The sequence below is a fragment of the Zophobas morio genome, unplaced genomic scaffold (genome assembly GCF_036711695.1).
Source record: "Zophobas morio isolate AGI-343-1 ecotype UQ-CSIRO unplaced genomic scaffold, CSIRO_AGI_Zmor_V1 ptg000021l, whole genome shotgun sequence".
NCBI classification, from domain to species: Eukaryota; Metazoa; Arthropoda; class Insecta; order Coleoptera; family Tenebrionidae; genus Zophobas; species Zophobas morio.
In genome coordinates this window covers 21,161,547-21,293,077 of record NW_026972126.1, presented here as the reverse complement: position 1 = coordinate 21,293,077, position 131,531 = coordinate 21,161,547, and the positions used below count along the sequence as shown (strand labels likewise).

The window sequence follows — 131,531 nt, the reverse complement described above, 5'->3', positions numbered from 1 at the left end:
TTTCTTGACTTTCGACTGTTTCGATTTTTCGACTTCACTTTTTTGATTGTCCGGTTTCTCAATTTTTCAGTTTTTTAATTTCTAAATGTTTGTATATTTCAGTTTTGGGATTTTCTAATTTTTTCTTGTTTAATTTGACGATTTTTAAATATTTTGATTTTTCAGTTTTTCAAATTTGACTTTTATAACTCTCAGTTTTTCGACTTTTCATTTCTTCAATTCTTTAATTTTTCAATTTATAAAATTTTGATTTTCGACTTCACTTTTTTGACTTTTTGATTTCTCATTGAGGTTTTTCGGTTTTTCCGTTCTTCAGTTCTTCTTTCATTTTTCAGTTCTTCGAAATTTTAGTTTTGGGATTTTTCAGATTATTATTCAATTTTTCGATTCTACAATTTCTCGATTTTTAATTAGTATTTCGGTTTTTCGATTTTTCAATTAATCGATGTTGATTTCCCATTTTTTGACTTTCGACTGTTTCGATTTTCCAGTTTTTGAATTCTTCAACTTTTCTACTTCACTTTTTTGATTTTTCAATTTTTTAGATTCTCAACTTTTGGATATTTCAGTTTTTCCATTCTTCAGTTTTTCTTTCACGTTTCAGTTTTTCGATATTTCAGTTTTGGAATTCTTTAATATTTCGATTCTTCGATTTTTGACTTCTGGATGTTTCGATGTGTCGATTATTTTACTTTTTCGATTTTTAAATGTTTGATTTCCCGATTTATCGAGATTTAGATGTTTCGATATTTTGATTCTCTAGTTTCTCGATTTATCAGCTCTTCAATTTCCGTTTCTCAGTTCTTCCATTTTTCCGCCTTGCCGTTTTTTTAATTTTCCGCTTTTTGATTTTTCGAATTCTCAATTTTTCAGTTTTTTAATTTCTAAATTTTTGTATATTTCAGTTTTGGGATTTTCCAATTTTTTCTTGTTTAATTTGACGATTTTTAAATATTTTGATTTTTCAGTTTTTCAAATTTGACTTTTATAACTCTCAGTTTTTCGACTTTTCATTTCTTCAATTCTTTAATTTTTCAATTTTTAAAATTTTGATTTTCGACTTCACTTTTTTGAGTTTTTAATTTCTCATTGAGGTTTTTCGGTTTCTCCGTTCTTCAGTTTTTCTTTCATTTTTCAGTTCTTCGAAATTTTAGTTTTGGGATTTTTCAGATTATTATTCAATTTTTCGATTCTACAATTTCTCGATGTTTAATTAGTATTTCGGTTTTTCGATTTTTCAATTAGTCGATGTTGATTTCCCATTTTTTGACTTTCGACTGTTTCGATTTTCCAGTTTTTGAATTCTTCAACTTTTCTACTTCACTTTTTTGATTTTTCAATTTTTTAGATTCTCAACTTTTGGATATTTCAGTTTTTCCATTATTCAGTTTTTCTTTCACTTTTCAGTTTTTCGATATTTCAGTTTTGGAATTCTTTAATATTTCGATTCTTCGATTTTTGACTTCTGGATGTTTCGATGTGTCGATTATTTTACTTTTTCGATTTTTAAATGTATGATTTCCCGATTTATCGAGATTTAGATGTTTCGATATTTTGATTCTCTAGTTTCTCGATTTATCAGCTCTTCAATTTCCGTTTCTCAGTTCTTCCATTTTTCCGCCTTGCCGTTTTTTTATTTTTCCGCTTTTTGATTTTTCGATTTCTCAATTTTTCAGTTTTTTAATTTCTAAATTTTTGTATATTTCAGATTTGGGATTTTCCAATTTTTTCTTGTTTAATTTGACGATTTTTAAATATTTTGATTTTTCAGTTTTTCAAATTTGACTTTTATAACTCTCAGTTTTTCGACTTTTCATTTCTTCAATTCTTTAATTTTTCAATTTTTTAAATTTTGATTTTCGACTTCACTTTTTTGACTTTTTGATTTCTCATTGAGGTTTTTCGGTTTTTCCGTTCTTCAGTTTTTCTTTCATTTTTCAGTTCTTCGAAATTTTAGTTTTGGGATTTTTCAGATTATTATTCAATTTTTCGATTCTACAATTTCTCGATTTTTAATTAGGGTTTCGGTTTTTCGATTTTTCAATTAATCGATGTTGATTTCCCATTTTTTGACTTTCGACTGTTTCGATTTTCCAGTTTTTGAATTCTTCAACTTTTCTACTTCACTTTTTTGATTTTTCAATTTTTTAGATTCTCAACTTTTGGATATTTCAGTTTTTCCATTCTTCAGTTTTTCTTTCACTTTTCTCAGTTTTTCGATATTTCAGTTTTGGAATTCTTTAATATTTCTATTCTTCGATTTTTGACTTCTGGATGTTTCGATGTGTCGATTATTTTACTTTTTCGATTTTTAAATGTTTGATTTCCCGATTTATCGAGATTTAGATATTTCGGTATTTTGATTCTCTAGTTTCTCGATTTATCAGCTCTTCAATTTCCGTTTCTCAGTTCTTCCATTTTTCCGCCTTGCCGTTTTTTTATTTTTCCGCTTTTTGATTTTTCGATTTCTCAATTTTTCAGTTTTTTAGTTTCTAAATTTTTGTATATTTCAGATTTCGGATTTTCCAATTTTTTCTTGTTTAATTTGAGGATTTTTAAATATTTTGATTTTTCAGTTTTTCAAATTTGACTTTTATAACTCTCAGTTTTTCGACTTTTCATTTCTTCAATTCTTTAATTTTTCAATTTTTAAAATTTTGATTTTCGACTTCACTTTTTTGACTTTTTGATTTCTCATTGAGGTTTTTCGGTTTTTCCCTTCTTCAGTTTTTCTTTCATTTTTCAGTTCTTCGAAATTTTAGTTTTGGGATTTTTGAGATTATTATTCAATTTTTCGATTCTACAATTTCTCGATTTTTAATTAGTATTTCGGTTTTTCGATTTTTCAATTAATCGATGTTGATTTCCCATTTGTTGACTTTCGACTGTTTCGATTTTCCAGTTTTTGAATTCTTCAGCTTTCCGACTTCACTTTCTTGATTTTTCAATTTTTTAGATTCTCAACTTTTGGATATTTCAGTTTTTCCATTCTTCAGTTCTTCTTTCACTTTTCAGTTTTTCGATATTTCAGTTTTGGAATTTTTAATATTTCGATTCTTCGATTTTTGACTTCTGGATGTTTCGATGTGTCGATTATTTTACTTTTTCGATTTTTAAATGTTTGATTTCCCGATTTATCGAGATTTAGATGTTTCGACATTTTGATTCTCTAGTTTCTCGATTTATCAGCTCTTCAATTTCCGTTTCTCAGTTCTTCCATTTTTCCGCCTTGCCGTTTTTTTATTTTTCCGCTTTTTGATTTTTCGATTTCTCAATTTTTCAGTTTTTTAATTTCTAAATTTTTGTATATTTCAGATTTCGGATTTTCCAATTTTTTCTTGTTTAATTTGACGATTTTTAAATATTTTGATTTTTCAGTTTTTCAAATTTGACTTTTATAACTCTCAGTTTTTCGACTTTTCGTTTCTTCAATTCTTTAATTTTTCAATTTTTAAAATTTTGATTTTCGACTTCACTTTTTTTACTTTTTGATTTCTCATTGAGGTTTTTCCGTTCTTCAGTTTTTCTTTCATTTTTCAGTTCTTCGAAATTTTAGTTTTGGGATTTTTCAGATTATTATTCAATTTTTCGATTCCACAATTTCTCAATTTTTATTTAGTATTTCGGTTTTTCGATTTTTCAATTAATCGATGTTGATTTCCCATTTTTTGACTTTCGACTGTTTCGATTTTCCAGTTTTTGAATTCTTCAACTTTTCGACTTCACTTTTTTGATTTTTTAATTTTTTAGATTCTCAACTTTTGGATATTTCAGTTTTTCCATTCTTCAGTTTTTCTTTCACTTTTCAGTTTTTCGATATTTCAGTTTTGGAATTTTTAATATTTCGATTCTTCGATTTTTGACTTCTGGATGTTTCGATGTGTCGATTATTTTACTTTTTCGATTTTTAAATGTTTGATTTCCCGACTTATCGAGATTTAGATGTTTCGATATTTTGATTCTCTAGTTTCTCGATTTATCAGCTCTTCAATTTCCGTTTCTCAGTTCTTCCATTTTTCCGCCTTGCCGTTTTTTTATTTTTCCGCTTTTTGATTTTTCGATTTCTCAATTTTTCAGTTTTTTAATTTCTAAATTTTTGTATATTTCAGATTTGGGATTTTCCAATTTTTTCTTGTTTAATTTGACGATTTTTAAATATTTTGATTTTTCAGTTTTTCAAATTTGACTTTTATAACTCTCAGTTTTTCGACTTTTCATTTCTTCAACTCTTTAATTATTCAATTTTTAAAATTTTGATTTCCGACTTCACTTTTTTGACTTTTTGATTTCTCATTGAGGTTTTTCGGTTTTTCCGTTCTTCAGTTTTTCTTTCATTTTTCATTTCTTCGAAATTTTAATTTTGGGATTTTTCAGATTATTATTCAATTTTTCGATTCTACAATTTCTCGATTTTTAATTAGTATTTCGGTTTTTCGATTTTTCAATTAATCGATGTTGATTTCCCATTTTTTGACTTTCGACTGTTTCGATTTTCCAGTTTTTGAATTCTTCAACTTTTCTACTTCACTTTTTTGATTTTTCAATTTTTTAGATTCTCAACTTTTGGATATTTCAGTTTTTCCATTCTTCAGTTTTTCTTTCACTTTTCAGTTTTTCGATATTTCAGTTTTGGAATTCTTTAATATTTCGATTCTTCGATTTTTGACTTCTGGATGTTGCGATGTGTCGATTATTTTACTTTTTCGATTTTTAAATGTTTGGTTTCCCGATTTATCGAGATTTAGATGTTTCGATATTTTGATTCTCTAGTTTCTCGATTTATCAGCTCTTCAATTTCCGTTTCTCAGTTCTTCCATTTTTCCGCCTTGCCGTTTTTTTATTTTTCCGTTTTTTGATTTTTCGATTTCTCAATTTTTCAGTTTTTTAATTTCTAAATTTTTGTATATTTTAGTTTTGGGATTTTCCAATTTTTTCTTGTTTAATTTGACGATTTTTAAATATTTTGATTTTTCAGTTTTTCAAATTTGGCTTTTATAACTCTCAGTTTTACGACTTTTCATTTCTTCAATTCTTTAATTTTTCAATTTTTAATATTTTGATTTTCGACTTCACTTTTTTGACTTTTTGATTTCTCATTGAGGTTTTTCGGTTTTTCCGTTCTTCAGTTTTTCTTTCATTTTTCAGTTCTTCGAAATTTTAGTTTTGGGATTTTTCAGATTATTATTCAATTTTTCGATTCTACAATTTCTCGATTTTTAATTAGTATTTCGGTTTTTCGATTTTTCAATTAATCGATGTTGATTTCCCATTTGTTGACTTTCGACTATTTCGATTTTCCAGTTTTTGAATTCTTCAACTTTTCGACTTCACTTTTTTGATTTTTCAATCTTTTAGATTCTCAACTTTTGGATATTTCAGTTTTTGCATTCTTCAGTTTTTCTTTCACTTTTCAGTTTTTCGATATTTCAGTTTTGGAATTTTTAATATTTCGATTCTTCGATTTTTGACTTCTGGATGTTTCGATGTGTCGATTATTTTACTTTTTCGATATTTAAATGTTTGATTTCCCGATTTATCGAGATTTAGATGTTTCGATATTTTGATTCTCTAATTTCTCGATTTATCAGCTCTTCAATTTCCGTTTCTCAGTTCTTCCATTTTTCCGCCTTGCCGTTTTTTTATTTTTCCGTTTTTTGATTTTTCGATTTCTCAATTTTTCAGTTTTTTAATTTCTAAATTTTTGTATATTTCAGTTTTGGGATTTTCCAATTTTTTCTTGTTTAATTTGACGATTTTTAAATATTTTGATTATTCAGTTTTTCAAATTTGGCTTTTATAACTCTCAGTTTTACGACTTTTCATTTCTTCAATTCTTTAATTTTTCAATTTAAAATTTTGATTTTCGACTTCACTTTTTTGACTTTTTGATTTCTCATTGAGGTTTTTCGGTTTTTCCGTTCTTCAGTTTTTCTTTAATTTTTCAGTTCTTCGAAATTTTAGTTTTGGGATTTTTCATATTATTATTCAATTTTTCGATTCTACAATTTCTCGATTTTTAATTAGTATTTCGGTTTTTCGATTTTTCAATTAATCGATGTTGATTTCCCATTTTTTGACTTTCGACTGTTTCGATTTTCCAGTTTTTGAATTCTTCAACTTTTCTACTTCACTTTTTTGATTTTTCAATTTTTTAGATTCTCAACTTTTGGATATTTCAGTTTTTCCATTCTTCAGTTTTTCTTTCACTTTTCAGTTTCTCGATATTTCAGTTTTGGAATTCTTTAATATTTCGATTCTTCGATTTTTGACTTCTGGATGTTTCGATGTGTCGATTATTTTACTTTTTCGATTTTTAAATGTTTGATTTCCCGATTTATCGAGATTTAGATGTTTGGATATTTTGATTCTCTAGTTTCTCGATTTATCAGCTCTTCAATTTCCGTTTCTCAGTTCTTCCATTTTTCCGCCTTGCCGTTTTTTTATTTTTCCGCTTTTTGATTTTTCGATTTCTCAATTTTTCAGTTTTTTAATTTCTAAATTTTTGTATATTTCAAATTTGGGATTTTCCAATTTTTTCTTGTTTAATTTGACGATTTTTAAATATTTTGATTTTTCAGTTTTTCAAATTTGACTTTTATAACTCTCAGTTTTTCGACTTTTCATTTCTTCAATTCTTTAATTTTTCAATTTTTAAAATTTTTATTTTCGACTTCACTTTTTTGACTTTTTGATTTCTCATTGAGGTTTTTCGGTTTTTCCGTTCTTCAGTTTTTCTTTCATTTTTCAGTTCTTCGAAATTTTAGTTTTGGGATTTTTCACATTATTATTCAATTTTTCGATTCTACAATTTCTCGATTTTTAATTAGTATTTCGGTTTTTCGATTTTTCAATTAATCAATGTTGATTTCCCATTTTTTGACTTTCGACTGTTTCGATTTTCCAGTTTTTGAATTCTTCAACTTTTCGACTTCACTTTTTTGATTTTTCAATTTTTTAGATTCTCAACTTTTGGATATTTCAGTTTTTCCGTTCTTCAGTTTTTCTTTCACTTTTCAGTTTTTCGATATTTCAGTTTTGGAATTCTTTAATATTTCGATTCTTCGATTTTTGACTTCTGGATGTTTCGATGTGTCGATTATTTTACTTTTTCGATTTTTAAATGTTTGATTTTCCGATTTATCGAGATTTAGATGTCTCGATATTTTGATTCTCTAGTTTCTCGATTTATCAGCTCTTCAATTTCCGTTTTTCAGTTCTTCCATTTTTCCGCCTTGCCGTTTTTTTATTTTTCCGCTTTTTGATTTTTCGATTTCTCAATTTTTCAGTTTTTTAATTTCTAAATTTTTGTATATTTCAGATTTGGGATTTTCCAATTTTTTCTTGTTTAATTTGACGATTTTTAAATATTTTGATTTTTCAGTTTTTCAAATTTGACTTTTATAACTCTCAGTTTTTCGACTTTTCATTTCTTCAATTCTTTAATTTTTCGATTTTTAAAATTTTGATTTTCGACTTCACTTGTTTGACCTTTTGATTTCTCAATTTTCAATTTTTTAATTTCTCAGTTTTTGGATATTTCAGTTTTGAGGTTTTTCGGTTTTTTCGTTCTTCAGTTTTTCTTTCATTTTTCAGTTCTTCTAAATTTTAATTTTGGGATTTTTCAGATTATTATTCAATTTTTCGATTCTACAATTTCTCGATTTTTAATTAGTATTTCGGTTTTTCGATTTTTCAATTAATCGATGTTGATTTCCCATTTCTTGACTTTCGACTGTTTCGATTTTCCAGTTCTTGAATTCTTCGATTTTTCGACTGCACTTTTTGATTTTTCAGTTTTTTAGATTCTCAACTTTTGGATATTTCAGTTTTTCCATTCTTCAGTTTTTCTTTCACTTTTCAGTTTTGGAATTTTTCAATATTTCGATTCTTCGATTTTTGACTTCTGGATTTTTCGATGTGCTGATTATTAAATGTTTGATTTCCCGATTTATCGAGATTTAGATGTTTCGATGTTTTGATTCTTCAGTTTCTCGATTTATCAGCTCTTCAATTTCCGTTTCTCAGTTTTTCCATTTTCCGCCTTTTAGTTTTTTTTCCTCTTTTAGATTTTTTGATTTTCCAATTTTTTTAACTCTCAACTTTTTAATTTTGGCCTTTTGATTGATCTTTCGATTTCTCAGTATTTCAATTTTTCCATTTTTTACATTTTGGACTTTCGATTTTTCGTTTTTCGGGTTTTAAATTTTAGATTTTCAAATTTTTTGAAGCCGAAAATCGAAAAATCAAAAAGCGAGTAAACAAAAAATTGAAACATCCAAAAATTGAAAAACTAAAAAGTCGAGAAATCGAAAAATTGAGAAGTAGAGAAGTTGAAAAATGTCGAAAAACAGAAATACTCCAAAATCGAAAAATGCAAAAGTTAAAACTTGAAAAATTGAAAATTTAAAACTAAAAAAAGTGAAAAATTTGAAATGTTTAAAATATCGATAAATAGAAAAAGCGAAAAATTGAAAAATCAAAAATTTAAAAATCCAAAAATTGAAAATCCGAAAAATCAAAAACTAAGAAGTCGAAAAATCGAAAGATGCGGAAATCGAAACAAAACCCTGAAAAATCTAATATTAAAAAATTAGAAAAATTAAAACAAATGCTGAAAAACTGAAAAATCAAAAAATCGAAAAATCTTAAATTTGAAAAATTGAAGACCTGAAAACTGAAAAATCCAGAAATGGAAAAAGTGAAAAATTGAGAAACCGAAAAGTCGGAATATCGAAAAATTGGAAAATTTAGAACAATTAAAAAATCTAAAAACTGAAAAATCCCAAAACTGAAACATCAAAAAATTGAGAAATCAAAAAATTGGAAAATCAAAAAACCGAAAAATCGAGAAATCGAAAAATTCAAAATTTAAAAAATTGAAAATTTGAAAAATTGGAAAACTGAGGAGTCAAAAAAACAAAAAATGGATACATTAACAACACCAAAACTGAAAAGTCGAAAAGCGAGAAATTAAAAAATCGAAAGTTAAAAAAATTTAAGTGCTTGAAGATATTATCAGAATGTTGAATTAGCGTTAAATTTTAGTACACACTTCGCTGTGAGAGGAGTGTTCGAAAATAAATACTCAAGATTCAATTTCTAACACCTTGTGTTTTACCTTAACATTTACATCGTAACAACAAGTATTTCAACGGAAAAACAAATCTGACTAAAACATTTTAAAATCACATTTACAAGTGTGTCAAAGCTTCAGGTCGTACTTTCAGTAAAATACAGAACTAAAACTAAGATAAATGTCCTTAGTTTTCAAAAACTCCATGGTTTAATAAAATGTGAAGTAAGTAGAACTAATTAGAAAGAAAGGGAATCAGAGAAGATCAGGTCAGATCAAGACGAATAGGAATCTAACGATGTCAGAGGGAACACAAAAAAAACTACGTACAAGTTATCAGGTTGAGCAAATTAGCAGTTCAAAAGTGAAAGTATAATTTAGAGTTTGGTGTACAAAGAAAGTGTTTCTTCAGCTGTTTTCCACTATTCCTTTTTTAAGATCCTTAGAATATTTTCTAGCGTTCTATGTCACTTAATTTTTTTAGTTGTCTGGCCATAAAAATTTGTAGTACGCAATAATTTAATAAATTTAAATACGGTAATTTTAAACTGATTACACTGATAGTGTCGTGCATAAAAAAGCCATTGCTAAAGCCGACCTAGAGAACTCATAACGTGTGTAAAATTAGCCTAACAACAATAAAAATAAAATATTTATTTATTCATATGTTAACAAATAACAGTTGTTTATGGCATAATTTTCGTAAAATTTAAGACTGAGTGCAGTATTGTAATTAGTTGGTAAACAAAGTAAACCTTTCAAAGGTCTCAGACTTTATTGGTCGAAAGTAAACTGAAAATTGCACCTTAAGCCACAAAAATCTTCAAATCTCAAACCACAATGGTTTGTGGAGTTAAAGCAAAAATAAGCACAAATTATTGATTCTGAGAAAATTTCCGATAAGATAAGCGTTCATCCGTGACGATTCGAGAAGTTTCAAAATTTCGTCAAAAATGGTAGAGGCGACTGGATATATCCGCGATTTTCTAAGCTATTTGTGGAGATAAAGCAAAAATAAGCAGAGATTTGTGATCCTGAGAATATTTCCGATAAAATTGGCGTTTCTCCGCGACGATTTGACTAGTTTTAAAATTTCGTCAAAAATGGTGGAGGCGCCGGGATATATCCTAAATTTTCTAAGTTATTTGTGGAGGCACAGCAAAAATAAGCACAAATTCGTGATCCTGAGAAAATTTCCGATAAGATAAGCGTTCATACGTGACGATTTGAGAAGTTTCAAAATTTCGTCAAAAATGGTGGAGGCGCTCGGATGTTTTCACGATTTTCTCAGTTATTTGTGGAGGTACAGCAAAAATAAGCACAGATTTCTGAGAATATTTCCGATTAGATAAGCGTTCATCAGTGACGATTTGAGAAGTTTTAAAATTTCGTCAACATTGGTGGAGGCGCCCGGATGTATTGGTGATTTTCTTAGTTATTTGTAGACGTACAGCAAAAATAAGCACAGATTCGTGATCCTGAGAAAATTTCCGATAAGATAAGCGTTCATTTGTGACGATTTGAAAAGTTTTACAATTTCGTCAAAAATGATGGAGGCGCCTGGATATATCCGCGATTTTCTAAGTTATTTGTAGAGGTACAGCAAAAACAAGCACAGATTCGTGATTCTGAGAAAATTTCCGATAAGATAAGTGTTTCTCCACGACGATTTGACTAGTTTTAAAATTTCGTCAAAAGTGGTGGAGGCGCCTGGATTTATCGGCGATTTTCTAAGCTATTTGTGGAGGTGCAGCAAAAATAAGCAGAAATTCGTTATCCTGAGAAAATTTCCGATAAGATAAGCGTTCATACGTGACGATTTGAGAAGTTTCAAAATTTCGTCAAAAATGGTGGAGGCGCTCGGATGTTTTCACGATTTTCTCAGTTATTTGTGGAGGCACAGCAAAAATAAGCACAGATTTCTGAGAATATTTCCGATTAGATAAGCGTTCATCAGTGACGATTTGAGAAGTTTTAAAATTTCGTCAACATTGGTGGAGGCGCCCGGATGTATTGGTGATTTTCTTAGTTATTTGTAGACGTACAGCAAAAATAAGCACAGATTCGTGATCCTGAGAAAATTTCCGATAAGATAAGCGTTCATTTGTGACGATTTGAAAAGTTTTACAATTTCGTCAAAAATGATGGAGGCGCCTGGATATATCCGCGATTTTCTAAGTTATTTGTAGAGGTACAGCAAAAACAAGCACAGATTCGTGATTCTGAGAAAATTTCCGATAAGATAAGTGTTTCTCCACGACGATTTGACTAGTTTTAAAATTTCGTCAAAAGTGGTGGAGGCGCCTGGATTTATCGGCGATTTTCTAAGCTATTTGTGGAGGTGCAGCAAAAATAAGCAGAAATTCGTTATCCTGAGAAAATTTCCGATGAGATAAGCGTTCATCCGTGACGATTTGAGAAGTTTTAAAATTTCGTCAAAAATGGTGGAGGCGCCCGGATGTATTCACGATTTTCTAAGTTACTTGTGGAGGTACAGTAAAAATAAGCACAGATTCGTGATCCTGAGAATATTTCCGATAAGATAAGTGTTTCTCCTCGACGATTTGACTAGTATTAAAATTTCTCCAAAAATGGTGGATGCGCCTGGATATATCCGCGATTTTCTAAGTTATTTGTGGAGGTACAGCAAAAATAAGCACAGGTTCGTGATCTTGAGAAAATTTCCGATAAGATAAGTGTTTCTCCATGACGATTTGACTAGTTTTAAAATTTCATCAAAAATGGTGGAGGCGCCTGGATATATCCGCTATTTTCTAAGCTATTTGTGGAGGTACAGCAAAAATAAACACAAATTCGTTATCCTGAGAAAATTTCCAATAAGATAAGCGTTCATCACTGACGATTTGGGAAGCTTTAAAATTTCGTCAAAAATGGTGGAGGCGCAAAGATGTATTCACGATTTTCTAAGCTATTAGTGGAGGTACAGCAAAAATAAGCACAGGTTCGTGATCTTGAGAAAATTTCCGATAAGATAAGTGTTTCTCTACGACGATTTGGTTAGTTTCAAAATTTCGTCAAAAATGGTGGAGGCGCCCAGATGTATTCACGATTTTCTAAGTTATTTGTGAGCGTCCAGCGAAAATAAGCACAGATTCGTGTTCCTGAGAATATTTCCCATAAGATAAGCGTTTCTCCACGACGATTTGACTATTTTTAAAATTTCGTCAAAAATGGTGGAGGCGCCTGGATATATCTGAGATTTTCTAAACTATTTGTGGAGGTACAGCAAAAATAAGCACTAATTCGTGATCCTGAGAAAATTTCTGATAAAATAAGCGTTCATCCGTGACGATTTGGGAAGTTTTAAAATTTCGTCAAAAATGGTGGAGGCGCCTGGATATATCCGCGATTTTCTAAGCTATTTGTGGAGACACAGCAAAAATACGCACAAATTCGTTATCCTGAGATAATTTCCGAAAAGATAGGCGTTCATCCGTGACGATTTGAGAAGTTTTAAAATTTCTTCAAAAATGGTGGAGGCGCCCAGATGTATTCACGATTTTCTAAGTTATTTGTGAAGCTACAGCAAAAATGAGCACAGATTCGTGATCCTGAGAATATTTCCTATAAGATAAGCGTTTCTCCACGACGATTTGACTACTTTTAAAATTTCTTCGAAAATGGTGGAGGCGCCCAGATGTATTTACGATTTTCTAAGCTATTTGTGGAAGTACAGCAAAAATAAGCACAGATTCGTGATCCTGAGACAATTTCCTATAAGATAAGCGTTCATCCGTGACGATTTGAGAAGTTTTAAAATTTCGTCAAAAATGCTGGAAGCGCCCAGATGTATTCACGATTTTCTAAGTTATCTGTGGAGGTGCAGGAAAAATAGGCACAAATTCGTGATTCTGAGGAAATTTCCGACAAGATAAGCGTTTATCCGTGAAGATTTGAGACGTTTTAAAATTTCGTCGAAAATGGTGGAGGCGCCTGGATATATCCACGATTTTCTAAGTTATTTGTGGAGCTACAACAAAAATGAGCACAGATTCGTGATCCTGAGAATATTTCCGATAAGACGAGCGTTCATTCGTGACGATTTGACTAGTTTTAAAATTTCTTCAAAAATGGTGGAGGCGCCTAGATGTATTGACGATTTTCTAAGTTATTTCTGGAGGTACAGGAAAAATAGGCACAAATTCGTGATTCTGCAGAAATTTCCGACGAAATAAGCATTTATCCGTGACGATTTGAGAAGTTTTAAAATTTCGTCAAAAATGGTGGAGGCGCCTGGATATATCCGAGATTTTCTAAGTTATTTGTGGAGGTACATCAAAAATAAGCACAGATTCGTGATCCTGAGACAATTTCCTATAAGATAAGCGTTCATCCGTGACGATTTGAGAAGTTTTAAAATTTCGTCAAAAATGGTGGAGGCGCCCAGATGTATTCACGATTTTCTAAGTTATTTGTGGAGGTGCAGGAAAAATAGGCACAAATTCGTGATTCTGAGGAGATTTCCGACAAGACAAACGTTTATCCGTGAGGATTTGAGAAGTTTTAAAATTTCATCAAAAATGGTGGAGGCGCCTGGATATATCCACGATTTTCTAAGTTATTTGTGGAGCTACAACAAAAATGAGCACAGATTCGTGATCCTGAGAATATTTCCGATAAGACGAGCGTTCATTCGTGACGATTTGACTAGTTTTAAAATTTCTTCAAAAATGGTGGAGGCGCCTAGATGTATTGACGATTTTCTAAGTTATTTCTGGAGGTACAGGAAAAATAGGCACAAATTCGTGATTCTGAAGAAATTTCCGACAAAATAAGCATTTATCCGTGACGATTTGAGAAGTTTTAAAATTTCGTCAAAAATGGTGGAGGCGCCTGGATATATCCGAGATTTTCTAAGTTATTTGTGGAGACACAGCAAAAATAAGCACAAATTCGTGATCCTGAGACAATTTCCTATAAGATAAGCGTTCATCCGTGACGATTTGAAAAGTTTTAAAATTTCGTCAAAAATGGTCTAGGCCCCAAGATGTATACACGATTTTCTAAGTTATGTGGAGGTACAGCAAAAATAAGCACAGATTCGTGATCCTGAGAATATTTCCGATAAGATAAGCGTTTCTCCACGACGATTTGACTAGTTTTAAAATTTCTTCAAAAATGGTGGAGGCGCCTAGATGTATTGACGATGTTCTAACTTATTTCTGGAGGTACAGCAAAAATAGGCACAAATTCGTGATTCTGAAGAAATTTCCGACGAAATAAGCATTTATCCGTGACGATTTGAGAAGTTTTAAAATTTTGTCAAAAATGGTGGAGGCGCCTGGATATATCCGAGATTTTCTAAGTTATTTGTGGAGGTACAACAAAAATAAGCACAGATTCGTGATCCTGAGACAATTTCCTATAAGATAAGCGTTCATCCGTGACGATTTGAGAAGTTTTAAAATTTCGTCAAAAATGGTGGAGACCCCAAGGTGTATTCACGATTTTCTAAGTTATGTGGAGCTACAGCAAAAATAAGCACAGATTCGTGATCCTGAGAATATTTCCGATAAGATAAGCGTTTCTCCACGACGATTTGACTAGTTTTAAAATTTCTTCAAAAATGGTGGAGGCGCCTAGATGTATTGACGATGTTCTAAGTTATTTCTGGAGGTACAGCAAAAATAGGCACAAATTCGTGATTCTGAAGAAATTTCCGACGAAATAAGCATTTATCCGTGACGATTTGAGAAGTTTTAAAATTTTGTCAAAAATGGTGGAGGCGCCCAGATGTATTTACGATTTTCTAAGCTATTTGTGGAAGTATAGCAAAAATAAGCACAGATTCGTGATCCTGAGACAATTTCCTATAAGATAAGCGTTCATCCGTGACGATTTGAGAAGTTTTAAAATTTCGTCAAAAATGCTGGAAGCGCCCAGATGGATTCACGATTTTCTAAGTTATTTGTGGAGGTGCAGGAAAAATAATCACAAATTCGTGATTCTGAGGAAATTTCCGACAAGATATGCGTTTATCCGTGAGGATTTGAGAAGTTTTAAAATTTCGTCAAAAATGGTGGAGGCGCCTGGATATATCCACCATTTTCTAAGTTATTTGTGGAGCTACAGCAAAAATGAGCACAGATTCGTGATCCTGAGAAAATTTCCGATACGATAAGCATTCATTAGTGACGATTTGAGAAGTTTTAAAATTTCGTCAAAAATGGTGGAGGCCCCCAGATGTATTTACGATTTTCTAAGTTATGTTGAGGTACAGCAAAAATAAGAACAAATTCGTGATCCTGAGAATATTTCCGATTAGATAAGCGTTTCTCCACGACGATTTGACTAGTTTTAAAATTTCTTCAAAAATGGTGGAGGCGTCCAGATGTATTTACGATTTTCTAAGTTATTTGTGGATCTACAGCAAAAATGAGCACAGATTCGTGATCCTGAGAAAATTTCCGATAAGATAAGCGTTCATCCGTGACGATTTGAGAGGTTTTAAAATTTCGTCAAAAATGGTGGAGGCGCCCAGATGCATTCACGATTTTCTAAGTTATTTGTGGAGGTACATCAAAAATAAGCACAGATTCGTGATCCTGAGACAATTTCCTATAAGATAAGGGTTCATCCGTGACGATTTGAGAAGTTTTAAAATTTCGTCAAAAATGGTGGAGGCGCTCAGATGTGTTCACGATTTTCTAGGTTATTTATGGAGGTACAGCAAAAATAAGTACAGATTCGTAATCATGAGAATATTTCCGGTAAGATAAGTGTTTCTCCACGACGATTTGACTAGTTTTAAAATTTCCTCAAAAATAGTGGCGTCTGGATATACGCGCAATTTTCAAAATATCCTAATCCTCGAATCCTCAAAACACGATAATCCCTTAAATGCTTAAATCCTCAGAACACGATGATCTTCAAATCCCCAGAAGACCATTATCGTCAACTCCTCAAAACACCATTATCTTTAAATCCTCAGTAAATCGTAATCCGCACATCCTCAGAACACCAAAATCCTCAAATCTTTAGAACACCGTAACCCTCAAATCTTTAAAAGCACATAATCCTAAAACCCCCACGTCTTATATTGTGTTTTAGTTATATCGTGGAAAAGGTTTTATGACTCGAAGCTCCGTTAGTGTCTTAAGGGGGGTGTACATAGTGAAAAATTTCATTTTTGAAAAAATAGTCCAAAATTATCAGAAATTTCTTGGTTATAGATCTTGACGTACTGATTCCAAAAATATAGTGTGTTTAGAGTGACGTGAAATTCTTTTCCTGGAAAAACAAATCGTTGTGTACGGAGGTTTCGGGAGTTCTAATAAAATAAATAAAAAGGTCTTTATAAGGAAGTTCCTAATGTTTCCTAATTTTGATCATATTTTGTAAAAGTTAGTCATCACTACTAACTTGCTAAGATAAAACTGATTTTGGTAATGACATACTCTGTAAAGAAAGAGAGGGTGGGTGGGCGGGGTTATTAATAGCTAAGATAAGACTGATTTTGAAAATCTAGCGTAATGAGTTTGTTAAATAAATAGTCATTATTGTTAAAAAAAATTCACCCTACTGTTCCACTTTTAATGTCTCTATATTATTTGGTGGACATTTTAAAACCAGTATTCATTTCATCATTAAATTTATTTCAAGTATTGGATTTTTCAAATTGCTAGACTAAACCAAATCACTACAACATGTACTACAAAAACCGTTTCCACATTTAAATTTTCACAAAAACAACTTTCTGCGGTTTGGGCACCAACGACAGCCCGCAAACCCCTGAAAAATCGATAGGACTGGATTCACACGGCTCAACTTTGAAATTCTTGACCAGAACAGCGACAAATAGGTACATCATCATTTTTGCCAAGTCATATCCAACGCACATTCTTTTACCTAAAACACACCACTTAACTTCACCCTCGCTTCCAAACCACTCATTTACCAGACTGAAACGGAAGAATCAACTCCGAGGAAACAAATTTTTTCTCGTCGTCTAAAAACCTCTCGGGGCGAAATTCTTCAGGCCGGTCCCAAACCCTAGGATCCATATGAATAGCCCACAATAACGGCATTATCATTTGCCCCTTGTCGATTTTCACGCCGTCCACGTACACATCTTCATCAGCAAGGTGGGGAAAACCCAGCGGTATTATAGTCCTAATTCTGGATACTTCAGTAAGTACCGCTTGCGTGTACGGGAGTTTCGGTACGTCACTCATTTCCAGTGTTTTTTCTTGTAAAACATCTACAATTTCTTTGCGTACTTTATCTTGGACGTCTTGGTACTGCGCTAAGTAGAGAATGATCCATTTCAACGAAGTTAGTGTGGTTTCGGTACTAGAAATAAACATATCAAACAAAAGGTGAATGAGTTGATCCATGTTGTAAATTTCGGGTGGACCTCCCTTAGACCGTTGCAACAAAAACGCTTCAATTAAATTCGTAGCAGAAAAGTCGCTAGAAATTGGCTTTTCGTATTCGTTAATGTAGACGGTTAGACATTCCCGAATTTTGTCCACCGTGTCGCTAAAAGTGGTTAACGTTTTCCTATATTTTGGCAAAAACCTGAAAAAACACTTGCATCGGTTTTGCAAAATGTTTATCATCGTACCGTAAAAATGGTAAAAAGTTTAGAGTTCCTCCAAGCTGAGCTTCTTGCAATATTGTCTCAAGATTGTGCATCAAGCTTTTGCGAACTTGGTCATCACGCGAAAAGGATTTGCCCAAGAGTAAAGTACCAGCGACGCTGGTGATATAGTGTACCAAAGCCTCTGAAGGGTCTAGAGTGACGTGGTTACCCCGAGTCTCTACAAACTAGTTAAAAAGTAGTAAATAATGAAACCAATTTACCTTAATGGAACGAACTTACATCTACAAAGTCGTCAGCATAATTCTTTATAACATCTTCTAATTGTTTTCTGACTGGTGAAAATTTTGTGGCTCCAACTAGTTTTAAAAAGTTGATAGTGAATTTACGTTGATCCTTCCACAGACTGAAGGGGGCGTATGCTAACCCTATCAAGAAAAGGACAAGTGAAAAAAATTGGTATTTTTACGTTTTATGTGGTACCTTTGCCACCACACAACACACCCATCATAAAAAGTGGCGGTCTTCCCAAAGTTTCGTCTTTGAGCAAAATTTTGTTCAGCAATTTTGCGTCAGAAACCACTGCAATGTTCAGTAAACCTAGTTTGATTTGAAAAATTGGCCCATATTTTTGGGCAAGTTTGGTCAAAGTCAAATGGGGTGACACTGGGTCCAACTTATGTAAGTAACCTATTATTGGTAGATTCCATGGTCCTGGGAGATGGTTTCGGTTGTCGTAGTAGATATATAAGACGATAGTCAAAACTAGTATAGCTAGGGCAGCCAAAATCATCTAAAATAGTTTTCAAAATTTAATTTAATTGTCAAAGTTTATAGTCCGTTCACTTACGTTTTTGGTTTGGAAATGACTAAAATTGCACTGACTGGTTTTTTAAATGCAGTACAGTCAAAAACAAATGTAATGATTAATTAAAGTCGCGACTTTACAAGAATATCAGCTCTATAAATCACAAAGGAAGTAGAACACAGTCCACGCTTGCTTGAACATAAACAAATACAATGTAAAACACCATAAACGATTTGTTTTTAAACCTGTCTCCAAGGCTGTCCTTGATTTTCAAAAAAAGCAAAAAAAAATACTAACGAACACAGAAACACGTGCCAGAAGCGGAGGGCGCGGTTCCTAGTCGAGCGAAATCAAATTTTATAATTTTTCGAAAACGCTGGATATGTTTCATTGCACTTCAGGAGCGAGGGAAGTTCATGGAAGGTAAAACTCAAACATTCATACATCACAAGTATAGGAGTATCTTATTTTATAAAATTTAAGAAACATATTTAAAATATCAGTTTGTTTAGATCTAATCTAATTTATTTTACAACATAAAAATTTATCGTATCCACTTCATCGAAATAAAATGGTTAGGCAACACATTAAATGAGAATTGGTACAAAATGTATACTGAAAAAATTCATAAAGATCCATTGGCGATTTTTCCCGCTGGACTGTCGCTAAACAGCTGTTTCCAGAAGCTGATTCTTTCCGAATCAGGATTCGACATCTGGGTTAAAGTCTTTCCAATGTAGAGAAAATCGAGATTTGTGTCCGTCACAGGCTTCCATTCGCTCTGCAGCAACGGGTCGTACTCCTCGGGGGTGGGATTCCCAAACTTGGCAAAGTTTGACCACAATCTCAGAAATTTCCGAAGAGAGATGTCTTCGACACTTCCCGTTCGTATGACTGGAGTGGTAAAATTTTTGAACAGGTAACCGATTTCGTCGCAGTGGTACGGCCCTAAAACGCACGCAAACCAAACAAATATTTATATAATTCAAGCGAAAAAAGTTCCTACCAGGTACTTTAATATCTAGGAGATTTTTGAAGAAGTTTAGCTCCGTTTCTAGAACGAGTTTATAGAGAAAGAGGGGCGATTTGGCGTGGTTGATGTGACTGATGACCGTCACGTAGAGACCGTGTAAGAAGTGGGCGTCCGTCAGAAGCTACAAGTGTATTTTTAGTCACGACAAGTACCACCTGCGGTACTTACAGTAAACTTCTCGGATTGAGTCTTCTTCGAATATTCTTTCCCCTCAAAGTAAAAATCTTTGATCTTGTCAGCCACAACCTGTGCTTCAGGAGAGTCATTGTCATACCCGAAGTACCACGGAATGGTACTTTCAATAAGCGGCATCTCGGGAAGCTCACCAGCTTCAAAACACCATAATCTTCAAAACGTCAAACACCATTATCCTGAAATCCTCAAAACATCGTTATCCTCAAATTCTCACAACTCCCTACTCCTCAAATCCTCAGAACACCATGATCCTAAAATCCCCAAAACACCGTAATCCTCAAATCCTCAGAACACCGAAATCCTCAAATTCTCAGAACACCATAATCCTAAAATCTTCAAAACTTTATAATCCTCAAATCCCCAGAACACCATAATCCTCAAATCCTCAAAACTTCATAATTCTTAAATCCTCAAAACGTCGTGATTGTCAAATCCTCAAAACATCGTTATCCTCAAATCCTCAGAACTCCATAACTCTCAAATCGTCAAAACATCGTAACCCTTAAATCCTCAGAACACAATAATCCTCAAATCCTCATAATATGGTAAACCTTAAATCCCCAAATCACCATTATCCTCAAATCCTCACAACTTCATTTTCCTTAAATCTACAAAACACCGAAATTCTCAAATCCCAGAACACCTTAAGTCTCAAATCCTCAAAACTTCATTATCCTTAAATCTACAAAATATCGTAATCCTCAAATCCTCAGAAAGTTGTTATCCTCAAATCTGCAAAACATCATAATCCTCAATTTTTCAGAACACCATAATCCTCAAATTCTCAGAACACCTTAATCTTCATATCCTCAGAACACCAAAAGCATCAAATCCTCAGAACATCAAAATCATCAAATCTTCAGAACACCATAATCGTCAAATCTTCAAAGCTTCATAATCCTCATCAAATCCTTAAAACATCGTAATCCTCAAATTCTCAGAACACCATAATCCTCAATCCTCAAAACTTCATAATTCTTAAATCCTCAAAACATCGTAATCCTCAAATTCTCAGAACACAATAATTCTCAAATCCTTCAAATATCGTAAACCTCAAATCCCCAAACCACCATAATCCTCAAATCCACAAAACATCGTTATCCTCAAATCCTCAGAACACCATAATCCTCCAATCATCAAAACATCAGAATCTCAAATCCTCAAAACAACATAATCCTCAAAACATCGGAATACTCAATTCCACAGAACATCCCTTGTCTTGTTTTTGAAGTAATTTGAAAGGATCTCCGGGTGAAAGGAAGCAAAAGCCGAAGGACAAAAAACGAAAAGGATGAAGAACGAATAGGACAAAGGATGCAAAGGACGAAAAGGACGAAGAACAAAAAGGACGAAGGACAGAAAGGACGAAGGACGAAAGACCAAAAGGACGAAATACGAAAGGACGAAGGACAAAAAGGACGAAGGACGGAAAGGACAGAGGACAAAAAGGACGGCAAAGGACGAAAAAGAACGAAACGGGAGGGGAAGGGCGAAAAAGAACAAAAAAGGACGAAAAAGGACCAAAATGACGAAAAAGGACGAAAATAACGAAGAGGACGAAAAAGGACCAAACATACGAAAAAGGACCAAAAGGACGAAAAAGGACCAAAATGCCGAAAAAGGACGAAAAGGACGAAAAAGGACGAAATGGACGAAAAAGAACCAAAAGGACCAAAAAGGATGAAAAAGGACGAAAAGGACGAAAAGTACGAAAAGGACGAAAAAGGAATAAAATGACGAAAAGAACGAAAAAGGACCAAAAATATGAAAAAACAACCAAAAAGACGAAAAAGAGCCAAAATGAAAAAGAACGAAAAGGGCGAAAAATGACGACAAAGGACGAAAAAGGACGAAACGGGAGGAAAAGCACGAAAAAAGACGAAAAAGGACGAAATGGACGAATAAGGACGAAATGGACGAAAAAGGACGTAATGGATGAAAAAGGACCAAAAGGGACAAAAAGGGCGAAAAAGGACGAAAAGGACGAAAAACTACCAAAAGGACGAAAATAACGAAAAGAACAAAAATTACGAAAAAGGACCAAAAATACGAAAAAGGACCAAAATGACGAAAAGGGACCAAAATGACGAAAAAGGACGAAAAGGGCGAAAAAGGACCAAAAGGACCAATAAGGACGAAAAAGTACGAAAAGGACGAAAAAGGACGAAAGACCAAAAGGACGAAGGACGGAAAGGACAAAGGACGAAAAGGACGAAGAACGAATAGGACGAAGGATGCAAGGGACGAAGGAGGAAAAGGACGAAAGACGAAAAGGACGAAGGACGAAAAAGAACAACAAAGGACGAAAATGGACGAAAATGGACGAAAAAGGACGAAAAAGGGCTATAAAAGACGAAGAAGGACGAAAAGGATGAAAAATTACGAAAAAGACGAAAAAGGACGAAAAGGACAATAAAGGACAAAAAAGGACGGAAAAGGACGAAAAAAGACGAAAAGGACGAAGAAGAACGAAAAAGGACGCAAAGGACGAAAAAGGACGAACCGAGAGGACAAGGACGAAAAGGGACGAAAAAGGACGAAAAGGACAATGAAGGACCAAAAAGGACGAAAAGGACATGAAGGACAAAAAAGGACGGAAAAAGACGAAAAGGACGAAAACTACGAAGAAGGACGAAAGACGACGAAAAGGACGAAAAAGCACAAAAAGGACGATAAAAGACGAAGAAGGACGAAACAGGACGAAAAGAACGAAGAAAAACGAAAAAGACGAGAAATGACGAGAAAGGACGAAAAAGGACGATCAAAGACGACAAGGACAATGAGGGACGAAGAAGGACGAAAAAGAACGAACAAGGACGAAAAAGGACAGCACAGGACGAAAAGATCAATAAAGGACGAAAAAGGACTAAAAGGAAAAAAAAGGACGAAGAAGGACAAAAAAAAACGAAAAAGACGAAAAAAGACGAAAAAAGGACAAAAAGGACAATAAAGGACAAAAAAAGACGAAAAGGACGAAAAAAGACGAAAATGGACGACAAAGGACGAATACAGACCAAAAAGGACGAAATAGGAGGATAACGACGAAAATGGACGAAACAGGGCAATAAAGGACGAAAGAGGACGAACCGCGAGGAAAAGGACGAAAACAGACGAAAGAGGACGAAAAGGACAATGAAGGACGAAAAAGGATGAAAAGAACATGAAGGACGAAAAGGACGAAAACCACGAAGGACGAAAAAAAAACGAAAAGGACGAAAAATGACGAAAAATACGAAGAGGACAATAAAGGACGAAAAGGACGATAAAAGACGAAAAATGACGAGAAAGGACGAAAAGGACGAAAAATGACGAAAAAGGACCAAAAGGACGAAAAAGGACCAAAGTGACAAAATAAGACGAAATGGACGAAAAAGGGCCAAAAGGGGCGAAAAAGGACGAAAAGGACGAAAAAGGACCAAAAGGACGAAAAAGGACCAAAGTGATAAAATAGGACGAAATGAACGAAAAAGGACCAAAAGGGGCGAAAAAGGACGAAAAGGACCAAAAAGGACCAAAAGGACGAAAAAGGACGAAAAGGACGAAGAAGGACAAAAATGACGAAAAAGGACGAAAAACACGAAAATGGACCAAAAGGACGAAAAAGGACGAAATGGACGAAAAATGAGGAAATGGATGAAAAAGGACCAAAAGGACCAAAAGAAGCGTAAAAGACAAAAAGGATGAAAAAGGACAAAAAGGACGAAAATGGACCAACATGATGAAAAAGGACGAAAAGGGCGAAGAAGGACCGAAAGGACAAGAAAGGACGATAAGGACGAAAGAGAACCCAAAAGGACGAAAAGGACGAAGGACGAAAAGGACGAAAAAGGACCAAAACGACGAAAAAGGACGAAAAGGACGAGGACGAAAAAGGACGAAAAGGACGAAGGACGAAAAGGACGACGGAAGAAAAGGACGAAAAGGACGAAGGACGAAAAGGACGAAGAACGAAAAAAGACGAAGGTCGAAAAGGACGAAAGACGAAAAGAACGAAAGACGAAAAGGACGAAGGACGAACAGGACGAAGGTTGAAAAGGACGAAAGATGAAAAGGACGAAAGACGAAAAGGACGAAAGACGAAAAGGACGAAGGACGAAAAGGACGAAGGACGAAAAGGACGAAGGACCAAAAGGACGAAGGACGAAAAGAACGAAGCACGAAAAAGGCCGAAGGACGAAAAGGACGAATGAAGAAACGAGCGATAAGGACGAAGGAAGAAACGAGCGATAAGGACGAAGGACGAAAAGGACGAAGGAAAAAAAGGACGAAAAGTATGAAGGACGAAAAGGATGAAGGACGAAAAGAACGAAGGACGAAGAGAACGAAGACGAAAAGGACGAAGGAGGAAAAGGACGAAAAGGACGAAGGACGAAGTAACAAAAAGACGAAAATGACGAAGGACGGAAAGTGTCATAACCACCTTACGTTGGACACTGTTATTTATATATCAGTACCATGACGTGTAAAATAAAATTCGACAAGAAATTCTATTGTACGATAAAACAGTGGAAATGGAGGACATCTGACGTGTTTGCTACTTTCAGTGAAACTACTAACTCACACAGAAACACGTGGCAGTAGCGGAGGGCGCGGTTCCTAGTCGAGCAAAATCAAATTTTATAATTTTTCGCAAACGCTGGATATGTTTCATTCCACTTCAGGAGCGAGGGAAGTTCATGGAAGGTAAAACTCAAACATTCATACGTCACAATTATAGGAGTATCTTATTTTATAAAATTTAAGAAACATTAAAAATATCAGTTTGTTTAGATCTAATCTAATTTATTTTACAACATAAAAATTTATCGTATCCACTTCATCGAAATAAAATGGTTAGGCAACACATTAAACGAGAATTGGTACAAAATGTATACTAAAAAAATTCATAAAGAACCATTGGCAATTTTTCCCGCTGGACTGTCGCTAAACAGCTGTTTCCAGAAGCTGATTCTTTCCGAATCGGGATTCGACATCTGGGTTAAAGTCTTTCCAATGTAGAGAAAATCAAGATTCGTGTCCGTCACTGGCTTCCATTCGCTCTGCAGCAACGGGTCGTACTCCTCGGGGGTGGGATTCCCAAACTTGGCAAAGTTTGACCACAATCTCAGAAATTTCCGAAGAGAGATGTCTTCGACACTTCCCGTTCGTATGACTGGAGTGGTAAAATTTTTGAACAGGTAACCGATTTCGTCGCAGTGGTACGGCCCTAAAACCCACGCAAACCAAAAAAATATTTATATAATTCAAACGAAAAAAGTTCCTACCAGGTACTTTAATATCTAGGAGATTTTTGAAGAAGTTTAGCTTCGTTTCTAGAACGAGTTTATACAGATAGAGAGGCGATTTGGCGTGGTTGATGTGACTGATAACCGTCACGTAGAGACCATGTAAGAAGTGGGCGTCCGTCAGAAGCTACAAGTGTATTTTTAGTCACGACAAGTACTACCATCGGTACTTACAGTAAACTTCTCGGATTGAGTCTTCTTCGAATATTCTTTCCCCTCAAAGTAAAAATCCTTGATCTTGTCAGCCACAACCTGTGCTTCAGGAGAGTCATTGTCATACCCGAAGTACCACGGAATGGTACTTTCAATAGGCGGCATCTCGGGAAGCTCCGGTTTCTTGAAGAGCTCATAAGCAGTACCTTCATTCACAGTGTACCCCATCATCAGCGGCACCCGAGCAAAATCCCCCGCTAACACCATAGCTAAAGGTTCCTTCTCCAGAAACGCTTCCCTTGAATTTTTCTCAATGACAACCCCAAATGGTTTGAGTTCGCTCGCCAACAACCTCTACAAACACACAATCTAGACAGCTACACACCCATCACTCGTACCCACATCTCGAATCTTCTCCTGGATCTCGAAAATCCCTTGGGCTGTTTTCTGCATTAGGGCGTTGTAAACGGTACGATCGTCCGCCTCGTGCAGACCCATGGCTTCTGCTACCACGTGGCAGCCTCTGACCCCGCGCACCCATGGGTTTAGGGCGCACCCGCTCTGGGCGATCGCTTTGTGGAAAAGCCCTCTGCTCATGGGGGACAGCATGAGGAGGTGGACGAAGGCCCCGCCAGCGCTTTCGCCGAAGATGGTGACGTTGTTGGGGTCGCCGCCGAATTTGGAGATGTTCTTTTGCACCCATTTCAAGGCCATGACTTGGTCTTTGAGGGCGGCGTTGCCGGGGATGTCCAAGGAGGGGTCTTCGAAGCTGAGGAAGCCTAAGAGTCCGAGGCGGTAGTTTATGGTGACTAGGACCACGTTTTCGGTGACGAGGAAGTCAGGGCCGTACATTATTTGACTTCCGGAGCCGAAGACGTAGCCGCCGCCGTGGATCCAGAAGAGGACGGGGCGGAGGTCGTCGCCGGGTTTTGGTAGCTGGAAGACAATTTTTAATCGGTTTAAGACGATAATTAAAATAGTAGATAATTTAGAATGTCTACAAAAAATGCATTTTGTAATACAGTCAGATTAAACCCTTAAGATTGCAACATTTGATCTTGATATCGAGTCACGATAATAATAATTGAAATCAATTATGATAAAAAAGTTAGTCACTAATTATTATGATCTACTGACCTTTAATTAATGGTTTGTAATTTTTGCTACGAGGTCAATATAAAAATCATTCCACGATACAAAGTACATCCAGTTGTTTATGACGTCATCCTCATCTTTCCAAAGTACAGTTTAAAACAAAAAATCTCCAAAATTAAAAATAATAATTTTTATTTTAAATTTATAAAATCAGACACCCTAGACACCCAGACTTTTGGGGAAAAAATCAAAATTGTACAACACGATTTTTCGTTTTTCTTTTTCGTTCGATTTTACAATTTTTTGATATTAGAGTGTTTTGTTTTTTCATTGTTTTTAATTTTTCAATTTTTCCATTTTTCATTATTACCGTTTCAATTTTTTTATTCGATTTTTCAACTTTAATTTTTTCAGTTTCTCTACTTCCAAACTTTTCAATTTTTCGATTTTCATTTTTTCGATTTTGGACTTTTTGAAATTAATTGAAATTATAGTTTTTCATTTTTCGATTTTTCAGTTTCTCAATTTAACTGAATTGATTAATTTATTTTTTATTTTCCCGATTTTTAATTTTCTTTTTCCCGATTTTATATCACAATTTTTCGTTTTTTTAATTTTTCAAATTTTCAGTCTCCTTCGATTTTAAGTTTCTCAATTTTTAATCTTTCGATTTTCGAATACTTCGTTTCTTCAAATTTTCAAGTTCTAGATTTACATTTTAGTATTTTTTAGGTTTTGGTTTTCATTTTATTTTTTTTATTTGAAATGTTGCAAAATTCCTAAATCGAAAAACCGAAAATCGAAGAACTGAAGAAACGAAAAATTGAAACACTGAAAAACCAAAAATTGAAAAACTTAAAATTCCGGAAAAACGAAAAATTATAAATTTTCATTTTTTCAACTTCAATTCTTTCAATTTTTCTGCAATTTTTCTGCTTAACAATTTGTCGATCTTACAATTTTTCATTTTTTTGAATTTTCACTTTATCTTTTTTTAATTTTACGATTTTTTAATTTATCGCTTCCTCAATTTTTCAAGTTCTTGATTTTTGTTTTGCATTTTCCCGATTTTATATCGTTTTTTCATTTCTTTTATTTTCTCAATGTTTCTTTAAATTGCACAATTTTCGTTTATTCACTTTTTCAAATTTTCAATCTTCGATTATTCAATTTCAGTTTCATTAATTTTCAATATTTCAGCACAATAGATATTTCGTTTATTCAATTTTTAAGTTTCTCAATAATTATTTCGATATTTCGATTTTTTTACTTTTCGGGTTTTACATTTTTTCCCACTTTTTTTTTTTCATTTCAGTCTTGGACTTATTCAACTTCTCCATTTTTCAGTTTTTCTTTCGACTCTTCAATTTTCCGAGTTTTCAATTTTTTCAACTCTCAATTTTTGGATTTTCCGACTTTTCGGCTTTTGGATTTTTAAATTTTCGATTTTTCAATTCTCTTTTTTTTTGAGATGTTTTGATTTCTCGATTTTTAAATTTTCCATTCTTCAGTTTTTCGAAATTTCTATTTGGCAACTTTTCGAATTTTTAAATTTTGATTTTTCGGTTTGTTTTTTCAATTTCTTCGATCTTTTAAATTGCAATTTCTCAATTTTTCGAGTTTTCAATTTTCCTTTTTTCAAGATTTCAGTTTCTGTCGATATTTTAATTTTTCGATTCTTTAATGTTTCGATTTTTCGACGTTTCGGCTTTCAGATTTTTTTCCTAATTTTCTTCATTTCAGTCTTGGACTTTTTCAACTTCTCGATTTTTCACTTTTTCGAATCTTTAATTTTCCGATTTTTCAGTTGACCGAAAAATTTTCCGATTTTCCGGCTTTTCGATTTTTAATTTTTAAATGTTCCGCCATTCATCAATTTTTCGAAATTTCTATTTTACAATTTTTTGAATTTTTAAATTTTTATTATTCAGTTTACTTTTCAATTTTTTCTTTTTTTTTAAATGTACTTATTTCGACTTTTCTCGATTTTTATGTTTTTTGTTTTTTCAAGCTTCCGACGTTTATTTTTATTTTTCAATTTTTCAATTTTTCCATATTTTATTTTTAAATTTCTCAATTCCTCAATTTTTCAGTTTTTCTAAATTTCAATTTTTCAATTCTTCGAATTTTTCAATTTTTATTTTTCAATTTGTTTTTCAATTTTTTCGATTTGTTAAATTGTACATTTTTCGACTTTTCGATTTTCAAGTTTTCGATTTTTATTTTAATTTTTCGATATTTTGATTTTTCGGTTTTTCAATTTTTAGATTGAGTTTTTCGATATTGTGATTTTTTTAATTTAAAATTTTTCCATTCCTCAATTTTTCAGTTTTTCGAAATTTCATTTTTCAATTTGTCCAATTTTGGAATTTTTATTTTTCAGTTTGTTTTTCAATTTTTTTGATTTTTTGAATTGTACATTTTTCGACTTTTCGATTTTTGGGTTTTTCGATTTTACAAGTTTTCGATTCTTGCAGTTACCGATTTTTTAATTGTTTTAATTTTAAATTTTCCCATTCCCCAAAACAGTTTTTCGAAATTTCTATTTTTCAATTTTTTTCAAGTTTATAAATTGTACATTTTTCGAATTTCCGAGTTTTAGGTTTTTCGATTTTTCAAGTTTTCAATTTTAATTTTTATTTTTCGATTTCTTTGTTTCGATTTATTCAGTTTTTCGATTCTCGAGTTTTTGGATTCTTGAGTTGTTCGATATTTTGATTTTTTTAATTTAAAAATTTTCCATTCAATTTTTCAGTTTTTCAAAATTCTTATTTTTCAATTTTTTTTTCAAAATTTTCGATTTTTTAAATTGTACATTTTTCGACTTTTCGATTTTTAGGTTTTTCGATTTTTCAAGTTTTCTATTCTTGCAGTTACCGATTTTTTAATTGTTTTAATTTCAAATTTTCCCATTCCCCAATTTTACAGTTTTTCGAAAGTTCTTTTTTTTTAATTTTTTCGAATTTTTTTATTGTGCGTTTTCCGACTTTTCGATTTTTCGAAAATCGAAAAATTTTTCGATTCTCGTTTTTCGATATTTTAATTTTTTTAATTTTAAAATTTCCCATTTCTCAATTTTTCAGCTTTTCGAAATTTCTATTTTCAGTTTTTCAGATCTTAAATTTTTTATTTTTCAGTTTGTTTTTCAAGTTTTCCGATTTTATAATTTGTACATTTTTCAACTTTTCGATTTTTGGGTTTTTTTATTCTTCATGTTTTCGATTTTTAATTTTAATTTTTCAACTTTTTATGTTTCGATTTTTTCAATTTTTCAATTCTTGAGTTTTTCGAAAATTTAACTTTATTAATTTTAAATTTTTCCAGTCTTCAATTTTACAGTTTTTCGAAATTTCTATTTTTCAATTTTTTTCGATTTTATAAATTGTACGTTTTTCGAATTTCCGATTTTTAGGTTTTTCGATTTTTCAAGTTTTCAATTTTAATTTTAATTTTTCGATTTCTTAATGTTTCGATTTTTTCAGTTTTTCGATTCTTGAGTTTTTCGATATTTTAATTTTTTTAATTTAAAATTTTTCCATTCCTCAATTTTTCAGTTTTTCAAAATTTTTATTTTTCAATTTTCTTTTTTCAAATTTTTCGATTTTTTAAATTGTACATTTTTGGACTTTTCTATTTTTAGATTTTTCGAGTTTTCAAGTTTTCAATTTTGAATTTAAATTTTTTGATATTTTGATGTTTCGGTTTTTCAATTTTTCGATTTTTTAATTTTAAATTTTTCCATTCCTCAATTTTACAGTTTTTCGAAATTTCTAGTTTTCAATTTTCTTCGATTTTATAAATTGTACATTTTTCGACTTTTCTATTTTTAAGTTTTTCGATTTTTCAAGTTTTCAATTTTAATTTTAATTTTTCGATTTTTTTGTTTCGATTTTTTCAGTTTTTCGATGTTTTAATTTTTTTAATTCAAAATTTTTCCATTCCTCAATTTTTCAGTTTTCCAAAATTTCTATTTTCAATTTTTTTTTCAAATTTTTTGATTTTTTAAATTGTACATTCTTCGACTTTTCGATTTTTAGGTTTTTCGATTTTTCAAGTTTTCAATTTTGAATTTTAATTTTTCGATATTTTGATGTTTCGGTTTTTCAATTTTTCGATTCTTGAGTTTTTCGATACATATTTAAATTTTTTTTATTTTAAATTACCCATTCTTCAATTTTTCAGTATTTCAAATTTCAATTTTTCAATTTTTTTCTATTATTTAAATTGTAAGTTTTTCGACTTTTCCATTTTTAAATTTCTCGATTATTCAAGTTTTCAATTTCCCTTTTTTTAACATTTCAGTTTCTGGATTTATCTGTTTCGATTTTTCGACTTTTTTTCGGATTTCCAATTTTTAGATTTTTCAGTTTTCACTTTTTCGTTTTTCCGTGTTTGATTTTTTAATTTCACAGTTGTGCAATTTCACTGATTTTGATTCGAAAAATTCAAAAATCGAAATATTAAATACATACTAAAAAACTAAAAAAAAACGAAAAAAAAAAATCGAAAAAGTGGAGAATCGAAAAATCGAAAATCGAAGAAATGAGGAAATGGAAAACTGAAATACTGAAAAACTAAAAGTCGAAAATTTAATGACTCGCAAAATTGGAAAGAAGAAAAAACGAATAGAATCGAAAAATTGGAAAACCCAAAAATTGTAAATTCCAAAAGTATAAAATCGTCAAAATTGAAAAGTCAAAAAACTCTAATAGTGAAAGTTCGAGAATGTGAAGAACCAAAAAATGAAAATGAACAAACAAAGTTATTAAAAAAAAGTGCACACGTGAGTAATGATAAGCAACACTCGACGTTAATTGCCACAAACACTTATCAGATTCAAGTACCAAGATTAAAAAAAAGCGAACTCACTCGCACGTGGATCTAATAAATAATCGTGTAGCAATTACGCCAAATTAATAAAAGTCCAAACTCCCAAAGGCTAAAATTACCCAACCAAATCTCATAATCTAGCCACGTGTGATAACCCTACTACTAACCTTTTTCGTATAAACATTCAAAACCAGGCAATTCTCGCTCCCAGTAATGGCCTTATTCCTCAAAAAGTCCCTCTGGTAGCAGGGATCCCCCTCCTTCGTAGCATCCAGCACACCCACCCACCTCTCCGGAGGCAAAGGCGCCTGAAATCACCCATCACCCAAAACGCAACCAACACCACCACATTTACCTTAAACCTCAAACTCCCCAGAGGCGGCTTAGCGTACGGAATCCCCAGGAACTTACAAAACGTGTTCCTGCGAATATCCACACCACTGGAACCCCTCAGGGTCCCTTGACTGATGGTCACCACAGGCGCCGGCTTGGACATTTCACCCAACTAAAAATTGTCAAGGGCTGCTTCATTTAAATACCACCCAGTATCCAAAAAAATTAATGGGTGATTAAATTTTACGGTTATGGGTATGGGGCGGCTTGATTAAACAGAGACGATTGATAGTCAAAGTTCAACTTTTATTCGTTCAAACAAAGTACAAAGATTTTATTTGTGGTGGGTTTTGTGAGCGGCGGGACTCTCGGAGAAGAGTTGCTTCCAAAAATTGATTCTTTCGGGGTCTGGGTTCACCAAAGCCACTAGATCTTTGCCAATGTCCAAGAAGTCAAGGTTTGAGGTATTGGTGACAGGTTTCCAGACCGCTTTCAATCGAGGGTCGTTAACATCAGGAGTGGGATTGCCAAATTTTGCGAAATTGGTCCACAACTTTACGATTTTTGTAAGACAAAGATCTTCGGTACTACCCGGAGTTATGTCTGGGGTGGCGAAATGTCTAAACAAGTAACCCACGTCGTCGTAATGCGACGTTCCTAAAATACTACAATGATAGTACCAAAAATTTAATGAAAGTCAACTAACCTGGTACTTCAATTTTTAAAAAAATTTTTAGAACGTTGAGACCGCTTTCAACCGACATTCTATACAAATAGGTTGGGACTTGTGAAACCGCAACCTGATTTATTATGGTGACATAAATACCGTAAAGAAACTGGACGTCTGTGAGACACTAGAATTAGAAACAACGTCAAAATTGGAAAATTTTTCTCATCTACTAACGTTGTATTTTTGGGTGACAGTTTTTGGCGAAACTTCGTCATCTCCGAAGTAGAACTTCTTAATTTTGTCGGCTATGGTCCGGGTCTCTGGAGCATCACGCTCGTACCCAAAAAACCACGGTACCACGTCTCTAAAATCCTTAAGTTCTCTTCGCATAAGATCGAAAATCATCCCCTCGCCTGTTGTGTACCCGACCATGAAAGGAACTTGATTGAATCTCCCACTGGTGATAATATTCATGGGTTCGTCATCCAGGAACGGCTGGGACGAATTCGTCTCGACGACGAAACCCACAGGTCTATGTCCACTCAGTACTAACCCCTACAAAATATAATCTACAGGAACCGTTTAACTCGATTCCTTCTTACACTCATTAGAATGTCTTGAATTTGAAAAATTTCTTCAACCGATTTCGTCATCAAGATGTTGTAGATGGTTTTTTCGTCAGAGGGTTCAACCCCCAAAGCCGGTCCCAAAAAAGCGCAACCTGTGGTACCCCGAGCCCATGGGTTCAACGCACACCCACTTTGAGCAATCGCTTTATGGAACAAGCCTTTGGTCATGGGTGATAGTACCAACAAGTGGATGGCAGCACCACCAGCACTCTCCCCAAAAATCGTCACATTATTTGGGTCCCCACCAAACTTGCTAATGTTGTTTTGCACCCACTTCAACGCCAGTACTTGGTCTTTGAACCCCGCGTTGCCAGGTACATCCAAAGACGGGTCTTCCAAACTAAGAAACCCTAAAACCCCTAGACGATAATTAATAGTGACAACCACCACGTCTTCAGTTATTAGGAAATCGGGCCCGTACAAGTCTTCGTTCCCTGAACCAAAGTAAAAGCCACCACCGTGAACCCAGAACAGGACGGGGCGTAAAGTTGTATTTGCATGGTCTGGGAGCTAAATCTAGGTTAGATTGATACAAAATGGTACCAAGTACTCACTGTTTTCGTGTAAACATTCAAATATAAGCAGTCTTCGCTTCCAGAAATTAACCCTTTGCGGAGAGGGTCCCTGTGGAAGCAAACCGGGCCTTGTTTAGTGGCGTCGAGGATGCCTGTCCATGGTTCAGCGGGAACAGGTGCCTGGAAACATCTTCCATTTCTGGTACTTCGTACGATTGTGGGTTTACCTTGAAGCGTAGTTCACCGATGGGTGGTTTGGCGTAGGGGATTCCTTGGAATTTGAAAAAGGAGTTACCACGAAGGTCCGTGGACGTGGAACCGCGAAGAGTCCCTTGGTCTATAGTTAGCTCAGGTGGTACCATTTTTACTCGATTAACAGAGAAACTTCGTCGTGTTTATTTTATCTACGATTAAACAACAACAAAGTTATCTTATCAACTCTTGTTTCAAGGATTTAATGCATCAAATCGGGTCAGCAACACAGAGACAAATTTTACTCCAAATGGTTTATTTATTTATTTGTGCAGCTGGACTTTCGTCATACAGTTGCTTCCAAAACTTCATTCTTTCGTGGTCTGGGTTTACCATAGCAACTAGGTCTTGACCAATGTCTAGAAAATCAACTTTCGTACTTGTAACAGGTTTCCAGACGGTTTTCAAAAGTCGATCTTTGTTGTCAGGAGTAGGATTGCCAAATTTTGCGAAATTGGTCCACAATTTGACAAACCTACCAATCGACAGGGTTTCAAAGCTTCCACGTTTGATTTCGGGGGTGGCAAAATGTTTAAACAAGTACCCCACGTCGTCAAGATGTGACACTCCTAAAATCTAAATTGGTAGTACCACGCATTAGTAAAATTCCACCAACCTGGTACTTCAATTTTTAGAAACTTCTTCATAAAATTGAGGTCGCTTTCAACCGACACTCGATACAAATAGGTTGGGGCTTTAGAAACCGCGCACTGACTTATTGCAGTCACGTATATACCATAAAGAAACTGGACGTCTGTGAACAACTAGAATTGGAAACTTCAGAAAGGGAAAATTTTTCGCACCTACTGACATTGTACATGTGGCTGACAGTTTCTGGAGAAATTTCGCCATCTCCTAAGTAGTACTTTTTAATTTTGTCAGCTGCGGTTTGTGTGTCGGGAGCGTCCCGCTGATATCCAAACAACCAAGGTACTACATCTCTGAAATCTTTAAGTTGTCTTGCCATAAGATCGAAAATCATCCCTTCGCCTGTCGTGTACCCCACCATAAAAGGAACTTGGTTAAATCTACCACTAGTAATAATATTCATGGGTTCGTCATCCAGAAACGGGTCTGGCGAATTTTTCTCAACCACGAAACCTACAGCTCCACGTCCACTCAGTACCAAATTCTAAAAACATATTCTTGAGGACCTCTCAAAGCGACGTTCGTTCATACATTCATGAAAGTTTCCTGAATTTCAAAAATTTCGTCAACCGATTTCGTCATCAAGGTGTTGTAGATGGTTTTTTCGTCGGAGGGTTCAATATCCAAAGCCGGTCCCAAAAATTCGCAGCCTGTGGTTCCTCGAGCCCACGGGTTCAACGCACACCCACTTTGAGCAATCGCTTTGTGGAACAAGCCTTTGGTCATGGGTGATAGTACCAACAAGTGGATGGCAGCACCACCCGCACTCTCCCCAAAAATCGTTACATTGTTTGGGTCCCCACCAAACTTGCTAATGTTGCTTTGCACCCACTTCAAAGCCAGTACTTGGTCTTTGAACCCCGCATTGCCGGGTACGTCCAAGGACGGGTCTTCCAAACTAAGAAAACCTAAAACCCCTAGACGATAGTTTATAGTGACAACCACTACGTCTTCGGTTATTAGGAAATCGGGCCCGTACAAGTCTTCGTTCCCTGAACCCATGTAGAAGGCACCACCGTGAACCCAGAAGAGTACAGGACGCAAAACGTTATTGTCGTTGCTGGGGAGCTAAAATCGACTTTCTGTAGACGAAACAAGCTACAAGGTACTCACCGTTTTGGTGTAAACATTCAGAAATAAGCAATCTTCGCCTCCGGAAAGTACCCCGTTTTTGAAAAGGTCTCTGTGGTAGCAAACCTGGCCTTCTTTAGTGGCGTCGAAGACGCCTGTCCATGGTTCAGCGGGAACAGGTGCCTGTAAAAATCTTCCACTTCTGGTACTTCGTATGATTGTGACTTTACCTTGAAGCGTAGTTCACCGAGTGGGGGTTTGGCGTAGGGGATTCCTTGGAATTTGAAATAGGTGTTACCACGAAGATCCGTGGACGTTGAACCACGAAGGGTTCCTTGGTCTATAGTTAGCTCGGGTGGTACCATTCTTGCTTTATTAAGAAATTTGACCGAAATATCGCTTCTTACGAATAAAATTGATTAGTAGAGAGTGTTCACGTTGTTTATTTTTGTTATCGTTGTTATCTCTAATCAGGTTAATGTGTAAATACGTTAAAAAGAAAAGTCAGATCAGAGAAACATGTATATTTATGACCTTTAAGCTAAAACCTTGGCTTTTTGTCCAGCTGGACTTTCGTCGAACAACTGCTTCCAAAATTTCATTCTTTCGGAGTCTGGATTGTCCAAAACAACCAGTTCTTTACCGATGTCCAAAAAATCAACATTTGCAGTTGTAACAGGTTTCCAGAGAGTTTTCAAAAGTCGATCCCTGTTATCAGGAGTAGGATTTCCAAATTTGGCGAAATTGGTCCACAACCTAACAAACCTACTGAGACTTAGGTCTTCAACGCTTCCAGGTTTGATTTCTGGGGTGGCAAAATGGCTAAACAAGTAACCAATGTCGTCCAGATGCGAAACCCCTAAAACCTAAAGACTGGTACCAGAATCAAAAAATTCTTATTACCAACCCGGTACTTCAATCTTCAAAAGTTTTTTCATGAAATTGAGTTCCGTTTCAACCGTCATTCTATAGAAGTAGATGGGGGCTTTAGAAAGTGGGTACTGGGTTAACACAGTGACGTACAGACCGTGGATGATTTGACTGTCGGACACCAGCTACCATAAAACATGTTCGAATTAGAACTAGATCTAAATGACATCCAGGTACTAACATCATATTTTTTGCTAATATTTTTCGAAGGAGTGTCGTCACCGAAGTACAATTTCTTAATTTTATCTGCAATGATCTTCGTTTCGGGCGCATCACGCCGATATTCGAACGACCAAGGTACTACATCTTGGAAATCCACAATTTCTCTTGGTAGAATCTCGAAAATCATACCTTCACCACTTGTGTACCCTGTCATAAAAGGTACTTGCTTAAATCTACCAGTCAACATAAGAGTTAAAGGCTCCTCTTCCAAAAAAGCTCGTGCGGAATTTGTTTCAACCACGAAACCCAAAGCTCTAGGTTCATTGGGTACGAACTCCTGAAACACACAATTTAGACGAAAAACTCGCCACACTTTTCGAAGTTTCACTTTTATGATTATATCTTGTATTTGACCAATCTCCTCCAACGTTTTTGTCTTTAAAGCCTCGTAAATGGTTCTTTCGTCAGCCCCTTCCAGCCCCAAAGCCGGGGCTAAAAATTTACAACCTGTGGTACCCCGAGCCCATGGGTTCAGCGCGCACCCACTTTGCGCGATCGCCTTGTGGAAAAGACCGTCTGCCATGGGCGATAGTACCAGAAGATGGACGGACGCACCACCTGCGCTTTCACCAAAAATGGTTACGTTGTTGGGGTCCCCCCCGAACTTGCTAATGTTTTTTTGCACCCATTTCAAGGCCAGTACTTGGTCTTTAAGGCCTGCGTTTCCGGGTACTTCCAAAGAGGGGTCTTCGAAGCTGACGAAACCTAAAATCCCCAGACGATAATTGATTGTGACGATTACTACGTCTTCGGTTATCAGAAAATCGGGACCGTAGAGTTGTTCGCTGCCAGAACCATAGAAAAAGCCGCCTCCATGAATCCAGAATAGTACCGGACGCAAAATTTTATTGTCGTTGCTTGGAAGCTGAAACCCATTTGGTGATTTTACAACCACACGACGACAACTAAGTACTCACTTTTTTGGTGTAAACGTTCAATAATAGGCAGTCTTCGGCTCCGAAGATTGTATTGTTTCTGAGGAGGTCTTTGTGGTAAGAAACGTGGCCTTCTTTAGACGCGTCAAGAATTCCGGTCCAGGGTTCAGGGGGTACGGGTGCCTGCAAGATTTTAGTACTGTGGGTACTTTCAAGTTGAATTTACCTTGAATCGTAGATCGCCTAGTGGTGGCTTGGCGTACGGAATTCCTTGGAATTTAAAAAAAGGGTTTCCGCGGATGTCTCTCGAGGTGGTACCGCGGAGCGTACCTTGGGTTAAGGTTACTTCAGGGCCAGCCATGTTTGTTCTACTAGGTTACACATTGGAAACTTGTTTTAAAGCTTATAGTTGACCATGACCTCAGCACATTGATATAATTTATTTTAGGATTGATAAGATATCTTGTAGTTTTTGTCATTAGAAAACAAGATTTGAGCTGAGTAACGACTTTATTATCTTTTCACACCATTTTCAATAATAATAACAATAGAAACGTCTTCAGTTAGGGGGTTAGCGTTTTTCGACCAGTAGGACTTTCAGCGAAAAGTTGCTTCCAAAATTTTATTCTGTCGCTATAAGGGTTTCTCCTAGCCACCAAAAATCTACCGATATCTAAGAAATCGAGATTGTCATTAGTGACGGGTTTCCAGACAGTCTTCAACAAAGTATCGTTTTCATCGGGAGTTGGGTTTCCGAATTTGGCAAAATTGGTCCATAGTTTGACAAATCTACTGATGGAAATGTCTTCAAGAGAATCGGGTTCTATCTTCGGGGTACTAAAGTTCTTAAACAAATAACCAACATCGTCAAGATGGCAAGCTCCTGGTACTTCAATTTTCAAAATATTTTTGAGAAAGTTTAGTCGGCTTTCTACAGACATTCTAAACAAGTATGTTGGGGCTTTCGAATTGGAATATTGACTCAAAATGGTCGTATACAGTCCAAATATAAAGTGGGCATCAGAAAGCATCTAAAATCAACATAGTCAAATACCCCTAAATATGTTTATCAAGTTGCTCACGTCGTATTTTTGGGCTTTAGTCGTCGGAGAAATATCCTCATCCCCGAAATAAAACTTCTTAATTTGATTAGCCACAACTTTAACGTCCGGGTGTCCAGGTTCATATCCAAAGTACCAAGGTACGACACTTTCAAAGTCGCTGATGGTTCGTGAAAACATGTCAAAAAGCATTCCTTCCCCTGACGTAAACCCAAGCATGAAAGGTACTTGATTGAACCTTCCCGTCTTCATAAGAGTTATGGGTTCTTCGTCCAAAAACGGGTTCGACGAGTTTTTCTCAACCACGTAGCTAAAAAGTCGACGTTGACAAGGTACCATCTCCTGAAACACCAATCAGTTGCAAAACCCTAACTTCATAGTCACCTACTTTTAGAATTCTTTCTTGAATTTCAAAAATTTCGTCCACTTGCTTTTGCATCAAAGTGTCATAGATTATTTTGTCGTCGACCCCTTCAAGCCCCATGGTTTTCGCCAAAAGGGTACAACCTCTACGCGCACTTGCGTTTAAAGCATACCCACTCTGCGCTATCGCTTTATGGAACAGACCCTTGGTCATGGGTGACAGTACCAGAAGATGAACCGAAATAGCACCCGCACTCTCGCCAAAAACGGTCACGTTGTTGGGGTCGCCGCCAAACTTGCTAATGTTGGTTTGGACCCATTGCAAAGCCATGACTTGGTCTTTGAAACCTGCGTTTCCTGGTACTTCCAAAGAGGGGTCTTCGAAGCTGACAAAACCTGAAACACAGTGAACGGATCTGCACACTATAGTATTAAGTACCCAAAATGCCTAGACGGTAGTTGATAGTGACCAGTACTACATCTTCAGTCATTAGAAATTCAGGTCCGTACAAGTCTTCATTGCCTGAACCCGAAATGAACAAACCACCATGAACCCAAAACATCACGGGTCGTAAAGGTGGATTTGGGTCATCTGTGGGTACTTTTTTTGTAAAAACGTTCAAAAACAGGCAGTTTTCTCCCCCGCAGACCATTCCTTTTTGGAAAGGGACTCTTTGGTAAGAAATTTGTCCCTCTTTAGTGGCATCGAGGACCCCGGTCCAAGGTTCCGGGGGTACAGGTGCCTAAAACGTAGTTGAATTCGGGCTAACTTGGCTATAAATTTACCTTGAATCTTAGCTGACCCAGAGGTGCTTTGGCGTACGGAATCCCTTGAAACTTGAAGAAAACTTGTCCACGAAGGTTTGTGGAGGTGGAACCACGAAGGGTTCCTTGGTCTAGGGTTACTATAGGGTCACCCATTTCACACTTCAAAATTTATGATCGTCGTCAAACTTATATACTTAGTTATCTTGCTTATCTTGTTTATAATAGAGTGTTTAAAAAAAAAACTATGGATTATTTTTGTTTTACTTGTATTAGGAGTGCAACTTTGTTACAATAGAAAAGTGACAAATGAGGTCTATGACGTGTGAACTAAGAATAAACCTGAAGGACACGTTTACTTCGACTTTTTCTGGCCACCTGGACTGAGTGCGAATAAGTTCTTCCAAAATTTCATTCTATCCGCGTAGGGATTTCTTCGGGCCACTAAAAGTCTGCCGATGTCTAAAAAATCTAGATTTTCGTTAGTGACAGGTTTCCAGACCGTCGTCAACAAAGAATCTTTCTTGTTAGGGGTTGGGTTTCCAAATTTGGCAAAATTGGTCCACAATTTAACAAACCGATTGACTGAAGTCTCTTCAATAGTACCGGATTTGATCTCCGGGGTGATGAAGGTCTTAAACAAGTAACCAATGTCGTCAATGTGGCAAACCCCTAAAAGTCGGAATGGTTATACTGGAAATGAACAAGTACCGTCATACCGGGTACTTCAATTTTTAGAACTTTTTTCAGAATGTTTAGTTCGCTTTCTACCGACATTCTATACAAGTACGTGGGGGCGTCCGATTTCGAATATTGGGTCAAAATGGTCACATACATTCCATATATAAAATGGGCATCTGAAAGCATCTACCACACCCAACTAACCCCAAAAATATTTAATCAGTTTGCTTACATCATATTTCTGGGCTTTAGTCGTCGGAGACAGGTCCTCATCCCCAAAATAAAACCTCTTAATTTGTTCACCCACAATCTTAGTGTCTGGTTGACCATGTTCATACCCAAAATACCAAGGTATCACGCTTTCACAATCACTAACCCCTCCACCAAAAAGATCAAAGAGCATCCCTTCCCCAGTCGTAAACCCTAGCATAAAAGGCACTTTATTAAACCTTCCCGTCTTCATAATAGTCCTAGGCTCGTCATCCAAAAACGGGTTAGGCGAGTTTTTCTCAACCACACAACCCAAAGGTCTCCGTTGACAAGGTACCACATCCTACAACATCACCATCAAAAATCGTCAACACTCACTAAACCCCTACTTTTAGCATTTTTTCTTGAATTTCGAAAATCTCTTCCACTTGTTTTCCCATCAAGGTGTTATAAATTGTTTTTTCGTCTGCTCCGTCTAGACCCATAGTGGTTGCCAAAACAGTACAACCGGTACTTGCCTCCACACCCGGGTTCAAAGCGCAACCACTCTGAGCTATCGCTTTGTGGAAAAGACCCTTGGCCATGGGTGAGAGTACCAGAAGGTGAACCGAAATACCGCCCGCACTCTCCCCAAAAATCGTTACATTATTTGGGTCCCCACCAAACTTGCTGATGTTGGTTTGCACCCATTGCAAAGCCATGACTTGGTCTTTGAAGCCTGCGTTTCCTGGTATTTCTAAAGAGGGGTCTTCGAAGCTGACAAACCCTGAAACGGAGTGAATAAATCTTCACACTATAACATAAAGAGTACCTAAAATCCCTAGGCGGTAGTTGATAGTGACCAGTACTATATCTTCAGTCATCAGAAACTCAGGTCCGTACATATCGCCATTGCCGGACCCAAAAATCAAGGCGCCACCATGAATCCAGAACATCACGGGTCGTAGAGCCTTGTTTTGATCGGCTGGAAGCTATTCACGATTTATATATAGATAGTACCGACAAAGTACGTACTTTTTTGGTGAAAACGTTCAGAAATAGGCAGTTTTCTCCCCCGGAAATTGCTCCTCGTTTCAACGGGTCCCTGTGGTAGCACACTTCTCCCTCTTTAGTGGCATCGAAGACTCCCGTCCAGGGTTCGGGAGCGACAGGTGCCTGCAACACCCGTCAGTACTGGTTAACCTATAGTTACGCAGTTACCTTGAATCGTAGTTCACCCAGTGGTGGTTTGGCGTACGGAATCCCTTGAAATTTCAAGAAAGGGTTACCCCGAAGGTCCGTGGCTGTGGAACCACGAAGGGTTCCTTGGTTTAGGGTTACAGTAGGTTCGACCATTTTCACGTCAAGCACTACTATTCACTTACTCAGCACTACTTATATCGTTCTTTTTTATTGTTATCGTTGATAACTTATCTCATTTATTGCAGGTATGTTTAAAAAATGTTGACGGGATTATTTTTGCTTTATTTATGTTGATACTTGTTGGTTACAATAAAAATGACAAAACTTGGAGATACATGTTTACGTTGGTTTTCCCTGTCCAGCTGGACTCTCGGCGAATAGTTGCTTCCAAAACTTCATTCTGTCAGGGTACGGATTTCTCCTTGGTACTAAATCTCTGCCGATGTCTAAGAAATCCAGATTCTCATTAGTGACAGGTTTCCAGACCGTGGGCAACAAAGGGTCGTTTTGGCCAGGGATTGGGTTTCCAATTTTAGCGAAATTGGTCCACAATTTTACGAATCTTCTAACAGAAGTGTCTTCGATACTATTAGGTACTATCTCTGGAGTGGTAATGTTTTTAAACAAGTAACCAACATCATCGAGATGAGAAACTCCTAAGATCGACGATGATAAAACGTGGATTGAGTTAACTATCGACTTACCAGGTACTTGAATTTTCAAAAATTTCTTCAAAAAATTTAGTTCGGTTTCAATTGACACTCGATACAAGTAGGTTGGGGTTTTCGAAACCGAAGCGTGAGCCAGCGCAGTCGTACAAATCCCATAAATAAAATGACAGTCAGAAAACATCTACAACCAACTAAATCAAAACCAGATTTCGTTTCAAACCTCCACTAACGTCGTATTTCTTGCTGACAATTTTCGAAGAGTATTCTTCATCACCAAAATAGAACTCCTGAATTCGATGCGCCACTAAATCGGTTTCGGGAGCGTCCGCCTCATACCCAAACGACCACGGAACTATTTCTCTAATATCACCCAGTTCTTTGAAAAAAAGATCAAAAAGCATGCCTTCCGCTGTCGTGAAACCCAGCATAAAAGGCACTTGGTTGAATCTACCAGACGAAATAAGTTTCATTGGTTCGTCATCTATGAAAGCTTCGGGACAACTGCGTTCAATTACGTAACCCAAAGGTCTGTGTTCACAAGGTCCCGACCTCTAAAACACCCCCTGTAAAAAAGTCGCCACACTTTAGTAACTACCTTCATCAAATCGTGTTGAATTTCAAAAATCTCTTCGACCGATTTCGTCATCAAAGTGTCATAAATCGTCTTTTCGGTGGCACCTTCGAGTCCCATAGATGGGGCTAGATGCTTGCAACCTCTGGTCCCTCGCGGCCATGGGTTAAGAGCGCACCCACTTTGGGCAATCGCTTTGTGAAAAAGACCTTTCGTCATGGGTGACAGTACCAACAAATGGGTGGAAGCACCACCCGCGCTTTCACCAAAGATGGTCACATTGTGTGGGTCGCCACCAAACTTGCTAATATTCTTCTGGACCCACTTCAAAGCCATCACTTGATCTTTAAAACCTGCATTTCCAGGTATTCCCAACGAAGGGTCTTCGAAATTGACAAAACCTGAAACGAACTGGTCAACACAAGAGTTTGGTTTGTCGAACAAGTACCTAATATTCCTAGACGGTAATTAAAAGTGACTAGAACTATGTCTTCGGTTATCAGAAAATCAGGTCCGTATAGATCTTCGTTTCCTGACCCGAAAAAGAAACCCCCTCCGTGTACCCAGAAGAGCACTGGGCGCGGTTTGTGGTTGCCAACACCTGGAAGCTACTTCCATTTTGGGTATAAAAACGAAAAATAAGAGTGCATACCTTTTTGGTGTAGACGTTCAAAAATAGACAGTTTTCGCTTCCCGAGGGTCCTCCGGGTTTAAAAGGGTCTCTGTGGTAGCAAACCTCTCCCTCTTTAGTTGCGTCCAGGGTTCCAGTCCATGGATCTGGAGCAACCGGTGCCTGAAAATTATCAAGTAACATTTGAAATCTCGGGATGACTTTTACCTTGAATCTTAGTTCACCGAGCGGCGGTTTGGCGTACGGAATCCCTTGAAACTTAAAAAAACTATCCCCTCGCAAGTCTGTCCCTACGGAACCACGAAGCGTCCCTTGGTCTACTGTTACCTCAGGCCGGACCATATTTTCTCTGGCAACCTTGACACTGAGCGATTTTGATCAGAACTTGCGCTTTTTATTGACAGCGGCTCTATTGTCAACAGTTTTCGATAGAAGCCTCGTGTTTCTCTTATCACCGATAACGCAAAATCTGTTATCTTTTATCGGATCTGGCACGAGGAATACATGGATTTTTCCAAGTTGCAGAAATGCATTTATTTTTAGATTAGTTAATAATACATGTCATGTCAATTTCTGTCCAGCTGGACTGTCAGCAAACAGATTTTTCCAAAACGCGATTCTTTCTTGGTCGGGGTTGACCATAGGTACTAGGTATTGACCGATGTCCAGAAAATCGAGATCCGGTCCAGTCACAGCTTTCCATACTATGTTGAGCACGTCGGTGGCATCTTCAGGTGTCGGGTTTCCATAGTTGGCGAAGTTCGTCCACAACCTGACGAATCTGGACACCGAAATGTCCTCCAAGCTCCCGCGCCGGATTTTCGGGGTGGCAAAATTTTCGAAAAGGTGGTTGACGTCATTGCTTTGAAAAGTCCCTACAAACAGACTGAGTACAAGAAATCGAAACCCAGAAACCTACCAGGTTTATTAACCGCCTTGTTTTTAAACAAGTTTAAGTCGGTTTCTACGGTGACCCTGTAGAGGAAAATCGGTTGTTGGGAGACTTTGACCTGAGTGATTACAGTGACGTAAATTCCATAAATAAAGTGACAGTCTGACCACAACTGCAACGAAAAGGTCACACCAAGAAGCTATTTAATAAACACTAACGTCAAACTTGTCGATCTTTCCTGAGTACTCTTGATTGTCGAAATAAAATTTGCTGATTTTTTTAACTGCGGCGTCTGCCTCAGGACTCCCGTATTTGTACCCGAAGTTCCAAGGGATTGCTTTTTCAACGTTACCCCCTTCAAGGTTGACAAATTTTTGGAAAATTTTGGAATATGTTGTGTCGTTTAGCGTGTACCCGATTATAAAGGGTACTTGGTTGAAGTTTCCAGACGACATGATGGCTAAAGGTTCGTCGACCAGAAACGGTTCTTTCGAATTCTTCTCCAAGACGATACCGAAAGGTCTAATTTCGCTGGCGTTCAAACTCTGAAAACTATTTTCAGAGGATTTTGTTGCTAGGTTTTACTTACATCGACAATTTTCTCTTGAATGGTGTACAATTCTTCGACCGGTTTCGTCATTAACGCGTTGTAGATGGTTTTCTCGTCAGATTCTTGTAAATCTAGAGCTGCCGCCACTCTTTTAGTACCTTTGGTACCACGTACCCACGGATTTAACGCACACCCGCTTTGAGCTATCGCTTTATGGAAAAGACCTGCAGCTGAGGGCGACAGCATCAATAGGTGGACCGACGCACCACCCGCTCCTTCCCCAAAAATGGTCACATTGTTGGGGTCGCCCCCAAAAGCACTAATATTTTTCTGGACCCACTTCAAAGCCATCACTTGGTCCTTCAAACCCGCATTTCCTGGTACGTCGAGACAAGGATCGTCAAAGTTGATGAAACCGAGTAACCCAAGGCGGTAATTTACCGTCACTAGTACCACCCCATTGGTGATCAAAAACTCGGGACCATACAAGTTTTCGCTGCCCGAACCCGCAATGAATCCGCCTCCGTGGATCCAGAACATCACAGGTTGTAGTTCTTTGTTGGTTGTTGGGAGCTACAATGTTGCGTTTTTTGGTGGATTTCAATCAAAGTACTTACTCTTTTGGTGTAGACGTTTAAGTACAAACAGTCTTCGCTCCCGAAGTAGCCGTCGTCTTTGAAAATGTCTTTTTGGTAGCAAGCTTCTCTCTCCTTGGTTGCGTCTAAAATTCCTGGCCAGTGTTCGGGAGGAACGGGTGCCTGGAATGGGATTTCGTGAAAAGTGTTAGGGTTAAGTGGATAGTACTTTGAATCGTAAGTCTTGAAGTGGTGGTTTCGCGTACGGGATACCCTGAAACTTGAAGAAGGCATTCTTGCGAATGTCTGTGGCGGTGGAACCGCGAAGGGTTCCTTGTTCGATTGTTACTTTAGGTAGTACCATCGTACTGTCGGCAGAATTTCTTGTTGACTCATTATATCTGCGGCTTGTTTTAACAGTCATACTTAATTTTTTCTAATGCAGTTGTTATGTAACGTAATGGTGGAATTACAGTGCAATTAAATGCAACTAGCGACTTTGGAATTATTTATTTGCGTGTGGTTGATTTTTACTGCACTTTTTTGCACAGTTGTTTATTGTTACCAACGTAGTAGTAAACACAGTAATTACAGCAACATGGTAATCATTGTAACGTAAAAATGTATTTGCGTGACGTCGATTGCCTGTTTGCTAAATACATATCTTTTATGGTTTACTGCGTGTGTTCACTCAAGTACTACGTAAGTACTAAAATAAAACAACAAACTTCTAAATGTTCGTTTATTTTGTATCAAAGACATTTATTTGGTACCGCTTTTCTGGTTTTTTCCAGTTGGACTGTCAGCAAAGACCTGCTCCCAGAGCAGAATTCGTTTAGTCACCGGGTTTGACTTGGCAACTAATTCTTTCCCAATGTCAAGGAGATCCACGTTGGCATCCGTTACCGGTTTCCACACCACTTTCAACAAATCGTCTTTGTCATCAGGAGTCGGGTTTCCAAATTTGGCAAAATTGGTCCACAACTTGACGAACCGAGTTAAACCGACGTCTTCAACACTACCCGGTACTATTTCTGGAGTGGCAAAATGCTTGAACAGGTACCCAATGTCGTCACAATGACAAACCCCTGAAAAATACATCAAAACACGTTTTCTGAAGACACATCAACGCACCAGGAATTTGCAAGTTCAGAAGTTTCCTCAAGAAGTTCAGGTTGGTTTCGATGGACATCCGGTAGAGATAAGTGGGTGCTTTGGAAACAGGGAATTGAGTCATTATGGTAACGTAGGTACCATAAATGAATTGAATGTCAGTCAAAACCTGGAAAGGAAGATTGATTTTTGGGTAAACTCGTGTGTGATACTAACGTCGTATTTCTTTCTTAGAAGCTTCCGGGAGTATTCTTCGTCCCCGAGATAAAGTTGTTTTAATTTGGCAGCCACGGCTTTAGATTCGGGAGAAGCAAATTTATAACCAAAGTACCATGGAATAAGTTCCTCGAAATTTGGGGCCTCAGGTTTTGTCGGTTTTGTCAGCAGGTCGAAAACCGCGCCTTCTAGAGCGCAGCACCCAGTCATGAATGGTACGTGGTTAAAGCTACCAGACATCATGATTTTAATGGGTTCTTCAACCATGAACGCTTCCTTCGAGTTTGTTTCTAGGACTAAACCTATGTATCTGGGTTTGTAGGGTATTATTTCCTCGTCCATTTTTCTTTGAATTTCGAAAATCTCTTCAGTTGATTTCTTCACTAGAGCGTCAAAAACGGTCCTATCCTCTGCCCCTTCAAGCCCCATTGCTTCAGCCACACGTTCCACCCCTTTGGTCGCTCGAACCCATGGATTTATAGCACACCCACTCTGGGCTATAGCTTTATGGAAAAGCCCCTTGGCTAGAGGTGACAGTACCATCAAATGCACCGAAGCACCACCAGCACTCTCGCCAAAGATGGTAACATTAGTAGGATCCCCGCCAAACTTGGCAATATTCTTCTGGACCCATCGTAAAGCCATGACTTGGTCTTTCAACCCGGCGTTCCCTGGTATTTCCAAAGACGGATCGTCAAAACTGATAAACCCGAAAAGACCCAGACGATAATTGATGGTAACCACAACCACGTCTTCGGTAATCAGGAAATCGGGACCGTAGAGGTCTTCGCCGCCGTGCCCCCAAACGAACCCTCCACCGTGGATCCAGAACATGACCGGACGCAGATCTTTTTCGTCTTTGGGGAGCTAAAACTTTTCGATTTTTGGCAGACCGGGACTATTTTTTACCTACTTTTTTCGTGTAGACGTTCAGGACCAAGCAGTTTTCGGTTCCAGCGATGACGTCCTTTTTGATAACGTCTCGCTGGTAGCAAATACTGCCTTCTTTGGTGGCGTCGAACACACTGGTCCATTTTTCGGGAGGAACGGGGGCCTAAATTTTGTGTAAATGTTTAAGTGAAACGGATTTAGTAAAACTGTTTACCTTGAATCTAAGATCACCTAGTGGAGGTTTGGCATAGGGAATTCCCTGGAATTTCAGGAACGGGTTGCCACGGAGATCAGTACCTGTAGAACCACGGAGGGTTCCTTGAGAGATTGTAACTTCGGGTTGAGCCATCGTCTGTTAAGGACAGAGTGTGGGGCGGCACGCAAGGCTCCACTTGTCACATGACACTCAAATATGAAATGCCAAAAAACCGTTGATGATTATTTTTAATCTAAATTGATATCTTATTTACTTAGCACGATACACATAAGTAAACATGTTTTTCTCATTCAGGTAGAAAAATTTGTCTTGGGAAGGACAGTTCAATTCGGGTTAACCTTGAGCTCAGAAACATGATCATTCAATTGTACGACAGAATAAACAAAATAATATCGAAACTGAAACGTTTTGAACTTGTTTTTTGTACGTTTTATACCAATTGAATGCCATTAACTTTTTTTTTTTGACAACTTTATCAACCCACGGATATTAGTCATCCAAACAACTATAGAATCAGTTATTTTGTTTCTGTTTTCGACACAATATCTGTCTGCAAACGATATCAATATTGTGTGAGATATGTCGTAAAATTAATAACAACATAACATTATTATCTAACGACAATACAATCTTGTGGTATCGTTATATTGTCAGTTCTTGTGATTATAAAAATTATAAACAACCACGTAATTGTACAATGATACAGGTTGAATACATGAATGCTATATTACTGATAACAAGGTGCAACGTAATAAAAAATCGGCTAAATCAAATATTGTCGAGATTTAAAAACTTAGGATTTTAAAAATTGTGATTAATGTTCTTCTTATATTATTTATAATAAATACAACTAATTTCCGATGTTACATAACTTTTTTCACAAATGAACAAATTTTAAACGTGTATATTGTGTTGCATAACCTACAATTCAAGAACTAATTAAATAGGATTTATAAACTTGCTGTTGACGTTGAAGTTCCCGTTTACGTTGCTTTTACAGCTGAAAATTGTCATTTATAAACTACGTTGCCAAGTTGCCGCTGATAGTCACCTTGTGTGGTGGATTTAAGTTGATTATTACAAAATTACCATTTTAGACATGTTTTAAGTTTCTTGTTGTCGAAATAAGTCTACACATATTAAGAAAAAAAAAGGCAAAATGTAGGCCCGCCCACCCACCCTGTCTCGATTGTGATGATTTTTTTTATTCGTCGTGAGGCAAGAAGGCGGAGCTTAACTGCAAAATCCTTATTCCTCTGCGAGGGAATTAAAAACGTGTTTCTAAGTGTCGTGTTGTCCATAGAATACTAATATATTAAGAAAAAAAATAAGAATTAAAAAAAATCATCACAACTGAGATGGGGTGGGTGGGCGGGGTTAATATTTTGCTTTTTTTTTAATATACATGGTATTCTTTGAATAACACGAGATTCAAAAACATATTTTTGATTTCTTGTAAGAAAATAAGTATTTTGCAATTAAGATCCTCCCCCATAGTTTATGGCGAATAAAAAAATCATCACAATCGAGATAGGGCGGGTGGGCGGGCTTACATTTTGACTTTTTGTTTTAATATATGCACACTTCTTTTCACAACATGAAACTTAAGACATGTGTAAAATGGAAAATTTGTACAAGGAAATATCGATTTTGCAATTAGGCTATTACTATTTCATGAATTTTTCATTCCCTATACAAATTTACCATTTTAGACATGTTTTAAGTTTCTTGTTGTCGCAATAAGTCTGCACATATTAAGAAAAAAAAGGCAAAATGTAGCCCCGCCCACCCGCCCTATCTCAATTGTGATGATTTTTTTATTCATCGTGAGCCAAGAAGGCGGGGCTTAACTGCAAAATCCTAATTCCTCTGCGAGGGAATTAAAAACATGTCTTTGAGTATCATGTTGTCCATAGAATACTAATATATTAAAAAAAGAAAATAAGAATAAAAAAATCATCACAATTGAGACTACTTAGATGGTATGTTATTTGCCAAAATCGGTCTAATTTTAGCACCTACTAGCACCACCCACCCACCCGCCCTCTTCTTTTTTTAGAGGGTATATCAACTGCCAAATCAGTTTTATCTTAGGAGCTACTAGCCCCCCCCACCCACCCTCTTTTTTCTTAGGGGTTTGTCATTTGCCAAAAACAGTTTTATCTTAGCTAGCTAGTACTTGCTAAGATAAGACTGATTTTGGCAAATCACATGCCCTCCAAGAAAATAGAGGGTGGGTGGGCGGGGCAAGTATTTGATAAGATAAAACTGATTTTGACAAATCACATGCCCTCAAAGAAAACAGAGGGTGGGTGGGCGGAGCTAGTACTTCATAAGATAAAATAAATTTTGGCACTTGACCATTGAACTATTTTCGAAAATTAGTGGAAATCATGAAATCATTTTCTAGCCCCAGCCCCCTCCCCCCGCCCTCTACTTTCCGAGAGACTATGTCATTTGCCAAAATCGGTCATATTTAAACAGGTATTAGCCCCGCCTACCCGCCCTCTATTTTCTTAGAGAATACGTGATTTGCCAAAATCAGTCTTATCTCACCAAGTTTATATTTTGCTTTTTTTTTCTTAATGCACATGGTATTCTTTGAACAACACGATACTGAAAAACATGTTTTTAATTTCTTGTGAAGAAATAGGTATTTTGTAGTTAAGCTCCGCCCTCTTGATTTACGGCGAATAAAAAAAATCATCACAATTGAGACAGGGCGGGTGGGCGGGCTTACATTTTGCCTTTTTCTTTTAATATGTGTAGACTTCTTTTCACAACATGACACTTAAAACATGTAAGCCCCACCCACCTACCCTATCCTAATTCTGATTATTTTTTTTTATTCGTCGTAAGCTAGGGGGCAGAGCTTAATTGTAAAATCTTTATTCTTCTACGAGAAATCACCATGTGAAATAGGTTCTTAAGTAATCGTGTTATACAAAGAAAACTAAAAGTATGAATTAAAAAAAAAACAAAAGAGAAGCCCCACCCATCCGTCTCGATCTCAATAGTGATGAATTTTCATTCGTTGTCAGACCGAGGGGCGGAGCGTGAGTGGAAAATCGATTTGTGATGATTTGCACGGCGACGTCAACGGCGAACAGCAACGGCAAGATTATAAATCGACCTTTAGTGGTGTGTGTATAAAATTTTAATGTTTCAATTTTTCATTAAATTTCAAGTGACAAAATGGTGGATTCGCCGGGATAATATTGAAATTCGAAATTTTTCCAAGATCCTGTATTCCTCAAAATTCAATACCTATAAATCACTATATTGAAAAATATTTATTTGGAGCCCCTCAAATAAATAGTAACATTTTGTTTCTTTCCAGCTGGACTTTCGGCAAACACCTGCTTCCAGATCAGTAGTCTTTCAGTCACCGGATTCGACTTGGCCTCTAATTCTTTCCCAATTTCCAGAAAATCAACACTATCATTCCTCATAGGTTTCCACACAACTTTCAGCAAATTATCATTCTTATCAGGAGTCGGATTTCCAAATTTGGCAAAATTGGTCCACAACTTGACAAACCTAGTCAGACAGACGTCCTCAACACTACCTGGTACTATTTCTGGCGTAGTAGAATGCTTGAAAAGGTATCCAACATCATCACAATGACAAACACCTGAAAAAATGTATCCAGACATAGTTTTGACAATCCAGTCAACGTACCAGGCATTTGAATGTTTAGAAGTACTTTATAGAAGTTCAGATTAGTCTCGACGGTCATCCTGTACAGATAAATGGGTGCCTTTGAAATGGCGAATTGAGTCATTATTGTAACGTAAATACCAAAAATGAAGTGAGTATCACTCAAAACCTACAAACGGAGATTGATTTTCAATCAAATTCGTACGTGATACTAACGTCGTATTTTTTTCTTAAAAGCTTCTGAGAATAGTCTTCGTCCCCAAAGTAAAATTTCTGCAATTTTGCAGCCACGGCTTTAGATTCAGGAGAACCCACTTCGTAACCAAATGACCATGGAATAAGTTGCTCGAAATCTGGGGCCTCAGGTTGTCCTGGCTTTTTCAACACGTCCAGAACAGCGCCCTCTAAAGTATTGTACCCTATCAAAAATGGTACCTGGTTGAAGTGTCCAGATATCATAATATTAATGGGTTCTTCAATCATGAACGGTTCTTTGGAGCTGGTTTCAATGACAAAACCTACGTATCTAGGTTTGTAGGGTATTATTTCCTGTAAAATCACAAACAAGGAGGGCTGCTCAATCAATCTGTCTCGAACATAAATACCTCTTCCATTTTTTCTTGAATTTCTAAAACCTCTTCAGTTGATTTCTTCGCTAGAGCGTCAAAGACGGTCTTATCGTCTACCCGTTCAAGACCCATTATTTCAGCCACACGTTTCACCCCTTTGCTAGCTCGAACCCATGTATTTAAAGCACACCCACTCTGCGCTATAGCTTTATGGAAAAGCCCCTTCGCTAGAGGCGACAGTACCATCAAATGGACCGAGACACCACCAGCACTCTCACCAAAGATCGTTACATTATTACGATCCCCACCAAACTTGTCAATATTCTTCTGAACCCATCTTAAAGCCATGACTTGGTCTTTCAAACCGGCGTTCCCTGGTACTTCCAAAGACGGATCGTCAAAACTGACAAACCCGAAAAGACCAAGACGATAATTGATGGTAACCACAACCACGTCTTCGGTAATAAGATAATCGGGACCGTAGAGTTCTTCGCCGCCGTGCCCCCAAATAAACCCTCCACCGTGGATCCAGAACATGACCGGACGCAGATCTTTTTCGTCTTTGGGGAGCTAAAATTTTTCGATTTTTGAGAGCCCAGGACTATTTTATACGTACTTTTTTCGTGTAGACGTTCAGGACTAAGCAGTTTTCGGTTCCGACAAGGATGCCTTTTTTGATAAGGTCTCGCTGGTAGCAAATGCTGCCTTCTTTGGTGGCGTCGAAAACGCCGGTCCATTTTTCGGGAGGAACGGGGGCCTAATTTTTTTGTAAAATTTTAAGTATAGCGACGTTGGTAGAAAATTTTACCTTGAATCTAAGATCGCCCAGTGGTGGTTTGGCATATGGAATTCCCTGGAATTTCAGGAAGGGATTGCCATGGAGATCAGTGGCTGTAGAACCACGCAGGGTTCCTTGTTGGATTGTAACTTCAGGTTGAGCCATTCTTTATAGAATAGCAAGTATGGTTTGACACACAAAGCTAAACTATTACCTAGTAATCTAATATCAATGGTCAAACAAACATAACTATTTTTAGTTTTAAATTACACTAATTTTTACTTAATGCGATGTACAGAACGTGGTTTTGCCATTAATTTGGAAAAAAATACTTATAATTGGACCTAAACAATTACATTTTTTTATATCAGTTGTATATTATAGGTGAATAGTGTTGGTTGAACTTGGCTTTTCGTACATTTTAGCCCATTGTATGCTATTAATTTCTGGTTTTTGACGAGTTCATCAATCATCAGCCAGCGAATTTTATTTCTGTTTTGGACACTAATCTGTTTATAAACGATATCAACATTATGTACGATGTGTGATAATATAAATAAAAACATCACATTATTGCACAACATTAATATTGTTCTATTTTTATAAACTTTTGGTCATCGTGCTGTTGCTAGTTCTTGTGATTATTTTTAAGTTTTGTTTACACCTTTTTTCAACTAAAGGGATATTATTTTGAAAATTGTAGTCTGAAAGTAACGAAATATTTGCTAATTAAACAACAGAAGGTTATTTTTAATCTACCTTTATTTGTTTGTTTGAATACCGACCTTAAACTGGGTAGGTAATTACAACAAAAAATTTTATAATTCAAGAAAGCAAACAAGTGCGTAATTCCAGAGTACTTGTTTTAATGCATACCTATCTTTTAAATTATGCTTAATGGCTCGTATAAAATCAGTTCCATGTAGTTTAGTCTAAGGAGTTATATCTTAATTCTTAATTATACATATAATAACCTCAATTGTACCTATTTCAATAGTGAATATTGTGTTGCATAACCTATATGGCAGAGTGTTTGAAGATGGGTAGGTTAGTACTGAAAAAAAAAAATCTGGGGTATTTTTCAATCATGTATGTGTTGTAAAGACATTCTTTTAGCAAACACATGTTTCCAGAGCAGCAAATTTTCAGTCACCGGATTTGACCTGTCTTGTAATTCTTTCCCAATTTCAAGACAATCCATATTACGATCCGTTATGGGTTTCCACACCACTTTCAGCAAATCGTCATTCTTATCAGGAGTCGGATTTCCAAATTTGGCAAAATTGGTCCACAACCCGACAAACCTAGTTACACCGATGTCTTCAACACTACCAGGTACTATTTTCGGAGTGCCAAAATTCTTGAAAAGGTAAAAAACATCATCACAATGACAAACACCTGAAAATCAACTCAAAACATGGTTCTTGAATTTGTACAATCAACGCACCTGGCAACTTAACGCCTAGAAGCTTTTAAACAAGTTCAGCTTGGTTTCAAGAGTCATCCAGTACAGATAAATGGGAGCTTTGGAAACAGCGGATTGAGTCATTATTGTATCATAAATACCATAAATGAAGTAAATATCAGACAAAGCCTACAAAAGAAGATCGATTTTCGAATAAATTCGTCTGTGATACTAACGTCGTATTTTTGTTTTAAAAGTTTCCGGGAGTATTCTTCGTCACCAAAGTAAAATTTCTTCAATTTTGCAGCAACGGCTTTAGATTCTGGAGAACCGATTTTATAACCAAGGGACCATGGAATAAGTTTCTCGAAATCTAGGACCTCAGATTTGACCACCAGGTCGAGAGTAGCGCCCTATAGGGAAGTGTACCCAGTCAAAAATGGTACCTGGCTGAAGTTTCCAGATTTCATAATATTAATGGGTTCTTCAGTCATGAACGGTTCTTTGGAGTTTGTTTCGATGACTAAACCTATGTATCTGGGTCTATAGGGTTCTAAATTCTGAAATATCAATAAAAACGTGGTGCTGACTTAATCAAGAACATAAACACGTCGTCCATTATTTCTTGAAGTCCTAAAATCTCTTCTTTTGATTTTTTCGTTAGAGTGTCAAAGACGGTTTTGTCGTCTGCCCCTTCAAGACCCATTACTTCTGCTACACGTTTCACCCCTTTACGAGCTTGAACCCATGGATTTATAGCACTTCCACTCTGGGCTATAGCTTTATGGAAAAGACCCTTTGCCAGAGGCGACAGTACAATCAAATGGACTGAAACCGCACCAGCGCTCTGACCGAAGATCGTAACATCGTTAGGATCCCCACCAAACTTGTCAATATTCTCCTGGACCCATTTTAAAGCCATGACTTGGTCCTTAAAACCCGCGTTCCCGGGTATGTCTAAAGAAGGATCGTCGAAACTGATAAACCCTAAAAGACCAAGACGATAATTGTGGGTAACCACCACCACGTCTTCGGTAATCAGGAAATCGGGACTGTGGAGTTCTTCACCGCCGTGCTGCAAAATGAACACTCCACCATGGATCCAGAACATGACGGGACGCAAATCTTTTTCGTCTTCGGGAAGCTAAAACTGTTTCAATTTTGGATAGTCGAAAAAAAATCTAAGTGGAACAGTCGAGAGTGACAGACGTGTTCACTTCGCTCCTCACTTATTAGTGACTTTTTGCGTAAGCATTTAATTATTATAAACTATAAAGATGCCGTCCTCGTGTAAAAAGTGTAACACAGCAATTACGCCTACAGTTCCGAGTTTGAAATGTTGTATTTGTGGTGTGCATAATCATATCAAATGCTTGGATATATCAAAGGCCCAGTTTGAATTAATGAAGACCATATCAGGCTTGGACTGGAAATGTCTGGAGTGTCGTGGACTCAACTCTACTAATGCCAATGCATCCAAATGCAAATGTTGTGAAATTATCCCAGAATTAAAGATTATAATCGATAAGTTATCACAGTCCGTGGAATTATTAAAAAACCAGCTATCGCGAGTTAAAGAAACACCATCTGCTATCGAATTTGAAGAAGTCGTGCAGGAGGTCACCGACCGCCAAATTCGAAAATCCAATTTGATTATGTTTGGAGTTCCTGAACAGGCTTCTAAAATGTCCTCTGCAGACAGAAAAGTTAGTGATGAGAGCTACGTAAACAATTTCTTATTTCAATTTGGTGAAACTTCAGATATTATTTCTTCCAAATGTAATCGAATAGGCAGATTTGAACCCACTCGTGCTGCCCCACGTCCGATGAGGGTTTACCTAGAAAATGGTGAGCAAGTGGTAAAGCTTTTACGCGGGATAAGGAAAAATCGTGATATCATTAATGAAAATCAAATTTATAAAAATGTTAGAGTGTCACTGGACAAAACACCAAAACAACGTAGTTACTACAAGAAAATCAGACAAGAATTACAAGAAAGAAAAAATGGGGGTGAGGAAGGTCTTATTATAAAATATATAAGGGGAATTCCGCGTGTTATGGTAGCGAACAAACGTTCCAATGACAGAGATTCAAATAATTTAAACAAGTAAGGCCCAACTTTTCTATATCACTATATTACCAAAATGTGCGTAGTATAAGAAATAAATCAAATGAATTTTTTAATGCCACGTTAGATTTAAGTTATGACATCATCGCCATATCTGAGACTTGGTTATGTAGTTCTATCTCAAATTCTGAAATTGTTTCTTCTCACCTATATAATATCTTTAGAAACGATCGTAATTATCAAGAGTTAAATATATCTAGAGGTGGTGGTGTCCTTTTAGCACTGCGATCTCACATAATTGCCGAAGTTGTTGACTTATCTCAATTACGTAAGAATATAGACATAATTGAAATTGTAGGATGTAAATGTTGGCTTAAAAATTCGATATTTTATTTATTTGTTGTATATTTCTCAAGAACTCCAACATGTGATGATTTGATGATATTTTGTAACTTTTTTGAGGAGTTTTTCAACAAAGAAGATAATATTTTGATCTTAGGACACTTTAACATCCCCCAATTTATTCAAAATAATGACAATATCTTGGTACATACCCTCAATAATTTTTGTAGTTTTATGAATTTTATTCAATATAATTGTGTGAAAAACGGCTCAAACAAATTACTGGATCTTGTATTTTTCAATGTCCATTGTCGGGTTGAACATGATTGCAGTCCTGTGGTTGCGGAAGACACCCATCACCCGGCTCTTTCGATTTTGATTGACTTCACTGTTGACAACTTTAGTAACTTCCCTTCCACTAGACCAAATGGTGTAAAACTATACAATTTTAAGAGAGCTGATTATCCTTCTTTATATCAGGAATTATTAAATATAGATTGGTCCTTTCTAAATAATTGTGTTGATGTCGATAGTATGGTAGATCAATTTTATAACGCCCTATATCATATTTTTGATAAGCATGTCCCAATTTATCCAAATAAATTCAATAAGATTCAGTTTCCGCCATGGTTCAATTCTGTGATTATCAGTAACATTAAATTAAAAGGTTATTGTCATAATAAATATAAGCAAACTAATGATAGCTCCTATTACGTCAAATTTAAACATTATCGTACTATTACTAAAAATCAAATATCTCTAGCTTATAAAGAATATCTGAATTCCATTCAAAATAATCTATCCCAGGACCCAAAAAAATTCTGGTCGTATGTAAAATCAATGAAAGGTCAAACACGCATACCCGGAAAAATGACTTTTAATAACGTTTCTTTAAATTCTCCAGAAGACATTGTCAACGCATTTGCCACATTTTTTCAGTCGTCCTATGTTTGTTCTCAGAATTCAACAGATTTTCCAGTGCCTTCATCTGATTATCTTTCTTTATCTATATCCAGCATTACTCACAATGACGTTTTAGTTGCTTTCAATAAAATCAAAAATTCTTTTACTGCTGGGCCTGACCAAATCCCAGGTTTTGTGATACACGATTGTAAAAATATTTTTGTTCAACCTTTATTAGCAATTTTTAATGTTGCCCTTACTACTGGTACATTCCCAAAAAAGTGGAAGACCTCTAAAGTCACACCAATCTTCAAATCAGGTAATAATGCTGAAATAGATAAATACCGTCCTATATCAATAATAAATAACTTTTCAAAAGTTTTTGAAGTTGTTCTGTATTCGTTTATCTATCCTCATGTTCGAAAATATATCTCTCCGCAGCAGCATGGATTTGTTGATGGGCGCTCAACGATAACCAATTTAGCTTGTTTTTCCCAATTTCTGACAGAAGCTATTGATAATGCGTCCCAAGTAGACGTCATTTATACAGATTTTGCGAAAGCTTTTGATCGCCTTGATCACTTAATGTTATTATCTAAACTTCAGGTATATGGTCTCTGTGGCAATATTTTCAATTTACTTCGCTCATATTTATCAGACAGATCGCAATATGTTTTTTATAATAGTCACTCTTCTCATATCTACGATGTCACATCAGGAGTTCCACAAGGAGCTAATCTTGGTCCGCTACTTTTCATTTTATTTGTGAATGATTTGCCTACCATTTTCAAGAGTCAATCATTAATATACGCAGATGATGCTAAAATATATCACATTATTAGAACAACTGAGGATGCACATCAGCTTCAAAGTGATATGAATCAATTCAACAATTGGTGTTCCTTAAATAAAATTACCCTGAATGTCACTAAATGTAAAGTCATATCATTTACTCGTAAGAAAACATTACACAAATTTGATTATTCAGTCAATAACGAAATCATACCTCGATGTAATGTCATAAAAGATCTGGGAATCACATTTGATTCAGAACTTACATTTCAATGCCGTATCAACAATATTGTTGCACGTTCGTTTTCTTTACTTGGGTTTATAATAAGGCAATGTAAAAACTTCAATAATTTAAATACTATTAAGATATTATTCGAGGCATATGTTATCTCATGTTTGATGTATGGTTGTCTTATTTGGAATCCATTATATCAATGCTACATAAATGTCATTGAGTCCATTCAAAGAAAATTCATGAAATACGTATGGTTTAGAAAATACGGTACTTATCCTGATAGAGGAATTGATAATGCTTTGCTGCTAAGTGAATTCAACATGTTATCATTAGTTAGCAGAAGAGAAGTTGCCATTACTTTATTTTTCTTTAAATTAATTCATTCAAGGATTGATTGTGCCGAGTTATTGGGAAAAATTTGCTTTCATGTTCCACGCTTAAATTGCAGAAGTGATTTGCCTTTTTATGTGCCTTTAGCTCGTACAAATATTTTAATGAAATCACCTTTAAATATAATGTGTTTCCTTTTTAATAAGAACTTTAAGGCTTTGGATATCTTTTCACACAGTTTCAAACAATTCAAAATGAAGGTAATAGCTTTTTATTTTAATAGTAGTTAATTAAATTATTACACCTATTAGTTGTTGTTTCTACTAATTTGAATTTGTGTCAAATACTGTTTTTACTATTATTATTATTATTTAAAGTTGGTTTGTTATTTCTTTTGTTCTGTTATTCATTTATATATAAGCACACATACTTTTATTTAACCTTCATGGAAAGTGTAGTTTACAGTTTCGGTTTTCTGTTTTTTTTTTTTCTTGTCACTCTAGAATAATATTAGGTTATTAGGTTATATTCATTCATTGCTCTGTAATTGGTTCGCTTGAACTGTTGGGCAATAAACTTATTATTTTTATTATTATTATTATTAAAAAAAACTCAGGCCACCACTGCTACCTACCTTTTTTGTGTAGACGTTCAGGAACAAGCAGTTTTACTTCCACCATAGTCGCACTTTTTGAAAAGGTCTCGTTGGTGGCAAATGCTGCCTTCTTTGGTCGCATCGAAAATCCCGGTCCATTTTTCGGGAGGAACGGGCGCCTAATTTTTTAATAAATTTTTATGTGAAACGGATTGGATAGAAAATTGTACCTTGAACCTAAGGTCGCCAAGTGGAGGTTTGGCATATGGAATTCCCTGGAATTTGAGGAAGGTGTTGCCACGGAGATCAGTACCTGTAGAACCGCGCAGTGTTCCTTGATGGATTGTAACTTCAGGTTGAACCATTGTGGAACACTAAGTATGGTTTGACACACAATACTAAACTGGTCACGCCATCACTATGGGTAAAACAGTGACCTTCAGGAACGACCCAGCGATAGCCCATTTATATTCAACAACACATACTGCAATTGTCCCAGACTAAAATTACCATACTCCTTGCCATCGTTTAAGGTTACCAGACAGTCGTAGTAATTTAGTGTTGCGGATCGTCGGCCTGAGACTTGCCAAACTTGTTATTTTCAATAAATAATGACCGGATTGTAGCGCTGACATAAATGATCTCACTAAGGTTCACTGTCAGGGTTGTCCTGCATGAAGTATTTAATAAAGTAATAGTCTAATACATGACGTCATCAAATAGCCTAATTACTAAAAATTTGTATTCGTTAAGTTCAAAACAATTAAATCAGTACAATGTAAGGACATTAATTTGGAAATCTTCAAACAGCTGCTTTCTGTTTCTTTCCAGCTGGACTTTCATCAGACAGTTGTTTCCAGAGCAGCAGTCTTTCATTCACGGGATTTGTTTTAGCTTCTAATTCTTTCCCAATGTCAAGAAAATCCACATTGGCATCAGTTACAGGTTTCCATACGACTTTCAACAAATCGTCATTCTTATCGGGAGTCGGATTTCCAAACTTGGCAAAATTGGCCCACAGCTTGACAAAGCGAGTAAGACAGACGTCTTCAACACGACCAGGTACTATTTCCGGAGTGGCAAAATGCTTGAATAGGTATCCAACATCATCACAATGACAAACACCTGAAAAAACATGTCAAAACTAGCCCCAGCCACACACCCACTCTCTTCTTTTTTAGAGGGTATGTCAACTGCCAAATCAGTTTTATCTTAGGAGCTGCAAGCCCCGCCCGCCCACCCTCTTTTTTCTTAGGGGGTATGTCATTTGCCAAAATAGTTTTATCTTAGCTAGCTAGTACTTGCTAAGATAAGACTGATTTTGGCAAATCACTTGCCCTCCAAGAAAACAGAGGGTGGGTGGGCGGGGCTAGTATTTGATAAGATAAAACTAATTTTGGCACTTCACCACTCAACTATTTTCGAAAAATAGTGGAAATCATGAAATCATTTTCTAGCCCCCCCACCCGCCCTCTATTTTCTTAGAGAATACGTGATTTGCCAAAATCAGTCTTATCTTACCAGGTTTATATTTTACATTTTTTTCTTAATGTACATGGTATTCTTTGAACAACACGATATCAAAAATATGTTTTTAATTTCTTGTAAAGAAATGGGTATTTTGCAGTTAAGCTCCGCACTCTTGATTCACGGCGAATAAAAAAAATCATCACAATTGAGACAGGGCGGGTGGGCGGGCTTTCATTTTGCCTTTTTCTTTTAACATGTGCAGACTTCTTTTCACAACATGACACTTAAAACATGTAAGCCCAACCCACCCACCCTATCCTAACTCTGATGATTTTTTTTATTCGTCGTAAGCTGGGGGGCAGAGCTTAATTGTAAAATCTTTATTCTTCTACGAGAAATTACCATTTGAAATAGGTTCTTAAGTAATCGCGTTATACAAAGAAAACTAAAAGTATTAATTAAAAAAAAAAACAAATGAGAAGCCCCACCCATCCGTCTCGATCTCAATAGTGATGAATTTTCATTTGTTGTCAGACCGAGGGGCGGAGCGTGAGTAGAAAATCGATTTGTGATGATTTGCACGGCAACGTCAACGGCGAACAGCAACGGCAAGATTATAAATCGACCTTTAGTGGTGTGTGTATAAAATTTTAATGTTTCAATTTTCCATTAAATTTCAAGTGAGAAATTGGTGGATTCGCCGGGATAATATTGAAATTCGATTTTTTTCAAGATCCTTTATTCCTCAAAATTCAATACACTATATTGAAAAATATTTATTTGGAACCCTTCAAATACATAGCAACATTTTGTTTCCTTCCAGCTGAACTTTCAGCAAACACCTGCTTCCAGAGCAGTAGTCTTTCAGTCACCGGATTCGACTTGGCTTCTAATTCTTTCCCAATTTCAAGAAAATCAACACTATCGTTCCTTACAGGTTTCCACACAACTTTAAGCAAATCGTCATTCTTATCAGGAGTCGGATTTCCAAATTTGGCAAAATTGGTCCACAACTTAACAAACCTAGTCAGACAGAGGTCTTCAACACTACCTGGTACTATTTCTGGAGTGGTAGAATGCTTGAAAAGGTATCCAACATCATCACAATGACAAACACCTGAAAAATATATCAAAACATAGTTTTGACAATCTAGTCAACGCACCAGGCATTTGAATGTTTAGAAGTACTTTATAGAAGTTCAGCTCGGTCTCGACGGCCATCCTGTACAGATAAATGGGTGCCTTTGAAATGGCGAATTGAGTCATTATTGTAACGTAAATATCAAAAATGAAGTAACTATCAGACAAAACCTACAAACAGAGATTGATTTTCAATCAAGTTCGTACGTGATACTAACGTCGTATTTTTTTCTTAATAGCTGCTGAGAATAGTCTTCGTCCCCAAAGTAAAATTTCTGCAATTTTGCAGCCACGGCTTTAGATTCAGCAGAACCCACTTCGTAACCAAATGACCAAGGAATAAGTTGCTCGAAATCTGGGGCCTCAGGTTGTCCGGGCTTTTTCAACAGGTCAACAACAGCACCTTCTAAAGTATTGTACCCTATCAAAAATGGTACCTGGTTGAAGTGTCCAGATAACATAATTTTAATGGGTTCTTCAATCATGAACGGTTCTTTGGAGTTTGTTTCAACGACTAAGCCTACGTATCTAGGTTTGTACGGTTTTATTTCCTGTAATATCATAAATAAAGAGTGCTGCGCAATAAATCTAGAAGATAAGTACCTCTTCCATTTTTTCTTGAATTTCTAAAACCTCTTCGGTTGACTTCTTCGCTAGAGCGTCAAAGACGGTCCTATCTTCTGCCCCTTCAAGCCCCATTACTTCAGCCACACGTTTCACCCCTTTGCTCGCTCGAACCCAAGTACTTAAAGCACACCCACTCTGGGCTATAGCTTTATGGAAAAGCCCTTTCGCTAGAGGCGACAGTACCATCAAATGCACCGAAGCACCACCAGCACTCTCACCAAAGATCGTAACATTATTACGATCCCCACCAAACTTGTCAATATTCTTCTGAACCCATCTCAAAGCCATGACTTGGTCTTTCAAACCGGCGTTCCCTGGTACTTCCAAAGACGGATCGTCAAAACTGACAAACCCGAAAAGACCAAGACGATAATTGATGGTAACCACAACCACGTCTTCGGTAATAAGATAATCGGCACCGTAGAGGTCTTCGCCGCCGTGTCCCCAAATGAACCCTCCACCGTGGATCCAGAACATAACCGGACGCAGATCTTTCTCATCTTTGGGGAGCTAAAATTTTTCGATTTTTGACAGCTCGGGACTATTTTCTACGTACTTTTTTCGTGTAGACGTTCAGAACTAAGCAGTTTTCGGTTCCGATGAGAATGCCTTTTTTGATAACGTCTCGGTGGTAGCAAATACTGCCTTCTTTGGTGGCGTCGAAAACTCCGGTCCATTTTTCGGGAGGAACGGGGGCCTAATTTTTTTGTAAATTTTTAAGTCTAGCGGCATTGGTAGAAAATTTTACCTTGAATCTAAGATCGCCCAGTGGTGGTTTGGCATATGGAATACCCTGGAATTTCAGGAAGGGGTTGCCACGGAGATCAGTAGCTGTAGAACCACGCAGGGTTCCTTGTTGGATTGTAACTTCAGGTTGAGCCATTCTTTATACAATAGCAAGTATGGTTTGACAAGCAAAACTAAACTGGTTACCTAGTAGTCTATGGTCAAACAAATACCGCTATTTTTATTTTTAAATCACACTAGTGTTTACTTAGTGCGATATGCAAAACGTGATTTTGTCATTAATTAAGAAAAAAATACTTATAATTGGAAGTAAACAATATATCAGTTGTACATTATAAGTGAATAGTGTTGTACTATCCTTGATGTCACAAAGTTCATGGGACATGATGACGTCATTGAGTAGCCTCGTTGTTATTGGTTTATATGTATTTTCACGGTTTGAACTTGGTCTTTTTGTCCATTTGAGCCCATTGTGTGTTATTAATTTCTGGTTTTTGACGGGTTCATCAGCCAGCGAATATTAGTCATACAACAATTATCGAAACAGTTATTTTATTTCTGTTACTTTATGTAAGATGTGTGGTAATATAAATAAAAGCATCACATCATTGCACAACATTAATATTGTTCTATTTTTATAAACTTTTGGTCATTGCTCTATTGCTAGTCCTTGTGAACTTTTTTTCAAATAAAGGGATATTATTTAGAAAATTGTAGTCTGAAAGTAATGAAATGTCTGTTTGCTAACTAAACAACAGAAGGTTATTTTTAATCTACCTTTATTTGTTTGTTTGAGTACCGACCTTAAACTGGGTAGGTAATTATAACAAAACAACTTTATAATTCAAGAAAGTAAACAACTGCGTAATTCCAGAGTACAATCACTTGTTTTAATGCATACCTATCTTTTAAATTATGCTTAATAGCTCGTATAGTATGAGGAATTATATCTTAATTATTATTATACATATAATAACCTCAATTATTATTGTACTTATTTAAATAGTGCATATTGTGTTGCATAACCTACATTGCTGAGTATTTAAAGATGGGTAGGTTAGTACTGAAAAAAAACAATCTGAGGTATTTTTCAATCATGTATGTATTGTAAAGACATTTATTTGGATCCCTTCAAACAGCATCATTCTGTTTCCTTCCAGCTGGACTTTCAGCAAACACTTGTTTCCAGAGCAGTAGACTTTCAGTCACCGGTTTTGACCTGGCTTGTAATTCTTTCCCAATTTCAAGACAATCCATATTACGACCCGTGATGGGTTTCCACACCACTTTCAGCAAATCGTCATTCTTATCAGGAGTCGGATTTCCAAATTTGGCAAAATTGGTCCACAACCTGACAAACCTAGTAACACCGATGTCTTCAACACTACCAGGTACTATTTTCGGAGTGGCAAAATTCTTGAAAAGGTAAAAAACATCATCACAATGACAAACACCTGAAAATCAACTCAAAACATGGTTCTTGAATTTATACAATCAACGCACCTGGTATCCTAACGCCTAGAAGCATTTTAAACAAGTTCAGCTTGGTTTCGAGAGTCATCCAGTACAGATAAATGGGAGCTTTGGAAACAGCGGATTGAGTCATTATTGTATCATAAATACCATAAAGGAAGTAAATATCAGACAAAGCCTACAAAAGAAGATCGATTTTCGAATAAATTCGTGTGTGATACTAACGTCGTATTTTTGTTTTAAAAAATTCCGGGAGTATTCTTCGTCACCAAAGTAAAATTTCTTCAATTTTGCAGCAACGGCTTTAGATTCAGGAGAACCGATTTTATAACCAAGGGACCATGGAATAAGTTTCTCGAAATCTAGGACCTCAGATTTGACCATAGATGTTAAATTAAGTTACCTAGATACCCGACTACCTAACCCTGCGCTGCAGAGAGAAGTGAAGCTTCAAGGTCGAGTGGCCGCCATTTGTCAGAAAGGCAAAACATTGCTGTCAATGTATGATCGCTTGGTAATATATTAGGAAAATAGTGCTAAATATATGCTATATATATATGTATATATGAATTAAAGTATAGTTCCAAAAAGTGTTGGTTTATTAAAAGCGAAATATGCCGGCATCGTGTTCCGCATTTGGGTGTACAAATCGGTTTAAACCAGGAGGAAACGTCCAGTTTTTTGGGTAATTTGCGGTGGATTGCTAAATCGGTTTGTCTTTTTATTATGTGATTTTGTCTTTGGATTTCCCCTGAAAAATGAAAAGCTCTTGGAACAGTGGGTTAGAGTAATGAAAAGAAAAAAAATTACACCAACAAAAGCCAGTAAATTGTGTAGTGACCCTTTCACTGAAAGTGATTATTTGGTGCGTCCTGGCACGTATTTACTGCTTAGGTATTTTTTTTTTTATTTTAATGACTTCTGATTTATGTAAGAATTGGAAAACTATTTTAATTATTTTTCCTCAATAACGTAACATTTGTAGTATATTTTAAGTTATATGTTCTTTTGTTGTATGTCAGGATTGGCAAGCTAACAATAAAATGTGCACCTGATTTCCTTAGAACAAATAAATAATATTTTACCCTTACTTTTACCATTACCGTAATACGATTCTACAGTATTTTGCCTCTTTGACAAATGGCCGCCATAGGCTTCACTTTACGCGACGCAGTTGCGCATCTAGTAGAGTATAAGGTTAAAATCTATGGATTTGACCACCAGGTCGAGAGTAGCGCCCTCTAGAGAAGTGCACCCAGTCAAAAATTGTACCTGGCTGAAGTTTCCAGATTTCATAATATTAATGGGTTCTTCAGTCATGGACGGTTCTTTGGAGTTTGTTTCGATAACTAAACCTATGTATCTGGGTGTATAGGGTTCTAAATTCTGAAACATCAATAAAAACGTGGTGCTGACTTAATCAAGAACATAAACACGTCGTCCATTATTTCTTGAAGTCCTAAAATCTCTTCTTTTGATTTTTTCGTTACAGCGTCAAAGACGGTTTTGTCATCTGCCCCTTCAAGACCCATTACTTCTGCTACACGTTTCACTCCTTTACGAGCTTGAACCCATGGATTTATAGCACTTCCACTCTGGGCTATAGCTTTATGGAAAAGACCCTTTGCTAGAGGCGACAGCACCATCAAATGGACTGAAACCGCACCAGCGCTCTGCCCGAAGACCGTAACATCGTTAGGATCCCCACCAAACTTGTCAATTTTCTCCTGGACCCATTTTAAAGCCATGACTTGGTCCTTCAAACCCGCGCTCCCGGGTATGTCTAAAGAAGTATCGTCAGAACTGATAAACCCTAAAAGACCAAGACGATAATTGATGGTAACCACCACCACGTCTTCGGTAATCAGGAAATCGGGACTGTGGAGTTCTTCACCGCCGTGCTGCAAAATGAACACTCCACCATGGATCCAGAACATGACGGGACGCAAATCTTTTTCGTCTTCGGGAAGCCAAAACTGTTTCAGTTTTGGATAGTCGAAAAAAAAACTCAAGCCACCACTGCTACCTACCTTTTTCGTGTAGACGTTCAGGAACAAGCAGTTTTACTTCCACCATAGTCGCACTTTTTGAAAAGGTCTCGTTGGTAACAAATGCTCCCTTCTTTGGTGGCATCGAAAACGCCAGCCCATTTTCGGGAGGAACGGGCGTCTAATTTTTTAATAAATTTTTATGTGAAATGGATTGGGTAGAAAATTGTACCTTGAACCTAAGGTCGCCAAGTGGAGGTTTGGCATATGGAATTCCCTGGAATTTGAGGAAGGTGTCGCCACGGAGATCAGTACCTGTAGAACCGCGCAGTGTTCCTTGATGGATTGTAACTTCATGTTGAACCATTGTGGAACACTAAGTATGGTTTGACACACAATACTAAACTGGTCACGCCATCACTATGGGTAAAACAGTGACCTTCAGTGTTGTGTATTCCGTATATCACAGGTATAAAACTCAATAAAAAGACGTCAGATTATTGTAGGTTTATTCACCACGTTGGTTCCACGTGTGTATCGACATGGGGTCCATGACACCCTTGCCTTGGCTATTGCTGGTTGCATATATAACACTTCTCCCTCTTTAACTTACAACTACAAAATATTCCTCCTAACAATGAAATTTACCTAAACTAACTAAAATAATATTTACAGGTTGAAATCTTACATACTAACAATAAAATCATCTAGGATCTTTGGGGTTTTCCTAATTCTAGATGGTCTAATACATTCATGTGCTGCGGGAGGACACATTGGCTCGGTGGCTGGTAAAGGATGAGTGTCCTGACGTGTGTTGTTCATACCTGCTGGTACAGGATCCAGATTAGTGGAAGTGCTACGTACTGGGGCAGGGATGGGTAGTTGTGGTAACGCAGGATCGTAATTTATGGGCATTCCGATTTTCACATTGCAATGTCCTCTGTGCTGTTTAATGGCGGTGCTTTTAGTCAATACTGATTCGCAACCCTCACTCCTTTTCTTTATTTGATTTGGGTGACGTTTCCACACCGTTCCAGATGCGAGCTGGCATAAATGAGTGGCGTTGCCAATTGTTTTTATTATTTTCGCATCAACCCATTTCCTCTCAGTTGTCCGATAGTCTCTGATTATGACTTTGTCGTTGATTTTAAAAGTTCGACTTGTAGTTGGTTCGCGGGGTATTTTTTTTGAGACATGGTCAGTACGAGTCATTAGATGAAACCTTGTACGTAATTCTCGACCAAACATAGCACTAGCTGGAGATATTTTGGTCGTCGTATGCGGTGTGTTTCTATAAACTAGCAGGAAACGGGAAAGTATCGTCTGGATGGTGGCATTTTTATTTTGTTCATCTGCCAATGCCGACTTCAGCTTGTTTTTTACTATTTTAACACCGTTTTCAGCAAGGCCGTTACTTTGAGGGTTGTATGGCGAGATTGTCATGTGTTTGATTCCGTTCCGGTAAAAGAAAATCTCCATTTCTTCGGAGACGAAGGAAGGTCCGTTATCGGAGACAACTGTTTCTGGCAGCCCAAATCGAGAGAAGCAGTCTCTAAGCATTTCTACAGTACTCTCGCTTGTAATGTTTTTCATACTGTAAATTTCTAACCATTTAGTGCAGCTGTCTACTATGATCAGGTATTGTCTTTGCAGGAACGTGAAAAAGTCCATGTGGACTAATTCGAACGGATTAGAAGATTCCGGCCAGGATACATAGGTTTTTGGGGGATGAGATGTGACAGACAGACAAGCTTTGCACGATTTGCATATCTGTTCAATTTCTTTGTCGACTCCAGGAAACCATAAGAACGATCTCGCCATAGCTTTCATTCGCACGATGCCTTCATGAGTAGAGTGTAGTTCGTTTTTTACTATTTCTCGCATTGTGGTTGGTATCACGATACGGTCTCCAAACAACAAACAGCCATTTACCACGTGGAGGTCTAATTTGCGATTATAAAATGGTCGATAATTTTCATCGATCTCGTTTGGCCATCCCGATCGAACAAATTCTATAACCTTAGTTAAGATAGCGTCATTTGCTGTTTCTTCTTTTACCATTGTATTGTCTATCGGAATATCTACATTGGAGAAATATATGCTATTGTATTCTACTTCGTCAACTGTAAATTGCTTGTCTAGTGGTAATCGCGACAAACAGTCTGCGACTGCGTTGTCACGTCCCTTTATATGTTCAATTTGGAAATCAAAGTTTGAAAAATACAGTGCGTAGCGCTTTATTCGATTAGCATATGTCTGATTTATTTCCTTTTGTTTCCCAAACAAGTAGACCAACGATTTTTGATCTGTTCGCAAAATAAATCTCTGTCCATATAAGTATTCTTGGAATTTGTTTATGGCGAAATAGCATGCTAAACTTTCTTTGTGCACTACTGAGTAGTTCTGTTCAGCTTTAGTGTAAGTTCTTGATACACATGTCACCATTTTTTCAGTGTTGTCTGTCATCTTGTGTGCAAGAACTGCTGCTATGCCACGTTCAGAAGCATCACATGTTACAATGATGGGTAGATTAGGATCGAAGTAAGTTAGAACCGTATCAGACGCAATCTTTTGCTTAATACTTCTGAACGCTGTATCACATTTATCTGTCCATTGATATTTAACATCCTTTTTTAGTAACTGATAGAGGGGTGCTAGAGTTTCTGTAATGTTGGGTATAAATTTGCTATAATAATTAACCACTCCAATAAACGATTTAAGTTCGGTAATATTATTTGGCGGTGGAGCAGATGTTATTGCTTCGATCTTATCTTTGCTTTTACTTAAACCGTTTTCTGATAAGTCGTATCCCAGATACGAGATTTTGCTTTGGAGAAACTGACATTTATCCAGGTTTACCGTTAGCCCTGCGTTTTTTAATATGGTTAGGGCTCGTCTCAAAATATCCAGGTGGTTTTCGCCACGTTTATGTCCGATTAAGATGTCATCCTGGAAGGTGAATACATTGTCGATGCCTTGAAAAAGTTGGTCAATATGTTTTTGGAAGTAAAAGCTTGCACACTTAATCCCAAAGGGCATTCGGTTAACCATGTATAATCCTTTGTGCGTGGATATAGTGACCAGCTTTTTTGACGCATATGAGTTCGAACTGCATATACGCGTCGCTTAGATCTATTTTGGAAAATTTGTAATTTCCTTTCAGATTAGCATAAATCTGATCTATGCGTGGTAATGGATAATACACATCTACTAGATTTTTGTTGAGATTTATATAGCTACCACATATGCGTACGGTGCCATTTTTTCGCAGAACCGGGACAATATGGGAACTCCATTCTGCTGTTACGGTTGGTGTAATGATTCCTCTTTGAATCATCCTCTCTAATTCGTACTCGACTTTGGATTTAAGGGCTAAGGGTACAGGTTTCGGAGAATGGTGCTTTGGGACGGCGTTAGGCTTTAACTTCAAAGAAATCTTACCGTGTTTAAAACATCCGAGAGCTGAAGTACACACATCAGGAAACTCCCCCCTTAACGTAGTCTTCACGTCCACCACCGAGTCAATGGCGTTTATTCCTGCTGGAGTGAAAATAATGTTAAAATTATTGATGAAATCCCTGCCTAACAATCCTGTCATAGCATTTTCAATTACAAATAGTTTTAACTCACTTGCCATATCTCCATATTCTACTATAACATTTATGAATCCTAGTGGTACAATTGATTCACCTGTGTAACCTTTAAACGACATTACTGTTGGATGAATTTGGTAAGTGTTCAAATTATTTACATAAAACTTGTTGCTTATTGCAGATATGCCGGAACCTGAATCTAACTGCATGCAATATTTTTTGCCATCTATTAACACGGAGAGTTCGATTGGCTTAAGAGTGTTGTTAATGTTATATATAGAGTTTAGATAATGTCCTTCGTCATATATACTAACCTCGCTTCCGCTTCCTTGTTCACTTTGTAGGGTCTCCACTGCGTTGATCTGCCTTGCCCTGCAGACACTCTGTAAATGTCCCTTTTTGCCACATGCATTGCAGGTATAATTCTGGAACTTGCACGTTCCAGCATGTGTTTTGCCACAGCACTTACATTTCACGGTGGTTCTGCTTTGGTTCTTCACTCTTCCCATGTCATAACTTTCTTTATACTCTTCATTTGCATCTGGTTTTCTGGGTTTGTGTTGGTTTCTTCCCCGGAAGTTGCCTAGTTTACGGTGACCACTGTATACTGCCTGAATTCTGTCCTCGCTTCCTTTACCAGTGGTGTATGCTAACGCCAACTCCTTGCTGTTGGCAATTTCGATTAACTTCTCGAGACTTTGACTGACTGGTTCTTCCACTAGTCGGTCCATAACGGGTCCCTCTCGCATTCCCGACACGAACCGATCAACCAGTGTCTCTTGGAGGTGCTCAAACTTACAGTTGACCGCGAGATTTTTTAATCTTGCATACCACTCATTAGAACTTTCTTCGGCGGTTTGGTGGGCTCGGAAGAACTGAATTCGTTCCCTAAACACGTTTACTTTTGGACTGAAATGCTTTTGGAGCTCCTTTTTCAGCTCTTCTAAAGACTTGTCCTTGGGTGGAATTGGAAATGATAAATCGCGAAGTATCTTGTATACATCCGTTTCCATCTGACTTCGCAACAGGGCAACTTTGCATTTTTCGTCCACGATTTTGTTCACGAGGCAGAACTGTTCGAACCTTTCTTCGAAAATCGTGAAGTCACTGTCCGGTGTGAATGTAGGGATAATGCCGATGTAACTAGCCATGCTTGAAAGTGCTTTTCAGAACGGTTAGACTTTCTCACCTTTTCCTCCCGTTCTTGCGTTGAAAGTTACTCCCTTGTATTCATAATTTGCTCGTCGCCATATGTTGTGTATTCCGTATATCACAGGTATAAAACTCAATAAAAAGACGTCAGATTATTGTAGGTTTATTCACCACGTTGGTTCCACGTGTGTATCGACATGGCGTCCATGACACCCTTGCCTTGGCTATTGCTGGTTGCATATATAACATTCAGGAACGACCCAGCGATAGCCCATTTATATTCAACAACACATACTGCAATTGTCCCAGACTAAAATTACCATACTCCTTGCCATCGTTTAAGGTTACCAGACAGTCGTAGTAATTTAGTGTTGCGGATCGTCGGCCTGAGACTTGCCAAACTTGTTATTTTCAATAAATAATGACCGGATTGTAGCGCTGACATAAATGATCTCACTAAGGTTCACTGTCAGGGTTGTCCTGCATGAAGTATTTAATAAAGTAATAGTCTAATACATGACGTCATCAAATAGCCTAATTACTAAAAATTTTTATTCGTTAAGTTCAAAACAATTAAATCAGTACAATGTAAGGACATTAATTTGGAAATCTTCAAACAGCTGCTTTCTGTTTCTTTCCAGCTGGACTTTCATCAGACAGTTGTTTCCAGAGCAGCAGTCTTTCATTCACGGGATTTGTTTTAGCTTCTAATTCTTTCCCAATGTCAAGAAAATCCACATTGGCATCAGTTACAGGTTTCCATACGACTTTCAACAAATCGTCATTCTTATCGGGAGTCGGATTTCCAAACTTGTCAAAATTGGTCCACAGCTTGACAAAGCGAGTAAGACAGACGTCTTCAACACGACCAGGTACTATTTCCGGAGTGGCAAAATGCTTGAATAGATATCCAACATCATCACAATGACAAACACCTGAAAAAACATGTCAAAACTAGCCCCACCCACCCACCCACTCTCATCTTTTTTAGAGGGTATGTCAACTGCCAACTCAGTTTTATCTTAGGAGCTACAAACCCCGCCCACCCACCCTCTTTTTTCTTAGGGGGTATGTCATTTGCCAAAATAGTTTTATCTTAGCTAGCTAGTACTTGCTAAGATAAGACTGATTTTGGCAAATCACTTGCCCTCCAAGAAAACAGAGGGTGGGTGGGCGGGGCTAGTATTTGATAAGTTAAAACTAATTTTGGCACTTCACCACTCAACTATTTTCGAAAAGTAGTGGAAATCATGAAATCATTTTCTAGCCCCCCCGCCCGCCCACTGTCTTCTTAGAGACTATGTCATTTGCCAAAATCAGTCTTAGCAGGTACAAGCCACTCCCGTCCATCCTCTCTTTTCTTACAGGGTATGCCATTTGCCAAAATCGGTCTTATTTAAACAGGTATTAGCCCCGCCCACCCGCCCTCTATTTTCTTAGAGAATACGTGATTTGCCAAAATCAGTCTTATCTTACCAGGTTTATATTTTGCTTTTTTTTCTTAATGTACATGGTATTCTTTGAACAACACGATACTGAAAAACATGTTTTTAATTTCTTGTAAAGAAATAGGTATTTTGAAGTTAAGCTCCGCCCTCTTGATTCACGGCGGATAAAAAAAATCATCACAATTGAGACAGGGCGGGTGGGCGGGCTTTCATTTTGCCTTTTTCTTTTAACATGTGTAGACTTCTTTTCACAACATGACACTTAAAACATGTAAGCCCCACCCACCCACCCTATCCTTATTCTGATGATTTTTTTATTTGTCGTAAGCTGGGGGGCAGAGCTTAATTGTAAAATCCTTATTCTTCTACGAGAAATTACCATGTGAAATATGTTCTTAAGTAACCGTGTTATACAAAGAAAACTAACTGTATTAATTAAAAAAAAAAAAACAAAAGAGAAGCCCCACCCATCCGTCTCGATCTCAATAGTGATGAATTTTCATTTGTTGTCAGACCGAGGGGCGGAGCGTGAGTAGAAAATCGATTTGTGATGATTTGCACGGCAACGTCAACGGCGAACAGCAACGGCAAGATTATAAATCGACCTTTAGTGGTGTGTGTATAAAATTTTAATGTTTCAATTTTCCATTAAATTTCAAGTGAGAAATTGGTGGATTCGCCGGGATAATATTGAAATTCGATTTTTTTCAAGATCCTTTATTCCTCAAAATTCAATACACTATATTGAAAAATATTTATTTGGAACCCTTCAAATACATAGCAACATTTTGTTTCCTTCCAGCTGAACTTTCAGCAAACACCTGCTTCCAGAGCAGTAGTCTTTCAGTCACCGGATTCGACTTGGCTTCTAATTCTTTCCCAATTTCAAGAAAATCAACACTATCGTTCCTTACAGGCTTCCACACAACTTTAAGCAAATCGTCATTCTTATCAGGAGTCGGATTTCCAAATTTGGCAAAATTGGTCCACAACTTAACAAACCTAGTCAGACAGAGGTCTTCAACACTACCTGGTACTATTTCTGGAGTGGTAGAATGCTTGAAAAGGTATCCAACATCATCACAATGACAAACACCTGAAAAATATATCAAAACATAGTTTTGACAATCTAGTCAACGCACCAGGCATTTGAATGTTTAGAAGTACTTTATAGAAGTTCAGCTCGGTCTCGACGGCCATCCTGTACAGATAAATGGGTGCCTTTGAAATGGCGAATTGAGTCATTATTGTAACGTAAATATCAAAAATGAAGTAACTATCAGACAAAACCTACAAACAGAGATTGATTTTCAATCAAGTTCGTACGTGATACTAACGTCGTATTTTTTTCTTAATAGCTGCTGAGAATAGTCTTCGTCCCCAAAGTAAAATTTCTGCAATTTTGCAGCCACGGCTTTAGATTCAGCAGAACCCACTTCGTAACCAAATGACCAAGGAATAAGTTGCTCGAAATCTGGGGCCTCAGGTTGTCCGGGCTTTTTCAACAGGTCAACAACAGCACCTTCTAAAGTATTGTACCCTATCAAAAATGGTACCTGGTTGAAGTGTCCAGATAACATAATTTTAATGGGTTCTTCAATCATGAACGGTTCTTTGGAGTTTGTTTCAACGACTAAGCCTACGTATCTAGGTTTGTACGGTTTTATTTCCTGTAATATCATAAATAAAGAGTGCTGCGCAATAAATCTAGAAGATAAGTACCTCTTCCATTTTTTCTTGAATTTCTAAAACCTCTTCGGTTGACTTCTTCGCTAGAGCGTCAAAGACGGTCCTATCTTCTGCCCCTTCAAGCCCCATTACTTCAGCCACACGTTTCACCCCTTTGCTCGCTCGAACCCAAGTACTTAAAGCACACCCACTCTGGGCTATAGCTTTATGGAAAAGCCCTTTCGCTAGAGGCGACAGTACCATCAAATGCACCGAAGCACCACCAGCACTCTCACCAAAGATCGTAACATTATTACGATCCCCACCAAACTTGTCAATATTCTTCTGAACCCATCTCAAAGCCATGACTTGGTCTTTCAAACCGGCGTTCCCTGGTACTTCCAAAGACGGATCGTCAAAACTGACAAACCCGAAAAGACCAAGACGATAATTGATGGTAACCACAACCACGTCTTCGGTAATAAGATAATCGGCACCGTAGAGGTCTTCGCCGCCGTGTCCCCAAATGAACCCTCCACCGTGGATCCAGAACATAACCGGACGCAGATCTTTCTCATCTTTGGGGAGCTAAAATTTTTCGATTTTTGACAGCCCGGGACTATTTTCTACGTACTTTTTTCGTGTAGACGTTCAGAACTAAGCAGTTTTCGGTTCCGATGAGAATGCCTTTTTTGATAACGTCTCGGTGGTAGCAAATACTGCCTTCTTTGGTGGCGTCGAAAACTCCGGTCCATTTTTCGGGAGGAACGGGGGCCTAATTTTTTTGTAACTTTTTGAGTCTAGCGGCGTTGGTAGAAAATTTTACCTTGAATCTAAGATGGCCCAGTGGTGGTTTGGCATATGGAATACCCTGGAATTTCAGGAAGGGGTTGCCACGGAGATCAGTAGCTGTAGAACCACGCAGGGTTCCTTGTTGGATTGTAACTTCAGGTTGAGCCATTCTTTATACAATAGCAAGTATGGTTTGACAAGCAAAACTAAACTGGTTACCTAGTAGTCTATGGTCAAACAAATACCGCTATTTTTATTTTTAAATCACACTAGTGTTTACTTAGTGCGATATGCAAAACGTGATTTTGTCATTAATTAAGAAAAAAATACTTATAATTGGAAGTAAACAATATATCAGTTGTACATTATAAGTGAATAGTGTTGTACTATCCTTGATGTCACAAAGTTCATGGGACATGATGACGTCATTGAGTAGCCTCGTTGTTATTGGTTTATATGTATTTTCACGGTTTGAACTTGGTCCTTTTGTACATTTGAGCCCATTGTGTGTTATTAATTTCTGGTTTTTGACGGGTTCATCAGCCATCGAATATTAGTCATACAACAATTATCGAAACAGTTATTTTATTTCAGTTACGTTATGTAAGATGTGTGGTAATATAAATAAAAGCATCACATCATTGCACAACATTAATATTGTTCTATTTTTATAAACTTTTGGTCATTGCTCTATTGCTAGTCCTTGTGAACTTTTTTTCAAATAAAGGGATATTATTTAGAAAATTGTAGTCTGAAAGTAATGAAATGTCTGTTTGCTAACTAAACAACAGAAGGTTATTTTTAATCTATCTTTATTTGTTTGTTTGAGTACCGACCTTAAACTGGGTAGGTAATTATAACAAAACAACTTTATAATTCAAGAAAGTAAACAACTGCGTAATTCCAGAGTACAATCACTTCTTTTAATGCATACCTATCTTTTAAATTATGCTTAATAGCTCGTATAGTATAAGGAATTATATCTTAATTATAATTATACATATAATAACCTCAATTATTATTGTCCTTATTCCAATAGTGCATATTGTGTTGCATAACCTACATTGCAGAGTGTTTAAAGATGGGTAGGTTAGTACTGAAAAAAAAACAATCTGAGGTATTTTTCAATCATGTATGTGTTGTAAAGACATTTATTTGGATCCCTTCAAACAGCATCATTCTGTTTCTTTCCAGCTGGACTTTCAGCAAACACTTGTTTCCAGAGCAGCAGACTTTCCGTCACCGGTTTTGACCTGGCTTGTAATTCTTTCCCAATTTCAAGACAATCCATATTACGATCCGTGATGGGTTTCCACACCACTTTCAGCAAATCGTCATTCTTATCAGGAGTCGGATTTCCAAATTTGGCAAAATTGGTCCATAACCTGACAAACCTAGTTACACCGATGTCTTCAACACTACCAGGTACTATTTTCGGAGTGCCAAAATTCTTGAAAAGGTAAAAAACATCATCACAATGACAAACACCTGAAAATGAACTCAAAACATGGTTCTTGAATTTATACAATCAACGCACCTGGTATCCTAACGCCTAGAAGCATTTTAAACAAGTTCAGCTTGGTTTCGAGAGTCATCCAGTACAGATAAATGGGAGCTTTGGAAACAGCGGATTGAGTCATTATTGTATCATAAATACCATAAAGGAAGTAAATATCAGACAAAGCCTACAAAAGAAGATCGATTTTCGAATAAATTAGTGTGTGATACTAACGTCGTATTTTTGTTTTAAAAAATTCCGGGAGTATTCTTCGTCACCAAAGTAAAATTTCTTCAATTTTGCAGCAACGGCTTTAGATTCAGGAGAACCGATTTTATAACCAAGGGACCATGGAATAAGTTTCTCGAAATCTAGGACCTCAGATTTGACCACCAGGTCGAGAGTAGCGCCCTCTAGAGAAGTGTACCCAGTCAAAAAGGGTACGTGGCTGAAGTTCCCAGACATCATAATAGTAATAGGTTGTTCAAACATAAACGATTCTTTCGAGTTTGTTTCAATGACTAAACCCACCTGTCTGGGTTTATAGGGTATTATATCCTGTAATATCAAAAAAAGAATTGCTGCTGAGTTAATAAGAACATAAATACGTCGTCCATTTTTTCTTGAATTTCTAAAATCTCTTCTTTTGATTTGTTCGTTAGAGCGTCAAAGACGGTTTTGTCGTCTGCGTCTTTAAGACCCATTACTTCTGCCACGCGTTTTACCCCTTTGCGAGCTTGAACCCATGGATTTATAGCACTTCCACTCTGGGCTATAGCTTTATGGAAAAGACCCTTTGCTAGAGGCGACAGTACCATCAAATGGACTGAAACCGCACCAGCGCTCTGCCCGAAGATCGTAACATCGTTAGGATCTCCACCAAACTTGTCAATATTCTCCTGGACCCATTTTAAAGCCATGACTTGGTCCTTAAAACCCGCGTTCCCGGGTATGTCTAAAGAAGGATCGTCAAAACTGATAAACCCTAAAAGGCCAAGACGATAATTGATGGTAACCACCACCACGTCTTCGGTAATCAGGAAATCGGGACTGTGGAGTTCTTCACCGCCGTGCTGCAAAATGAACACTCCACCATGGATCCAGAACATGACGGGACGCAAATCTTTTTCGTCTTCGGGAAGCTAAAATTGTTCAGTTTTGGATAGTCGAAAAAATTTCAACCCACTACCTTTTTCGTGTAGACGTTCAAAAACAAGCAGTTTTCACTTCCACTATAGTCGCCCAATTCGAAAACGTCTTGTTGGTGGCAAATGCTGCCTTCTTTGGTGGCATCGAAAACCCCGGTCCATTTTTCGGGAGGATCGGGTGCCTATTTTGTAAATTTTTAAGTGAAGCAAGTTTAGCTGAAAGTTTTACCTTGAACCTCAGGTCGCCCAGTGGAGGTTTGGCGTACGGAATTCCTTGAAATTTCAGGAAGGGGTTGCCACGAAGATCAGTACCTGTAGAACCACGCAACGTCCCTTGATGGATTGTAACTTCAGGGTGAGCCACTGTACAACACTGAGTATAGTTTGACACTCGAGAGTAAGCTGGTTACTTACGACTATGAACTGCGTTCAGAAAAATCACCAGGGGTAAAATTGTGGCGGCCAAGCTTGCAGAAACCACATAGTGATCGACCATTTTCAGCAACACACGCCGAAGTTGTCCCAGAGTGACCAAAAGTACCGTTCTACTAGACAATGCGAGAGCTGCCAAACTTGTTTTTCGTAATGAAGAAGGACCGGAATATAGCGCTGCTACGTAAACTAGCTCACTAGGGTCATTGATTCAAACAGACAAAAAAATGTACATAATTTATCTAGTTATGTGTAAGGTCGTTAGTAACTTTATTGTGAAATTTATTACACCATCAACAAAGAGAGGCTACGAAAATTATTACTTATAATCGGAAAATAATAAAATACTCTAGTATTTGGAGCCCTTCATCTTAGCAACATTCCGTTCCTTGCCAGTTGGACTCTCATCAAACACGCGTTTCCAGAGCAGCAATCTTTCAGTCACCGGATTTGACTTGGCTTCTAATTCTTTCCCAATTTCAAGAAAATCCACACTGGCATCCGTTACAGGTTTCCACACCACTTTCAGCGAATCGTCATTTGTATCAGGAGTCGGATTTCCAAATTTGGCAAAATTGGTCCACAACTTGACAAACCGATTAAGACAGACGTCTTCAACACTACCAGGCACTATTTCCGGAGTGGCAAAATGCTTAAAAAGGTATCCAAGATCATCACAATGACAAACACCTAAAAAATACATCAAAATATGTTTTCTGGAGATACATCAACGCACCTGGAATTTGAATCTTCAGATGCGTTTTTAAGAAATTTAGCTTGGTCTCGACTGACATCCTGTAGAAGTAAGTAGGTGCTTTAGAAACGGCGGATTGAATGATTGTTGTAATATAAACGTCATAAATGCAGTAAATATCAGACAAAACCTGTAAAGAAGATTAATTTTCGAGCAAATTGGTGTGAAATTCTAACCTCGTATTTGTTTCTTAGAAGCTTCCGGGAATATTCTTCGTCGCCAAAGTAAAATTTTTTCATCTTGGTAGCCACAGTTTTGGATTCAGGAGAACCCACTTCATAACCAAACGACCATGGAATGAGTTTTTCGAAATCTGGGGCTTCAGCTTGAGTTTGTATTTTCAACATGTCAAGAATAGCGCCCTCTAAAGTAGTGTGCCCTATTATAAATGGTACCTGGTTGAATTTGCCAGACATCATAATTTTAACGGGTTCTTCTACCAGGAACGGTTCTTTCGAGTTTGTTTCTATGACAAAACCTACATACCTCGGTTTGTAAGGTATGATTTCCTGTAATATCAAAAAAACTACTGCTGCTGAACCAATCTAGGACATACATACCTCGTCCATTTTATTTTGAATTTCTAGAACCTCTTCGGTTGATTTCTTTACTAGATTGTCATAAACAGTTTTATCGTCTGTCCCTTCAAGACCCATTACTTCAGCCACACGTTTCGCCCCTTTGCTCGCTCGAACCCATGGACATGTAGCACACCCACTTTGCGCTATAGCTTTATGGAAAAGCCCCTTCGCTAAAGGTGACAGTACCATCAAATGGACTGAAGCACCACCAACGCTCTGACCAAAAATAGTTACATTATTAGGATCCCCACCAAACATGTCGATATTCTCCTGGACCCATCTTAAAGCCATGACTTGGTCTTTCAAACCGGCGTTCCCTGGTATTTCCAAAGACGGATCGTCAAAACTGACAAACCCGAAAAGACCAAGACGATAATTGATGGTAACCACAACCACGTCTTCCGTGATCAGGTAATCGGGACTGTAGAGGTCTTCGCCGCCGTGCCCCCAAACGAACGCCCCACCGTGGATCCAGAACATGACCGGACGCAGATCTTTCTGGTCTTTGGGGAGCTAAAATTTTTCGATTTTTGACAACCCAGGACTATTTTCTACGTACTTTTTTCGTGTAGACGTTCAGAACTAAGCAGTTTTCGGTACCCACGAGGATGCCTTGTTTGATAACGTGGTAGCAGATGCTGCCTTCTTTGGTGGCGTCGAAAACCCCGGTCCATTTTTCGGGAGGAACAGGGGCCTGATTTTTTGTAAATTTTTAAGTCTAGCGGCGTTGGTAGAAAATTTTACCTTGAATCTAAGATCGCCCAGTGGTGGTTTGGCATATGGAATTCCTTGGAATTTAAGGAAGGTGTTGCCACGGAGATCAGTGGCTGTAGAACCACGCAGGGTTCCTTGTTGGATTGTAACTTCAGGTTGAGCCATTCTTTATACAATAGCAAGTATTGTTTGACACGCAAAACTAAACTGGTTACCTAGTAGTCAATGGTCAAACAAATACTGCTATTTTTATTTTTAAATCACACTAGTGTTTACTTAGTGCGATGTACAAAACGTGATTTTGTCATTAATTTGGAAAAAAATACTTATAATTGGAAGTAAACAATATATCAGTTGTACATTATAAGTGAATAGTGTTGTACTATCCTTGACGTCACAAAGTTCATGGGACATGATGACGTCATTGAGTAGCCTCATTGTTATTGGTTTATATGTATTTTCACGGTTTGAACTTGGTCTTTTTGTATATTTGAGCCCATTGTGTGTTATTAATTTCTGGTTTTTGACGGGTTCATCAACCAGCGAATATTACTCATACAACAATTATCGAAACAGTTATTTTATTTCTGCTACGTTATGTAAGATGTGTGGTAATATAAATAAAAGCATCACATCATTGCACAATATTAATATTGTTTTATTTTTATAAACTTTTGGTCATTGCTCTATTGCTAGTCCTTGTGAACTTTTTTCAAATAAAGGGATATTATTTCGAAAATTGTAGTCTGAAAGTAATGAAATGTCTGTTTGCTAACTAAACAACAGAAGGTTATTTTTAATCTACCTTTATTTGTTTGATTGAGTATCGGCCTTAAACTGGGTAGATGATTATAACAAAAAAACTTTATAATTCAAGAAAGCAAACAACTGCGTAAATTCCAGAGTACAATCACTTGTTTTAATGCATACCTATCTTTTAAATTATGCTTAATAGCTCGTATAGTATAAGGAATTATATCTTAATTATAATTATACATATAATAACCTCAATTATTATTGTACTTATGTCTATACTGCATATTGTGTTGCATAACCTACATTGCTGAGTATTTAAAGATGGGTAGGTTAGTACTGAAAAAAAACAATCTGAGGTATTTTTCAATCATGTATGTGTTGTAAAGACATTTATTTGGATCCCTTCAAACAGCATCATTCTGTTTCTTTCCAGCTGGACTTTCAGCAAACACCTGTTTCCAGAGCAGCAGACTTTCTGTCACCGGTTTTGACCTGGCTTGTAATTCTTTCCCAATTTCAAGACAACCCATATTACGATCCGTGATGGGTTTCCACACCACTTTCAGCAAATCGTCATTCTTATCAGGAGTCGGATTTCCAAATTTGGCAAAATTGGTCCACAACCTGACAAACCTAGTAACACCGATGTCTTCAACACTACCAGGTACTATTTTCGGAGTGCCAAAATTCTTGAAAAGGTAAAAAACATCATCACAATGACAAACACCTGAAAATCAACTCAAAACATGGTTCTTGAATTTATACAATCAACGCACCTGGTATCCTAACGCCTAGAAGCATTTTAAACAAGTTCAGCTTGGTTTCGAGAGTCATCCAGTACAGATAAATGGGAGCTTTGGAAACAGCGGATTGAGTCATTATTGTATCATAAATACCATAAAGGAAGTAAATATCAGACAAAGCCTACAAAAGAAGATCGATTTTCGAGTAAATTCGTGTGTGATACTAACGTCGTATTTTTGTTTTAAAAAATTCCGGGAGTATTCTTCGTCACCAAAGTAAAATTTCTTCAATTTTGCAGCAACGGCTTTAGATTCAGGAGAACCTATTTTATAACCAAGGGACCATGGAATAAGTTTCTCGAAATCTAGGACCTCAGATTTGACCACCAGGTCGAGAGTAGCGCCCTCTAGAGAAGTGTACCCAGTCAAAAAGGGTACGTGGCTGAAGTTCCCAGACATCATAATAGTAATAGGTTGTTCAAACATAAACGATTCTTTCGAGTTTGTTTCAATGACTAAACCCACCTGTCTGGGTTTATAGGGTATTATATCCTGTAATATCAAAAAAAGAATTGCTGCTGAGTTAATAAGAACATAAATACGTCGTCCATTTTTTCTTGAATTTCTAAAATCTCTTCTTTTGATTTGTTCGTTAGAGCGTCAAAGACGGTCTTGTCGTCTGCCCCTTCAAGACCCATTACTTCTGCCACGCGTTTCACCCCTTTGCGAGCTTGAACCCATGGATTTATAGCACTTCCACTCTGGGCTATAGCTTTATGGAAAAGACCCTTTGCTAGAGGCGACAGTACCAACAAATGGACTGAAACCGCACCAGCGCTCTGACCGAAGATCGTAACATCATTAGGATCCCCACCAAACTTGTCAATATTCTTCTGGACCCATTTTAAAGCAATGACTTGGTCCTTCAAACCCGCGTTTCCTGGTATATCTAAAGAAGGATCGTCAAAACTGATAAACCCTAAAAGACCCAGACGATAATTGATGGTAACCACCACCACGTCTTCGGTAATCAGGAAGTCGGGACCGTGGAGTTCTTCGCCGCCGTGCTGCAAAATGAACACTCCACCATGGATCCAGAACATGACGGGACGCAAATCTTTTTCGTCTTCGGGAAGCTAAAATTGTTTCAGTTTTGGATAGTCGAAAAATCTCAAGCCATTACCTTTTTCGTGTAGACGTTCAAAAACAAGCAGTTTTCACTTCCACCATAGTCGCCCTTTTTGAAAATGTCTCGTTGGTGGCAAATACTCCCTTCTTTGGTGGCATCGAAAACCCCGGTCCATTTTTCGGGAGGAACGGGTGCCTATTTTGTAAATTTTTAAGTGAAGCAAGTTTAGCTGAAAGTTTTACCTTGAACCTCAGATCGCCCACTGGAGGTTTGGCGTACGGAATTCCTTGAAATTTTAGAAAGGGGTTGCCACGGAGATCGGTACCTGTAGAACCACGCAACGTCCCTTGATGGATTGTAACTTCAGGGTGAGCCACTGTACAACACTGAGTATAGTTTGACACTCGAGAGTAAGCTGGTTACTTACGACTATGAACTGCGTTCAGAAAAATCACTAGGGGTAAAATTGTGGCGGCCAAGCGTGCAGAAACCACATAGTGATCGACCATTTTCAGCAACACACGCCGAAGTTGTCCCAGAGTGGCCAAAAGTACCGTTCTGCTAAACAATGCGAAAGCTGCCAAACTTGTTTTTCGTAATGAAGAAGGACCGGAATATAGCGCTGCTACGTAAACTAGCTCACTAGGGTCATTGATTCAAACAGACAAAAAATTTACATAATTTATCTAGTTATGTGTAAGGTCGGTAGTAACTTTATTATGAAATTTATTACACCATCAACAAAGAGAGGCTACGAAAATAATTACTTATAATCGGAAAATAATAAAATACTCTAGTATTTGGAGCCCTTCATCTTAGCAACATTCCGTTTCTTGCCAGTTGGACTCTCATCAAACACGCGTTTCCACAGCAGCAATCTTTCAGTCACCGGATTTGACTTGGCTTCTAATTCTTTCCCAATTTCAAGAAAATCCACACTGGCATCCGTTACAGGTTTCCACACCACTTTCAGCAAATCGTCATTTGTATCAGGAGTCGGATTTCCAAATTTGGCAAAATTGGTCCACAACTTGACAAAGCGAGTAAGACAGACCTCTTCAACACTACCAGGCACTATTTCCGGAGTGGCAAAATGCTTGAAAAGGTATCCAAGATCATCGCAATGACAAACACCTGAAAAATACATCAAAATATGTTTTCTGAAGATACATCAACGCACCTGGAATTTGAATCTTCAGATGCGTTTTTAAGAAATTTAGCTTGGTCTCGACTGACATCCTGTAGAAGTAAGTAGGTGCTTTAGAAACGGCGGATTGAATGATTGTTGTAATATAAACGTCATAAATGCAGTAAATATCAGACAAAACCTGTAAAGAAGATTAATTTTCGAGCAAATTGGTGTGAAATTCTAACCTCGTATTTGTTTCTTAGAAGCTTCCGGGAATATTCTTCGTCGCCAAAGTAAAATTTTTTCATCTTGGTAGCCACAGTTTTGGATTCAGGAGAACCCACTTCATAACCAAACGACCATGGAATGAGTTTTTCGAAATCTGGGGCTTCAGCTTGAGTTTGTATTTTCAACATGTCAAGAATAGCGCCCTCTAAAGTAGTGTGCCCTATTATAAATGGTACCTGGTTGAATTTGCCAGACATCATAATTTTAACGGGTTCTTCTACCAGGAACGGTTCTTTCGAGTTTGTTTCTATGACGAAACCTACATACCTCGGTTTGTAAGGTATGATTTCCTGTAATATCAAAAAAACTACTGCTGCTGAACCAATCTAGGACATACATACCTCGTCCATTTTATTTTGAATTTCTAGAACCTCTTCGGTTGATTTCTTTACTAGATTGTCATAAACAGTTTTATCGTCTGTCCCTTCAAGACCCATTATTTCAGCCACACGTTTCGCCCCTTTGCTCGCTCGAACCCATGGACATGTAGCACACCCACTTTGCGCTATAGCTTTATGGAAAAGCCCCTTCGCTAAAGGTGACAGTACCATCAAATGGACTGAAGCACTACCAACGCTCTGACCAAAAATAGTTACATTATTGGGATCCCCACCAAACATGTCGATATTCTCCTGGACCCATCTTAAAGCCATGACTTGGTCTTTCAAACCGGCGTTCCCTGGTATTTCCAAAGACGGATCGTCAAAACTGACAAACCCGAAAAGACCAAGACGATAATTGATGGTAACCACAACCACGTCTTCGGTGATCAGGTAATCGGGACCGTAGAGGTCTTCGCCGCCGTGCCCCCAAACGAACGCCCCACCGTGGATCCAGAACATGACCGGACGCAGATCTTTCTGGTCTTTGGGGAGCTAAAATTTTTCGATTTTTGACAACCCAGGACTATTTTCTACGTCCTACTTTTTTCGTGTAGACGTTCAGAACTAAGCAGTTTTCGGTACCCACGAGGATGCCTTGTTTGATAACGTGGTAGCAGATGCTGCCTTCTTTGGTGGCGTCGAAAACCCCGGTCCATTTTTCGGGAGGAACAGGGGCCTGATTTTTTGTAAATTTTTAAGTCTAGCGGCGTTGGTAGAAAATTTTACCTTGAATCTAAGATCGCCCAGTGGTGGTTTGGCATATGGAATTCCCTGGAATTTAAGGAAGGTGTTGCCACGGAGATCAGTGGCTGTAGAACCACGCAGGGTTCCTTGTTGGATTGTAACTTCAGGTTGAGCCATTCTTTATACAATAGCAAGTATGGTTTGACACGCAAAACTAAACTGGTTACCTAGTAGTCAATGGTCAAACAAATACTGCTATTTTTATTTTTAAATCACACTAGTGTTTACTTAGTGCGATGTACAAAACGTGATTTTGTCATTAATTTGGAAAAAAATACTTATAATTGGAAGTAAACAATATATCAGTTGTACATTATAAGTGAATAGTGTTGTACTATCCTTGACGTCACAAAGTTCATGGGACATGATGACGTCATTGAGTAGCCTCATTGTTATTGGTTTATATGTATTTTCACGGTTTGAACTTGGTCTTTTTGTATATTTGAGCCCATTGTGTGTTATTAATTTCTGGTTTTTGACGGGTTCATCAACCAGCGAATATTACTCATACAACAATTATCGAAACAGTTATTTTATTTCTGTTACGTTTATAACCCTCTTTCGGAGGGTTTTACAGCGAACGGCAGCTCTTTAGCCGGGGCGGGTCGCGGTTCGGAGAGTTCTTATTATTTTTTTTTGTATTGGGCGCCACGTAGCTTCCTGTTGGGGTAGTTTACTCCGCTACGTCGAGTAAACAGTCGAGAAGAATCAAGCCACAAGAAAACACAGGAAAAAAAAACTAAAAATATATTCAACGGATAATAAAATTGACAAGTGTTGATTAAATGAAATTCTTCTAATATTTCACAAAAAAAAATACCATTAACGTCCAGAAGGGACTATCACTGAAATATATTAACGTAATATATTAGAAAATGAAATGTATTCATGTGTCCTCGTTCAAAACTATTTTGCGATATGATAAATTAAAAAACAAAAAAAAACTTCCAAGAATTTCGATAAAGATAGCTGTGACCGGGCGACTAAATGGAAAATTAGAACTATAAGGCGTTAGAGTGGACTTAGCTCGTAACCGTAGTTATCAGCAGCTCCTCTTCGTCTGGATTGGGATTGATAAAGAAACAGCGGCGTCACAGACCTCTGGATCCGAAGAAAAACTTCAAGGTTAGCGGCGGCTCCGCAGGAACAACAGCGAAAATCAAAGTCGTCGGCTCGATATGGTCTCTTCAAGGGAACAACAGGGACGACAATAAGCTACTCACTGCAACGGCATCACGATAAGCTTGGTTCTTCCAGGAACTCTTCACTTGGGTGCGGTGATAAAAAAACGAACGATAAAATTCCTCTTTTCTGTGGTGGACGATACGAAAACGGCTCAAATAAACCTCTTGCTTCGAACAAAACGATAAAAATCTCTATCTTGAGTACTTCCTCTTCGTCCTTCCACTTCCTTCCTTCAGAAACTCCACCAAAATCGTCTTGAAAACTTCTTTCCTCCTCTTCGGCTACGTCTTAGCACTTCCTTCTTCCAGGATCTTCGCCAAAACCTTCTCGAAAACTTCTTTTCTCCTCTTCGGCTACGTTCTAGCACTTCCTTCTTCCAGGATCTTCGCCAAAACGCCTCACGAGAACCTCTCTCTTCCCCTATCAGGTCGATACTCTCTCGAATATTCTTTTTCGCGGGGTGGGAGTACCAGCGCATTAGCAGTGCCACGACGTCGTTTGACACTCCCCATAGGCAACCATGATGTCTTAGATGTCGGCACGTAAAATATTGCATCCCCAATAAAACAACCCCTTTTTTTTTAAGAAGGGATGAAACAAAACAATTGGAACGTTTATCTCTTCAACAAAATTGAAACGTTACACGTTATGTAAGATGTGTGGTAATATAAATAAAAGCATCACATCATTGCACAACATTAATATTGTTTTATTTTTATAAACTTTTGGTCATTGCTCTATTGCTAGTCCTTGTGAACTTTTTTCAAATAAAGGGATATTATTTCGAAAATTGTAGTCTGAAAGTAATGAAATGTCTGTTTGCTAACTAAACAACAGAAGGTTATTTTTAATCTACCTTTATTTGTTTGATTGAGTATCGACCTTAAACTGGGTAGATGATTATAACAAAAAAACTTTATAATTCAAGAAAGCAAACAACTGCGTAAATTCCAGAGTACAATCACTTGTTTTAATGCATACCTATCTTTTAAATTATGCTTAATAGCTCGTATAGTATAAGGAATTATATCTTAATTATAATTATACATATAATATGCTCAATTATTATTGGACTCATTCCAATAGTCCATACCTATTGTGTTGCATAACCTACATTGCTGAGTATTAAAAGATGGGTAGGTTAGTACTGAAAAAAAACAATCTGAGGTATTTTTCAGTCATGTATATGTTGTAAAGACATTTATTTGGATCCCTTCAAACAGCATCATTCTGTTTCTTTCCAGCTGGACTTTCAGCAAACACTTGTTTCCAGAGCAGCAGACTTTCAGTCACCGGTTTTGACCTGGCTTGTAATTCTTTCCCAATTTCAAGACAATCCATCTTACGATCCGTTATGGGTTTCCACAGCACTTTCAGCAAATCGTCATTCTTATCAGGAGTCGGATTTCCAAATTTGGCAAAATTGGTCCACAACCTGACAAACCTAGTTAGACCGATGTCTTCAACACTACCAGGTACTATTTTCGGAGTGGCAAAATTCTTGAAAAGGTAAAAAACATCATCACAATGACAAACACCTGAAAATCAACTCAAAACATGGTTCTTGAATTTATACAATCAATGCACCTGGTATCCTAACGCCTAGAAGCATTTTAAACAAGTTCAGCTTGGTTTCGAGAGTCATCCAGTACAGATAAATGGGAGCTTTGGAAACAGCGGATTGAGTCATTATTGTATCATAAATTCCATAAAGGAAGTAAATATCAGACAAAGCCTACAAAAGAAGTTCGATTTTCGAGTAAATTCGTGTGTGATACTAACGTCGTATTTTTGTTTTAAAAGTTTCTGGGAGTATTCTTCGTCACCAAAGTAAAATTTCTTCAATTTTGCAGCAACGGCTTTAGATTCAGGAGAACCAAATTCATAGCCAAAGGACCATGGAATAAGTTTCTCGAAATCTGGGACCTCAGATTTGCTCAATAGGTGGAGAATAGCGCTCTCTAGAGAAGTGTACCCAGTCAAAAACGGTACCTGGCTGAAGTTTCCAGACTTCATAATATTAATGGGTTCTTCAGTCATGAACGGTTCTTTCGAGTTTGTTTCAATGACTAAACCTATGTATCGCGGTGTATAGGGTTCTAAATCCTGAAATATCAACAAAAACATGCTGCTGAATTAATCAAGAACATAAATACATCGTCCATTTTTTCTTGAAGTCCTAAAATCTCTTCTTTTGATTTTTTCGTTAGAGCGTCAAAGACGGTCTTGTCGTCTGCCCCTTCAAGACCCATTACTTCTGCCACGCGTTTCACCCCTTTGCGAGCTTGAACCCATGGATTTATAGCACTTCCACTCTGGGCTATAGCTTTGTGGAAAAGTCCTTTCGCTAGAGGCGACAGTACCATCAGATGGACTGAAACCGCACCAGCGCTCTGCCCGAAGATCGTAACATCGTTAGGATCCCCACCAAACTTGTCGATATTCTTCTGGACCCATTTTAAAGCCATGACTTGGTCCTTAAAACCCGCATTCCCTGGTATATCTAAAGAAGCATCGTCAAAACTGATAAATCCTAAAAGACCCAGACGATAATTGATGGTAACCACAACCACGTCTTCGGTAATCAGGAAATCGGGACCGTGCAGTTCTTCACCACCGTGCTGCAAAATGAACACTCCACCATGGATCCAGAACATGACGGGCCGCAAATCTTTTTCGTCTTCGGGAAGCTAAAATTGTTTCAGTTTTGAATAGTCGAAAAAAAAACTCAACCCACTACCTTTTTCGTGTAGACGTTCAAAAACAAGCAGTTTTCACTTCCACCATAGTCGCCCTTTTTGAAAACGTCTCGTTGGTGGCAAATACTCCCTTCTTTGGTGGCATCGAAAACCCCGGTCCATTTTTCGGGTGCAACGGGTGCCTATTTTTAAATTTTTAAGTGAAGCAAGTTTAGCAGAAAGTTTTACCTTGAACCTCAGGTCGCCCACTGGAGGTTTGGCGTACGGAATTCCTTGAAATTTTAGGAAGGGGTTGCCACGGAGATCAGTACCTGTAGAACCACGCAACGTCCCTTGATGGATTGTAACTTCAGGGTGAGCCACTGTACAACACTGAGTATAGTTTGACACTCAAGAGTAAGCTGGTTACTTACGACTATGAACTGCGTTCAGAAAAATCACCAGGGGTAAAATTGTGGCGGCCAAGCGTGCAGAAACTACATAGTGATCGACCATTTTCAGCAACACACGCCGAAGTTGTCCCAGAGTGACCAAAAGTACCGTACTGCCAGGTACTGCTAGACAACGCGAGAGCTGCCAAACTTGTTTTTTGTAATGAAGAAGGACCGGAATATAGCGCTGCTACGTAAACTAGCTCACTAGGGTCATTGATTCAAACAGACAAAAAAAATTACATAATTTATCTAGTTATGTGTAAGGTCGTTAGTAACTTTATTATGAAATTTATTACACCATCAACAAAGAGAGGCTACGAAAATAATTACTTATAATCGGAAAATAATAAAATACTCTAATATTTGGAGCCCTTCATCTTAGCAACATTCCGTTTCTTGCCAGTTGGACTCTCATCAAACACGCGTTTCCAGAGCAGCAATCTTTCAGTCACCGGATTTGACTTGGCTTCTAATTCTTTCCCAATTTCAAGAAAATCCGCACTGGCATCCGTTACAGGTTTCCACACCACGTTCAGCAAATCGTCATTTGTATCAGGAGTCGGATTTCCAAATTTGGCAAAATTGGTCCACAACTTGACAAAGCGATTAAGACAGACGTCTTCAACACTACCAGGCACTATTTCCGGAGTGGCAAAATGCTTAAAAAGGTATCCAAGATCATCACAATGACAAACACCTAAAAAATACATCAAAATATGTTTTCTGGAGATACATCAACGCACCTGGAATTTGAATCTTCAGATGCGTTTTTAAGAAATTTAGCTTGGTCTCGACGGACATCCTGTAGATGTAAGTAGGTGCTTTAGAAATGGCGGATTGAATGATTGTTGTAACATAAACGTCATAAATGCCGTAAATATCAGACAAAACCTGTAAAGAAGATTAATTTTCGAGCAAATTGGTGTGAGATACTAACCTCATATTTGTTTCTTAGAAGCTTCCGGGAATATTCTTCGTCGCCAAAGTAAAATTTTTTTATCTTAGTAGCCACAGCTTTGGATTCAGGAGAACCCACTTCATAACCAAACGACCATGGAATAAGTTTTTCGAAATCTGGGGCCTCAGCTTGAGTTTGTATTTTCAACATGTCAAGAATAGCGCCCTCTAAAGTAGTGTGCCCTATTATAAATGGTACCTGGTTGAATTTGCCAGACATCATAATTTTAACGGGTTCTTCTACCAGGAACGGTTCTTTCGAGTTTGTTTCTATGACGAAACCTACATACCTCGGTTTGTAAGGTATGATTTCCTGTAATATCAAAAAAACTACTGCTGCTGAACCAGTCTAGGACATAAATACCTCGTCCATTTTATTTTGAATTTCTAGAACCTCTTCGGTTGATTTCTTTACTAGAGTGTCATAAACAGTTTTATCGTCTGTCCCTTCAAGACCCATTACTTCAGCCACACGTTTCGCCCCTTTGCTCGCTCGAACCCATGGACATGTAGCACACCCACTCTGCGCTATAGCTTTATGGAAAAGCCCCTTTGCTAAAGGTGACAGTACCATCAAATGGACTGAAGCACTACCAACGCTCTGACCAAAAATAGTTACATTATTAGGATCTACACCAAACTTGTCGATATTCTCCTGGACCCATCTTAAAGCCATGACTTGGTCTTTCAAACCGGCGTTCCCTGGTATATCTAAAGAAGCATCGTCAAAACTGATAAACCCGAAAAGACCTAGACGATAGTTGATGGTAACCACAACCACGTCTTCGGTAATAAGGTAATCCGGTCCGTAGAATTCTTCGCCGCCGTGCCCCCAAAGGAACGCTCCAGCGTGGATCCAGAACATGACCGGACGCAGATTTTTGTCGTCTCTGGGGAGCTAAAATTTTTTCATTTTTTGATAGACGGGGAAAATTGTCTACGTACTCTTTTGGTGTAGACGTTCAGAACTAAGCAATTTTCAGTTCCTACAAGGACTCCTTTTTTGAAAAGATTTGATTGGTAGCAAATACCGCCCTCTTTGGTGGCATCGAAAACGCCGGACCATTTTTCGGGAGGAACGGGTGCCTAATTTGTAAATTTTTAGGTGAAGTGGAGTTATTAGTAAATTTTACCTTGAACCTAAGGTCGCCTAGTGGAGGTTTGGCGTATGGAATTCCCTGAAATTTCAGGAAGGGGTTGCCATGGAGATCCGTGGCTGTAGAACCACGCAACGTTCCTTGAGGGATTGTAACTTCAAGTTGAGTCATTCTTTGTACTGTTTGACACGCAAAACTATGTTTACCTAGTATTCTGATATCGATGCTCAAAGATAGATATTTTTAATTATAAGTCGCTTCGTGTTTACTTATTAGTACGATATACAGGTTTTTCTTATTTATTTAGCAAATAATTACTTATAATCGATTCATCCTTTTTAATTGAACGCATTAATAAGTTGACCTCATGTTTTCTACTTCTCCGAACATCATACATGTAGTTAATGAAGTAAATGGGGGTCAAAAGTGGAGCAAAAATATCATTCTATGTATAATAATCTCAATTGAACTTCTATCAATCGTGTATATTGTGTTGCATAACCTACAATGGAGAGTGTGTCGTCTGATAATAAAATATTAATGTTTCAGTTTTCCGTTAATGTTTGAGGTGGAAAAATTCATATTAATTGCTTTAGTACTAAAAATCAACCAATTTAAGCAATTCGAAATGTCACTTCTGGGGTATTTTCAGAATTTTGGTACCAACATGATTCTCTTGATTTTTTTTTTTATTTTGATAAATATACCTATGTATTTGGCGGATTCGCCGGGATAATATTTATTGTTTAAAATCCAATCAATGTATGTGTTGTAAAGACATTTATTTTGAGCCCTTCAAATAGCATCAGTCTGTTTCTTTCCAGCTGAACTTTCAGCAAACACCTGTTTCCAGAGCAGCAGTCTTTCAGTCACTGGATTCGACTTGGCTTCCAATTCTTTCCCAATTTCAAGAAAATCCACATTGGCATCCGTTACAGGTTTCCACACGACTTTCAGCAAATCGTCATTCTTATCTGGAGTCGGATTTCCAAATTTAGCAAAATTGGTCCACAACTTGACAAAGCGAGTAAGACAGACGTCTTCAACACTACCTGGTACTATTTCTGGAGTGGCAGAATGCTTGAAAAGGTATCCAACATCATTACAATGACAAACACCCCTTTGCTAATCATTGTGGAACACTAAGTATGGTTTGACACACAATACTAAACTGGTCACGCCATCACCATGGGTAAAACAGTGACCTTCAGGAACGACCCAGCGATGGCCCATTTGTATTAAACAACACACACTGCAGTTGTCCCAGACCGAAATTACCATACCCCTTGCCATGGGTGAAGGTTACCAGACACTCGTAGTAATTTAGTGTTGTGGATCGATGACCTGAGACTTGCCAAACTTGTTACTTTCAATAAATAATGACCGGATTGTAGCGCTATGACGTAAATGATCTCACTAAGGTTCACTGTCAGGGTTGCCCTGCATGAGGTAGTTAATTACTTCTAATCAGAATTTAATAAAAGTGAAGTGAAAATTACTACAAATCTTTATTCGTTAAAGTTCAAAACAATTAAATCAATACGGTGTAAGAACATCAATTTGGAAATCTTCAAATAGCTGCATACTATTTCTTTCCAGCTGGACTTTCTTCAAACAGCTGTTTCCAGAGCAGCAGTCTTTCATTCACGGGATTTGCTTTAGCTTCTAATTCTTTCCCAATATCAAGAAAATCCACATTGGCATCAATTACAGGTTTCCATTCTACTTTCAACAAATCGTCATTCTTATCAGGAGTCGGATTTCCAAATTTGGCAAAATTAGTCCATAGTTTGACGAACCGAGTAAGACCGACGTCTTCAACACTACCAGCTACTATTTCCGGAGTGGCAAAATGCTTGAATAGGTATCCAACATCATCACAATGACAAACGCCTGAAAAAACACGTCAAAACAAGGTTTTCGTAAACAGTCAACTCACCAGGCACTTGAATGTTTAGAAGTATTTTAAAAAAGTTTAGATTAGTCTCGACGACCATCCTGTAGAGGTAAGTGGGTCGTTTTGAAATGGCAAACTGAGTCATTATTGTAACGTAAATGTCGTAAATAACGTAAACATCAGAGAAAACCTATAAAAGAAGATTGATTTTAAATGTTAAATGCGAAAATTTTGTTGAAATATTTTTGACTGTTTCAAAGCACGATTCTGGAAAAACCAATGGAGTTATCGAAGAAATGAAAGCGGATATGACTTGTGCGGCCCGAAATCTACAAGAAAAAGTATTAGGTAAATTTTCGGAAATTTTGTTGAAAATTGGTCGAAAATTGGGTTATTTTGCATATTTTTGACTGTTTCAAAGCACGATTCTGGAAAAACCAATGGAGTTATCGAAGAAATGAAAACGGAGATGACTTCTGCGGCCCCAAAACTACAAGAAAAAGTATTAAGTGAATTTTCGGAAATTTTGTCGAAAATTGGTCGAAAATTGGGGTATTTCGCATATTTTTGAATGTTTCAAAGGACGATTCTTGAAAAACCAGTGGAGTTATCGAAGAAATGAATGCGGATCTGACTTCTGCGGCCCGAAATCTACAGGAAAATGCATTTTGTGAAATTTCGAAAATTTTGTTGAAAATTGGTCGAAAATTGGGGTATTTTGCATATTTTTGAATGTTTCAAAGGACGATTCTGGAAAAACCAGTGGAGTTATCGAAGAAATGAAAGCAGATATGACTTCTGCGGCCCGAAATCCACAAGAAAAAGTATTAAGCGAAATTTCGAAAATTTTGTTGAAAATTGGTCGAAAATTGGGGTATTTTGCATATTTTTGAATGTTTCAAACGACGATTCTGGAAAAACCAATGGAGTTATCGAAGAAATGAAAGCGGAGATGACTTCTGCGGCTCGAAATCTACAAGAAAATGTGTGAAGTGAAATTTCGAAAATTTTGTTGAAAATTGGTCGAAAATTGGGGTATTTTGAATATTTTTGAATGTTTCTAAGGACGATTCTGGAAAAACCAGTGGAGTTATCGAAGAAATGAAAGCGGATATGATTTCTGTGGCCCGAAATCTACAACAAAAAGTATTAAGTGAATTTTCGGAAATTTTGTCGAAAATTCGTCGAAAATTGGGGTATTTTGCATAATTTTGAATGTTTCAAAGGACGATTCTGGAAAAACCGATGGAGATACCGAAGAAATGGAAGCGGATATGACTTCTGCTGCCCGAAATCTACAAGAAAAAGTATTAAGTGAAATTTCGAAAATTTTGTTGAAAATTGGTCGAAAATTGGGGTATTTTGCATATTTTTGAATGTTTCAAAAGACGATTCTGGAAAAACCAATGGAGTTATCGAAGAAATGAAAGCGGATATGACTTCTGCGGCCCGAAATCTACAAGAAAATGTAGTAAGTGAAATTTCGAAAATTTTGTTGAAAATTGGTCGAAAATTGGGGTATTTGCATATTTTTGAATGTTTCAAAGGACGATTCTGGAAAAACCAGTGGAGTTATCGAAGAAATGTAAGCGGATATGACTTCTGCGGCCCTAAATCTACAAGAAAAAGTATCAAGTGCATTTTCGAAAATTTTGTTGAAAATTGGTCATAAATTGGGGTATTTTGCATATTTTTGAATGTTTCAAAGGACGATTCTGGAAAAACCAGTGAAGTTATCGAAGAAATGAAAGCGGATATGACTTGTGTGGCCCGAAATTTAGAAAAAAAAGTATTAAGCGAAATTTCGAAACTTTTGTTCAAAATTGGTCGAAAATTGGGGTATTTCGCATATTTTTGAATGTTTCAAAGGACGATTCTGGAAAAACCAGTGGAGTTATCCACGAAACGAAAGCGGGAGTGACTTCTACGGTCCGAAATCTCCAAGAAAATGTATATAGTGAATTTTCGGAGATTTTGTTGAAAATTGGTCGAAAATTGGGGTATTTTGCATATTTTTGAATGTTTCAAAGGACGAGTCTGGAAAAACCATTGGAGTTATCCGAAGAAATGAACGCGGATATGACTTCTGCAGCCAGAAATCTACAAGAAAATGCATTTTGTGGAATTTCGAAAATTTTGTTGAAAATTGTTCGAAAATTGGGGTATTTTGCATATTTTTGAATGTTTCAAAGAACGATTCTGGAAAAACCAATGGAGTTATCGAAGAAATGAAAGCGGATATGACTTCTGCGGCCCGACATCTACAGGAAAAAGTATTCAGTAAAATTTCGAAAATTTTGTTGAAAATTGGTCGATAAATGGGATATTTTGCATTTTTTTGAATGTTTCAAAGGACGATTCTGGAAAAACCAGTGGAGTTATCGAAGAAATGAAAGCGGATCTGACTTCTGCCGTCCGAAATCTACAAGAAAAAGTGTTAATTGATATTTCGAAAATTTTCTTGAAAATTGGTCGAAAATTGGGGTATTTTGCATATTTTTGAATGTTTCAAAGGACGGTTCTGGAAAAACCAATGGAGTTATCGAGCAATTGAAAACGGATCCGACTTCTGCTGCCCGAAGTTTACAAGAAAAAGTATTAAGTGAATTTTCGAAAATTTTGTTGAAAATTGGTCGAAAATTGGGGTATTTTGAATATTTTTGAATCTTTCAAAGGACGATTCTGGAAAAACCAATGGAGTTATCGAAGAAATGAAAGCGGATCTGACTTCTGCCGTCCGAAATCTACAAGAAAAAGTGTTAATTGATATTTCGAAAATTTTCTTGAAAATTGGTCGAAAATTGGGGTATTTTGCATATTTTTGAATGTTTCAAAGGACGATTCTGGAAAAAGATGTAAATTCGTGTGTGATACTAACGTCGTATTTGTTTGTTAGAAGCCTCCGGGAATATTCTTCGTCGCCAAAGTAAAATTTCTTCAACTTGGCAGCCACAGCTTTAGATTCAGGAGAACCCACTTCATAACCAAATGACCATGGAATAAGTTTTTCGAAATCTGGGGCCTCAGGATCGTTTGGTTTTTTCAACAGGTCAAGAGCCGCGCCCTCCAAAGAAGTGTACCCAATCATAAATGGTACCGGGTTGTACTTCCCAGACACCATAATATCAATGGGTTCTTCAACCATGAACGGTTCTTTCGAGTTTGTTTCAATGACCAAACCGACGTACCTAGGTTTGTAAGGTTGAAAAACCTGAAATACAAAGAAAAAAACGCGCTGTTGAATTGATCAAGAACGTACATACGTCGTCCATTTTCTCTTGTATTTCTAAAACTTCTTCGGTTGTTTTCTTGTTTAGAGCGTCAAAAACGGTTTTGTCGTCTGTACCTTCAAGACCCATTACTTCAGCCACACGTTTCACCCCTTTGCTAGCTTGAACCCATGTATTTAAAGCACACCCACTCTGGGCTATCGCTTTATGGAAAAGCCCCTTCGCTAGAGGCGACAGTACCATCAAATGGACTGATGCACCACCAGCGCTCTCACCAAAGATAGTAACGTTATTAGGATCCCCACCAAACTTGTCAATATTCTTCTGGACCCATCGTAAAGCCATGACTTGGTCTTTCAAACCGGCGTTCCCTGGTATTTCTAACGAAGGATCGTCAAAACTGATAAACCCGAAAAGACCAAGACGATAATTGATAGTAACCACAACCACGTCTTCGGTAATCAGGTAATCGGGACCGTAGAGGTCTTCGCCGCCGTGCCCCCAAACGAACGCTCCGCCGTGGATCCAGAACATGACCGGACGCAGATCTTTGTGGTCTTTGGGGAGCTAAAATTTTTCGATTTTTGGCAGACCAGGAAAATTGTCTACGTACTCTTTTCGTGTAGACGTTGAGGACCAGGCAGTTTTCAGTTCCTTCAAGGACGTCCTTTTTGATAACGTCTCGGTGGTAGCAGATGCTGCCTTCTTTGGTGGCATCGAAAACACCGGTCCATTTTTCGGGAGGAACGGGTGCCTAATTTTTGTAAATTTTTAGATGAAGTGGATTTAATAGTAAATTTTACCTTGAATCTAAGGTTGCCCAGTGGAGGTTTGGCATATGGAATTCCCTGGAATTTCAGGAAGGGGTTGCCACGGAAATCAGTGGCTGTAGAACCGCGTAGGGTTCCTTGTTGGATTGTAACTTCAGGTTGAGCCATTCTTTGTACAATACTAATTAAGGTTTCAAACACAAAACTAAACTGGTTATCTAATACTCCAATATCAGTGGTCAAACAAGCATGTCTATTTTTAGTTTTGTTGACTCAACAAAACAATATCTACATCATGTAACACCAATAAACATATCACGGTTACGTAATTCTAATAATAACGGTACAAGTGGAATACTGGTTGCATAACCAAGTGTTAACTAATATCTATTGGATGAAAAAACAACAATTAATATCACTAAAAGTAATTTAAACATTCAAAAAAAAACATTTAAACTGTAAAAATGCGGACGACAAAGGTCAATTATCACTAACTAAAATTTAATCCGTGCTCCACGTGTGACCATTTATATAGGTTCAAGGCTACAATTAATCGGATGAAACTATTCCCTCCCAGATAAACTTCAGTACCTGAATGACAAAAACATGTTTACATCCTCGACATTATCGTCCAAAGCTAAACACCGATAGTGAATTAAAATTAAAATAGCCACTTTCGTTTGACCATTGATCCTCAAATACTCCCAACCAGTGTCTCAAAAAAAATGCCACAGCCTGAAGTTACAATCCAACAAGGAACCCTTCGTGGTTCTACAGCCACTGACCTCCGTGGCAACCCCTTCCTGAAATTTCAAGGGATTCCATATGCCCAACCCCCACTCGGTGGCCTTAGATTCAAGGCACCCGTTCCACCGGAAAAATGGACTGGGGTCTTCGACGCCACCAAAGAAGGCAGCATTTGCTACCAGCGAGACCTTATCAAAAACGGCATCCTTGTTGGAACTGAAAACTGCCTATTTCTGAACGTCTACACCAAAAAGGTACGTACAAATTTCCTGGTTTGTCAAAAACTAAAGAAACTTTAGCTTCCCAAAGACACCAAAGATCTGCGACCGGTGATGTTCTGGATCCACGGTGGAGGATTCATTCTAGGGCACGGCGGCGAAGAACTCTACGGTCCCGATTACCTTATTACTGAAGACGTGGTTGTGGTCACCATCAACTATCGTCTTGGTCTTTTCGGGTTTGTCAGTTTTGAAGACCCGTCTTTGGAAGTACCAGGGAACGCGGGTTTTAAGGACCAAGTCATGGCTTTGAGATGGGTCCAAAACAATATTGACAAGTTTGGTGGGGATCCTAATAATGTTACCATCTTTGGTGAGAGCGCTGGTGCTGCTTCAGTCCACGTGTTGGTGTTGTCACCTTTAGCCAAAGGTCTTTTCCATAAAGCTATAGCCCAGAGTGGGTGCGGTATAAGTCAATGGATTCGCGCAGCCAAAGGGTCCAAACGTCTGGCCAAAGCAATGGGGCTTGAAGGGGCAGACGACAAAACCATCTTTGACGCTCTAGCCCAGAAATCAACCGAAGAAGTTTTACAAATCCAAGACAAAACAGAAGAAGTATTAACTAAACTAATTCATTAACATTTTTCCACATAAAAACATATATTTCAGGATTTAGACTTCTACACACCTAGACTAACAGGTTTGGTCCTAGAAACACACTCCAAAGAACCATTTATGGTTGACGAACCTATCAACATTGTGGCGTCTGGGAACTTCAACCAAGTACCGTTTATGACCGGGTGTACTTCTCTAGAGGGCGCCGTCGTCGAACTTTTCAAAAAACCGAACGATCCCGAAGCCCCAAATTTCCAAAAACTTATCTCACACTCGTTTGGTTACAAAGAGGGTTCTCCTGAAACTAAAACCGTGGCTGACAAAGTGAAGAAGTTTTATTTCGGCGACGAAGAATATTCCCACAAGCTTTTAAGAAAAAAATACGACGTTAGTATGACACTCAAATTTGCTTAAAAAACACTGTTTGTTGTAGCTTTTCTCCGATGTTTACTTTCTTTATGACACATACGTTAGAATAATCGCGCAGTCTACAATTTCTAAAGCACCTACTTACCTGTACTGGATGACAGTTGAAACCAAGCTGAACTTCTTCAAAATGTTACTAAACCTGCAAATGCCTGGTGCGTTGATTGTGTTCGGAAAACACGTTTTGATGCATTTTTTCAGGGGTTTGTCATTGCGACGATATTGGATACCTTTTCAAGCATTTTGCGACACCAGAAATAGTAGCTGGTAGTGTTGAAGACGTCTGTCTTACTCGGTTCGTCAAGTTGTGGACCAATTTTGCCAAATTTGGAAATCCGACTCCTGATAAGAATGACGATTTGTTGAAAGTGGTGTGGAAACCTGTGACAGATTCCGATGTGAATTTTCTCGAAATTGGGAAAGAACTAGAGGCCAAGTTGAATCCAGTGACTGAGGGACTTCAGCTCTGGAAGCAAGTGGCTGCTGAAAGTCCAGCTGGAAAGAAATAAATTATTTTCCAGATTTCTGTTACACGATGGCGTAATAAATTTCATAATAAATAAAGTTAGCAGAGGATGTAATTACATCGATTCATTATTACAACACCAGTAACAGTATTTTTCCAGTTTAGCTCACAATGTCGCCACAACATATTCTCCTACTCGTACTATGGACAAAATTAAAACTGACCCACACTTGTCAACTTCAAAATTCTATCGAATACACGATTTTTACAAGAACGGATTCCGATTTAAAAACAGACCAAATTATTTCGACAACCACAAGCGCCGATTATCTTTTTATCGACATGAAAAGCGGCACAACGCTGTGCAAAGACATGTTTAATATAACCCATCAGATAAATATTCTCACAATTAAAGCTCCAAATCTTCACACAATCGAAAGCGATTTTTTGAAAAATCAACCAATCACTGGAGATGTGACTATAGACGACACAAAACTTGAAATTATAAAAAAACATACATTCAGAAATCTCGATATATCAACAATATATTTGATTTTCAACCAGATCAAAATAATCGAAAATGAAGCATTCGTAGATTTAAAGAACTTCTACCATCTCGATTTGAGGAACAACAAACTTACAATCATAAATGCTAAAGCTTTCGTTCATGTACCAAGCTTGAACTCACTGGGCTTCAGTTACAACAGGATACAAAAGCTTGGAAAGAATGTATTTAATTTCGTCGAAAACAAGGACATTCATATCCACTTGTCACACAACGAGATTGAAATTTTGGACGAAAAGGCATTCAATGGACTAAAACAAATCTATTTGGATCTTAGCCACAATTCGATCGAGTATTTCCCTAGTGGTGTTTTCGAAAATCGGCGCTTCGAGGACATAAAGTTAAATTACAATCCGATCAAACACGTTTCGGATGACTTTTTTGGAAAGAATTGCAACATTCATACTTTTTACATCGACTACAATTTCCTGGATTCCGACACAGTTGCTAAGTTTAAGAAATGGTCGGTTGAAAATAAAGTTAGGTTAACGCTTTCGCTGAATTCTGGTAGTGCTAACTGGAAAAAATCAGTTCTTGTGGTTATTATAGTGAACATATTTTGTTGTTAACTGTGGGTTTGAAACTATTCGTGGTAAATGTGAAAGTTGTAACATAGTTACAGTTAATAATGTTCTTCATTCTTTTTGTTTTAAGGCCACTTGCAAAGTTGTGAAATATTACGGCACGCGAGCTCTTGATAAGTTATAATACGGTTTTTGATTGGATTATAATGCGGTAATTGGGAATCATAAAAATTGATTTTAGTTTAATATAAGGAACTGTCAGTGACAGTGACTGCATCCGATGAACTGAGTTTTCGAAATAAACCATCCGTGTCTCAAATAAATATTAAACGTAATTTCTGCTAATTTTTCTTAATTAAATATTTAATTTATCTTAAAATATAACTGCGAAAAGCAATTATAAGCTAGTTACACACGTTTTGAATAATTTAGGTCACTCTTGTTAGGGACTTTTAACCCATACAAGTGGCTGCATACGTCAAAGTAAAGTGTCATTTTTCCTGACTTAACCTAAAAACTGTTTGTTCGAAAAACGCAAAAAATACACAACACCATGGTTATCTGCAAATTCTTTTTACAAGGAACGTGCAAATTCGGCGACAATTGCAAATTCGAGCACCAAATGAACGGTAATTAAATTATGTAACATAACAATTTCCACAAACTTTGTCGACAGACCACAACTATGGCACCAGCTCGGTCCTCCTCCGGCAAAACTACCCCAGCAAGCCCCCACCCGCCTCCAACATCGACACCACCACCCTAGTCAAAGCCGTGGTCAACGACATGACCAGCGCCGAAAAAGGGGGCCAGTGGCTGCTCTCCTCGTACGCCCCCTTCAAGGAAAAACCCGCCTTCCCGGGCTTCGAGGACCACAGCATGGAGGAAGTGCGCCACCTCTTCTACGAATCAGTGAAAACCGGAGGCATTGACCAGTACAAACAAAACCTGCAGATGATGCTCCAACAAGCCATGATGAAGATCAAGGCGCTGCAAAACCCGTCACCGGAGGCCGTGGCCATCCTTAAGGGCATCTACGACACAGCCCCAAGCTCCTCGAACCAGAATCAGAGTCCGTTTGGGGCTTCAGTTTTCGGACAAACGCAACCACAGAGTCAGAACGTGTTCGCGAACACCACGAACAATAAGGGGATTTTCGGGGGCGCGGCGCCGCAACAGAGCGTGTTCGCCAACACGAACCCGATTTTCGGAGGAGGGCAGGCCTCCGGTGGCTCCATATTTGCCAGTCAGAACCAAAGTAAGTCGATTTTTGGGGGGGCGCAGGCTTCTAGCGCGTCGGTGTTCGGGGGGGCGCAGCCCAGCGGGAGCTCGGTTTTCGGAGGGGCGCCGGTGTTTAGCGGGGGTGCACAGCAGCAACAGCAGCAGCAGTCGATATTCGGAAAGCAGCAGCCACAACAACCACTTCAAGGCAGCCCCTTTGGACAGCAGTTGCCTTTCGCCCCACAACAACAACAACAACAAAATGTTTTTCAGCAACAAAGTATCAACCCGCAAGCGTCCACCCCTGCGGCGGTGAGTCCATTTGGGGCCCCTCCCAATGCCACTTTTAGTAACACGCAGGGTCCGTTTGGGGCTCCACAGAGTGGCTTTGGGGTTCCGCAAGCCGCAACGCAAGTGGTGGCCCCCACGCCACAAAATAAACCCTCCTATCAGCACACGCAGAATATTTTTGGAAATTTGGGGCTTCAAGCTAATACCACAAACGTGTTTGGGAACACCGTTCAAGCTAAATCAAACGAGAATTTCTACTCAAAATTGGAAGATTTGACCGAAGACGAAATAAAGTGGTTTCAGACTGATGATCTCGATATATTGAAGATTCCTGAGAAGCCACCAACGTATGAAATGTGTTTCAAGGTGTAATGACTCACGTAAGACAACTATTATTTTTTTTAATTTTTATTTACAAATAAAGATTGTCCATGTTATGCCAAAGGTGAGTCAACTAATTGTACAGTTTCAAGTTCTTTTGATTTTTCCCATCCTTTTTCGAAATCAAAGGTGCTTTCAATTCCCGGTTGGTCCACTAAATGGGGCTTCATTTTGAAGGATTCTTGTAACTCTAAAAGTGCTTGCTTTTCGTCATAGTAGTAGCCGGTGATGGATTTGAAAAGTTCCTCGGGGGTAGCGACCCCTGGCACTTTTTTCTTGGAGAAAAACTGAAAAAAAATTGCATCTGTCAATCAAAGTGTCAAATAGCGGCACTGCCAACATTATTATTTTAAAAAGAAATTCCATGGCCTACTAGCCTATTTGGCACGTGCTAGATAGGCAACCAACAATTCAACTTACATTAACGACGTTACCGCAGTCCCTCATCAAAAAATAAAAGGCATTTTCGTGCGCCAACAGCACCGACTGACTCACATCAATAAAATAACACTGTCCTTGGTGCCACAGAATATTATACTCCGACAAATCGGCGTGTATCAACTCAGCCTTATCAAACAATGTCTTCATGGTGTCAACAACTTGATCATAAGCCACAATATAATCCGCATCGGTCATTATCGCATCCTTCAACTTAGGCGCAGGCTTGTTATTCTCCCCGATGAAACTCATAACCAAAACGTGCTTCTTTAGCGTCACCACCTCCGGACAAGCAACTCCCGCATTCTTCAACCTATTCAAATTGTGCATTTCTTTCTCAGCCCACAAATGAACGGTCTTCCGGGCTGTTTGATTCCCTATCCTGCCTTTAAACCTGTGGTCGTCCTTTATGTACTTGTCCCTCTGTTTAAACTCCGAAAGAGTCGTTTTAAACACTTTAATAGCACACTCGTGCGGGAGAGGTTGCTCCTCATAATTGGGGTTAGCGTCAGCATGAAGAATCACCGCCTCTTTCCCTATACTGATGACCCCGTTGACGTTCTCGAGTATTTCTTGTTGCACGATTTTGAATATTACAAGTCTGGTGTACTCATCCAAGCCGAACTCTTGAGTGGCTCTGTCTTCTTTTTTGTCGCGGACTTTATGGCGGCGCGCTTCTTCGTGCTTCGAGTGCAACTTCAAGCTGTTGAAGACTTTGTTGGATAGCTTGAGGTCGAAGTTCTCCCCGTCGCCGGTTTGGAAGTCCGGCGGGAAGGACAGGAGCTTGCAGGCGTTCTTGCGGCCGTTCATGGTCACGTCGTGCTTGGTGACCATGCTGCCGTTCTCCATTTTGTAGCCACAAGGGGGGATGGAGTCAACTTGCCTCTTGAGGGTGTCAAAGCGGTCCCAGTCGCGACGGTCGCGAATATCTGGAATTTCGTCCTCTTCGGACTCGCTTTCAAAGTCTGCAATAAAAATACGTAAAAACTGCAACCTAACATTTACACTTTTCGTACCAAAATTATGTGGAGCCCTCCTGTAATTCTCGAACGACACCGAAACCTTCGACGCCCCGTTGTACTTCTCCTCGGTCCTTTTCAAATTTTCGTCGTACTCTTTGTCGAATTGCATCTGCAGCATTCTGGCGATCATCTCGTCGGATTGGCACGTGGCATCCTGTGAAATGGCCTCGAGGACTTCGGGGGGGATCTCGCCTTCTTCTTTCGACGACGACTGCGTCATTTCGGCGTACTTTTTGTCTTCTTTGGCTTGAAGATCCCGGGCTACTTCTTCTGACATTATCTCGTCCAGGTTGACGGGTTCGGGTTTTTCGATTTTTCCCCACGGGCACGACATTTTCGTGTTTTCTTACGCTAAATTACTCTAAAACTACGACGAATATCACAATGGTTTCAATTTAAAGGTAAATAGTGGTCTAATGTTGTGCAACTGAATGAAAAATGAGTGTGCGGGGTGGTGGAAGACAGGTGACATAAGGTTGACGGGCAATGTTATGCAATGTGGCAGGGGTGCCAATGGCGGCACGTAAATTACTAGTAAGGGAAAAATAATTATTTTTATACCTGTAATAAATCGAAAAGGATTGGTTTTCGTCTGTTGTTTGTGTTGTTTTTATTATCTGCGTCTTTTATAATAGTCGTTTGTGTATTGCAATTATTTTTATCACAGGTTATGCAACCGGATATACACAGAAGTAAATAGAACGGTATTCCTATTTCAGTCTTGTGACGCTCTAGAAAATTAATTTGTGGTCCATACCACACCAACCGATTTCTGATGGCTAATTCAAACTTGTTAAAGTCGTTACAAGATGCCAAAATTAGGCAAAACGCCGACCCATCTTGCGCCTTCATTTTAATAGTTGAAGAGCAGGATGATGCATGTACGTGCTGATGACATGCAAATATTTAAGGATGATAAGATAAAAAAGACAGTTTTGGGACCCCCGAGAAGGTTTCACATTAAAAAAAAAAGACAGATGGGACCCCCGAGAAGGTTTTACATTAAAAAAAAAACAGTTTTGGGACCCCCGAGAAGGTTTCACATTAAAAAAAAAGACAAATTGGAACCCCAAGAAGGTTTTACATTTTAAAAAAAGACAGTTTTGGGACCCTCAAAAAGGTTTCATATTAAAAAAGACAGTTGGGAATCCCGAGAAGGTTTCACATTAAAAAAGAAGACAGTTGGGAATCCCGAGAAGGTTTTACATTTAAAAAAAAGACAGTTTTGGGACCCCGAGAAGATTTTACATTTTTAAAAAAGACAGTTTTGGGACCCCCGAGAAGGTTTCACATTAAAAAAGAAGACAAATGGGAACCCCAAGAAGGTTTTACATTTTTAAAAAAAGACAGTTTTGGGACCCCTGAGAAGGTTTAACATTAAAAAGAAGACAGATGGGAACCCCGAAAAGATTTTACATTTTTAAAAAAGACAGTTTTGGGACCCCCGAGAAGGTTTCACATTAAAAAAAAAAACAAATGGGAACCCCAAGAAGGTTTTACATTTTTAAAAAAGACAATTTTGGGAACCTTAAGAAGGTTTCACATTAAAAAAGAAGACAGTTGGGAATCCCAAGAAGGTTTTAGATTTTTACAAAAAGACAGTTTTGGGACCTCCGAGAAGGTTTCACATTAAAAAAAAAAGACAAATGGAAACCCCAAGAAGGTTTTACACTTAAAAAAAAAGACAGTTTTGAGACCTCTGAGAAGGTTTCACATTAAAAAAGAAGACAGATGGGAACCCCGGGAAGATTTTACATTTTTAAAAAAGACAGTTTTGGGACCCCCGAGAAGGTTTCACATTAAAAAAAAGACAAATGGGAACCCCAAGAAGGTTTTACATTTTTAAAAAAGACAGTTTTACGACCCTCAAGAAGGTTTCACATTAAAAACGAAGACAGATGGGAACGCTGAGAAGGTTTTACATTTTTAAAAAAAGACAGTTGAGTCCCCCGAGAAGGTTTTACATTAAAAAAAAAGACAGTTTTGGGACTCCGAGAAGATTTTACATTTTTAAAAAAGACAGTTTTGGGACCCCCGAGAAGGTTTAACATTAAAAAAAGACAAATGGGAACCCCAAGAAGGTTTTACATTTTTAAAAAAGACAGTTTTACGACCCTCAAGAAGGTTTCACATTAAAAAAGACAGTTGGGAATCCCGAGAAGGTTTTACATTAAAAAAAAAAAGACAGTTTTGGGACCCCGAGAAGATTTTACATTTTTAAAAAAGACAGTTTTGGGACCCCCGATAAGGTTTCACACTAAAAAAAAGACAAATGGGAACCCCAAGAAGGTTTTACATTTTTAAAAAAGACAATTTTGGGACCCTCAAGAAGGTTTCATATTTAAAAAGACAGTTGGGAATCCCGAGAAGGTTTTACATTAAAAAAAAGACGGTTTTTGGACCTAGAGAAGATTTTACATTTTTAAAAGACAGTTTTGGGACCCCCGAGAAGGTTTCACATTAAAAAAAAAAGACAGTCGGGACCCCCAAGAAGGTTTTACACTTTAAAAAAAGACGGTTTTTGGACCCCTGGAAGGTTTCACATTAAAAAAGAAGACAGATGGGAACCCTGAGAAGGCTTTACATTTTTAAAAAAAGACAGTTGAGTCCCCCGAGAAGGTTTTACATTAAAAAAAGACAGTTTTGGGAAGCCCGAGAAGGTTTCACATTTAAAAAAAAGACAGATGGGACCCCCGAGAAGGTTTTACATTAAAAAAAAGACAAATGGGAACCCCAAGAAGGTTTTACATTTTTAAAAAAGACAGTTTTGGGACCCTCAAAAAGGTTTCATATTAAAAAAGACAGTTGGGAATCCCGAGAAGGTTTCACTTTAAAAAAGAAGACAGTTGGGAATCCCGAGAAGATTTTACATTTAATAAAAAGACAGTTTTGGGACCCCGAGAAGATTTTACATTTTTAAAAAAGACAATTTTGGGACCCCCGAGAAGGTTTCACATTAAAAAAAAAGACAGATGGGACCCCCGAGAAGGTTTTACATTTTTAAATAGGACAGTTGTGGGACCCCCAAGAAGGTTTTACATTTTTAAAAAAGACGGTTTTGGGACCCCCGAGAAGGTTTCACATTAAAAAAGAAGACAGATGGGAACGCTGAGAAGGTTTTACGTTTTTAAAAAAAGACAGTTGAGACCCCCGAGAAGGTTTTACATTAAAAAAAAAGACAGTTTTGGGAAGCCCGAGAAGGTAAAGACAGTTTTGGGACCCTTAAGAAGGTTTCACATTAAAAAAGAAGACAGTTGGGAATCCCAAGAAGGTTTAAATTTTAAAAAAAAGACAGTTTTGGGACCTCCGAGAAGGTTTCACATTAAAAAAAAAAAGACAAATGGGAACCCCAAGAAGGTTTTACATTAAAAAAAAAGACAGTTTTGAGACCTCTGAGAAGGTTTCACATTAAAAAAGAAGACAGATGGGAACCCCGAGAAGATTTTACATTTTTAAAAAATACAGTTTTGGGACCCCCGAGAAGGTTTCACATTAAAAAAAAGACAGATGGGACCCCCGAGAAGATTTTACATTTTTAAAAAAGATAGTTTTGGGACCCCCGAGAAGGTTTCACATTAAAAAAGAAGACAGTTGGGAATCCCGAGAAGATTTTACATTTTTAAAAAAGACAGTTTTGGGACCCCGAGAAGATTTTAGATTTTTAAAAGAGACAGTTTTGGGATCCCCGAGAGGGTTTCACATTTAAAAAAAAAGACAGATGGGGCCCCCGAGAAGGTTTTACATTTTTAAAAAAAGACAGTTGGGACCCCCGAGAAGGTTTTACATTTTTAAAAAAAGACAGTTGAGACCCCCGAGAAGGTTTTACATTTTTGAAAAGGACAGTTTTGGGACCCCCGAGAAGGTTTCACATTAAAAAAAAAAGACAGATGGGAACCCCGAGAAGGTTTTACATTTTTAAAAAAAGACTTTATGTCGGCGCGCTTCTTCGTGCTTCGAGTGCAACTTCAAGCTGTTGAAGACTTTGTTGGATAGCTTGAGGTCGAAGTTCTCCCCGTCGCCGGTTTGGAAGTCCGGCGGGAAGGACAGGAGCTTGCAGGCGTTCTTGCGGCCGTTCATGGTCACGTCGTGCTTGGTGACCATGCTGCCGTTCTCCATTTTGTAGCCACAAGGGGGGATGGAGTCAACTTGTCTCTTGAGGGTGTCAAAGCGGTCCCAGTCGCGACGGTCGCGAATATCTGGAATTTCGTCCTCTTCGGACTCGCTTTCAAAGTCTGCAATAAAAATATGTAAAAACTGCAACCTGACATTTACAGTTTTCGTACCAAAATTATGTGGAACCCTCCTGTAATTCTCGAACGACACCGAAACCTTCGACGCCCCGTTGTACTTCTTCTCGGTCCTTTTCAAGTTTTCGTCGTACTCTTTGTCGAATTGCATCTGCAGCATTCTGGCGATCATCTCGTCGGATTGGCACGTGGCATCCTGTGAAATGGCATCGAGGACTTCGGGGGGGATCTCGTCTTCTTCTTTCGACGACGACTTCGTCATTTCGGCGTACTTTTTGTCTTCTTTGGCTTGAAGATCTCGGGCTACTTCTTCTGACATTATCTCGTCCAGGTTGACGGGTTCGGGTTTTTCGATTTTTCCCCACGGGCACGACATTTTCGTGTTTACTTACGCTAAATTACTCTAAAACTACGACGAATATCACAATGGTTTCAATTTAAAGGTAAATAGTGGTCTAATGTTGTGCAACTGAATGAAAAATGAGTGTGCGGGGTGGTGGAAGACAAGTGACATAAGGTTGACGGGCAATGTTGTGCAATGTGGCAGGGGTGCCAATGGCGGCACGTAAATTACTAGTAAGGGAAAAATAATTACATATTTACGTGTAATAAATTGAAAAACTTTGTTTTCTTTTGTTGTTTGTATTGTTCTTGTTATCTGCGTCTTTTATAATAGTCGTTTGTGTATTGCAATTATTTTTATCACAGGTTATGCAACCCGATGTTCACAGAAGTAAATAAACGGTATTCCTATTTCAGTCTTGTGACGTTCTAGAAAATTAATTTGTGGTCCATACCACACCAACCGAGTTCTGATGGCTAATTCAAACTTATTAAAGTCGTTACAAGATGCCAAAATAAGGCAAAACGCCGACCCATCTTGCGCCTTCATTTTAATAGTTGAAGAGCAGGATGACGCATGTACGTGCTGATGACATACAAATATTTAAGGATGATAAGATAAAAAAGACAGTTTTGGGACCCCCGAGAAGGGTTCGCGTTAAAAAAAAGACAGATGGGAACCCCGAGAAGGTTTTACATTTTTAAAAAAAGACAGTTGGGACCCCCGAGAAGATTTTACATTTTTAAAAAAGACAGTTTTAGGACCCCCGAGAAGGTTTCACATTAAAAAAAAAGACAGATGGGACCCCCGAGAAGGTTTTACATTTTTAAAAAAGAGGGTTTTGGGACCCTCGAAAAGGTTTCACATTAAAAAAGAAGACAGATAGGAACCCCGAGAAGGTTTTGCATTTTTAAAAAAAGACAGTTGGGACCTCCGAGGAGATTTTACATTTTTAAAAGACAGTTTTGGGACCACCGAGAAGGTTTCACATTAAAAAAAAGACAGATGAGACCCCCGAGAAGATTTTACATTTTTAAAAAAGCCAGTTTTGGGACCACCGAGAAGGATTCACATTAAAAAAAAAACAGAGATGGGGCCCCCGAGAAGGTTTTACATTTTAAAAAAAGACGGTCTTGGGACCCCCGAGAAGGTTTCACATTAAAAAAGAAGACAGATGGGAACCCAGACAAGGATTTACATTTTTAAAAAAAGACAGTTGATACCCCCGAGAAGGTTTTACATTTTTAAAAACGACAGTTGTGGGACCCCCGAGAAGGTTTGACATTAAAAAAAAAGACAGATGGGACCCCGAGAAGGTTTTACATTTTTAAAAAAGACAGTTTTGAGACCCCCGAGAAGGTTTCACATTTTTAAAAAGATAGTTTTGTAACCCCCGAGAAGGTTTCACATTAAAAAAAAGACAAATAAGAACCCCAAGGTTTTACATTTAAAAAAAAGACAGTTGAGACCTCCGAGAAGGTTTTACATTTTTAAAAAAGGCAGTTTTGGGACCCCCGAGAAGGTTTCACATTTTTAAAAAGACAGTTTTGGGAACGCCGAGAAGGTGTCACATTAAAAAAAAAGACAGATGGAACCCCAGAGAAGGTTTTACATTTTTAAAAAAAGACAGTTGAGACCTCGAGAGGGTTTTACATTTTTAAAAGACAGTTTTGGGATCCTCAAGAAGGTTTCACATTAAAAAAGAAGTCAGTTGGGAACCCAGAGAAGGTTTCATATTAAAAAAAAAGATTTTTGGCGTCCCCGAGAAGATTTTACATTTTTGAAAAGGACAGTTTTGGGACCCCCGAGAAGGTTTCACATTAAAAAAAAAGACAGATGGGAACCCCGAGAAGGTTTTACATTTAAAAAAAAAACAGTTGGAACCCCCGAGGTTTTACATTTTTAAAAAAGACAGTTTTGAGACCCTCAAGAAGGTTTCGCATTAAAAAAGACAGTTGGGAATCCCGAGAAGGTTTTACATTTAAAAAAAAGACAGTTTTGGGACCCCTGAGAAGGTTTCACATTAAAAAAAAAGACAAATGGGAACCCCAAGAAGGTTTTATCTTTAAAAAAAAGACAGTTTTGGTACCTCTGAGAAGGTTTCATATTAAAAAAGACAGTTGGGAATCCCGAGGAGGTTTTACATTAAAAAAAAAGACAGTTCTGGGACCCCGAGAAGATTTTACATTTTTAAAAAAGACAATTTTGGGACCCCCGAGAAGGTTTCACATTAAAAAAAAAACAGATGGGGCCCCCGAGAAGGTTTTACATTTTTAAATAGGACAGTTTTGGGACCCTTAAGAAGGTTTCACATTAAAAAAGAAGACAGTTGGGAATCCCAAGAAGGTTTTAGATTTTTAAAAAAAGACAGTTTTGGGACCTCCGAGAAGGTTTCACATTAGAAAAAAGACAAATGGGAACCCCAAGAAGGTTTTATCTTTAAAAAAAAGACAGTTTTGGTACCTCTGAGAAGGTTTCACATTAAAAAAGACAGTTGGGAATCCCGAGAAGGTTTTACATTAAAAAAAAACACAGTTTTGGGACCCCGAGAAGATTTTACATTTTTAAAAAAGACAGTTTTGCGATCCCCGAGAAGGTTTCATATTAAGAAAAAAATACAGTTGGGAATTCCGAGAAGGTTTTACATTAAAAAAAAGACAGTTTTGGGACCCCGAGAAGATTTTACATTTTTAATTAGGACAGTTTTGGGACCCCCGAGAAGGGTTCATATTAAAAAAAGAGACAGATGGAGCCCCCGAGAAGGTTTTACATTTTTAAAAAAAGACAGTTGGGACCCCCGAGAAGGTTTTACATTTTTAATTAGGACAGTTGTGGGACCCCCGAGAAGGTTTTACATTTTTAAAAAAGACGGTTTTGAGACCCCCGAGAAGGTTTCACATTAAAAAAGAAGACAGATGGGAACCCTGAGAAGGTTTTACATTTTTAAAAAAGACAGTTGAGACCCCCGAGAAGGTTTTACATTAAAAAAAAGTCAGTTTTGGGAACGCCGAGAAGGTGTCACATTAAAAAAAAAGACAGATGGGACCCCGGAGAAGGTTTTACATTTTAAAAAAAAGACAGTTGAGACCCCCGAGAAGGTTTTACATTTTTAAAAAAAGACAGTTTTGGGACCCCCGAGAAGGTTTCACAAAAAAAAAACCAGATGGGATCCCTGAGAAGGTTTTACATTTTTAAAAAAAGACAGTTTTGGGACCCCTGAGAAGGTTTCACATTAAAAAAGAAGACAGATGGGAACCCCGAGGAGATTTTACACTTTTAAAAAAGACAGTTTTGGGATCCCCGAGAAGGTTTCACATTAAAAAAAGACAAATGGGAACCCCAAGAAGGTTTTACATTTTTAAAAAAGACAGTTTTGGGACCCTCAAGAAGGGTTCACATTAAAAAAGAAGTCAGTTGGGAACCCCGAGAAGGTTTTACATTTTGAAAAGAAGAGAGTTGGGACCCCCGAGAAGGTTTTACATTTTTGAAAAGGACAGTTTTGGGACCCCCGAGAAGGTTTCACATTAAAAAAAAAAGACAGATGGGAACCCCGAGAAGGTTTTACATTTTTAAAAAAAGACACGTGGATTGGAACCCCCGAGGTTTTACATTTTTAAAAAAGACAGTTTTGGGACCCCCGAGAAGCTTTCACATTAAAAAAAAATACAAATAAAAACCCCAAGAAGGTTTTACAAAATCAGTTTTATCTTAACAAGTACTAGCCCCGCCCCCTATCTTCTCAAAGGATATGTTATTTGCCAAAATCACTCTTATCTTAGCAGGAACTAGCTAGGAATGTTTTTGAGTGTCGTGTTGTTCAAAGAATACTATGATATTAAGAAAAAAATAAAGGCAAATGTTAGGCCCCACCCATACCCGCCCCGATCTCAATTCTCAATTATGATGAATTTTTCATTCGTTGTCAGATCGAGGGGCGGGGTTTAATTGCAAGATCCATATTTGTCTACAAGAATTTACCATTTAAACATGTCCTAAAGTGTGGTGGAGCCTTGCTTGGTCCGCACCACACTAACCGCGCACTTGCAATAAAACGCCCCAAATACGAATTAAAAACTTTATTATACAAGAACACAACAACATATAATCAACCTTAATTACTATCTACACAACTACAAAGAATATAACGAAATGTACAAAAATACAATAATAAAATACTCCTATAACAGAAAAAAGCACGAGCCTTGACGTCAATTATGTCTCCATCGTTTCGCTCATTAGCCGTGATCACCAGCCGAAAAAATGGCCTCATTTTTCCGCCTGTACCAATCAGGCATTTGAACTTGCTCATAAGCTCGTGGACTCCTCGAAGTCACCCGAAATTCCGCAGGAGGTATACTGTAACATTTACAAACACAACACGAAGGAAACCGAAACCAGTCGGAAAAGATCCCACGACATTCGTTATTGGGGTCGTAGGCCAAAAGTCTGTGGAGCCGGTACTGCTGCTCGCACCTACACCCGTCCCTACAGTACATCTGGCGGTGCTCGTGGGTGCACTTCTCCCAGTGCACGTACTGCTCGAACGGGTACATGTTGAGAAGGGCTAGGACTTCGCCCCGGGTGTTGTTGGCCCAGAAGGGTGCCACGACCTCCTCTTTCACAGGGCAGGCGTTCCTACAAGAAAACGCTACATAAAGGGCTAGACTTACTAGTACGTAACGTACACCCCCTTCATCTGGTAGTTGATTTGCACCTTGTGGGCGTTCTTGTTCTCGTCTAAATCCTGGAATAGGACAGCCCCCCCGCCTGAACTTTCCTTGTCGCTGAAACTACTGGTCTCCGTGGGGTTGGTGTTAGTACTAGTGTCGGTTTTGGCGTTCTGGTTGGTGGTGGTGTCCGTGGTTAGCTCCATGGTGGTGGTTTCCGTCTGCGTGGTGGACTCCTCCACCGTGGTAGTCCTAGGAGCTTCCGCCGTGGTGGACTTGTGTGTAGTGGGTCTGAAATGGGGGGCAGTCCGGAGGTCCGCCAACTTGATACTAATAGCGGGTTCCTCCGAGTACACGAACTTGGTATTGAGGACGTCGTCATTGCTGATGTCTTCTTCGCGGAGGAAGCGTGGCTCTGTGGCGTCACGACCGAGTTCATTATCGACGTTGAAATGGAATTCTTGTTTGGCGTACACTGAAACCATCAATTTGGGCGTAATGAGGTTGCCGTAATTGCATGGTTGCGGAAAAAATGCATGAACTTTGTGGTTATCGATGGGTTATTACCGTTGGGTTTGCGAAGAAATGGGAGATTGGGCTGTCTAGACGGGCGGGTCATTTTTGGGGTTATCTGTGTGATTAATGACTAGTCGTGTTTGAAAGCAATTAGTGGGACTAGAAGTGATATTAGTTTATCTAGATACAACGGTGAGTAATGACTTGATTTCTCCCAAGTGCATTATAATAAGTAAATATGAAGACTGAAATGAGGTGTTTACTTTTTCTGTCGTCGTATCGGCTGCGGTAAAACTCGTCACTGATTGGTTGGAGCGCCAAATCCTCTAGCTCCGCCTTGAGTACTTGTCCGTGCCTCTGGTCCCCGTACATGCGTCTCATCAACCCTTGATTCTCTCTCACGAATCGCTTGACGGCGTGCCAGGGGTACGCCGCCCCCGCCGAGGTGCAGTACCCTGAGGCCAAGTCGCACGGCGGCCTGTGCATTTTCCCAGCCCTGTACTGCCTCCCACAGGCCCCCTGGTCGCCTCCCGAATCAAAACCATAGGCCAGACATCGACAAGCGTACAACTAAAGAAAAATTTATTATCACTATAATTATCATTGAAAACTGTCAAACAATTAATTGCATATAATATCTAGCCAAAATTGCGCGCATACAAATCCGCTCCTTAATATTAATACGACTCCCAGTCAGTCAACGTAGACGAAGAACTGCTAGAATTTTAATAACGTTTCATTACCCAGAATCTACTAGCTAAACAATGGACACACAAATATTTTTCGATCATCGGAATGAATTAAAATTTCACTTCTTTTGATGACCGGAAGGGAAAGGTGGAACTGATGATGGTTATTAGATAGGCTCTTATAGGGAAAAGAAAGTTGTCGCCGACCTTCATTTCACGCTTTTTATGACCTCTAAAAGTTCATTGGCGGAGGTGAAATTTCATTTCGTTTCGGTAGGTGTGAGGCAGTGGCGGCTCGTGAGTTTTAAGAAGAGCAAAATGTAAGTTTCTTGTTCTAAAAAGATGGCTATGTATGTTAAGAAACAAACAGGCAAAATATAAGCCCCGCCCACCCACCCTGTCTCAATTGTGATGATTTTTTTTTAATCGTCGAGAGCCAAAGCAGCGGAATTTAACTGCAAAATCCTTATTACTTCTCGACAAGAAATTACCACGTATCGTGTTATTCAAAGAATGCTATTATGTTTATTAAGAAAAAATTAAAATCCCAAGCATACCTGCACTGATCTAAATAGTAATGAAATTTTCATTCGTTGGTAGACCCAGGGGCGGAGCCTAATTGCAAAATCCATATTTTCTTAAAAAAAATACCATTTTAAACGTGTTTCAGGTTTCTAAGGATAAAAAAATCATCACAATCGAGATGGGGTGGGTGGGCGGGGTTAATTTTTTTTTTCTTAATATACATAGCATTGTTTGAATAACACGATACTCAAAAACGCGTTTTTAATTTCTTGTAAAGAAATAAGTATTTTGTAGTTAAGATCCTCCCCCTTAGTTTACGGCGAATAAAAAAATCATCACAATTGAGATAGGGTGGGTGGGCGGGGCTACATTTTGCCTTTTTGTTTGAATATGTGTAGACTTCTTTTCACAACATGAAACTTAAAACATATTTAAAATGGAAATTTGTATAGGGAAATATCGATTTTGTAATTAGGCTCCGACCCATTATTGCAAAATCCATATTTCCTTGCAAAAATGTATCATTTTAACCATGTTCAAGTTTTTGTTGTGAAAAGATGACTATGTATATTAAGAAAAAAAGGCAAAATATAAGCCCGCCCACCCACCCTATCTAAATTCTGATGAATTTTTTTATTCGTCGTAAGCCGAGGTCGGAGCTGAGCAGTAAAATCGATATTTCTCTATACAAATTTACCATTTTAAACATGTCTTAAGTTTCTCGTTGTGAAAAGATGACTACACATGTTAAGAAAAAAAAAGGCAAAATGTAGCCCCGCCCACCCACCATATCTAAATTGTGATGATTTTTTTATTCGTCGTGAGCCAAGAAGGCGGAGCCTAACTGCAAAATCCCAATACGAGGGAATTAAAAACATGTTTTTGAGTATCGTGTTGTCCATAGAATATTAGTATATTAAGAAAAAAAAGAATAAAAAAAAATCATCACAATTAGGACGGGATGGGTGGGCGGGGTTTATATTTTGCTTGTTTTTCAAAATATACATAATATTCTTTGAACAAAACGATACTCAAAAACATGTTTTTAATTTCTTGTAAAGAAATAAGTATTTTGCAGTTAAGATCCTCCCCCTTAGGTTACGGTAAATAAAAAAAAAAACATCACAATTGAGATAGGGTGGGTGGGAGGGGTTTATACTTTGCTTTTATTTCTTAATATACAAGTATTTTTTGAATAACACGATACTCAAAAATATGTTTTTAATTTCTGGTAAAGAAATAAGTATTTTGCAGTTAAGATCCTCCCTCTTAGTTTACGGCGAATAAAAAAAATCATCACAATTGAGAGAGGGTGGGTGGGCGGGGCTACATTTTGGCGTTTTGTTTTAATATGTGTAGACTTCGTTTCACAACCCCCATAATTGTAAAATCCATATTTTCTTGCAAAAATGTACCATCTTAACCATGTTCTAAGTTTCTTGTTGTGAAAAAATGGCTATGTATGTTAAGAAAAAAAAAGGAAAATATAAGCCCCGCCCACCCGCCCTATCTCAATTGCGACGATTTTATTTTATTCGTCGTTAGCCAAGAAGGTGGAGTTTAACTGCAAAAAAAAAGAATAAAAAATCATCACAATTGAGATTGGGTGGGCGGGATTTATATTTTGTGTGTGTGTTTTTTTTTTGTTAATATACATAGTATTCTTTGAATAACACGAGACTCAAAAACATATTTTTAATTTCTTGTAAGGAAATAAGTATGTTGCAGTTAAGATCCTCCCCCTTAATTTACGGCGAATAAAAAAATCATCACAATTGAAACAGGGTGGGTGGGCGGGGCTACATTTTGCCTTTTTGTTTGAATATGTGTAGACTTCTTTTCACAACATGAAACTTAAAACATATTTAAAAATGGAAATTTGTATAGGGAAATGTCGATTTTGCAATTAAGCTCCGCCCCATAATTACAAAATCCATATTTCCTCGCAAAAAATGTATCATTTTAACCATGTTCAAGTTTTTGTTGTGAAAAGATGACTACGCATATTAAGAAAAAAAGGCAAAATATAAACCCCGCCCACCCACCCTATCTCAATTCTGATGAATTTTTTTATTCGTCGTAAGCCGAGGGTCGGAGCTTAATTGTAAAATCGATATTTCCCTATACAAATTTACTATTTTAAACATATTTTAAGTTTTTCGTTGTGAAAAGATGACTACACCTGTTAAGAAAAAAAAAGGCAAAATGTAGCCCCGCCCACCCACCCTATCTCAATTGTGATGATTTTTTTATTCGTCGTGAGCCAAGAAGGCGGAGCTTAACTGCAAAATCCTTATTCCTCTGCCAGAAAATAAAAACATATTTTTGAGTATCGTGTTGTCCAAAGAATGCTATGCATATTAAGAAAAAAATAAAGCCAAAGATTATGCCCCAACCATACCCGCCCCGATTTCAATTCTCAATTCTGATGAATTTTTTATTTGTTGTCAGATCGAGGGGCGCGGTTTAATTGCAAGATCCATATTTGTCTATAAGAATTTACTATTTTAAACATGCTTTAAGTTTCTTGTTGTGAAAAGATGACTACACATATTAAGAAAAAAAAGGCAAAATGTAGCCCCGCCCACCCACCCTATCTCAATTGTGATGATTTTTTTTATTCCTCATGAGCCAACAAGGCGGAGCTTAACTGCAAAATCCTAATTCCTCTGCGAGGGAATTAAAAACATGTTTTTGAGTATCGTGTTGTCCATAGAATACTAGTATATTCAGAAAAAAAAATAAGAATAAAAAAAACCCTCACAATTGAGATGGGGTGGGTGGGCGGGGAATATATTTTTCTTTTTTTTCTAAATATACTAAATATACATATGCTTTGAATAACACGAGACTCAAAAACATATTTTTAATTTCTTGTAAGGAAATAATATTTTGCAGTTAAGATCCTCCCCCTTAGTTTATGGCGAATAAAAAAATCATCACAATCGAGATAGTGTGGGTGGGCGGGCTTTCATTTTGCTTTTTTGTTTTAATGTGTGTAGACTTCTTTTCACAACATGAAACTTAAAACATGTTTAAAATGGAAAATTGTATAGGGAAATGTCGATTTTGCAATTAGGCTTTACCCCGTACTATTTCATGAATTTTTCATTCCCTATACAATTTTACCATTTTAAACATGTTCTAAGTTTCTCGTTGTAAAAAGATGACTAAACAAAACATATTAAGAAAAAAAGGCAAATTATAAGCCCCGCCCACCCGCCCTGTCTCAATTGTGATGATTTTTTTATTCGTCGTGGGCCAAGAAGGTGGAGCTTAACTGCAAAATCCAGCATGTTTTTGAGTATCGTGTTGCCCATAGAATACTAGTACATTAAGATAAAAAATAAGCCCCGCCCACCCACACACCCTCTTCTTTTTTTAGAGGGTATGTCAACTGCCAAATCAGTTTTATGTTAGGAGCTACTAGCCCCGCCCACCCACCCTCTTTTTTCTTAGGGGGTATGTCATTTGCCAAAATCAGTTTTATCTTAGCTAGTTAGTACTTGCTAAGATAAAACTGATTTTGGCAAATCACATGCCCTCCAAGAAACAAGAGGGTGGGTGGGCGGGGCAAGTATTTGATAAGATAAAACTGATTTTGCAAATCACATGCACTCCAAGAAAACAGAGGGTGGGTGGGCGGGGCTAGTACTTGATAAGATAAAACTAATTTTGGCACTTCACCACTCAACTATTCTCGAAAATTTGTGGAAATCATGAAATCATTTGCTAGCCCCCCCCCGCCCGCCCTCTATTTTCTTAGAGACTATGTCATTTGCCAAAATCAGTCTTAGCAGGTACAAGCCACGCCCGCCCATCCTCTCTTTTCTTACAAGGTATGCCATTTACCAAAATCGGTCTTATTTAAACAGGTATTAGCCCCGCCCACCCGCCCTCTATTTTCTTAGAGAATACGTGATTTGCCAAAATCAGTCTTAACAGGTATTAGCCCCACTCACCCAGCCTCTCTTTTCTTAGAGGGTACCTCATCTGCCAAAATCAGTTTTATCTTAGCAGGTATTAGCCCCGCCCACCCACCCTCTCGTTTCTCAAAGTATATCCCATTTGCCAAAATCAGTTTTATCTTAGCAAGTACTAATGACCAACTTAAAAAAAAAAAATCAAAAATACAACTGGAAAGATTGTAAATTATGTCATTTAAAAATCAACTAACATCGCAATTTTTTCGAAAATACCACGTGATCAGAAATGACTGAGTCTATTGGCAGCACTTTTTAAACAAAAATATAAACTTTTCTTGCGTTTATGTTGGCATTACGGAAGTAATTGTGTGACAGATGTCAATCGTGACATGCGATAAATTTAGGTTAAATTTTGGATACATTTTGCGAATTAAAAATGTCAATAATCTGTCAATCGTGACAGCTGACAACCGGAAATTATAGAAAACATCATAATACCAATTTCAACTAAAAATCCAGGATTGCCAACAGACTCAGTCATTTCTGATCACGCGGTATATGTTATTGCAAAGTTGCCTTTTCAAATAACTGAAATATTAAGTCAAATTATTAAATATGTTATTCAAAAATCAACCAATATCACTTTTTTTTTCAAAATACAACTGGCAACATTGTCAGTGTCAGTTTTAGTGATTTATTCTATTTCGAACTAATTTAAGCTTGTGTTTATTGACAGTTTCTCTCCATTTTCAAACTTCAATTTGTAAAATCCGTGACAAGAAGCTGTCAAACTTTGTAGTACCAATCGTAGAACAATTTAAACTTATTAGACTTTTTATTTTTTAAACTGAAATCAACAGGTGGTGCATTTTTGATTCTGGAATCCACTCGAGGAAATTATCACCCAATTCAAGTGCGAAGTTCGTGAAAAAATTTGATTTCTGTTCAAACGATTAGTTTGAAATTTTAAACCTCATCCAAAAAATTGATGAGGGCATTCCAAAATATTGTCAAGTAAATCTCTGTGTTTTTTGTTTTAATATGTGTAGACTTCTTTTCATAACATGAAACTTAAAACATGTTTAAAATGGAAAATTTGTAGAAGGATATATCGATTTTGCAATTAGGCTCCGCCCCATACTATTTCATGAATTTTTAATTCCCTATGCAAATTTACCATTTTAAACATGTTTTAAGTTTCTCATTGTGAAAAGATGACTACACATCTTAAGAAAAAAAGGCAAAATATATGCCCCGCCCACCCGCCCTATCTCAATTGTGATGAATTTTTCATTCGTTGTCAGACCGAGGGGCTGAGCCTAATTGCAAAATCGATACTTTCATACAAAAATTTACCAATTTATAAATATGTTTTACCTTTCTTGTTGTGAAAAGAAGACTACACATGTTAAGAAAAAAGGGCAAAATGTAAGCCCTTGTAGTTATAATACCTAATATGTTGACTTAACCGTCGAGAACTATCTTTAACAATTCATTCAGAGGATTTTCCTTCAAGTTGGCAACACTGCACACTACCGCAATTTGATTGGCTGAAAACCCAACGTCAACGACAAGTTTATAAGTCAACCTTTAACAAAAAAAAAAAAAAAAACGTTGAAATAAATAGACGAGCCGCCACTGATATAAAGTGTAAACGAAGACTTTTGCTCGTTGGGTATTTACACGATCCGGGTGTTTGGCTCCTTGGGCAACGTTTCCCATGATTTATATTTTTCGTAATTGCAGTGACGTCGACGACGTTGCTGATTTGCATACTGGATTCGCATCGGCGGGAACAATGCCGGTATCTGATTTCGGACGTGATTGTGACAAATTATTTGGGTGGTTGATGGGAGATTAGGTTTATAAATTTCAGGGGCCACCGTAAGTGCTGACCTGCCTAAACCTGTTACGGTACCGCCGAAAATTTGAGGTTTCTTTGGTCGTGTTTGAATAGAGTTCGTACCAGGAAGTTAACAGTTGGTTTTTATTTTTCTAACTGACAATGATGCTCACAAGAATGGGTGTTGTATTTTCCGGTGTTGGTTTTGCTAACTGCGTGCTGAAATACAAGAATATCGACAAGTTTTTTTAGGTTAAAGAAGGTTAAAAATGTGCGTGACGTCACGTCGACCTTTCGCCGATTTATTGTCACTCAAATGCAGTCTTGTGAAGTGTGTTTTTTAAGCTGACATTTCTGGCGGCACAAGTGTTTGAACATCAAGGAAATTTCAATCATCTTCGTTTAGAGATTCAGCTTAATTGGTTCGGCAGTAAAAATAAACCATAATTTTGGTGAATTGATCATTACCTTAAGGAGATGGGATGAATATGCATATTTTGCTTCCTGCTTTGATTGTGTGATGGACTATAATAATCTAAATTGATGGCAAAAAAGAGATCCCTATCGAGCTACATCTTTCAATAATCAATGCAAATCCGCAAAAACAGAGATAACTTTTAAGATAAAACTTACGTAAAGTATAACTGTAGCTAACAAAAATTAACAAAATTAATTAAAAAAATGTAACGGCTTTTTGCAAAACTGGTATTTCGGGCCGGGCTAAGTCAAAAATTGAAAAGGCGTTTTATTTGTGTTAAGAATGCCGCACAAATAATGTGCTTTAATTTAATTTGTTTACCACTTTTTACAGTTGTCACACTTTCGAATCTAATTCATTCCACATAAAAATAACTGCACTACAAACTTCGCTTTTATATAAATGCAAAATGGTATTTGCGGAGGTGTCATTTTCTGGGAATTCAGTGAAAGTAGTGGCAATAAAATGAGATGAAATGTGGTCGTGGAAAACTCTACCGGAAAGTGACACATTTTTTTTGTTTAGAGAAAAACAAGCTGGAGTATAATTAATTAATCAACTAATTTCTCAGTTGAAGGCACATTCTGTCAAAATTTTGACAATGACGTTTTATAAGCCAAAGTTTTAAGTTATTTATTAGTGATTTAAGGTTATGTTTCATTTTTATTGTCAGTTGGTTGATGAACGTCTCTATATTAAAATAGAAATGATACGCCACTGGTCAAATTCTAAGTGATACGTGTCAGTCACGTGGTTTTCTCATAGTATCATCGTGCCATATGACCGAATAAAAAAGTCCTCTAGTGGGCTATGAAATTTAAATTTCATGACCTACTAGAGAACTGTTTTTTTTCTCGATCATATGGTGTGTTGAAATTTGATGAGATATTTTGTTCCAAGATAATAATTTATGTAAAAATCAAACACAGAGATTTACTTGACAATATTTTGGAATAACTTCATCAATTTTTTGGATGAGGTTTAAAATTTCAAACTAATCGTTTGAACAGAAATCAAATTTTTTCACGAACTTCGTACTTGAATTGGGTGATAATTTCCTCGAGTGGATTCCAGAATCAAAAATGCACCACCTGTTGATTTCAGTTTAAAAAATAAAAAGTCTAATACGTTTTAATTGTTCTACGATTGGTACTACAAAGTTTGACAGCTTCTTGTCACGGATTTTACAACTTGAAGTTTGAAAATGGAAGGAAACTGTCAATAAACACAAGCTTAAATTAGTTCTAAATAGAATAAATTGCTAAAACTGACACTGACAATGTTGCCAGTTGTATTTTGAAAAAAAAAAGTGATATTGGTTGATTTTTTAATAACATATTTAATAATTTGACTTAATATTTCAGTTATTTGAAAAGGCAACTTTGCAATAACATATACCGCGTGATCAGAAATGACTGAGTCTGTTGGCAATCCTGGATTTTTAGTTGAAATTGGTATTATGATGACATATCTGTCACACAATTACTTCCATAATGCCAACATAAATGCACGAAAAGATCACATTTTTTTTTCAAAAGTATTGCCAACAGATTCAATCACTTCTGATCACACTATACAACCTCTTTATTTATCCATACGCACAAATATTCTTTCAATATATTGGGTGTTCCATTGAACTAGTTTCATTTCATATCTCAGTTAATTGAAAAGACAATTTTGAAATTTAGACTGATTAATTTCAACAAAAAAAAAATCTATAAAATCAACCGACACCGGCAACGTTGTATTTTCGATTTCTTTTTCAAGTTGGTCATTAGTACTTGCTAAGATAAAACTGATTTTGGCAGATGAGGTACCCTCTAAGAAAAGAGAGGGTGGGTGGGCGGGGCTAGTACCTGGTAAGATAAGACTGATTTTGGCAAATGGGACATACTTTGAGAAAAGAGACGGTGGGTGGGCGGGGCTAGTAGCCAAAATATTGGGTGTTCCATTTTACTACTTCCACTTAATTAATATCTCAGTTATTTGAAATGACCAGTTGGAAATTTAGACTGATTAATTAATAAAAATATCTCTAAAATCAACTGGTTGCCAGTTGTATTTTCGATTTTTTTTTTAAGTTAAGTTTAAGCTGATTTTGGCAAATGAGATATCCTTTATGAAAAGAGAGGGTGGGTGGGCGGGGCTAGTACCTTGTAAGATAAGACTGATTTTGGCAAATGGGATATACTTTGAGAAAAGAGAGAGGGTTGGGGGGCAGGGCTAGTAGCTAGCAAAATAAGACCGATTCTGGCAAATGATATACCCTCTAAGAAAAGATAGGACCAGTGGGTGGGGCTAATACCTGTTAAGATTGATTTGGCAAATCACGTATTCTCTAAGAAAATAAAGGGCGGGTGGGCGGGGCTAATACCTGTTTAAATAAGACCAATTTTGGCAAATGGCATACCCTGTAAGAAAAGAGAGGATGGGCGGGCGTGGCTTGTACCTGCTAAGACTGACTTTGGCAAATCATGTAGTCTCTAAGAAAATAGAGGGCGGGCGGATGGAGCTAAAAAATGATTTCCACTAATTGGCGAAAAAAGTTGAGTGATCAAGTGCCAAAATTAGTTTTATCTTATCAAGTACTAGCCCCGCCCACCCACCCTCTGTTTTCTTGGAGGGCATGTGGTTTGCCAAAATCAGTTTTATCTTATCAAATACTTGCCCCGCCCACCCACCCTCTCTTTTCTTGGAGGGCATGTGATTTGCCAAAATCAGTCTTATCTTAGCAAGTACTAGCTAGCTAAGATAAAACTGTTGTTGGCAAATGACATACCCCCTAAGAAAAAGGAGATGGGCGGGGCTAGTACCTGCTACAATAAGACTGATTTTAGCAAATGGCGTATCTTCTAAGAAATTTAATTAAATTATTATAAGAAAACAAATTTTTTGCAAGCATGAATACCTAGAACCTCAAGATGGTTTTAAATAAAAAAAAACAGGGTCCCAAAATGGAGCCAAAAACAGGTCAGGTCAGAATTTTCTTATAATAGAACACAAAAGTCTCCCAAAATTCTTTTAAATAATTTACAAAAAATCTTCATGGTCTGGGTACCCAAACACTGCGGAACTTAAGACTTTTTCAAAAAATAAAACTCTAAAAGCTCAAAAGATTTTTTCATCCAGCAACAAATCACCAGATTCTTTTAAATTTATCCGAAAATAAAATACCAGGAGATCTAAAATAAACTGTGAATATTTTAAACGTAGGGTTTTGAAAACTTGACAATTTTTGATACGTCAAACATTTTTAAGTGCTTTTGTACCTTGGCTTTATATCAGGCAAACATTGTTGTCAAATGGAATTTTATCAAATTATTTTTACAAAACAACACAACCATATCTTTGTACATTCTAACTGAAATGGTAATTAAAGATGGTCATGGGCGAGAGAAATATCAAATAAAAGTTGTATTACTAGTTATTGTAATAAAGAACAAATTTTAAAATCATTATAACTCCACCAAAATGTGAGTAGGATTTTTTTTACTATTTTTCCCACCCTCACCGGTTGATTGTTAAAAGCGTCAACTAGAATTAATCCGTCATTTTCCAGACACCCGGTAGTACATTTTAAAGGTAATTAAAAATTTTTAAAAATGTGGAACCAATTTGATGAGTAACCAACTTCATTTTTTTAATATTTCGTATCTCGTATCTACTACATTTCTATGTAACCCATCTGTTTCGCCCACTGGCGATTCTCTCAGCATGGGATAATCGCCAAAACTAGCGAACTCATTACTTTAAAATTTGAATATATGTATGTTAAGGTTCATTTGACACGACACGAAAATTTATTACTGTTTCGTACAGTTACATATTTTGGAGAATCAATATTGTCTTTAATATTTATCCCCACCGAAAAATTAATGACGTCATTCTAAAAATTATCAAACAAATTTTGTCGGTTGAAATAACCAACTCGTTCCACCCATTCACAAAATTTATTTGACACATTAAACATGTAAATAAATACTGATTAACATTTGACGTCTGACAAAAAGGCAAAACAAATTTTACTTGTATTGTTCGTCCTACGCCCTCCCACAAAACACAAAACACTTTCCCGTTAGACCACCTTCTAATTCAAGAACCCCCACATCAATTTTCGTTCCTCGTTTTCCCACAAGTCGAAATTCGTCTAAGCTCCACTGACCTTCCACTAAATACAAAACCAAACAAGAAAAAATCTTCGCTCACAATACATCTAACTGTTCATTCATGAATTAACGATTTCCATTTATTACGTGTTTCGATGTTATCTGGCTTTTCATTCACTAAAACAAGAACACGGCCTCGGGTGTCAGTCATTCACACGTCCATCCAGCTAGAAAAAGCCCCCAAAGCCCAATTCTCGTTTTGGTTTTTTCGGAAGCGCGTTAATCCGTCCGAAATCAATAATCGCCGAGTTTAATGAATTGTGAAAGCAATAGTGCATCACATGCATAAAAACAAGACCGCCCCACTGACCCAGAAACTTTAGTCTTGACCATTTGCATACAAGGCCAGGCTGATCTGTTCCTCCTATGTAAATTACGTCACAGATGTGCACAGACGCGGAGAAAGTAGAGATTTTAGACGCTAATTGACGGCTCCACGCCGAAACCGAAAAAAGCTGGGCCATTAAGTAACTCGAAAATACGAGGTCGGATGAATCTGGCCTACAGACCCAGACTGGGCGACAACGAGAGAACGGTACCTGGAGGTCTTTCCCACATAACAATTACGCCGGTGAAGGTAGCTGGGTACTTACGAGCAGCAGGGCCAACCGGGACATGGTGCATAGTTCTTTCGCAGGCACCGTTCAGATGGGTGTTGGGCACGCACGGCACTGGCCGAAATGGGCGCACATGGTCGCGATGGGTTTGTTTTCTTGCGCAGAGCGATGTTGACCGACAGAGAGGCACCGCTGAACTGTTCCAAGCGGACCCTCCTGTTTACGCGAGAAATGAGGTTTCTACTGTCAGATGCTCGGAACCGTAAGAAAAAGTTGCTGGAAGTGGGTTACTGCCAGTGGTGTAGGTGCGAATTGGCGGAGGTGACGGGATGGGAGTGAGGGGGAGGCGGTGACGCATGTGAGGTAAATTAAGGAAGAGTGGCTGTTTGTCAAATAGCGTAAATAGCTGAAGTGAAATCTGGACTTTTCTGGTTTTGGATACTCATAAAATTTTATGGCTGGTGGGTGGCATTGAGGGCAACGCTGCAAGACTATTCCGTATTCTTTGGTAAAGATTAGCGTTGTTGTGTGACAGGTGCAAATTTTGAGATATTTTAAAAATTTTATTTTGAAACCGAATATTTCGAAAAGTGACTGGCGTATCGACTTAGGATTAGTTCAACCGATAGACGTATCATTCCTGGGTAACTACGATTTTTTTCATAATTTTTCGCAGCCCAGTTTTTCCGAAGTTGTGCCAAACCAATCATTACAAAATTGTCGCCCATTAAAATATCGCCATTTAAAAAAAATTCAAAACATTTAAATTTCACACCGAATATTCTGAAAATATTGCTCTGTGACCCGCTATATTTTTGGAATCAGCACGTCAAGATCTATAACCCTGAATTTTTTTCAAAAATGAAATTTTCCACCAAGTACGTAACTTTTGGATTTCTTTTTTACTTAAAAATACATATAGTTTGCTTTAAACAACACGATTACTCAAAAACACGTTTCACATAGCAATTTCTCGAGAAAAACAAGGATTTAGCAATTAAGCTCCGCCCCACGACTTACAACGGATAAAAAAAATCATTACGATTGAGACAGGGCGGGTGGGCGGTTCTTATATTATGCGTTTTTTGCTTAATACACTTAATATCTGTTTTAAATTTTGGTTGTGAAAAGATGGCTACGCATATTAAGAAAAAAAAAGGCAAAATATAAGATCCACCCACCCGCCCTGTCTCAATTGTGATGATTTTTTTTATTCATCGTGAGTCAAGAGGGCGGAGCTTAACTGCAAAATCCTTATTTCTCTACAAGAAATTACCATATAAGATAAGTTTTTGAACATAGTGTTGTTCCAAAAATACTATGTATATTAAAAATTAAAGATAGATTGAGAACGAGACGGATGGGTGGGGCTTATCTTTTGGCTTTTTTTTCCTTAATACATATAGTTTGCTTTAAACAAAACAATTTCACATACCAATTTCTAGTAGGAAAACAAGGATGTAGCAATTAAACTCCGCCCCACGTCTTATGACGGGGAAAAAAATCATCACGATTGAGATTGGGCGGGTGGGCGGGGCTTATATTAAGCCCTTTTTACTTAATATACGTGGTCATCTGTATTAAATTTTGGTTGTGAAAAGATGACTACGTATACTAAGAAAAAAAGGGAACATATAAGCCCCACCCACCCGCCCTGTCTTAATTGTGATATTTTTTTTTATTCGTCGTTAGCCAAAAGGGCGGAGCTTAATTGCAAAATCGTTATTTCTCTACAAGAAATTACTTTGTAAGACATGTTTTTGAGCATAGTGTTGTACAAAAAATACTATATGTATATTAAAAATTAAAGCTAGATTCAGATCGATGATTTCTTTTTTACTTAATACATATAGTTTGCTGTAAACAACACAATTTCTCAAGAACGTGTTTCACATAGCAATTTCTAGTAGGAAAACAAGGATTTTGCAATAAAGCTCCGCCCCACGACTTACGACGGATAAGAAAAAAATCATCATGATTGAGATTGGGCGGGTGGGGGGGCTTATATTATGCGTTTTTTGCTTAATACACGTAGTCATCTGTGTTAAATTTTGGTTGTGAAAAGATGACTGTGTTAATATTCGCAGCCATCTGTTTTAAATTTTTGTTGCGAAAAGACGACTGCGTATATTATGAAAAAAAGGCAAAATATAAACCCCACCCACCCGCCCTGTCTTAATTGTGATATTTTTTTTTTATTCGTCGTTAGCCAAAAGGGCGGAGCTTAATTGCAAAATCGTTATTTCTCTACAAGAAATTACTTTGTAAGACATGTTTTTGAGCATAGTGTTGTACAAAAAATACTATATGTATATTAAAAATTAAAGCTAGATTCAGATCGATGATTTCTTTTTTATTTAATACATATAGGTAGTTTGCTTTAAACAACACAATTTCTCAAGAACATGTTTCACATCGCAATTTCTAGTAGGAAAACAAGGATTTTGCAATTAAGCTCCGCCCCACGAGTTACGACGGATAAGAAAAAAATCATCATGATTGAGATTGGGCGGGTGGGGGGGGGGCTTATATTATGCGTTTTTTGCTTAATACACGTAGTCATCTGTGTTAAATTTTGGTTGTGAAAAGATGATTACGTATACTAAGAAAAAAAGGCAAAATATAAGCCCCACCCACCCGCCCTGTCTCAATTGTGAAGATTTTTTTTATTCATCGTGAGTCAAGAAGGCGGAGCTTAACTGCAAAATCCTTATTTACTACAAGAAATTACCATATAAGACATGTTTTTCAGCATAGTGTTGTTCAAAAAATACGATGTATATTAAAAATTAAAGCTAGATTCAGATCGATGATTTCTTTTTTACTTAATACTTATAGTTTGCTTTAAACAACACAATTTCTCAAGAACGTGTTTCACATGGCAATTTCTAGTAGGAAAACAAGGATTTTGCAATTAAGCTCCGCCCCACGACTTACGACGGATAAGAAAAAAATCATCATGATTGAGATTGGGCGGGTGGGGGGGCTTATATTATGCGTTTTTTGCTTAATACACGTAGTCATCTGTGTTAAATTTTGGTTGTGAAAAGATGACTACGTATACTAAGAAAAAAAGGCAAAATATAAGCCCCACCCACCCGACCTGTCTCAATTGTGAAGATTTTTTTTTATTCATCGTGAGTCAAGAGGGCGGAGCTTAACTGCAAAATCCTTATTTTCCTACAAGAAATTACCATATAAGACATGTTTTTCAGCATAGTGTTGTTCAAAAAATACGATGTATATTAAAAATGAAAGCTAGATTAAGATCGATGATTTCTTTTTTACTTATTACATATACTTTGCTTTAAACAACACAATTCCTCAAGAACATGTTTCACATAGCAATTTCTAGTAGGAAAACAAGGATTTTGCAATTAAGCTCCGCCCCACGACTTACGATGGATAAGAAAAATATCATCACGATTGAGACAGGGCGGGTGGGCGGGGCTTATGTTATGTTGTTGAAACTAGGTATATATTAAGAAAAAGAAGACAATAATTAAGCCCTTCCTGCCGCCCCCTCAGTCGTGATGAATTTTTTATTCTTTGTCAGATAGAGGGGCGGAGTTTAATTGCAAAATCCATATTTCTCTACAAAAGTGTACCACTTTAAACATGTTATAAGTTATAAGTTTCTTCTTCTCTTCAATTCTTAAGAAGTTACCTAAATTGAAGTGCATTTGATATTTCTTTTCTCAATCTTATTTCACTGAAAATAACGTTTAAAAAGTACTCCTAAAGATCTAAAATAGTTAAAAAAAATAATTTCTTGCAAAAATGTCAAAGTCTTTTTGTATTCACGTAAATTAGATTTGTTAATAGACGAAATGAGGAATTAGGTGTTTTGAGGATCTGAGGAATTAGGTGTTTTGAGGATCTGAGAAGTTTAATGTTTTGAGAACTTTGAAAACAAAATATCCGGGGCTTTTCTCAAAGAGAAAAAAGTCTTCAGATTATTTCGAACTCTTTCAAAAATAATACACCAGAGACCTCTAAGGTTTTTCTAAGCCCTCCAAAAATAAAACACCAAAACCCCTAAGAGCTTGGAAAAATGTCAAAAGATCTTGGGGTCCAGGTGTTTTATTTGTGAAGGAGTTTGAAATAAGCAAAAAGTCCTGTGTTAATTAACAAATTCACATGTTTTGTTTGAGAAAGAATTAAAAAAATCTCGCGAGCCCCGGAATTTTCGTTTTTAAAAAAATCCTGCGGACGCTAGTGTATTTAACTTTTTAATTTTGAAACCATTTTGAGGGCCCCTGATTTGTTTTTGAAATAATTTGAAAATGATGTTGGAGGTCCTGGTGTTTTATTTTTGGAGGAGTTAGAAAAAATCTTAGAGGTCTCTGGTGAATTATTTTTGAAAGATTTCGATTTGGGTTTTTATTATTTAAAAAAATCTTGGGACTCCCGGATGTTGTTTTTTTTTGGCAAAAATTTGAAACATTTCCGAGTTCCTGGTGTCTGGTTTTTGGGAAAATTTGAAAAGATCTCGGGGTTCAGGTGTTTGAAATAAGCCAAGGGCCTTTTTTAATAAAAAAATCAAGA

The 131,531-nt window shown here is 37.4% G+C and overlaps 26 protein-coding genes across 28 annotated transcripts; 2 read left to right on the top strand and 24 right to left on the bottom strand.

The window, feature by feature from the left end:
• Positions 1-16,703: 16,703 nt before the first annotated feature.
• LOC135131776 (cytochrome P450 306a1-like) lies at positions 16,704-18,429 on the bottom strand. Its single transcript, XM_064059623.1, has 5 exons — positions 18,120-18,429; positions 17,919-18,064; positions 17,661-17,863; positions 16,992-17,614; positions 16,704-16,942 (listed from the first exon to the last, which is right to left on the bottom strand). The coding sequence occupies exons 1-5, from the start codon at positions 18,427-18,429 to the stop codon at positions 16,767-16,769; spliced, it is 1,458 nt and encodes a 485-aa protein (XP_063915693.1). The 3' UTR covers positions 16,704-16,766.
• A 6,004-nt stretch (positions 18,430-24,433) lies between these two features.
• Positions 24,434-31,531, bottom strand: LOC135131775 (juvenile hormone esterase-like). Its single transcript, XM_064059622.1, has 6 exons — positions 31,391-31,531; positions 31,203-31,343; positions 25,513-26,046; positions 25,132-25,464; positions 24,937-25,084; positions 24,434-24,878 (listed from the first exon to the last, which is right to left on the bottom strand). The coding sequence occupies exons 1-6, from the start codon at positions 31,529-31,531 to the stop codon at positions 24,556-24,558; spliced, it is 1,620 nt and encodes a 539-aa protein (XP_063915692.1). The 3' UTR covers positions 24,434-24,555.
• Positions 31,532-31,653: 122 nt separating this feature from the next.
• On the bottom strand, positions 31,654-35,609 carry LOC135131774 (uncharacterized). The gene is made up of 12 exons (XM_064059621.1): positions 35,384-35,609; positions 35,196-35,336; positions 34,614-35,150; positions 34,246-34,566; positions 34,051-34,198; positions 33,694-34,003; positions 33,410-33,566; positions 33,222-33,362; positions 32,641-33,177; positions 32,273-32,593; positions 32,075-32,222; positions 31,654-32,025 (listed from the first exon to the last, which is right to left on the bottom strand). Exons 1-12 carry the CDS (start codon positions 35,516-35,518, stop codon positions 31,703-31,705), a joined length of 3,219 nt encoding a protein of 1,072 aa, XP_063915691.1. The 5' UTR covers positions 35,519-35,609; the 3' UTR covers positions 31,654-31,702.
• A 53-nt stretch (positions 35,610-35,662) lies between these two features.
• On the bottom strand, positions 35,663-39,570 carry LOC135131773 (uncharacterized). The gene is made up of 11 exons (XM_064059620.1): positions 39,391-39,570; positions 39,044-39,347; positions 38,630-39,000; positions 38,263-38,583; positions 37,747-38,211; positions 37,407-37,556; positions 37,223-37,363; positions 36,634-37,170; positions 36,265-36,582; positions 36,061-36,208; positions 35,663-36,012 (listed from the first exon to the last, which is right to left on the bottom strand). Exons 1-11 carry the CDS (start codon positions 39,523-39,525, stop codon positions 35,690-35,692), a joined length of 3,213 nt encoding a protein of 1,070 aa, XP_063915690.1. The 5' UTR covers positions 39,526-39,570; the 3' UTR covers positions 35,663-35,689.
• A 51-nt stretch (positions 39,571-39,621) lies between these two features.
• LOC135131772 (uncharacterized) lies at positions 39,622-43,729 on the bottom strand. Its single transcript, XM_064059619.1, has 15 exons — positions 43,523-43,729; positions 43,337-43,477; positions 43,133-43,292; positions 42,709-43,085; positions 42,344-42,664; positions 42,147-42,294; positions 41,786-42,098; positions 41,686-41,738; positions 41,461-41,609; positions 41,275-41,415; positions 41,072-41,231; positions 40,650-41,026; positions 40,283-40,603; positions 40,089-40,236; positions 39,622-40,041 (listed from the first exon to the last, which is right to left on the bottom strand). The coding sequence occupies exons 1-15, from the start codon at positions 43,655-43,657 to the stop codon at positions 39,725-39,727; spliced, it is 3,261 nt and encodes a 1,086-aa protein (XP_063915689.1). The 5' UTR covers positions 43,658-43,729; the 3' UTR covers positions 39,622-39,724.
• Positions 43,730-43,824: 95 nt separating this feature from the next.
• Positions 43,825-45,805, bottom strand: LOC135132376 (juvenile hormone esterase-like). The gene is made up of 6 exons (XM_064060451.1): positions 45,562-45,805; positions 45,375-45,515; positions 44,797-45,330; positions 44,426-44,752; positions 44,235-44,379; positions 43,825-44,190 (listed from the first exon to the last, which is right to left on the bottom strand). Exons 1-6 carry the CDS (start codon positions 45,754-45,756, stop codon positions 43,877-43,879), a joined length of 1,656 nt encoding a protein of 551 aa, XP_063916521.1. The 5' UTR covers positions 45,757-45,805; the 3' UTR covers positions 43,825-43,876.
• Positions 45,806-46,060: 255 nt separating this feature from the next.
• On the bottom strand, positions 46,061-53,043 carry LOC135131771 (uncharacterized). The gene is made up of 12 exons (XM_064059618.1): positions 52,807-53,043; positions 52,615-52,755; positions 52,035-52,568; positions 51,646-51,978; positions 51,451-51,598; positions 51,093-51,403; positions 50,956-51,036; positions 47,767-47,904; positions 47,575-47,715; positions 46,662-47,528; positions 46,467-46,614; positions 46,061-46,420 (listed from the first exon to the last, which is right to left on the bottom strand). Exons 1-12 carry the CDS (start codon positions 52,939-52,941, stop codon positions 46,095-46,097), a joined length of 3,303 nt encoding a protein of 1,100 aa, XP_063915688.1. The 5' UTR covers positions 52,942-53,043; the 3' UTR covers positions 46,061-46,094.
• Positions 53,044-53,851: 808 nt separating this feature from the next.
• On the bottom strand, positions 53,852-55,325 carry LOC135131770 (juvenile hormone esterase-like). The gene is made up of 5 exons (XM_064059616.1): positions 54,752-55,325; positions 54,628-54,710; positions 54,418-54,594; positions 54,241-54,370; positions 53,852-54,174 (listed from the first exon to the last, which is right to left on the bottom strand). The coding sequence occupies exons 1-5, from the start codon at positions 55,290-55,292 to the stop codon at positions 53,858-53,860; spliced, it is 1,248 nt and encodes a 415-aa protein (XP_063915686.1). The 5' UTR covers positions 55,293-55,325; the 3' UTR covers positions 53,852-53,857.
• Positions 55,304-60,059, bottom strand: LOC135132384 (esterase B1-like). Its single transcript, XM_064060460.1, has 3 exons — positions 59,677-60,059; positions 59,486-59,625; positions 55,304-56,019 (listed from the first exon to the last, which is right to left on the bottom strand). Exons 1-2 carry the CDS (start codon positions 59,809-59,811, stop codon positions 59,503-59,505), a joined length of 258 nt encoding a protein of 85 aa, XP_063916530.1. The 5' UTR covers positions 59,812-60,059; the 3' UTR covers positions 55,304-56,019; positions 59,486-59,502.
• A 1,618-nt stretch (positions 60,060-61,677) lies between these two features.
• Positions 61,678-63,652, bottom strand: LOC135132377 (juvenile hormone esterase-like). Its single transcript, XM_064060452.1, has 6 exons — positions 63,432-63,652; positions 63,240-63,380; positions 62,660-63,193; positions 62,275-62,607; positions 62,080-62,227; positions 61,678-62,033 (listed from the first exon to the last, which is right to left on the bottom strand). The coding sequence occupies exons 1-6, from the start codon at positions 63,564-63,566 to the stop codon at positions 61,693-61,695; spliced, it is 1,632 nt and encodes a 543-aa protein (XP_063916522.1). The 5' UTR covers positions 63,567-63,652; the 3' UTR covers positions 61,678-61,692.
• An 876-nt stretch (positions 63,653-64,528) lies between these two features.
• Positions 64,529-65,517, bottom strand: LOC135132441 (juvenile hormone esterase-like). The gene is made up of 3 exons (XM_064060533.1): positions 65,129-65,517; positions 64,934-65,081; positions 64,529-64,884 (listed from the first exon to the last, which is right to left on the bottom strand). The coding sequence occupies exons 1-3, from the start codon at positions 65,285-65,287 to the stop codon at positions 64,562-64,564; spliced, it is 630 nt and encodes a 209-aa protein (XP_063916603.1). The 5' UTR covers positions 65,288-65,517; the 3' UTR covers positions 64,529-64,561.
• A 534-nt stretch (positions 65,518-66,051) lies between these two features.
• LOC135132382 (venom carboxylesterase-6-like) lies at positions 66,052-66,906 on the bottom strand. The gene is made up of 2 exons (XM_064060457.1): positions 66,340-66,906; positions 66,052-66,289 (listed from the first exon to the last, which is right to left on the bottom strand). Exons 1-2 carry the CDS (start codon positions 66,838-66,840, stop codon positions 66,086-66,088), a joined length of 705 nt encoding a protein of 234 aa, XP_063916527.1. The 5' UTR covers positions 66,841-66,906; the 3' UTR covers positions 66,052-66,085.
• Positions 66,907-67,342: 436 nt separating this feature from the next.
• On the bottom strand, positions 67,343-71,878 carry LOC135132383 (uncharacterized). 3 transcript variants are annotated; one of them, XR_010281016.1, is made up of 3 exons: positions 70,954-71,878; positions 70,333-70,867; positions 67,343-67,718 (listed from the first exon to the last, which is right to left on the bottom strand). XR_010281016.1 is itself a non-coding variant. In XM_064060459.1 (2 exons), coding segments are annotated over exons 1-2 (684 nt in total). In that variant the 5' UTR covers positions 71,636-71,878; the 3' UTR covers positions 70,019-70,865. The 3 variants fall into 3 exon arrangements, 1 of the variants encoding a protein (XP_063916529.1); XR_010281015.1 differs by having other exon boundaries at positions 67,343-67,715; XM_064060459.1 differs by lacking the exon at positions 67,343-67,718 and having other exon boundaries at positions 70,019-70,867.
• LOC135131769 (uncharacterized protein K02A2.6-like) lies at positions 67,576-70,603 on the bottom strand. The gene is made up of 3 exons (XM_064059615.1): positions 70,522-70,603; positions 69,940-70,473; positions 67,576-69,866 (listed from the first exon to the last, which is right to left on the bottom strand). The coding sequence occupies exons 1-3, from the start codon at positions 70,601-70,603 to the stop codon at positions 67,576-67,578; spliced, it is 2,907 nt and encodes a 968-aa protein (XP_063915685.1).
• Positions 71,879-73,824: 1,946 nt separating the features above from the next.
• LOC135133300 (juvenile hormone esterase-like) lies at positions 73,825-75,800 on the bottom strand. The gene is made up of 6 exons (XM_064061657.1): positions 75,579-75,800; positions 75,387-75,527; positions 74,807-75,340; positions 74,422-74,754; positions 74,227-74,374; positions 73,825-74,180 (listed from the first exon to the last, which is right to left on the bottom strand). The coding sequence occupies exons 1-6, from the start codon at positions 75,711-75,713 to the stop codon at positions 73,840-73,842; spliced, it is 1,632 nt and encodes a 543-aa protein (XP_063917727.1). The 5' UTR covers positions 75,714-75,800; the 3' UTR covers positions 73,825-73,839.
• Positions 75,801-76,664: 864 nt separating this feature from the next.
• On the bottom strand, positions 76,665-81,244 carry LOC135131768 (uncharacterized). The gene is made up of 13 exons (XM_064059614.1): positions 80,702-81,244; positions 80,517-80,651; positions 79,937-80,470; positions 79,553-79,885; positions 79,359-79,506; positions 78,980-79,312; positions 78,605-78,835; positions 78,420-78,553; positions 78,232-78,372; positions 77,651-78,184; positions 77,277-77,600; positions 77,082-77,229; positions 76,665-77,032 (listed from the first exon to the last, which is right to left on the bottom strand). The coding sequence occupies exons 1-13, from the start codon at positions 80,834-80,836 to the stop codon at positions 76,710-76,712; spliced, it is 3,453 nt and encodes a 1,150-aa protein (XP_063915684.1). The 5' UTR covers positions 80,837-81,244; the 3' UTR covers positions 76,665-76,709.
• A 540-nt stretch (positions 81,245-81,784) lies between these two features.
• Positions 81,785-83,889, bottom strand: LOC135133299 (juvenile hormone esterase-like). The gene is made up of 7 exons (XM_064061656.1): positions 83,727-83,889; positions 83,542-83,675; positions 83,354-83,494; positions 82,773-83,306; positions 82,399-82,722; positions 82,204-82,351; positions 81,785-82,154 (listed from the first exon to the last, which is right to left on the bottom strand). Exons 1-7 carry the CDS (start codon positions 83,806-83,808, stop codon positions 81,832-81,834), a joined length of 1,686 nt encoding a protein of 561 aa, XP_063917726.1. The 5' UTR covers positions 83,809-83,889; the 3' UTR covers positions 81,785-81,831.
• Positions 83,890-84,092: 203 nt separating this feature from the next.
• Positions 84,093-87,576, bottom strand: LOC135133301 (juvenile hormone esterase-like). Its single transcript, XM_064061658.1, has 6 exons — positions 85,826-87,576; positions 85,641-85,775; positions 85,058-85,591; positions 84,674-85,006; positions 84,480-84,627; positions 84,093-84,433 (listed from the first exon to the last, which is right to left on the bottom strand). Exons 1-6 carry the CDS (start codon positions 85,958-85,960, stop codon positions 84,093-84,095), a joined length of 1,626 nt encoding a protein of 541 aa, XP_063917728.1. The 5' UTR covers positions 85,961-87,576.
• A 223-nt stretch (positions 87,577-87,799) lies between these two features.
• LOC135131766 (uncharacterized) lies at positions 87,800-93,461 on the bottom strand. The gene is made up of 13 exons (XM_064059613.1): positions 92,252-93,461; positions 92,064-92,204; positions 91,483-92,016; positions 91,099-91,431; positions 90,905-91,052; positions 90,521-90,858; positions 90,141-90,348; positions 89,956-90,089; positions 89,769-89,909; positions 89,185-89,718; positions 88,811-89,134; positions 88,616-88,763; positions 87,800-88,566 (listed from the first exon to the last, which is right to left on the bottom strand). Exons 1-13 carry the CDS (start codon positions 92,384-92,386, stop codon positions 88,244-88,246), a joined length of 3,441 nt encoding a protein of 1,146 aa, XP_063915683.1. The 5' UTR covers positions 92,387-93,461; the 3' UTR covers positions 87,800-88,243.
• LOC135131765 (juvenile hormone esterase-like) lies at positions 93,011-93,508 on the bottom strand. The gene is made up of 2 exons (XM_064059612.1): positions 93,383-93,508; positions 93,011-93,340 (listed from the first exon to the last, which is right to left on the bottom strand). Exons 1-2 carry the CDS (start codon positions 93,506-93,508, stop codon positions 93,011-93,013), a joined length of 456 nt encoding a protein of 151 aa, XP_063915682.1.
• Positions 93,509-93,704: 196 nt separating this feature from the next.
• Positions 93,705-98,464, bottom strand: LOC135133302 (juvenile hormone esterase-like). The gene is made up of 6 exons (XM_064061659.1): positions 98,146-98,464; positions 97,956-98,096; positions 97,376-97,909; positions 96,991-97,323; positions 94,155-94,302; positions 93,705-94,108 (listed from the first exon to the last, which is right to left on the bottom strand). Exons 1-6 carry the CDS (start codon positions 98,278-98,280, stop codon positions 93,801-93,803), a joined length of 1,599 nt encoding a protein of 532 aa, XP_063917729.1. The 5' UTR covers positions 98,281-98,464; the 3' UTR covers positions 93,705-93,800.
• A 225-nt stretch (positions 98,465-98,689) lies between these two features.
• LOC135133303 (juvenile hormone esterase-like) lies at positions 98,690-100,699 on the top strand. Its single transcript, XM_064061660.1, has 5 exons — positions 98,690-99,113; positions 99,159-99,692; positions 99,747-100,079; positions 100,126-100,273; positions 100,320-100,699. The coding sequence occupies exons 1-5, from the start codon at positions 98,838-98,840 to the stop codon at positions 100,625-100,627; spliced, it is 1,599 nt and encodes a 532-aa protein (XP_063917730.1). The 5' UTR covers positions 98,690-98,837; the 3' UTR covers positions 100,628-100,699.
• A 1,440-nt stretch (positions 100,700-102,139) lies between these two features.
• Positions 102,140-103,629, top strand: LOC135133305 (uncharacterized). The gene is made up of 2 exons (XM_064061662.1): positions 102,140-102,302; positions 102,350-103,629. Exons 1-2 carry the CDS (start codon positions 102,227-102,229, stop codon positions 103,555-103,557), a joined length of 1,284 nt encoding a protein of 427 aa, XP_063917732.1. The 5' UTR covers positions 102,140-102,226; the 3' UTR covers positions 103,558-103,629.
• LOC135133304 (serine/threonine-protein kinase RIO3-like) lies at positions 103,576-105,517 on the bottom strand. Its single transcript, XM_064061661.1, has 3 exons — positions 105,021-105,517; positions 103,987-104,969; positions 103,576-103,853 (listed from the first exon to the last, which is right to left on the bottom strand). Exons 1-3 carry the CDS (start codon positions 105,358-105,360, stop codon positions 103,620-103,622), a joined length of 1,557 nt encoding a protein of 518 aa, XP_063917731.1. The 5' UTR covers positions 105,361-105,517; the 3' UTR covers positions 103,576-103,619.
• A 3,399-nt stretch (positions 105,518-108,916) lies between these two features.
• On the bottom strand, positions 108,917-109,797 carry LOC135133307 (serine/threonine-protein kinase RIO3-like). Its single transcript, XM_064061663.1, has 2 exons — positions 109,310-109,797; positions 108,917-109,258 (listed from the first exon to the last, which is right to left on the bottom strand). Exons 1-2 carry the CDS (start codon positions 109,647-109,649, stop codon positions 108,942-108,944), a joined length of 657 nt encoding a protein of 218 aa, XP_063917733.1. The 5' UTR covers positions 109,650-109,797; the 3' UTR covers positions 108,917-108,941.
• Positions 109,798-113,694: 3,897 nt separating this feature from the next.
• On the bottom strand, positions 113,695-127,230 carry LOC135132157 (protein spaetzle 4). Its single transcript, XM_064060138.1, has 4 exons — positions 127,020-127,230; positions 115,063-115,369; positions 114,302-114,758; positions 113,695-114,251 (listed from the first exon to the last, which is right to left on the bottom strand). Exons 1-4 carry the CDS (start codon positions 127,041-127,043, stop codon positions 113,852-113,854), a joined length of 1,188 nt encoding a protein of 395 aa, XP_063916208.1. The 5' UTR covers positions 127,044-127,230; the 3' UTR covers positions 113,695-113,851.
• Between the last annotated feature and the right edge of the window lie 4,301 nt (positions 127,231-131,531).

Excerpts from the sequence above, each read along its gene's own strand:
- LOC135132384 (XM_064060460.1), bottom strand. The coding sequence starts at position 59,811 with ATGGTTCAACCTGAAGTTACAATCCATCAAGGAACACTGCGCGGTTCT. Across the intron at positions 59,626-59,676 it reads TTGGCGACCTTAGGTTCAAG|GCGCCCGTTCCTCCCGAAAA; the intron begins GTACAATTTTCT and ends TTAAAAAATTAG.
- LOC135131766 (XM_064059613.1), bottom strand. The coding sequence starts at position 92,386 with ATGACTCAACTTGAAGTTACAATCCCTCAAGGAACGTTGCGTGGTTCT. Across the intron at positions 91,432-91,482 it reads TTCAAAATAAAATGGACGAG|GAAATCATACCTTACAAACC; the intron begins GTATTTATGTCC and ends TTGATATTACAG. Across the intron at positions 89,719-89,768 it reads TGAACGTCTACACGAAAAAG|CTTCCCGAAGACGAAAAAGA; the intron begins GTAGTGGGTTGA and ends AAACAATTTTAG.
- LOC135133302 (XM_064061659.1), bottom strand. The coding sequence starts at position 98,280 with ATGGCTCAACCTGAAGTTACAATCCAACAAGGAACCCTACGCGGTTCT. Across the intron at positions 98,097-98,145 it reads TGGGCAACCTTAGATTCAAG|GCACCCGTTCCTCCCGAAAA; the intron begins GTAAAATTTACT and ends TACAAAAATTAG. Across the intron at positions 94,303-96,990 it reads TTCTAACAAACAAATACGAC|GTTTTCTCTGATGTTTACGT; the intron begins GTTAGTATCACA and ends CTTCTTTTATAG.
- LOC135133304 (XM_064061661.1), bottom strand. The coding sequence starts at position 105,360 with ATGTCGTGCCCGTGGGGAAAAATCGAAAAACCCGAACCCGTCAACCTG. Across the intron at positions 104,970-105,020 it reads GAGGGCTCCACATAATTTTG|ACTTTGAAAGCGAGTCCGAA; the intron begins GTACGAAAAGTG and ends TTTTTATTGCAG. Across the intron at positions 103,854-103,986 it reads ACTGCGGTAACGTCGTTAAT|TTTTTCTCCAAGAAAAAAGT; the intron begins GTAAGTTGAATT and ends ATTTTTTTTCAG.
- LOC135131768 (XM_064059614.1), bottom strand. The coding sequence starts at position 80,836 with ATGGCTCAACCTGAAGTTACAATCCAACAAGGAACCCTGCGTGGTTCT. Across the intron at positions 79,313-79,358 it reads TCTGAAGATTCAAATTCCAG|GTGTTTGTCATTGTGATGAT; the intron begins GTGCGTTGATGT and ends TGTATTTTTTAG. Across the intron at positions 78,554-78,604 it reads TCTGAACGCAGTTCATAGTC|TGGCTCACCCTGAAGTTACA; the intron begins GTAAGTAACCAG and ends AGTGTTGTACAG.
- LOC135131765 (XM_064059612.1), bottom strand. The coding sequence starts at position 93,508 with ATGGCAAGGGGTATGGTAATTTCGGTCTGGGACAACTGCAGTGTGTGT. Across the intron at positions 93,341-93,382 it reads GTGATGGCGTGACCAGTTTA|CAAAGGGGTGTTTGTCATTG; the intron begins GTATTGTGTGTC and ends CACAATGATTAG.
- LOC135131775 (XM_064059622.1), bottom strand. The coding sequence starts at position 31,531 with ATGTCCAAGCCGGCGCCTGTGGTGACCATCAGTCAAGGGACCCTGAGG. Across the intron at positions 26,047-31,202 it reads TGAATGTTTATACGAAAAAG|CTACCAAAACCCGGCGACGA; the intron begins GTTAGTAGTAGG and ends ATTGTCTTCCAG. Across the intron at positions 25,465-25,512 it reads TCCAGGAGAAGATTCGAGAT|AGGTTGTTGGCGAGCGAACT; the intron begins GTGGGTACGAGT and ends GTGTGTTTGTAG.
- LOC135133303 (XM_064061660.1), top strand. The coding sequence starts at position 98,838 with ATGCCACAGCCTGAAGTTACAATCCAACAAGGAACCCTTCGTGGTTCT. Across the intron at positions 99,114-99,158 it reads TGAACGTCTACACCAAAAAG|CTTCCCAAAGACACCAAAGA; the intron begins GTACGTACAAAT and ends AAGAAACTTTAG. Across the intron at positions 100,274-100,319 it reads ACTAAACCTGCAAATGCCTG|GGGTTTGTCATTGCGACGAT; the intron begins GTGCGTTGATTG and ends GCATTTTTTCAG.
- LOC135131773 (XM_064059620.1), bottom strand. The coding sequence starts at position 39,525 with ATGGGTGACCCTATAGTAACCCTAGACCAAGGAACCCTTCGTGGTTCC. Across the intron at positions 37,557-37,746 it reads GTCGAAAAACGCTAACCCCC|CCTAGTAGAACAAACATGGC; the intron begins TAACTGAAGACG and ends TCCAATGTGTAA. Across the intron at positions 37,364-37,406 it reads TAGGCGATCTACGATTCAAG|GCACCCGTACCCCCTGAACC; the intron begins GTAAATTCAACT and ends AAAATCTTGCAG.
- LOC135133299 (XM_064061656.1), bottom strand. The coding sequence starts at position 83,808 with ATGGTCGATCACTATGTGGTTTCTGCACGCTTGGCCGCCACAATTTTA. Across the intron at positions 82,723-82,772 it reads TTCAAGAAAAAATGGACGAC|GATATAATACCCTATAAACC; the intron begins GTATTTATGTTC and ends TTGATATTACAG. Across the intron at positions 82,155-82,203 it reads TCTAGGCGTTAGGATACCAG|GTGTTTGTCATTGTGATGAT; the intron begins GTGCGTTGATTG and ends GTTGATTTTCAG.
- LOC135132157 (XM_064060138.1), bottom strand. The coding sequence starts at position 127,043 with ATGTCCCGGTTGGCCCTGCTGCTC. Across the intron at positions 115,370-127,019 it reads CCCGGTTGGCCCTGCTGCTC|TTGTACGCTTGTCGATGTCT; the intron begins GTAAGTACCCAG and ends ATTTTTCTTTAG. Across the intron at positions 114,252-114,301 it reads AACTACCAGATGAAGGGGGT|GAACGCCTGCCCTGTGAAAG; the intron begins GTACGTTACGTA and ends GTTTTCTTGTAG.
- LOC135133300 (XM_064061657.1), bottom strand. The coding sequence starts at position 75,713 with ATGGCTCAACCTGAAGTTACAATCCAACAAGGAACCCTGCGTGGTTCT. Across the intron at positions 74,755-74,806 it reads TTCAAGAAAAAATGGAAGAG|GAAATAAAACCGTACAAACC; the intron begins GTACTTATCTTC and ends ATGATATTACAG. Across the intron at positions 74,375-74,421 it reads TATTAAGAAAAAAATACGAC|GTTTTGTCTGATAGTTACTT; the intron begins GTTAGTATCACG and ends CTCTGTTTGTAG.
- LOC135133305 (XM_064061662.1), top strand. The coding sequence starts at position 102,227 with ATGGTTATCTGCAAATTCTTTTTACAAGGAACGTGCAAATTCGGCGAC. Across the intron at positions 102,303-102,349 it reads ATTCGAGCACCAAATGAACG|ACCACAACTATGGCACCAGC; the intron begins GTAATTAAATTA and ends CTTTGTCGACAG.
- LOC135131769 (XM_064059615.1), bottom strand. The coding sequence starts at position 70,603 with ATGTCGTTTAAAGGTTACACAGGTGAATCAATTGTACCACTAGGATTC. Across the intron at positions 70,474-70,521 it reads AGAATATGGAGATATGGCAA|GCAGGGATTTCATCAATAAT; the intron begins GTGAGTTAAAAC and ends CAGGATTGTTAG. Across the intron at positions 69,867-69,939 it reads CGCACAAAGGATTATACATG|GCATCGACAATGTATTCACC; the intron begins GTTAACCGAATG and ends AACTTTTTCAAG.
- LOC135132382 (XM_064060457.1), bottom strand. The coding sequence starts at position 66,840 with ATGTTCTGGATCCATGGTGGAGTGTTCATTTTGCAGCACGGCGGTGAA. Across the intron at positions 66,290-66,339 it reads TTCAAGAAATAATGGACGAC|AATTTAGAACCCTATACACC; the intron begins GTGTTTATGTTC and ends TTGATGTTTCAG.
- LOC135131774 (XM_064059621.1), bottom strand. The coding sequence starts at position 35,518 with ATGGTACCACCCGAGCTAACTATAGACCAAGGAACCCTTCGTGGTTCA. Across the intron at positions 34,004-34,050 it reads TCTAAAAATTGAAGTACCAG|GAGTGTCACATCTTGACGAC; the intron begins GTTGGTGGAATT and ends TTTAGATTTTAG. Across the intron at positions 32,026-32,074 it reads TTTAAAAATTGAAGTACCAG|GAACGTCGCATTACGACGAC; the intron begins GTTAGTTGACTT and ends GTAGTATTTTAG.
- LOC135131771 (XM_064059618.1), bottom strand. The coding sequence starts at position 52,941 with ATGGCTCAACCTGAAGTTACAATCCAACAAGGAACCCTGCGTGGTTCT. Across the intron at positions 52,756-52,806 it reads TGGGCGATCTTAGATTCAAG|GCCCCCGTTCCTCCCGAAAA; the intron begins GTAAAATTTTCT and ends CAAAAAAATTAG. Across the intron at positions 52,569-52,614 it reads TGAACGTCTACACGAAAAAA|CTCCCCAAAGACGAAAAAGA; the intron begins GTACGTATAAAA and ends GAAAAATTTTAG.
- LOC135131770 (XM_064059616.1), bottom strand. The coding sequence starts at position 55,292 with ATGTTCTGGATCCATGGTGGAGTGTTCATTTTGCAGCACGGCGGTGAA. Across the intron at positions 54,595-54,627 it reads AATCTGGAAACTTCAGCCAG|GGCGCTACTCTCGACCTGGT; the intron begins GTACCATTTTTG and ends ACTTCCCTATAG. Across the intron at positions 54,371-54,417 it reads TTTTAAAACAAAAATACGAC|GCTTTGTCTGATATTTACTT; the intron begins GTTAGTATCACA and ends CTTCTTTTGTAG.
- LOC135132383 (XM_064060459.1), bottom strand. The coding sequence starts at position 71,635 with ATGGCTAGTTACATCGGCATTATCCCTACATTCACACCGGACAGTGAC.
- LOC135131776 (XM_064059623.1), bottom strand. The coding sequence starts at position 18,429 with ATGATTTTGGCTGCCCTAGCTATACTAGTTTTGACTATCGTCTTATAT. Across the intron at positions 17,864-17,918 it reads ATGCTGACGACTTTGTAGAT|TTTGTAGAGACTCGGGGTAA; the intron begins GTAAGTTCGTTC and ends CTTTTTAACTAG. Across the intron at positions 16,943-16,991 it reads GATTCTTCCGTTTCAGTCTG|GTAAAAGAATGTGCGTTGGA; the intron begins GTAAATGAGTGG and ends GGTGTGTTTTAG.
- LOC135131772 (XM_064059619.1), bottom strand. The coding sequence starts at position 43,657 with ATGGTCCGGCCTGAGGTAACAGTAGACCAAGGGACGCTTCGTGGTTCC. Across the intron at positions 43,293-43,336 it reads TGAACGTCTACACCAAAAAG|CTTCCAGGTGTTGGCAACCA; the intron begins GTATGCACTCTT and ends AAATGGAAGTAG. Across the intron at positions 41,416-41,460 it reads TGGGTGAACTACGATTCAAG|GCACCTGTCGCTCCCGAACC; the intron begins GTAACTGCGTAA and ends CGGGTGTTGCAG.
- LOC135132441 (XM_064060533.1), bottom strand. The coding sequence starts at position 65,287 with ATGGTCAAATCTGAGGTCCTAGATTTCGAGAAACTTATTCCATGGTCC. Across the intron at positions 65,082-65,128 it reads TTTTAAAACAAAAATACGAC|GCTTTGTCTGATATTTACTT; the intron begins GTTAGTATCACA and ends CTTCTTTTGTAG. Across the intron at positions 64,885-64,933 it reads TCTAGGCGTTAGGATACCAG|GTGTTTGTCATTGTGATGAT; the intron begins GTGCGTTGATTG and ends GTTGATTTTCAG.
- LOC135133307 (XM_064061663.1), bottom strand. The coding sequence starts at position 109,649 with ATGTCGTGCCCGTGGGGAAAAATCGAAAAACCCGAACCCGTCAACCTG. Across the intron at positions 109,259-109,309 it reads GAGGGTTCCACATAATTTTG|ACTTTGAAAGCGAGTCCGAA; the intron begins GTACGAAAACTG and ends TTTTTATTGCAG.
- LOC135132376 (XM_064060451.1), bottom strand. The coding sequence starts at position 45,756 with ATGACTGTTAAAACAAGCCGCAGATATAATGAGTCAACAAGAAATTCT. Across the intron at positions 44,380-44,425 it reads GAAAGATCGACAAGTTTGAC|TTGTGGTCAGACTGTCACTT; the intron begins GTTAGTGTTTAT and ends TTTTCGTTGCAG. Across the intron at positions 44,191-44,234 it reads CAAGGCGGTTAATAAACCTG|GGACTTTTCAAAGCAATGAC; the intron begins GTAGGTTTCTGG and ends GTCTGTTTGTAG.
- LOC135133301 (XM_064061658.1), bottom strand. The coding sequence starts at position 85,960 with ATGGCTCAACCTGAAGTTACAATCCAACAAGGAACCCTGCGTGGTTCT. Across the intron at positions 85,592-85,640 it reads TGAACGTCTACACGAAAAAA|CTCCCCAAAGACCAGAAAGA; the intron begins GTAGGACGTAGA and ends GAAAAATTTTAG. Across the intron at positions 84,434-84,479 it reads TCTGAAGATTCAAATTCCAG|GTGTTTGTCATTGCGATGAT; the intron begins GTGCGTTGATGT and ends TGTATTTTTCAG.
- LOC135132377 (XM_064060452.1), bottom strand. The coding sequence starts at position 63,566 with ATGGCTCAACCTGAAGTTACAATCCAACAAGGAACCCTGCGTGGTTCT. Across the intron at positions 62,608-62,659 it reads TTCAAGAAAAAATGGAAGAG|GAAATAAAACCGTACAAACC; the intron begins GTACTTATCTTC and ends ATGATATTACAG. Across the intron at positions 62,228-62,274 it reads TATTAAGAAAAAAATACGAC|GTTTTGTCTGATAGTTACTT; the intron begins GTTAGTATCACG and ends CTCTGTTTGTAG.